The sequence below is a fragment of the Barbus barbus genome (genome assembly GCF_936440315.1).
Source record: "Barbus barbus genome assembly, chromosome: 4".
Classification (NCBI taxonomy): Eukaryota; Metazoa; Chordata; class Actinopteri; order Cypriniformes; family Cyprinidae; genus Barbus; species Barbus barbus.
The window spans coordinates 21,665,349-21,809,527 of record NC_136732.1 but is presented as its reverse complement, the minus strand read 5'-3'; the positions used below and the strand labels follow the sequence as shown (position 1 = coordinate 21,809,527).

General features: G+C 39.3%; 1 protein-coding gene across 1 annotated transcript; it reads left to right on the top strand.

The window, feature by feature from the left end:
* Positions 1 to 75,975: 75,975 nt before the first annotated feature.
* On the top strand, positions 75,976 to 112,650 carry LOC306862770 (protein shisa-9B; the record flags this gene model as incomplete). The annotated part of the gene is made up of 4 exons (XM_079405751.1): positions 75,976 to 76,601; positions 79,939 to 80,060; positions 108,912 to 109,064; positions 112,253 to 112,650. 4 exons carry the CDS (start codon positions 75,976 to 75,978, stop codon positions 112,648 to 112,650), a joined length of 1,299 nt encoding a protein of 432 aa, XP_079261877.1.
* Between the last annotated feature and the right edge of the window lie 31,529 nt (positions 112,651 to 144,179).

The window sequence follows — 144,179 nt, the reverse complement described above, 5'->3', positions numbered from 1 at the left end:
TAGAGGAGGGAGAGGTAACGGAGCATTTAGCCGATTACATTGGTGGGCCAGCTTAAAGGCAGGGTATGTAATTTTTCAAAAACGTTTTAGAAAACTGAGTCGGGGCCGAGTACCAAAACAAACTTGTAGCCAATCAGCAGTAAGGGGTATTACTTTCACTCTCTGTTGTTTAAAGTGATAATATACGTATAACTTAATTCCCACCATATTTCTGGTATTATCTTTTTAAAACCGCGCGTGCAACGCGTTAGCATTCGTTAGCCGTTTAGCTTGTCACAATTCGCGTTTCTGTTCGCGCCTATTATTGTTTTCTTTTTTCTCGCTCCATTTTTCACAAGTTCATCAAACAACAGTGGTAAGCGAATCATTCTTTAATCACGGTAAGTAATGGCTTCTTCTCATGCTATTGTTGTTTGCACTGTTTGCCACATGTACAGTTTATCTTTCTCTGTCGGCAACGAGGGATTCACATGTGATAAATGCAGAGAAATAATTAGGCTGACAGAGAAGATTTCAGAATTAGAGACACGCATCCAAACTTTAGTTGAGGACAGTAAGAATGTGAGGGCTGTAGATACTTTGGATGCGACTAGCTCAGGGAGTCCTGTACATTGTTTGGTTCCGGTAGAGCCCGTGCAGCAGGGCAACTGGGTGACTGTGAGGCGGCCTAGTCGCAGGTCAAAACACCACTCTTCCGTTCCGATCAAAACATCAAACAGGTTCTCCCCACTCAGTGATGCACCCACTGAGAAACCTGATGAAAGTGCTCTAGTTATTGGCAATTGTATTGTACGGAATGTGAAAATACAGACACCAGCCACCATAGTCCAATGTTTACTGGGAGCCAGAGCGCCTGACATCTTGGCAAATTTAAAAGTGCTGGCTAACTGAAACAGCCTTAGTTAAAATCACAAATGATCTCCTCCGTGCAGGTGATTCCGGTCTTCTCTCCATTCTCATTATCCTTGACCTCAGTGCCGCCTTTGATACCATCTCACACCCAATTTTACTCGAGCGTTTGGCTAGCACTGGGGTCACTGGTACTGCTCTAAAATGGTTCAACTCATATCTCACTGACAGGAAACAGTTTGTACAAATGAATAACATCAAGTCATTCTCATCGCCATTACACCACAGAGTTCCCCAAGGCTCAGTGTTAGGTCCCCTTTTGTTTATTATTTACATCCTACCTCTTGGCAATATTTTTAGGCACTTTGGTATCTACTTTCACTGCTACGCTGACGACACTCAATTGTACATTTCCACAAAACCCAGTATTTCATCATGCCCCACTGCACTTATTGATTATTTACAGGCCATCACATCTTGGATGACAAAGAACAAGCTCAAACTAAATGGCAATAAAAGTGAAGTTCTTTTCATTGGTACCAAATCTACACCCTCCAAATCCCCACCTATCAGTATAAGCATTGAAGGCTGTCTGGTCCCTATCTCCTCTCAGGTCAAAAGTTTAGGTGTAATACTGGACTGTACTCTCTCTTTTACTTCACATATTAACAATACAGTTCGCATAGCTTTTATCCACTTACGTAACATTTCTAGACTCCGCCCATCACTCACTCTGCACTCAACCCAAGTTCTTGTTCATGCCCTTGTCACCTCACGTCCCGACTACTGTAATGCCCTTCTTTTCGGTTTACCCCAAAAGCTCCTCCAACGACTTCAAAATGTCCATAACTCTGCTGCAAGAATTATTATCCACACAAAATCAATAGAACACATCACACTGATCCTTATCCAACGTCACTGGCTCCAAAAAAATAATGGAATACTCCAAAAAAATTCAATACAAACTCCTTCTCCTCACTTTTAAGGCACTTTGTAATCTTGCTCCCACATATTTGTCTGATTTGCTCCATCCATACAGTCCCTCTCGTGCCCTCCGTTCCTCTTCTTCTGGTCTCCTGTCTATTCCTTCAGTTAAAATGGCCAAAATGGCTGCTAGGGCCTTCAGTCACGCTGCCCCTGAACTCTGGACCTCATTACCCATTCATATCCGTCAGTTGGACTCTATCAACATTTTTAAATCAAAACTCAAAACTTACCTCTTTAAATCTGCTTATTCACTGTAATCCTTTGTTTTGTTTTTGGTTTTTTTTATGCATTGGTGATTTATTGCTTGTGTTTCTGTTGTAAGGTGTCCTTGGGTGTCCTGAAAGGCGCCATTAAATAAAATGTATTATTATTATTATTATTAATGCTAAACGTAAATTCAGTAAGATTGTTATTCACGTCGGCGCTAATGATGTTCGACTTCGCCAGTCGGAGATCACAAAATATAATGTTGAGTTGTGTGAACTTGCAAGTACGATGTCAGACACTGTAATATGCTCTGGTCCGCTCCCTGCTTACCGGGGCGATGAGATACATAGCAGACTGTCGTCACTCAATGGCTGGATGTCTAAGTGGTGCCCGCAGAATAACATAAGTTTCATAGACAATTGGAACAATTTTTGTAGCAGACCTGACCTGTTGAAAAGAAATGGTCTTCATCCCTCTTTGGGTGGTACCGCTCTTCTCTCTAGAAATATGGCACATAGTCTTAGAGTTCGTACTTGACTAACTAGTCTGGCTAATCCGACCGTCTGCTAGCCGCCTCACGTCACAGATGACAGTTAATTCTCAGCACATAGAGACTCTTTCACCTAGATATCACACTATAGAGACTGTGTCTGTTCCCCAAACTAGAAAATACAGAAAACATCCAAACCAAAGTAAGAGTAACAATTTAATTGATGTTCAACAAATTAAAAACAGATATAATACAGATAAGCCAAGCTTTATCATTTGTTTATTGAATATTAGATCCCTTTCTACAAAAGCACTTTTTGTAAATGATATGATCACTGACCATAAACTAGATGTGCTTTGTTTGACAGAAACCTGGCTAAAACCAGATGACTACATTACTTTAAACGAGTCTACCCCCCAAGATTACAGTTCTCTACAGTTCAAACATGAACCGCGTCCAAAAGGTAAAGGGGGAGGTGTTGCCAAAATTTATAGCAATATTTTCAGTATTTCTCAGAGGTCGGGTTTCAAGTATAATTTGTTTGAAGGAATGGTGCTTCATATAACGTTATCCAAAGAAACAAGTGTTAATGATAAATCCCCTGCAATGTTTGTACTGGCTACTGTATACAGGCCACCAGGGCACCATACAGACTTTATCTGAGATCTGAGATAGTGCTGGCTGCATATAAAGCCCTAATTGCTGGTGATTTTAATATCCATGTTGATAATGAAAGAGATTCGTTGGGATCAGCATTTATAGACATTCTAAACTCCATTGGTGTTAAACAACACGTTTCAGGACCTACTCATTGTCGAAATCATACTCTAGATTTAATACTGTCATATGGAATTGATGTCAGTAGCCCCTTTCACACAGTAATACCTGTAAATTGCCATAAAATTACCGGAACGACTTTACCGGTAAATTCAAAAATGCACTGTTCACACAGGCAACAACATTCCGTCTTTTTTCCGGAAAAGCACCATTCACACATCCATTCCAAAATACTGGTAAATTCCGTGACATCATTAACCTCGAATAGCTGCGCTTGTATTTGTAAACATGGAGGGTATGCAGTCAGTCTTTTTGTTGGTTTCATTTTTGTTTCAAACTTTTGCATTCATGCAGCTGCTTTTGTCCCAGAGACATCGTAATAGATGACTACAAACCAGTGCTTAATTTGAACATTTCGAGGTCCCGGAACAAAGCGGGGTGATTGATACGGCATGTGATTAGAGGAGGGAGAGGTAACGGAGCATTCAGCCGATCACATTGGTGGCCAGTTTAAGTGATTAACCGCGTGCATCAGTTGCTTTTATTAAATTTTGAAAACAGCCATTTCCAGGCCTGGGGGAAACTGAAAAATAATGAAATTTTATTTCTAATTTTAGTTATGATTAATCATGTCCAGAATTTCGTGGGGGATTGTGTGTATATTAGCTACATAGTTGTACTCATCCCCGCAGATGTCAAGTTTATAATGAGGGAAATTCCTGCAAACATTTATTCAAGATAGCAAGTGGGTTATACGAGTAAATAAATCCACACAAACTAGCAGATTAAATCAGTCATTTGAAAACCGTGTGAGTGATTCAGCTGGTCCGGGTCTTCTCTCTTTCTCTCTCTCAAAGCGGCTTCACATCAGTTGCACACCGATCCAAGACTTTCGCTCGCATTTCGGGACAGTTGACAAAATTGTAACTTGCTTAATCGGGTCATTGTTGCATCGTCACAAAAATGTATAATTTGCACGTCTTTTAAAGCCAATAGGTACTCGCGCTCTCCAGAGGCTGTTTCAAGGCTGAGCGCTCACAGTCACATCCAAAGCCGCCTAGCGAGTATCATATTGAGTTATTTTATATAGTTTATCTGTTGTACTTAAGTGGCCAAATACACACAAAATTTCGCAAAAATGGCTGTCCTGGCGAGTATCCAGGTTTTTTCTGAAGTAAATGTGAACAGTTAAAAACCAAACAAACAAAAAAAACACTTATGTTACACAAATGCAGAGGTCTGTGCGACGGACATGGGCGGATACATGGGGAAGTGTGGAGTGAATGCGTCATCTGTGTCAGTGTGTTATGATTGGCCCGGAGTAGAGTCTTACGTCAGCGCGTCCTGAACTTGTACGTGCTCATACCGGTAATTTTCCTTCTGCGTTCACACACAGCAGAATTCCGGCAATTTACTGGTAATGTTACAACTTCTCATACAGGTAAATTGCCAGAACGAGTTTACCGGTATTTTTGAAAAGGTCCTGTTCACACATGATCTCTTTACGGCAATTTACCGGTAATTTTCCGGAAAACTCTGTATGTGTGAAAGGACTAAATGGTGTTGATACACCACTGACATCAGAGCGATGATATCTCAGATCATTGTCTAGTTTTGTGTATATTCCATATAGCTAAAGCTTTAAAGCCAACTCCTTGGTACAAATAGGGTAGAACCATCACTTCTACCACAAAAGACTACTTTATAAATAATCGTCCTAACTTATCTCAATTCCTCAGCATATCCAATAGCTCAGAACAACTTGATGACGTAACAGAAACTATTGACTCTCACTTTTCTAGCACTTCAGATACGTTTGCTCCTTTACGCTTAAGGAAGATTAAGGAAAAGAGTCCAACACCGTGGTGTAATGAGCAGACTCTGGCCCTAAAGAGAGCAGCCCGGAAAATGGAGCGCAGCTGGAGAAAAACAAAATTAGAGGTATTTCGTATTGCTTGGCGGGAAAGTACCCTATCCTACAGAAAAGCATTAAAAACTTCTAGATCTGCTTACTTTACGTCTCTTTTAGAGGAAAACAAGCACAATCCCAAGTATTTATTTAATACAGTGGCTAAATTAACAAAAAATATAACATCAGCAGGTGCAGACATTACCCAATAGCACAGTAGTAATGACTTTATGAACTACTTTACTTCCAAGATCGAAACTATTAGAGATACAATTGTAACCATGCAGCTGTCAGCCACAATATCGCATCAGATAGTGCACTATAGATCCCCTGAGGAACAATTCCACTCATTCACTTCTATCGGAAATGAAGAATTCTATAAACTTGTTAAATCATCTAAACACTAAATCATCTAAACATCTGAACACTGGGGCCCCCCAAGGATGTGTGCTGAGCCCCCTCCTCTTCACTCTGCTGACCCACGACTGCACACCGTCACACAACTCCAACCTTTTCATTAAGTTTGCGGATGACACGACTGCGGTGGGTCTCATTAGCAACAGAGATGAGACAAACTACAGGAGCGAGGTGAGCCGACTGGCTGGGTGGTGCAGTGACAATTTGTACATTTGTTTAAACTGTATTTATCTGTATTTGAACGTCTACTGTCAGTGTTTTAAATGTTAACTGTATGCACCAAGGGTAACGCAATTTCAATTCTCTGTATGTATGTGCCATACATGTGGAAGAATTGACAATAAAGCAGACTTGACTTGACTTGACTTGACTAAACCAACAACCTGTATTTTAGACCCTGTTTCATCTAAGCTCCTAAAAGAGGTGCTTCCAGAAGTAATAGATCCTCTTCTGAATATTATTAACTCATCATCAATGTTGAGAAGGTTAATTTGGAAATGTAATAGGTCACAAATGACAAGTTACCCTATTTAAAATGTAAAAAGTAGTGTAACTTTTCAATTACTTTATTAAAGTAATGTAACTGATTTCATTTGATTAGAAATTTAGAAAAGTAATGTTTTCTAATGTCATTTTTAAATAATTTTTAAAACATGTAAACCAGGCAGGGTTAGCAGTACTCAACACTGTCAGACTTTCAAAATCCTTCATCACTAGCATTAAAATTATAATAATTAAATTTTAAAGCACAGCCACCACAAAATCAGACTGACTTTGAGATCATTCTGAGATTAAATACAGATTTAAAACCATAACTAGAAATAGTTTAATAGCTATGATAAGGTTTATGAAATCAAATCTTTGCATAGTTATGACAGGAAACACTGGCATCTAACAGTAGCTTAGAAAAAAACTAGCTAATCTTAAAAAATTAAGCAAATACATTAATCCAAATAGGAGTTATTGAATAAGCATGTGTCCTATCCTGTGTCCTAAACTCCTGAAACAATGGCGTCTCATATTTTAGAGCAGTCACTGCAATTTATGAAAGAAATCAATTAAATCTGTTTGTGAGTGTGTGTGAATACAATTTAGATATAACCCCCTTTGTAATTCTTAACATTTTCACAAGTAACTGTAATTTAATTTAAAAAAAATTCTCAGTAAGTGTAACTGATTACAATTACATTTAACTTGTAATTAAATTACGCAGTTCCGTTACATGTAACTAGTTACTCCCCAACACTGCTCATCATTGTCATTAAGATATGTCCCAAAAACCTTCAAACTGGCTGTTATTAAGCCTTTCATTAAAAAACAACAACTTCACCCCAAAGAATTCATTAATTACAGACTGATCTCGAATCTCCCTTTTCTGTCAAAGATATTAGAAAAGGTAGTATCATCACAACTATGTTCCTTCCTGCTCTCATTAGAGTTACAAACGACCTGCTTTTATCATCTGATCGTGGTTGTATCTCTCTATTAGTGCTACTGGATCTTGGTGCCGCGCTTGACATGATCGACCACAACATTCTTTTAAATAGACTAGAAAATTATGTTGGCATTAGAGGAAGTGCACTGGCATGGTTCAAATCGTACTTATCTGACCGCCATCAATTTGTGGCAGTAAATGAAGAGGTATCATACCAATCACAAGTGCAGTATGGAGTACCTCAAGGCTCAGTACTTGGCCCCTTACTTTTCACGCTTTACATGTTACCCTTGAGAGATATCATTAGGAAACATGGTGTTAGCTTTCACTGTTATGCTGATGATACCCAGCTCTATATTTCTTTGCGACCTGATGAAACTTACCAATTTGCAAAACTAACGGAATGTATAGTTGATATCAAAAACTGGATGACTAGCAATTTCTTACTGCTAAATTCTGAAAAAAAACAGAGGTGTTAATTATTGGACCAAAATCTTTTGCATGTAATAACCTAGATCACTGTCTAATACTTGATGGCTGCTCTGTAAATTCTTCGTCATCAGTTAGGAACCTAGGCGTACTTTTTGATAGCAATCTTTGCTTCGAAAAACATGTTTCTAGCATTTGTAAAACTGCATTTTCCATCTTAAAAATATATCTAAATTACGACCTATGCTCTCGGTGTCAAATGCAGAAACATTAATTCATGCATTCATGACCTCGAGGCTAGATTATTGTAATGCTTTATTGGGTGGTTTCTCTGCACGTTTAATAAACAAATTCCAGCTGGTTCAAAATGCAGCAGCTAGAGTTCTTACTAAAACCATGACGTACGACCACATTAGCCCGGTTCTTTGAACACTGCACTGGCTCCCTATTAAACATCGTATACATTTTAAGATCTTGCTAATTACCTATAAAGCTCTGAATGGTTTGGCACCTCAGTGTTTGAGTAAGCTCTTATCGCATTATAGTCCTTCACGTCCGCTGCTATCTCAAAACTCTGGCCATTTGATAATACCTAGAATATCAAAATCAACTGCGGGCGGGAGATCGTTTTCCTATTTAGCGCCCAAACTCTGGAACAATCTACCTAACACTGTTCGGGAAGCAGACACACTCTGTCAGTTTAAATCTAGAGTAAAGACCCATCTCTTTAACCTGGCTCACACATAATACACTATTGCATTTCTATCATTCAAATCCTTTAAAGGATTGTTAGGCTGCATTAATTTGGTCAACCGGAACCTGGAACACTTCCCAAAACACCTGATGTACTTATTACATTGTTAGAAGAATGGCATCTACGCTAATATTAGTCTGTTTCTTTCTTATTCCGAGGTCACCGTAACTACCCAGATCCAGACTGTATCCAGATCAGATGGTGGATCAGCACCTAGAGATGACCTCTACAGCCAGGACATCTAGATGAGCCCCAGAGACTGATCCCCAGTGAAGACCCTGTCTCCAAGACGGCCATCGGGACAAGACCACAGGGACCAGATGAGTCCTTTGCACAATCTGATTCTGCTTTAGCCTAAATTTAAACTGTTGATTTTGTCTGGCCAGAGGAGAATGACACTATTTCGACAAACTATTTCCCCATCTAAATACTGTAAAGTTGATATAAAGCCACCCAGCTTTATATCAAGCCGATGTAAAGCTGCTTTGACAGAATTTGCATTGTTAAAAGCGCTATACAAATAATATTGATTTGACTTGCCTTAATATGTTTAAATGAAAACGAAAAGAGGCAATGTTTGATATATTTTGTCTGTAAATACAGTGAGGAAGATTGCCGCAGCCAAGGCGAACTGACTGACGTTATCAAGTACGCTACTCTTTGCAGAATTTCCGGACTTGCGACGTACCGTCCGTGGGAGTTCACACTCCCGAGTCTAACTCGTGAAGTCCGAACTACCGAGGATGCAAGTCCGACATGTGCATACTTGGTATTAAGAAACGTGCGCAGACCAAACGTTACATCACCAGACTTACATCACCAGACATCACAGATTTGCCTAATCTTCTCGGTACTTTAGACCATGATAGAAATGCAGGCAGCAACAGGTCTGGGGAAAAAAAGTTCCTGGGACATATTGTTCCAGGTAATTTCTGTTAAAAAACGGCTTATGTTTACTACTTATGTAAACTAATCGTTGCCTGGGTTGCGTAGGCTACATATATGTGGGGCGGATCTATCAAAATAGGGGCGAGACCCTTTTGGGGCGTGTTTGTTTTGGTGATTTCAAATATCAACATTGCCTTCCAGAAATTGCTTACCCTGCCTTTAAGTGATTAACAGTGTGCATCAGTTGCTTTTATTATGGTCCCTTGTCAAAAAATCCTATAGGATTCCAACAGGAAAATTGTATAGGATTCTAATTGGAATTTCTATCGTATTTTGGAACCATTCCTATAGGATTCCGATAGGAATAGTACTATAGGACAAGACATAAATATCCTGTAGGAACCGTTCCTATAGGATTCCGATAGGAATAGACTTATAGGACAAGATATAAATATCCTGTAGGATCAATCCTATTGGATTTGAATGGGATCCAATTGGGTGCCTGTTTATGTCTATATGGGAATTTATTATTATTATTATTATTATTATTATTATTATTACTAATAAATAGTACTTCCAGTTCGCTTAAACTCACCTTGATGTAGAAATTGTTCATTGTATGTTGTGCAACCTGCAGTAACATTTTATAATGCATAATACAACATGGGAGGGGATTTGTGCAGCACACAGCATTAGTGCAAAAAATTTCTAAGGCACTGAAAATGGATTGATTAAATAAAAGACAAATCCATAGTGTTCTGTTGTTTTATTTTTGTTTGTATTTTTTATTTATTTCTACCTTCATAACTTGAATTACTTTATTATTGATATTTCAATATTAGTTTATTTTTATTTATTTTCACTTAATATTCAGTATTATATTTATTACAGGATTTAACAAAAAGACAAAACAATAATATACATAGATATATATGTACTCCACAGCCAACAGAGCAATTTTGTTTTTATTGTTCCAATACTTATGGAGGGCACTGTATATATATATATATATATATATATATATATATACAGTGCCCTCCATATATATATATATATATATATATATATATATATATACAGTGCCCTCCATAAGTATTGGCACAATAAAGACAAAATTGCTCTGCTGGCTGTGGAGTCAAGACATTTGCAAATATGATTAAAAGATGAATATGAGACAACACTACAGAATGTCATATTTTATTATTAGCCGTTTCAACACATACATGTTTTACCAAATAAAAAGAACAGCCCTTTTAGAGTTCATCCCACTCATTGATGTGAGCATAAGTATTTGGACAGTTGAACATAAGGCAGATATAAAAGTTTAAAAGCTATTATTTAGTTGCAGATCCCTTGCGCACAATCACAGCAGTGAGTCTGTGACCCATAGACATCACCAGACTCCTGGTCTCGTTCTTTGAAATGCTTTTCCCAGCCTTTAATGCAGCCAATTCCAATTGTTGCTTGTTTAGGGGAGTTTCTGCCTTTACTCTCCTCTTCAGCTGGTGAAATTCATGTTCATTTGGATTTAAATCTGGAGATTGACTTGGGCAATCTAAGACTTTCCATTTTTTTGCCCTTATAAATTCCTAGACTGAACTGGCAGGGTGTTTTGGGTCATTGTCCTGATGCAATATGAAGCACTTCCCAATGAATCTGGTGGCATTTTCTTGACCATTGGTTTTGTACCCTTCCAAATTCATTCTGCTACTGTCATCATACATTAAGTCATCAGTAAAGTTGATAGGGCCTGTTCCAGAGGCAGCCATGCATGCCTATGCCATGACACCACCTCCACCATGCTTTACAGATGAGGCTGTATGCTTGGGATCATTTGCAGTTCCCTTTTTTCTCCACATTTTTGCTTTCCCATCACTTAGATAAAGGTTCACCTTTGTTTCATCGGTCCATAAACACAGTTCCAAAACTCTTCTGGCTCACATTTGTGCTTTTTTGCAAACTCTAATCTTGCCTTTCTATTTTTGGTGCTGGTCAGAGGTTTTCATCTTGCTGTGTAGCATCTGTAATTCTGTGTCAAAGTCTCCTGAGGACAGTAGATTGTCAGAGCATCACCCCAGCTTTCTGGAAGTTGTTGGTGATTTTACTTTTAGGGTTCATTTTCACAGCTTTAATGATTTGTCTGTCATCAACTACTGTTGTTTTCTCAGCCGATCAGGTAGTTGTTGGTTGCTGGTGTCGCTGGTGGTTTCCAAACTCTTGATTTCTCCATGCTCTTTGTTTTTGCTAGAGCTCTAACTGACTTCCTCTTTTCTTTTAGCATCCAAATTGCTTGCTTTTCTCTCAAAGTCAACTCCCTCGTCTTCATCCTGGTTTGTGTGTGTCATCATCGAATGCAAGATTCAGAATACAGAAGTAATGGATATAACTGATACAACATATTCCCTGCTTTTAATATCTGAAGAATTAATGCAACAGGACACAGCTGATCACTTAGAAAGACCTGTGAGGCAACTTTTCCAAAACATCTATGTGTTGAATCACCCAATAATAAAATGTGACATTCTGTAGTTTTGTCTCATATTCATCTTTTAATCATATTTGTAAATGTCTTGACTCCACAGCCAACAGAGCAATTTTGTCTTTACTGTTCCAATACTTTTGGAGGGCACTATATATATATATATATATATATATATATATATATATATATATTAGTGCTGTCCAACGATTAATCGTTCGTACATGAAAAACCTGAAAAAGCCATGAAATTTTGAAACAGCAATTTCCAGGCCTGGGGGAAAAACATAAAAAACACAAAAAATAATAGAATTTTATTTCACAAATCTCTGTAATATAGAGTTATAATTAATCCTGTCCAGAATTATGTGGGAGATTGTGTGTATATCACATAGTTTTACTCATCCCCACAGCTTTCAAGTTTATAATGAGGGAAATTCCTGCAAACATTCATTCAATATAGCAAGTAGGTTATATGAGTAAAAAAATCCACACAAACTAGAATATTAAATCAGTCATTTGAAAACAGCGTGAGTGATTCAGCGTGAGTGATTCACAGTCTCATCCAAAGCCGCCTAGCGAGTATCACATTGAGTTATTTTTCGTAGTTTGTTGTTGAGCTTAAGTGGCCAAATACACACAAAATTAAGCAAAAATGGCCGTCCTGGCGAGTATACAGGTTTTTTCTTAAGTAAATGTGAACAATTGAGAAAGAAAACGCATGTGTAAAGCCTGTAGGCTTTTGGATCCTTGCATTATGTCTTGTGAGAGCAGAGCAGTCAAATGTTGCGTCTTTTGCGTGCTCAGTTTCTTTATTTAAAATGTAGATTTGCCGGTCATTATAGAGGATTTTTCATATATGCACACTATAGGTCAGCACAAACGTCTTTCATTGGCGCTTGAGAAGGGGGATCCGAAAAAATGAGGTGCCGGATTGGATTTCGGCTTGTTCCGGCACAAATTAAGCCCTGAAGTAGGGTATGTGTCCTCTTTCTTTTGTGAAATAATGTTTCATACCGCTTTATTTTTGTGTGACAAATTTTCAATCCCTATAAATTAATTCATTATGATCAATGTATCGCTTATTATTGTAAAACATCGATGCTTTTGGATTGAAATCTTTAACAAAACATGCAAACAAATGGCCGCTTTTATCGTTCGCGTTTTGTGATCACGCTAGTTCTAGTGACTTATTTCTTATTAGTTTTCTGATAACTTCTCTTTGGTGAAATGATAGGGTTGCATGACGTTGTTCCTGAGAGGCGTGTAAAGGGAGAGGGTTAGTGAAGCGCTGCGGAGCTTCTGGCCCGACTGTGGAAACGCATCGTGATTATGCGCTCGGTGCTACAGGTCCGAGGCTATTAGCCCCGCCCGGCCTGTTTAAAGCACTGGCTCGCACTGGCCCGACAGTGGAAAAGCGGCTACTGAGTCATTCAGGAAACAAAACAGTGATTGTCTTTATGAGTGAGGTTAGTCAATTTCTGTGTATGAACATTACGCCAAATAGAAACAGAAAATCGTGCTATAGCCTACGCACTTTCATGTGATCGTGTTAGACATCAATTAGCTATATTACAAATGGGAATAGGCTACAATGAATTCATAACAATGTTTTACATTCAAGCTACATTCAAGCTTAAAAACTCTTAAAATGTATAGTGAAAAGTTTTTTACAAGCATCTGGAATGCAATAAAGTAATTTTAAAGCTGTTTTTAAAGCATTTGCTGCATGGATTAAAAAGATAGGCCAATAAATAATTCACATAGGCCTATCAGTCAGACAAAATTGCGTTGCAGCAAATCTTTTAAATTTCAAGGACAAATATTACATACTTTTTTTTATTATTATTGAATACAATTATAAAATAAAACGCAAATTATAATCGGGCCTGTTTTAGGCTTTCCCTTATTATTATATTTTAGTCAGTGACGGGGAAAAAATTACTCTCCATCTCTACGCCATGCGCAGAGAGAAATATATGCATCTTAACGGATTACATAGGCTAATGAAGAGTTTTGTTTTGCTTTTCATTATTTCCTTTTAAAGTAGTAATTTAAAGCCATCTATAGATATATCATATCTGTGAGCCAGTTTCGAGTTGCCGAGTTTCGGTTCATCATTGAAGCGCTCTTGTTCAAGACCGGCAGAAAGGGCATTCTCTGTTTTCCTATTTTATAAAAGCATAATGTTGATATTGTGAATGCACACAAATAAAAGTAGACACTTTTAGTCACCCTCAGGACCCCCTGTTCCCGCACCCCTGCGTATTTATGAGTGAGTCACTGAATCACTTACTCCACTGATTTGTTTAAATACTGATTCATTCAGGAATGTAACACTCTGAATGTTTTTTGTAGATGCACATCACTTCTGCTTTGACTTCATTTGGAACTATTTTCAATGCCAGTGCAAAATGTTAGACAAAACTGACAGCAAAACTGTTAGTAAAATATAAGTAACTCAATATTAACTTCTTCCTTGAGCTGTTGTATAAAAACAATATTACGCCCGCCATTGTTCTGTTGGCCTCAACATTCAAAACATTTGACATTGCCTATGTATTCGTTATTTGGCAAAAAGTAGCTGTAGTTAATTGTATGTTTCATTAGGATAAGCTGTCTCATGAAAGTGGCTTTTAAGGATATCGTCATAATCGTCATATCGTCAGTGTGTCATTATGTCAGGTCAAAGGGGGCATCTCACAATGGACTACCTAATAGGCACCTCTTACTAATGGTCATCTAAGCTGTTTTTCAGCTGTTGTCATGACAACCACTTTTCTCTGCTCCTGCATTCTGAGTGTGCCAAATAGTCATACAAAAGAAAAAAAGTGGCTCGTCAGCCCATCTGCAGACACCCCACATCCAATTCCTCTCATCGCAAGCAACTCCAATTTGGCAATTTTAAGGAAAAAGCATTAGAAAAACAAGAACAGCATGCAGCCCTTTTATTTGGAGGTCTAAGATTTGAATTTCAGTAGATTTTTGGGGTACATTGAAAGAGCAGCGGTGCTCTATACAGTCAACTATAATTGGTCAAATATTACATGTAAAATACAGAAAACATCTAAGTCTGACTTGAAACAACCACGAATTGATGGATAGCACCTACCTTTGACAAATACTGAGCCCAACACCAAGCAATAGCTTGAAGTATTGTAGCCTGCAACTACACCTATGACATTAACAAATAACAATCTGAGCCTTTGAAAACAATGTGAACATGATGTTGTTCTCAAAGAGTTTGGCACTCAGAATAACAAAAGCCTGTTTCAGAGGCTCTCCACTCATTTTGCCATGTGGGCTGAACACCCACTTCAGTCCAAAATGTGTCATGCGTGCTGAACTCGCATCCCTCACCAGCAAACACAACATACTGATAACAACCATAACAGAAGGTGAAATAGCAAGTGACAAGAAGATAATTGTCCCTAAAAAACTAAAATATAGAAGGAAAATCACAAAATGGTGACATATGATGCTTAAATAATACAGCAAATATGAATTTAACAACATGAAATGTAACATAAAACACCCGAATGCACATAACGTACAACAAAGATTATACACATCAGTATTTGCATAAAATATAATCACACGTCATAATTCTGGGAACATCCTTTTTTTGTTTTCACAGTAAATCATAACATGGCTTGCACTTTTTACATAGTACACTTAATGTACTTGGTTTTACTTGTCACAGTAATTTACAGAAAAAAACTGTATGCATTCTGTTACAGTGAAAAATGTATAATATTTAACAGAATACATGTATTTTTTGTATTGTAAAATTACAGTTAACCAACTACAGCATTTTTACACACACACACACACACACACGTTGGTTTTTGTATTTTATGGGGACTCTCCATAGGCGTAATGGTTTTTATACTGAACAAACTGTGTGTGCTATTTCCCTACACCAACCCTACACCTAAACTTAGCTCTCACAGGAGACTTTGTGCATTTTTAGATTAAAAAAAAAACACCATTTAGTATGTTTTTTAAGCCTTTTGAATTACGGGGACATAGGCAGTGTCCTCATAAACCACCTTCATATTGTAATACCTCTGTCATACCCATGTCATTATACAAATTTGTGTCCTCATAAACCACACACACACACACACACACACACACACACACACACACACACACACACACACACACACACACACACACACACGTGTTTGTTTCTGTGAATTGTGGGGACTTTCCATAGACTTCTATTACTTTTATACTGACCAAATTATATTTTCTATCCCCTAACCCTAAACCTACCCTTGTGAAAAAGAAGTGCACTTAAGTATACTTTTATAAAGTGTACTTATTGCAGAAATAATATACTTTAAAATAATACACATAAGTGCAAATTAAATATGTTATTTTCGACGCTTAAATACATTGTTATTGTAATTAACTTCAAATATATCACATTTTAAAGTGATATTAAATGCAATAAGTTGAACTTTTGAGTGATTTTTTAAAACCACTTAAGTGGTACTTTTTAGTACATCTTTATATGTACTTTCATAATTGTTACTAGTGTCTTTAAAATATGGTTAAAGTGTACTACTAATGTACTAACAAGCAATTAATGTTAACTAAAATATACTTTAATGTCAGTTAATAATACACTTAAGCATGAATTAAATGTAATATTTTCGACCACCTAAATGCATGTTATTTGTAATTGATTGCAAATATATTACAGTTTAAAATTACATTAAATGCAATTAGTTGAACTTTTGAGTGATATTTTTGAACCACTTAAGTGGGACTTTAGTATATTTTATACTTCTTAATAAGCAATTAATGTGAACTAAAATATACTTCAATGTCATTTCAGTGTACTTCAATGTTATATATCTCTGGCAATGAAGTTGAAATTTAGTATAGGCTATTTAAAATTTTAGTTAAAAAAAAAATCTATTAATTACCTAGTTACAATCAACACAAACACAAAATGAAAACCCACTACATTTATTGACAAAACAATCTCTAAAACAAATACACAAAAATGCTTTTTGCTTATGCAAAAGAAAAACCCAACACTATACACAGCTGTAACACTTTAACTCACTTATTAGAAAGAGTCTGGAGAACAATTAAACATCACTTACATACAAAAGTACCTAATCTCGCCATCATAGAAAACATCATTGTCCTAATTGAACTATGGCCTAATCTTGGCTTGGTCTAAACCATGTCTGTGAAACCAGGCCATAAATTCTCAAACCTTTACTAGCACTAACATTAAACAGGACCGAAATGTTTCTTCTAAAATCTTACTCCAGCATTAGTGAATGCAATTTTGACTAAATAAATAAAGTTCTAAATGAACTTGCTGGGAAGTGGTGTTTGTCAATGTCCCAGAAGCTCTTCATTGGCAGTAAACTTCAAATGTCATGAAGTTGCACACCATCTCTCCACAGTCTCTGTGAACGGAAATGTTCCAAAAGAGGAAGGAAAGTCAGAAAAAAATTCCTTGAGGAAAGAAACAAGAACAATTGCTATAAAACATATCCAGTCATTATAAATGATACAGATGAGTGAAAGCAATAGACACAGTTGCAGTCCAAAGTTTGTATACACCTTGCAGTATCTGCAAAATGTTAATTTAAGCAGTAAGAGGGTAGAGGGGTAGAATCATTAAAAAATTGCAATTTCTGCTCTGATGAAGCAGTTTAATCTGCAAGGTGTATGTAAACAGATCACATCTGCATCACCTAAGAGGTGAATTATCTCAATCATCAGGGAAACATCGCAGTAGAATGCTGGGAGATGTTCCTTCAGATTTCCGGACAACACCATCTTCACTGACACTGGGTTAAAAATAAATAACATTTTTACAAACATTTTTTATTCCTACTTAACAGGGAATAAAACATAACTTTATAATTTACCCAAATATAGAGAAATATCCCAAAATCTATGAAAATTAAGAAAGGTACCTTAATCCCCCCCCCCCCCCCCCCTCATTTTGCCTTGCAAGCTTCTATAGCACATATTCATGAAGAATATTCCTGTATTTACCACGACTGACACAGCAAAGATGCTGTCCTCTTCCTTTGGTTTGTTACCTGTGAAATATAAGATGATTAGAGGGGGATCTGTAAACGCACAGGTGGGAATATATTACTTGCAAATGGAATAGATTCAAAGCATTTAAAATAGGGATAGTGACTTAATATAACACTTTTAGCTTGTCATGCGTGATCAGGGTGAGCTGACTTACTTCTAACATCACGTGTTTTCACACTGTATCTCCAGTAACAAATCTGTACTGATCCTGCAAAATGAAGAACTCCAGATAAGTACAAAAAAGGGGAGCAATGCCAGCTCGACCAACAAGGAGAGCTCGTGAGGGAGCAGCATGCTCATAGGTGACCCTCTAAGTTGAGAGGAGCAATGCCAGCTCGACCAACAAGGAGAGCTCGGGAGGGAGCAGCATGCTCATAGGTGACCCTCTATAGTGAGGGGAGCAATGCTAGCTCAACCAAAAAACAGCCTACCAGGGAGGCAGAAGGTGGCCCAACAACATGGCATGACTGCTAACCGGAGCTCTAGAGAGCAGAGGCCTAACTCTCAAAATAGGAGAGGGACTCAGAGACTCAGTTTTGGGAGCGGCGTGCTCATAGGTTGGGACCTGAAGGCCAAAGAGGCTACCACAGAAGCCTAGCGACTTGGCTGCATGATCCAGCAAGCATGAGGCCGAAGATGTAGGCCATCATTCAGGCTGGATCTAGTACTGACAGGTGAGACCATACTACAGGATCGAGAGGGCTCCCAGAGTGCAGTATAATGTGGTTAGAACATGTTATAAATCATCTGTCCATACCCACATCATAATTCCTTACTGATAGGCAAATTACTGATAGGGAAGATTTCCCGTCAGGTCCTTTCCCTGTTCTGCCCATGAACCGCGAATCGCGGGCAATGGGCAGATAATTCTCACCGCACTTGCATCGCGCAGCATGTATTCAGCTCCCACGGGAGCTAAACATGCTCCATCCACGCTCTAGATTACCTATGAATCAAGCGAGAATGGAGCCGCCGCCGCGAATGCACCGCTATTCCAGCGAGAGGCGAATGCACTCATGCAGACACGGGTATTACAAATTGGATAAAAAGTGAAGCACTACCCTTCCCTTTTTCTCAGTAGTCCCGTGAAATGTCACGATGAGCACACGAGCACATTCAACTCCCTCGAGAGCTGAACGTGCTTGCTGTTCACCACACACACACACAGACACACACACCAGCGAGCCGAGTGAAACTGCGGGTATCAGAACAAAGCCTCCGTGCAAGAGAACATGCACTCCTAATCGTGCTTAGCTTCTGCTAACATAAACAAACGGTCAGTGAAGACGAAGAAGTTAATGACGTATTTTCCCGGCGCCCCTTTATACTGCGGGGCGCAGGAAGTAACATCGTAGGCTGTGTCCAAATTCAGGGTCTGCATCCTCCTTAGGATCCTTCCTACCCGGTTGAAGGAGGAGGGATCCTCCGACGTCCGCAAAACCCGGAAGTCGGTGTTTGTGAATTTGGACAGCCTACCCTTCTTTCAGTTCCCTCCCTTACCCGTTGCTCATATCCTGTCGCCTAGCAACCGTGACAGCGCCAAGCAAGAAGCGGGAAAATGGACAAACAAAGAGTTATTCTCCTCATTTTAATTCTTTTGGAAGAAATAAAGCAATTAAATAAATTAAATACTTTCTTTGCTCGTTGTCGGAGAGTTTTTTATATCAGACTACAAGACAGTCACATCCAGGTAAGCCATTATAGCCTATTTTTATTTGTTTTTAAGTATTCTACTAATTTCTCCTACAAATTCATTGAGCCGAAGCATAAACTTTAGCTTGTTTTGTCAGAGAAACTCCTCTCCCACTCCGCTACCGCTCGCTTCGTCCGCCATTACGCTCTGCCGAAAAGAATTATGGGATAGGTAGGACGGGAAAGGATCCACCACACCCATCCTTCCAATTCGGGGAAAAGGAGGACGTATTTGTGGGCCGCATTTGAAGGATCCTACGAATTTGGACAGCCTTCGTCGCGGCGCTGTGACGTAACATCCTTCAAATGAGTACTCCGAAGGATGCAGACCCTGAATTTGGACACAGCCATAGGCTCTCGCCGGCCAATGTTATTGTCGTGATTAGATATATCAAGACACCAGTCACGCCAAGGCGTTCCCCATAGCGAACCCCTAGAGGACTCAGTTCGAAGTTGCCTCGAAAGGGAACTCAGAGTAATTACAGATTGAACTATTTTGATTGAAAAGTTGAGACACAAAAATAATACAATTTTTTAAACAATTTTCAAAAAAAATTTGTGTTTATACAGTAGATTCTTGTTATTCCAGATTAGATACGAGTGAGGTGTAAAACTGTGTTTAAAAATGAGGGACCAAGCTAAGAACATTTGCCTATGAAAAAGCGATAATTTGACAGGGATTTTCATGATGTTATAGTTACAGATTAATAAGAAACTTAAACCACCTAGTTTGGAAAAAACAACATTAGGGATCAGATTCCATATAGATGAGGGCTTATTGATACAGTTTTTTATCCAATTTATTTTAAAGGTGTTGTTTAAAGTGGTGAAATCAAGAAAGTTTAAACCCCCTTTCTCAATGGTGTTCATAAGAACAGATTTTCTAATAAAATTAGTTTTATTCTTCCAAACAAAGTTGAGAAGCATTGTATCATTTTTTTAAGAATGGCAGTGTCAACATTCAAAGAGAGAGCAGCATATGTTAACTTTGACAAACCTTCAGCTTTGGCTAGTAAGATTCTTCCCTTCAATGAGAGATCACGTTGGAGGCACATATTCAGTTTTTTCTGAGTACTCTCAATTAATGGATTAAAATTTAAGGAGCATCTTTCTAATTCATTTTTTGTTATAATAACACCTAAATAAGATACTTGATCTTTGATTTGAATATTACAAATTTCTGACAAATTACATTCTTTGATGGACATCAGTTCACACTTTGAGAGGTTCAAGAACAGGCCTGATGCTTTGGAGAATTGCTGGATATACTTTAATGCTAAAGGACCTTGATTAGCATTTTGCAAAAAAAGACTGTTATCATCAGTCAGCTGACTGAGGAGTATCTGTTTGTCAGCAATAGAGATACCATGAAGACCACTATTAGAAATATAAGAAGCGAATATCTGGGAAACTAGTAAAAATAAATAAGGGGATAATGGACACCGTTGCCTAATACCACGTGGCAAGCAAAATCTAGGAGAGGCACCATATTTTAATTTAATTTCTACTACAGTTGTAATATAGAGTTCTTACTGCCTTACAAAAATATTCACCAAAACCAAATTTTCCCACTGATTTAAATATAAATTTATATTCAACTGAATCAAAAGCTTTATAAAATTCCAGGAAAAGAATAAAACTATTATGTTCCAGCAAATCACTATAATCCAATAAATCTAAAACTAATCTAATATTATTCATTATATGTCGGCCCCTCATAAATCCAGACTGAGTCTCATCTATAACAGTATCCAAACAATCTTTAAGTCTTTTAGCAAATATTATGGCGAAAATTTTATAGTCATTCAAGTCAAGTCAAGTCAAGTCTGCTTTATTGTCAATTCTTCCACATCTACAAAACTTTTTGAATTTGAAGATCAAGGTAAATTGTACTTCATTTGTCTTCCAGGAAACATGCAAGTATCTTCTGTCGCGTCAGAAGGGCAGTACTAAATGGAAAAATATGATATTTCATCTTCATCTTCATCCTGTTCAAAAGTTTTCACCCCCCGGCTCTTAATGCATCATGTTTCCTTCAGGAGCATCAGTGAATGTTTGAACCTTTTTTAATTGTTGTGTTTGAGTCCCTCAATCATCCTCAGTGTGAAAAGGTGGATCTCAAAATCATACAGTTACTGCTGGAAAGGGTTAAAATATGCAAAAGATGCTGGAAAACTGAAGATTCTGCAGGACCTGGAGGATTTTTCTGAACAGTGCTCAGTTTAACTGTTCAGAACAAATAAGGGACTCATGAACAACCATCACAAAACAAAAAAACCGTCGTAGATCATCCAGGTAACCACACACAGTATTAAGAACCAAGGGTTCCCAAACTTTTGAATGTGGTTATTTTAATAATTTCAGCTATCTTTTTATCTTGTGGACTATATGTAAACATCTTTTATGGAAAATATCTTACTCAGGACAGTACTAAATAAAAAATAAGATGCATTTTGTATGATCTGTCTCATTTTGGTAAAATTATCCACATTTTCACAGATTCTGCAAGGGGTTCCCAAACTTTCGCATGCCACTGTACATACAACTATACAGATATACAATGAGGACATTGTAGAAAAATAAAAAGAGATAGATAAAGTGGCATAAGGCACATGGCAGATAGAGTGCAAACCAGTTAAATAAAACAAAACTGTGCAGATATATGTGTATATGTATAGAGTGTACATATAAATATATATTGCGAAAGAGGAGCTTATCAGTCTGAGGACATTGTAGAAAAATAAAAAGTGTGATGGGTCGCCAGTTGTCTAAATTGGAAAGATCTTTCTAAGGTTTAGGAATTAAAGTTATGATACCTTGCATAAATGTAGGAGGTAAATCCTCTTTTTCAATACTTTCTCTAAAAACCTGAGTTAAAAAGGGAGTAAGTTCATCAGCAAATAATTTGTACAGCTCAGCTGTAAGTCCATCACACCCTGGAGACTTATTATTTTTCAAACTCTTAATTGCTCTTTGTACTTCCTCAGGAGTAACAATGATATTATCACAGAAAAATCTATCACTTTCAGATATAACCTTAACATAATTAACCGAGTCTAGAAATTAGGACGTTGTCTGCTCTCAATACCTTTAACTATAAAGATTCTTATAAAAATTGGCACTGTAGTTTGCTATTTCCTTTGAATCTGTATCAATTTTGCCATCAACACAAAGTTGTTCAATTGTTGAGAGGGTAAAATGATGCTTGTCTAGCTTAAATTTTTTTTGCATTTTTCAAACTCTGCTGAAGTAGCGTGCCATCATAACGTAGTATTTTTGGTGCATGCGCATAAAACAAAAGAGATACTTTGTGCGTGATTACATGTTATTTCAGGCTTTTCATTTCTGTTCAAGCTTGCAATTAATGCAATTAAATGTGTGTTTAAGTGAGAACAACATAATGATATTTAAAGTATTCTGTACACAGATGTAAAGCACAGTACTATTAGCCTACATACAAATACAGTACTCTCATGAATGACACTGTATCAAATGTTATGTCGAAAATTAAACTTCATAGAGTTAATAGCGCAAGAGCTGGTGATGAAAATCTCAACACTACATTTTATTGGAGTATACTGTATAAGAAAGTGTATTTAAGTTTAGAAGAAAAATTAATTTCAAGTGCATTAATGCACATAGTATGTAGACTAAATACATTTAAAATACATAAACAAATGTAATTTTGAAGAACACACTAAAGTTTAAATTTAAATAAATTATTTTACATGTGCTTTAATATATTGATAAATATATCAAAATAAGTGTACATATTTAAAACACAATAAAATCATAATTATTTAAAATGCGTGTTTAAGTAATACTTAATTAGACATTATTATAAAGTGCATTTTTAAAAAGTGCACTTAAGACCTATTGCCATTACAGTGTACTCTCTTTAAGTACACTTAAGTGGCCTTTAATTTAAATTATATTATATTATCTGCAAGTGCACTTTATAAAAAGTATACTTTGAATAATTGAAGTACACACTAAGTACATTTTTAAGCACACTTCTTTTTCACAAGCGTACCCCTTACACAAAACCTGTTTTCACTGTTACACTTTCAGATAAACAAAATTTACAATTTTTTATGATTTATTTTTTTCCCCTCATGGGGACCGCAGGCCAGTCTCCACAATGTCAAACATTTCATTAAAAATAAACTTTTCATTAAAACATAAAAAAAAAAAAAAGTGTCACTATTTGGCTGCCAAGACCATAAACAAAAAGTACTTAAAAAATAATAATAAAAATAATACATTTTTGCAGTTTATTGCTCTATTAACCCATTTCAGTAATTTATTTTAAGTACATTTCTGTGTACCTGTGTACGATAAAAGATTCTGGTGGTCTTTTGGGTTCCCACTTGATATCCAGTATTCAGAGTCCTGAAGCAAAGTCATATGGTCTAGGCAGAAGATAAATTTCACATTCTGTGACGAGGGGGAATTTCTTAGAACCCGAGGATAAAAAAAAGACTTTAATTAATTGAAAGGGCAGCAGTCCAGGCTTTTATATTAAGACAGTGGCACATCTAACAAAGCTTTAACAGCTGGCATTATGAGAGAGATGCTGAAGGGTGCTTTAAAATGTGTGCGTGTTAGGAGAACAATGGAGACTTGATACCCTCGATCAAACAAAGGCTCTAGAAAGGTTGAATTAGCATGAAATCTAAAGGAATGCTAGAAATTCATCCCCCCAGTGCATTAACAGATCTTATATGATCTTAATATGGAGGAAGTTGCTCCATAATGCTGTGCATTCACATATGACTCACCGAGCTATAGAATAAACCAATGAAATTAAAGTGCAACTCATATTCTATATATTTCACAGTGGGTGCACTAGGCTCAGAGAACGGCGTACATGGAAGTGGTTTTAAAAACCTGTTAATTTGCTATGCATTCCAGATTGCCTCATTGCTTAATAGACTGTAATTACAGGGCCATTGCAGAACTTAGATATACTCCCGCACATCAATCTAGTTGACTCTGTTTCTACACAAGAAAGGAAATATAAGGTAAAATTCCACATTTTCCTCAACCAGAATAATTTTAGAGTGCTAAAGTGTGTCGGGAAGAGCTGTGCCAATCTGTAATGCAGTACAGTAACATATGACCATGTTGCGTTATTAATGCTAATGATGTAATGTAAATGACACATAATCAGGCTATCACTGTCACAGATGCTGGAACTATGTCAAGCCGTATCACTGATCTGAACGTGCCGCTCCAAATAACCAGTCAAATATTCTTTTGATATTCTTTCTGTATAATTATCATTAGGTTCTGAACTAATTGGTTTTGCTTGTTATGGTTTAGTCTATTTCTAGCTGGGGTTTTAAAAATTTTTTTTTTTGTGATTTTAAATATTATTTTGAGCTCAAAATAACCACTCGGTCTGCATGAATGTCATTGGCTGTCATTTTTGTCAAGAGCCCTTTGGCTATCAATCTAACCACTACCAGGTCTCTGAGAACAAAAACGTTTCTGCCCACTAACCTTGAAATTCTAAAAAGTGCTTCTAAATAAATCTCTAGAAAGAATAAAGAGAAAAAATATTTTAGGTCCTCAGGCATAATGTCTGGAAATACTCTGTCACACAAATGTCCTTTTGTTTCCCACAGGAAAGTATGATGAAGAAATGCATACAGTAAATGCTGACAGAATAGCAGAACAGCAGTATAACCGACTATTTACAAAAATTGATTACAAATATATCAGAAGTCACTCTATATATGCCAATAATATATCTTAGTAACATTATACTTAAAGGCTTAGTTTTATGATCAAAGCTCTAGTTTTTATTGTGGGGGCAAAACATGTAATGAATTACAATGCAATGATATATCATACTGATTACTTTTGATGCCCTGAATGGTTTAGCTCAACAGTAATTGAGTAAGAATTATAGTCCTTCACATCCACTGCGATCTCAAAACTCTGGCCATTTAACTATTTCAAAATTGACTGCAGGTGGCAGATCCTTTTCCTATAGCGCCCAAACTCTGGAACAATCTTCATATCATTGTTTGGGAGGCAGACACACTCTGCTAGTTTAAATCTAGATTAAAAACCCATCTCTTTTACCTGGTTTACACATAACACTCTAAAACATTTATATTATTCAAATTCATTAAAGGATTATTAGGCTACGTTAATTAGGTCAACTGGAACCAGGAACACTTCACATAACATACAATGTACTTGTTACATCTTGAGAGGAATGGCATCTATGCTAATATTAGTCTGTTTTACAAACCCGATTTCAAAAAAGTTGGGACACTGTACAAATTGTGAATAAAAACAGAATGCAATGTGGAATTTTCAAATTTCAATATTTTATTCAAAATACAACATAGATGACATATCAAATGTTTAAACTGAGAAAATGTATCATTTTAAGGGAAAAATAAGTTTTTAAAATTTCATGGCATCAACACATCTCAAAAAAGTTGGGACAAGGCCATGTTTACCACTGTGTGGCATCCACTCTTCTTTTTATAACAGTCTGCAAACGTCTGGGGACTGAGGAGACAAGTTGCTCAAGTTTAGGAATAGGAATGTTGTCCCATTCTTGTCTAATACAGGCTTCTAGTTGCTCAACTGTCTTAGGTCTTCTTTGTCGCATCTTCCTCTTTATGATGCACCAAATGTTTTCTATGGGTGAAAGATCTGGACTGCAGGCTGGCCATTTGAGTACCCGGATCCTCCTTCTACGCAGCCATGATGTTGTAATTGATACAGTATGTGGTCTGGCATTGTCATGTTGGAAAATGCAAGGTCTTCCCTGAAAGAGACAACGTCTGGATGGGAGCATATGTTGTTCTAGAACTTGGATATACCTTTCAGCATTGATGGTGCCTTTCCAGATGTGTAAGCTGGCCATGCCACACGCACTCATGCAACCCCATACCATCAGAGATGCAGGCTTCTGAACTGAGCGCTGATAACAACTTAGGTTGTCCTTGTCCTCTTTAGTCCGGATGACATGGCGTCCCAATTTTCCAAAAAGAACTTCAAATTTTGATTCGTCTGACCACAGAACAGTTTTCCACTTTGCCACAGTCCATTTCCATCCAGTATGGTTTTCCGGCCGTGACCCTTACGCACAGAGATTGTTCCAGATTCTCTGAATCTTTGGATGATATTATGCACTGTAGATGATGATAACGTCAAACTCTTTGCAATTTTTCTCTGAGAAACTCCTTTCTGATATTGCGCCACTATTTTTCGCCGCAGCATTGGGGGAATTGGTGATCCTCTTGCCATCTTGACTTCTGAGAGACACTGCCACTCTGAGAGGCTCTTTTTATACCCAATCATGTTGCCAATTGACCTAATAAGTTGCAAATTGGTCCTCCAGCTGTTCCTTATATGTACATTTAACTTTTCCGGCCTCTTATGGCTACCTGTCCCAACTTTTTTGGAATGTGTAGCTCTCATGAAATCCAAAATGAGCCAATATTTGGCATGACATTTCAAAATGTCTCGCTTTCAACATTTTTATATGTTATCTATATTCTATTGTGAATCAAATATAAGTTTATGAGGTTTGTAAATTATTGCATTCCTTTTTTATTCGTAATTTGTACAGTGTCCCAACTTTTTTGGAATCTGGTTTGTATTCTTATTTCAAGGTCACTGCAGTCACCCAGATCCAGTCCAGTCCAGATGGTGGATCAGCACCAAGAGATGACCAAAACAGCCCTAAATGCACAGCAGAGAGCATGACAAGCACCACGTAGTTCTAGGAACTAGCCAGCAGGTTTCGTTCCTGGAGAACCAATTTCTCCATCTGGCCGTTTTCCTGGTTACATTCGCACCGGGAGCAAGGAATATGATGCGGCCAACAGCGACGTCTTTATTCACAACATGTACAAACATAAACAACTGGTGAATGGAGGATGCCATGATCAGAGCTGTTTTTATTGTGTGTTGTGGGTTTTGTGATGACGGCGATGGAATGTAAAATGCACAATTTACACGAGTGAAAGAGCGAGAAAATCTGACAAAATCTCCAATGACAACTTGCATTGTTACATATCATCGAGGCTAAGAAAAGAACATAACGCTGCAGACAACAGGTAAATGCCTTTATTGACGTTTTTCATGTTCATAGAGTAAATATTTTTACATGGCTTTTTAAAAATGCTGGGTAGCCGGTGTTTGGCTAATCAGCGTAAACTTACATCACTGACAGTTCCTATAGAACTGTTTTAGAACTGTTTTCTACTCTGAAGTAGGAGCTAATTTAGTTCCCCCAAACAGAGTTCCTAGAACTAAATAGGTTCCTAGTTCCTGCGGAGTGAACACACAAAAAAGACTTCTGCCAATAGAAACTATGAAAATGTTCCTCTGGTGTGAAAGCTCCTATAGAGACAGATCCGCTGAGAAGACCTCATCACCTAGATGGCCATCGGCAAGGATCCTCTGCAAAGGCCAAGAGAACCAGACGAATACTTTGCACAGACCCGTTGGCCAGCTTCGACTCCTTCACCATGTGATGTATTCAATCTTCAAGTGGAAGGAACTGGATGTTCTGAGTGACACCAGTCCACCGTCTGACTTGTGTTGCAGCCTGGAATTAAACCACAACATGTTGATTTGTCTGGCCAGAGGAAAACTGACTGAGCCTGGTTTCTTCCAAGTTTTTTTCTGGCAATATTGTGGACTTGATTGCACAGACACTATTGGATGAGAACTGAACTGAGCTGTATGACGACATCACTGAATCAAAAATGAACTGACTAAGTTTAACTGAACTGAGTGTTTACTATTGTCCTCTTTTTAGAGCTGCTTTACTGCAGAATTGAATTTTGTTTGCATTATTGTATTATTACTTGCATTTCCTGTTTAACACTGAAAATCTGCTTTGATACAATCTGTATTGTTTAAAGCACTATATAAGTACATTTACATTTAGTCATTTAGCAGACACTTTTATCCAAATTGACTTACAAATGAGAACATTAGAAGCAATAAAAACAAACAAAAGAGCAACAACGTGCCAGTGTTAATTTTGGCAGGCATTTTTGATTTAGTCTTAGTCTTTATCTTGAGACGAAAATGCTTAATAGTCTTTTGAGTCTATCATAGTTTTAGTCTAGTTTTAGTCAACGAAAAGTCATTGCATTTTTGTCAACTTTTAGTCATTACTTTTAGTCAAACTGCAGTTACCAACATTTATTTTGGTAGCTATTTTATATGTAGTATTCAAACAAAAACAGTCATCAATTCTTCTCTCTTTAGACCAAATCAATTAAGCTTAGTTATGAGAAATTTGAATCAAGGATTGAATTTGGAAAAACTGGAATAAATTTAAATTTTTTGGTAGAAATATAAATTAAACTAATTTTTCAGATACAGTAGGTTTACTTAAGTACACATTTATTTAACATCTTTTGTTGGTTAACATTTATGACAGATAATTAGGAATGCTGTCCATTTAAGACGGAAGGTATGTATGTAATAGCCTACTGACATACATTCAGTTTTCACCCACCTGTTTAAGCTCACTTAAACCATAACGGACTGTATTTCCGTGAGATACTCTACATGAGAGACATTTGGACTGCTGTGTGTGTATTTGAGCACTGAGAACTGATCGCGCACTGTATGAGACCTGAAGAAGTGGAGCGTGCGCAAGAGAGAGCACTTCTATCAGCGCGTTTCTGCCTATCGCACCTTCACTGACTTTAAGTTAATCGACAATGAATTGTGACTCCTGGGAAAAACGGGACGTCTGGTCACCCACTCCCTAACCCTTCGGGTGCTGAGGCCATTGTTTCAGATCGCTAGTTCGCATTTTGGTAGGCTATCCGTCCACTGCGGCTGCCATACTGAGACTAGATATGCAAACGCCCCTTTTCCAATGACAGTAGAGTTGCGACGTTCGCGAACGAACCGATTCTTTTGAACGGCTCATAAACATGAACGATGGTGAGCCGAGTCGCGGCTGGGGGGGAGCCGTTCTTTCTGTCGTTCTTTTTTTCCTATGCGTGTTTCACACAGATGCACACAAATTAGCTCCTCCGCGAGACAGAACAGTTATAGGGGGAGGGGCGCACCCAGCGCAGGGGTGCTACTGCCTAACAGCATGATGATAATTGTGCACGCATCCTTCACATGAGTACTCCAGTGGAAAAAAACCCTGCGTGCCTCTGTCATTGGGTAGGAGCGGAGACATAACTTGTGCACGCTGCCGTCACATGAGGTAATAATCAATATTTCAGAATAATTCAAACTCAGATATTGGTGTGTGATATCTGAGTTTTAATTATTTGACTACAAATCTCACCTCATCATTCCTCCCAGTGATTATTTCCAGGATAAACTGAGATGCCCCCAAGCTGGCTTCTTAAAACTGACTAAATATTTAAAAAGAGCCAAAAGAGCCGTTCTTTTGAACGCCTCTTTGAAAGGAACGGATCGCCAAGATCCAGATCCCCTCAAAGAGCCATAAATCCCATCGAAGCACATTTTGAAAGACAAGACAGTTAACTTAGCCTATAGGATGTATTTTGAATGTCCGGTAGTCCTCAAATAACATTTTAGTCCCGTCTCGTCTTGTTAACGCGCATAAATTTCATCATAGTTTTTATCATTAGATATTAGTTTTAGCTCGTCAACGTCTCGTCTTAGTCACAGAAAAAAGGTTAGTTGACAAATATTTTTCGTCGTCGTCTTCGTCAACGAAATTAACACTGCAACGTGCAAGTGCTATGCCAAGTCTTGGTTAGCTAACGCAGTACACATAGAAAGTTTTTTTTGTTTGTTTGTTTTTTAAAGAAAACGAGTAGATTGAATAGAAAAAAGAAAAGCTAGTGTTAATTTTACAAGAAAAGCTAGCAGTTAGAAAATAAATCAATTGATAGAGGGTCAAATGTGTGTGTGTGTTTTAAATAAAAAGAAGACAGATAGATAAAATAAAATTAGAATAGAGAGTGCTAGAGTTAGAGGGTCAAATAAAGATGGAAGAGATATGTTTTTAGTAGGGCCGGGACTTTAACGCGTTAATTTAGATTAATTAATTACACAAAAATAACGCGTTAATTTTTTTTAACGCATTTTAATCGCACTTATTTTTGCACCGCGGAACGTTTCTCACTGGATGAGTTTCGACGGACCGATTATACTGGAGCACCAACTAGCGTCAGAACGGACTTGCGTTCGTGGAGACCGGTCTTGGCTAGGGCTGGGTATCGAGTTCGATACTTTTTAGGCACCGACCGAATTGCCTCGATACCACCGAGTATCGAAAAACGTCTTGTCGTTCGGTACCAAATTTCGATACCTAAGGGGTTAATCTCATCACATCAGTGAGCCAATAATCCTGCAGCACTAGGTGTGTTTGACTAGAAACGGCGACGTGCAGATTGATCAGTGTTTGACCTCCGCGAGAGCGTTTCGAAAGCGCACGGAGCAGTCCGCTCTTTAAATCGCGCGGTTTGTTTATTATACGTCTGCCGCCTCTCTAAATGAGGACATGAACAACATCTCCAGACCTGCTCTGAAAGTCACTTCATGAGCATTTTACCGTTTGATTCGAGTAAAACTAACTCATCTCATATACACACAGAACTGTAAAGGTATTCCAGGCAACCCGTCAAAATAAAAGTTCGGTTTTAATATTAACGGTATTAATATTGTTCAGCAGACAGTACATACTGCTACTACTAGGCTACTATTAAAATTATTAAAACTTTTTTTTTTTTAGTAATGATCACACAACAGTTATTCCATGTTTTAATTTTAATAGTAACCTCCCTTTGTTTGCCAAAATAAATAAACTTTGATTTTCAATAATTTAAAGAGAAATTAAATTAATGTTTTATGTCTTCATTTGAAAACCAGATACAGAACACAGAATTTCTGAGGAAAAATAAAACATTTCATAAGGCTATTTTAAGAATAAATTTAAATAAACTAAGTTGTTTTTATGCATTCAAATAATTAGACATACTACACCAGAATTTAATAACAATAAAACATGTGGTGAAAGAAAATAAAACACCCACTTATGAAAGTGGATGAAGATTTTAAATTTCTTGAAGTCTTTAACAACCTAGAAATGATGATTCTGTCTGAGCTATGTGTTTTAAAATGAACATGCACTAATGTAAACGTAGCCTAACAGATGTGTAAACTGAAAACAATTTGAACTTTATTAAAATTATTTATTTATTTGTGTTGGATATATTTTGTTCCTTTGTGCAGTGGCTCAGGAGATGAGACTTTGAGTCTGTATAAATATCAACAAGCTAAAACAAAATATTTTTTTCAGATAATGTAATCTTATTAAAACTGATTTTATAAAATTGGTATCGAAAAAAGTACCGTTCAGGAACCGGTATCGAACTCAAGGTATCGGTATCGATATCGAAATTTTTTGAACGATACCCAGCCCTAGTCTTGGCAAGCTTCCTTGGAAGAACAAACTCGGAAGGACGCGAGAACACAGAACGCACACTTATGAGAACTGAGATGTAACTTACTGCATTCCTGCTTAACTGACCGCATAGTCTCAGCATAAGAAACGGCCAATGAACAATAAATATTACAAAATGTCATATCATAACTTATTAAAACATTTCATACTATTATAGATATTACTTTCATATAATTGTATTGTTTTATTTTACAGCATTATATGTTTTACTGTTAAGATTCATTTTAATATGCCAATAAAAATGCAGACTTTCTCCGGGTCTTATAACTTTATTAAAATTAACCAAAACAAAAGGATAAATGTTTACTTTCAACTTGAAGAGCCGTTAAGTATTTGTGAGAGCGACTTTAAAGCTTACAGGCTTCCGTACACCGGCCACCCACAGCGTTTTCTGGGATTTCTAACGGCTCGATTCTCTCAAGTCTGCACTCGATTCATCCTCATTTTCAAGAACATATCCGGGCACTTTCATGCATCCTCTGTACTTGCGTTCTTGAGAATTGGAACTGAACTTCGACGGTTAACGAGAACACAAGGACGCAAGATCGCTGAAGAACGCATATTGAGAAACAGCCAAAAACAAACCACAGTGAACATGGACAAAGAAGCTGATGAGACCGCTTTGGTTGGCCCTGTGGATGGGAAATTTAAAAATCCATATAAAAAAAACTTACTTCTCACTGTTCTCAGGTCAAATATTTATATGCGATTAAAATGCGATTAGTTTCAATTAATTAATTACAAAGCCTCTAATTAATTAGATTAATTTTTTTAATCGAGTCCCGGCCCTAGTTTTTAGCCATTTCTTGAAGATGGGTAAGGATTCAGCTGCTCGGATTGAGTTGGGCAGGTCATTCCACTAGATGGGAACAGTTAATGAAAAAGTCAGTGAAAGTGATTTTGTGCCTCTTTGGGATGGCACAATAATGCGTTGTTCATTTGCAGAACGCAAGCTTCTAGAGGGCACATAAGTCTGAAGTAATGAATTTAGGTAAAGGGGTGCAGAGCCAGTGGTGGTTCTGTAGGCAAACATTAATGCCTTGAATTTAATGCGAGCAGCTATTGGTATCCAGTGCAAATTAATGGACAGAGGTGTGACGCATGTTCTTTTCGGCTCATTAAAGATTAATCTTGCAGCGGCATTTTGGATTAATTGTAGAGGTTTGATGGAATTGGCTGGAAGACCTGCCAAGAGAGCATTGCAATAATCAAGTCTGGATAGAACAAGAGCCTGAACAAGGAGTTGTGTTGCATGTTCCGAGAGAAAGGGCCTGATCTTCTTAATATTGTAAAATGTAAATCTGCAGGACTGGACAGTTTTAGCAATGTGGTCTGAGAAATTCAGTTTATCATCAATCACAACTCCAAGGTTTCTGGCTGTTTTTGAAGGAGTTATGGTTGATGAGCCTAACTGGAAGGTGAAATTGTGATGAAGTGATGGGTCTGCTGAAACTACAAGCAGTTCTGTCTTAGCTAGGTTGAGTTGAAGGTGATGGTCCTTCATCCAGCAAGAAATGCCTGTTAGACATGCTGAGATGCGAGCAGCTATCGTCGGATCATCAGGATGGAATGAGAGGTAGAGTTGAGTGTCATCAGCATAGCAGTGATATGAAAAGCCATGTTTCTGAATGACAGAACCTAGTGATGCCATGTAGACAGAAAAGAGAAGTGGTCCAAGAACTGAGCCCTGAGGCACCCCAGTAGTTAGATGTTGCAACTTGGATACCTCACCTCTCCAAGATACCTTGAAGGACCTATCTGAGAGGTAAAACTCAAACCACTGGAGTGCGGTTCCTGAGATGCCCTTTCTCAATAGGGTTGACAGGAGGATCTGGTGGTTGACCGTATCAAAAGCAGAAGACAGATCCAGCAAGATATGTAATGAAGACTTGGAAGCCGCTCTTGCAAGTCTTAGGGCTTCAACAACTGAGAGAAAGGCAGTTGCTGTCGAATGTCCACTTCTGAAGCCAGATTGGTTACTGTCCAGGAGGTTGTTCTGTGTGAGAAAGGCAGAGACTTGGTTGAACAACTCGTTCAAGTTTTTTTGCAATGAAAGGTAGAAGGGAAACTGGTCTATAGTTCCCTAAAAGAGTTGGGTTAATTTGGGTAAAATTTTTTATTAAGTAAAAGTTTACTTTTTTTAAAGTAAAGATGACTTGACATTATTTATAGACAGACAAACGTTTGTCAAAAGCCTGATGTATCATATGTGCTCCTCATTTTAACATGGTTTTTCAAATAAACTGATGATAATTATGTCACGGTACAGAAACTCAAGATCCAATTACGAGTGAAAAGATAGTCTTTATTAGACAACTCCAAAACACAGCCACAGTGGAAGTGTAGAATAATCCGGCAGTGAAGAATCTCCAGCACAGGGAGAGAAAAACTCGAACCAGTTCTTACCCTCCAGGGAATCGAGAAACAGCAAACAGGCAAAACTAACTCGGGGGGGCTGGAAGATCAGACAGCGAGCACGACAGGACATGAACAACAACAATCCGACAACAAACACCCAGAACGCTAGCCAGATAAAGGCAGAGCAGACGAGCTACACCTGTGACCGCTCTGATTACCTCGTCAGGTGCGCAGTAATTAGACAACACTGACAAGCTAACGAGCGGACACAACAAACACACACACACACAGAAATGAGCACATGGATCCATGAACCGTGACAAATTAAGTATGGTTAAAAAGTAAAGTAACTTGAAATCTTGAAATGTTACAACAACTATATATAAAAGTTATTCTTTGTAAAAATTAGAAAAAAAGTTCACAGCAGAAAGATGTGTGAACCACAATCTGAAGGGGGACATTTTCACAATTAAAGATCTTTTGCTTGCTAAAAAAGTATAAACTATCAATCAGATGACACAATGCATGTAGAAGGTTGTGTACAGCACTTTGGTATTGTGGTTTTGAGGTAAAACAAACCATTAAGGTTGTAAATGGGATGAATAAGACAGCAGATAAATGTTTTTCATTTTGCTAGGAGTCTTCAAACTAGCTGTTTGTTATTACTCCTGTTTATCATTACTCCAACATCAGGATGGATATGAATGCATAAATTACTCTTGTGTGTTTCCCTGTTTAGCTTGAGACAATCTCATTTACAGCATCAGAATCCTCTACAGAAGCAATCCTTTAAAAGGCATCCTGAGTAAAATAAATGTCTGATATATTGTTTTGCAGGGTGGTTTCGGATTTAATGTTTTGTGTTTATTAAGTACACATGGGTACTGGGTGCAGAGAAACAGTTTTGGTCCAGTTTTGCTTGGAGTTAGCGATAAATACAAAATCCAGCAAGAAAATTTCAGGCAAAGTTTGGATAAAATGATAGGGTGAGGGAGACGGCTTTGAATGCTCTGTCGAAAATGGGCCATTAACGTTATGAAAAGGCAGAGTATCGCTCCAAAAACAATCACAAATGTAATAAAAAAACTTCTGAATGGTGAAATGAGAGCCAAATGTGCCTCATTTGAAACTAAGCCAGAGATAAGAGGATCCAATGAAGCCGATAAAAAAGCAAAAAAGGATTTTGTGAGAGAGAAATGGAAAGTGAATAGGTGACTATGGGTGAGAGCAATTCCAATACCCCATATGATAAGAGATTCCAGCAAATGACCGAAATGGCCGCCTTCAGGGCACAAAGCAGGCAGAGGATGCACCTCCTACATCAGGCTAATAAAAATATCGCTTCTGTCAGAGGATCGGCTCTCACGCTGCAAAATTAAATTGAGGCTTTCATTACAGTGAGAAAATTAGCTCAGTGGGGCTAATTTGAATTTCACATCCCAATATCCCCACTCGACATCAGCAATCTGGTATTGCTAGAGCAGCAATATCTTAAGAAATGTCCAAAAGGAACAGGTTTCTGATTGATGTGTGTGGTTTGGGTGTGAAAAGGCAGAAACTGTTCCTTGCCAGAAAGCAAATCCATCAATGTCTCCTGCCGTTAATACAATCTGTCACAAAGCAAAAGTCCCGTGATGGGTTTGGGAAGCTCTGTGCTGAATAGGAGGTGTCAGCAGACAGTCCCTTTTCTTTGAGTCTTGCACACTGGAAGACAAGACGAGTCCATTGTCACAGTCTGAGAAGCCTGGAAAGGTCAGCTAATGCGAGAGAAGGAGTAATAGAGGCTGCGTGCGACGGAAAAAGGAAGTCATTTCTCGGAGCACAGAAACCATTCGCCATATGAAGAGACGAATTAAGACGACTTTTGGGTGAACTTCACTGAGAACGAGGGGAGGTGACAGCATGTGGCACTGCTAAAGTAACACAACAGCTTTGTTATAAAACCTGGTGAGCTGGTGAGCAGCATAGTAAAAAAAGAGCAACTTTGATTTATTATAAAATCTGGTGATTCTGGCTCTCTAAATGAGTTTCTCTGGTACCAAATAGATACTGCATGTTCCAAAAAGCGTAAATAAGTAAAGTATTTGACTTAGTTTCTTATAACAACAACAACAATAATAATAATTTCCCACTTGTTTTAATTTACTTTATAATTTATAAGTAAAAATGTATGTTTTTGTGTTTATATAAAAAACATTTGTGAAAAGTTTATAATAATAATTTATTTTTTTAATGTTTTTTGCTTACCAATTTGGCTGCATTTATTTGATCAAAAATACAATAAAACGTCTCAGGTTACATATGTAACCATGGTTCCCTGAGAGGGAACGAGACACTGCGTCCTCTAGAGGTCGCTATGGGGAACTCCATCTACATGACCCGTGTCTGAAGCATATATACAAAAACACCAAATTTTGGCCGGCGACAGCCTATGACATCACTCCCGGTGCGACCACAGTTTAAAAGGGCGCCGGGAGAAAGCATCATCCACTTCTTCGTCTGAAGCTGCATCCGAAGCATGGCCTGAAGTCTAGAGGACGCAGTGTCTCGCTCCCTCTCAGGGAACCATGGTTACATACGTAACCTGAGACGTTCCCTTTCAAGGGAACTTCGAACTGCGTCCTCTAGAGGTCGCTATGGGGAACGATATACCCACGCCGCCATGCTGAGGGGAGTGCATGTCATTCCACAAAGGCGAGCACTAAGCATCAACTCTACCAAAAGGATAAGGGAGTTGTCCCTGGGATGAATTGACGGCTGTCAGTGACATTATCCCCTTCGGCCAAAGGCCTGAGTTGCATACCCCGGAACTCACATGATAGAGGCCGGACCTCCTGGACCCAGGGTAGAGCTCAAGGCTTGGAATCAGAAAAGGGATTCCTTTAAGGGGATACGACCAAGCGCTTAGGATAGTAACTAAGCCTGGCCTGTCATCCAGGGGCTACTGCTTGCTCCTACAAGAGCTCGCTGAAGGAACTGTATCAACAGATCCTTGGTAGTAGCCCCTGTTCAAGTAGTATCACTGGGGATACATAGGTAGAGTGGGGCCCAAGGTGAAAATGGGCCTAACCGACTCAAAGAATGGGTACGAAGCCGCAGCGCGTAACCCATACCATACAGGATTTTAGAAAAGACCGCAAAACACTCGGTGTGCGATCTTACCACAGCGTGGCTTTCAGAAAGTGCACAAAGACTAGCGTGCGCACTTACCATAACATGGATTTGTAAACATCGTTCTTTTCAAATGCTCTGGAGAGAGCAGCATGCTCAAAAGGTGACCCTCTATAGTGAGGGGAGCAATGCTAGCTCTACCAAGGCAGAGCTCTGGAGAGCGGAGAACTCAACTCTCAGCATGAGAGGAAACTCAGACGCTCAAAAGGGAGCGGCATGCTCATAGGTGACCCTCTATAACGAGGGGAGCAATGCTAGCTCTACCAAGACAGAGCTCTGGAGAGCAGAGAACTTAACTCTCAGCATGAGAGGAAACTCAGACGCTCAAAAGGGAGCGGCATGCTCATAGGTGACCCTCTATAGAGAGGGGAGCAATGCCAGCTCGACCAACAAGGAGAGCTCGTGAGGGAGCAGCATGCTCATAGGTGACCCTCTATAGTGAGGGGAGCAATGCTAGCTCTACCAAGGCAGAGCTCTGGAGAGCGGAGCACTCAACTCTCAGCATGAGAGCATACTCAGCACATACATAAGTAGAGTGGGGCCCAAGGTGAGAACCGGGGCCTGACCGACTCAAAGAATGGGTACGAAGCCTCAACGCGTAACCCATACCATACAGGATTTTAGAAAAGACCGCAAAACACTTGGTGTGAGATCTTACCACAGCGTGGCTTTCAGAAAGTGCACAGAGACTAGCGTGCGCACTTACCATAACATGGATTTGCAAACTCCGTTTCTCCAAATCCTCTGGAGGGAGCAGCATGCTCATAGGTGACCCTCTATAGCGAGGGGAGCAATGCCAGCTCGAACAACCGGGAGAGCTCGTGAGGGAGCCGTATGCTCATAGGTGACCCTCTAAATGAGGGGAGCAATGCTAGCTCTACCAAGACAGAGCTCTGGAGAGCAGAGAATTTAACTCTCAGCATGAGAGGGAACTTAGACGCTCAGAAGGGAGCGGCATGCTCATAGGTGACCCTCTATAAAGAGGGGAGCAGTGCCAGTTCGACCAACAAGGAGAGCTCGTGAGGGAGCAGCATGCTCAAAGGTGACCCTCTATAGTGAGGGGAGCAATGCTAGCTCTACCAAGACAGAGCTCTGGAGAGCGGAGAACTCAACTCTCAGCATGAGAGGATACTCAGCACATACATAAGTAGAGTGGGACCCAAGGTGAGAACCGACTCAAAGAATGGGTACGAAGCCTCAGTGCGTAACCCATACCATACAGGATTTTAGAAAAGACCGCAAAATACTTGGTGTGTGATCTTACCACAGCGTGGCTTTCAGAAAGTGCACAGAGACTAGCGTGCGCACTTACCATAACATGGATTTGCAAATTTTATTCTCCAAATGCTCTGGAGGGAGCAGCATGCTCATAGGTGACCCTCAATATTGAGGGGAGCGATGCTAGCTCTACCAAGGCAGGGCTCTGAAGAGCGGAGAACTCAACTCTCAACATGAGAGGGGACTCAGACGCTCATAAGGGAGCGGCATGCTCATATGTGACCCTCTACAGAGAGGAGAGAAATGCCAGCTCGACCCACAAGGAGAGCAGCATGCTCATAGGTGACCCTCTATAATGAGGGGGAGCAATGCTAGTTCCACCAAGGCAGAGCTCTGGAGAGCGGAGAACTCAACTCTCAGCATGAGAGGATACTCAGCACATACATAAGTAGAGTGGGGCCTAAGGTGAAAACCGAGGCCTGACCAACTCAAAGAATGGTACGAAGCCTCAGCGCGTAACCCATACCGTACAGGATTTTAGAAAAGACCGCAAAACACTTGGTGTGCGATCTTACCACAGCGTGGCTTTCAGAAAGTGCACAGAGACTAGCGTGTGCACTTACCATAACATGGATTTTAATAACGTTTCTCTCTATCAGATGCTCTCTGGGGGGAGCAGCATGCTCATAGGTGACCCTCTCTCGAGAGAGGAGCAATGCCAGCTCGACCAACAAGGAGAGCTCGTGAGGGAGCAGCATGCTCATAAGAGACCCTCCATAGTGAGGGGAGCAATGCTAGCTCTACCAAGAAAGAGCTCTGGAGAGCGGAGAACTTAACTCTCAACATGAGAGGGAACTCAGACGCTCATAAGGGAGCGGCATGCTCAAAAGTGACCCTCTAAAAGAGGGGAGCAATGCTATCTCGACCAGCAAAGAGAGCTCCTGAGGGAGCTGCATGCTCACAGGCGACCCTCTAAAATGAGGGGAGCAATGCTATCTCGACCAGCAAAGAGAGCTCCTGAGGGAGCAGCATGCTTACAGGCGACCCTCTAAAATGAGGGGAGCAATGCTAGCTCTACCAAGACAGAGAGGATACTCAGCACATATATATAAGTAGAGTGGGGCCCAAGGTGAAAAACGGGCCTAACCGACTCAAAAAATGGGCACGAAGCCTCAGCGCTTAACCCATACCAACAGGATTTTAGAAAAGACCGCAAAACACTCGGTGTGTGCTCTTACCACAGCGTGGTTTTTAGAAAAGTGCACAGAGACTAGCGTGCGCACTTACCAAATATGGATTTTAGAAACCGTATTGTCAGATGCTCTCTGGAGGGAGCAGCATGTTCATAGATGACCCTCTAAAATGAGGGGAGCAATGCTAACTCTACCAAGAAAAAGCTCTGGAGAGCGGAGAACTTAACTCTCAACATGAGAGGGAACTCAGACGCTCAGAACATATCTTTCTGCTGTTGTAGGAGCGACATGCCCATAAGTGACCCTCTAAATAAGGGGAGCGATGCCAGCTCAGCCAACAAAGAGAGCTCAAAAAGGGAGCAACATGCTCATAAATAACCCTTTAAAGTGAGGAGAGCAATGCTAGCTCGACCAACTATGAGAGCAACCTGACAAGGAGGCCTAAAGAAAGGCCTGACGTGCTGAGGTTTCTGAATAACAGAGCTCTGGGAGCGGAGACTCGACTCTCATATGAGAGGAAACTTGGACGTTCAGCAGGGAGCGGCATGCTCATAGGCAACCCTTTATAGTGAGGGGAGCAATGCCAGCTCAACTAACAGGGTAGAGCTCGGAGGGGTACAGCAGCAACGAGGAGCAGGTTGTTAAGTAACAAAGCTCTGGGAGCGGAACTCTACTTACAGCAAATGAGGGAACTCACACGCTCATACGAGAGCAGTATACTCAAGGTGACCCTCAACAGTGAGGGGAGCAAAAACTAGCTCTACCATGATAAAGCTCTAGAGAGCGGAGAATCTACTCTCAGCATGAGAGCTCAGACACTCAGGAGGGAGCGGCGTGCTCATAAATAACGTCTCGGGTTACGTATGTAACCCTGGTTCCCTGAAGGGAACGAGACGCTGCGTCGAACGCTACGGGGAACGCCCTCAGCGTGACCGCGCTCTGAACCAGAGTGTAAAATGTCCAATCAAAGGGCGAGACGTCATAGGCGGTGACGTCACTGACCGGAAAGCATATAAGCACGTGCGGTGGAGCCGGCGTTTGCTTCCAGGAATGAAGCAACCGCTCGCAGGGATACAGGAAGTATGGCCTAGAGACGCAGCGTCTCGTTCCCTTCAGGGAACCAGGGTTACATACGTAACCCGAGACGTTCCCTTCCAGGAACTCGAGCTGCGTCGAACGCTACGGGGAACGAGATGCCAACGCCACCAGACTTCCAAATACCTGCCCTGTGTGTATCACTGGGAGCACAGCGAGGGCGAGAAAGAAGAGCCGGGAGTGGCCGTAAGATCAAGGTGATAGAACCGAACAAAGGTGAGGGGCGTGGACCAACCCGCAGCATTGCAGATATCCTGCATCGAAACCCCTGCCAGAAAGGCCTTGGAGGCCGCCATACTCCTAGTTGAATGGGCCTTAAGCCCCAGAGGCGAAGGGATGCCTGAAGATTCATAGGCCAAGGAAATAGTATCCACAATCCACCTGCTAAGGGTCTGCCTAGAAGCAGGCAGACCCCGCTTAGGAGGACCGAAGCAAACTAGCAATTGGTCCGTCCTTCTCCACAGGGCAGCTCTGTGGACGTATGCGTCCAGTGCTCACACTGGACACACACAGTTATGCTTTCGCTGGTCAGGCTCCCGAAAGGGAGGAGGACTGGGGGCCTGCAGCACGACAGGCCGTGGTATAGAAGAGGGGATCTAGGAAATAAACCGCTCGAGGGTAGAAAAACGCTTTGGCCAGACCAGGGGCAAAGACGAGATAAGAAGGGGCCATGAAGGGCCTACAAATCCCCACTCTCTTAAGAGACCACAGCCAGGTCCCCGTAGGGACACGTCGTACAGGAGGCCTCAGCCTCAGCGCACCGTGGAGGAAACATGTAACCAGGGGGTGTCGACCCACTGTAAGGCCACCGAGAAGGGCATGGTAGGCCGATAAAGCCGCCACGTAACCTTCAGGGTGGAGTGAGTTACCCCTGCGGAGAAACAGGCCTGCGGGACCTGCAGCACTGTACCAAACGGGCAGTTAACTGGGTCAAGGTGGCGGTCTCCGCACCAAGAAGTGAAATATTTTCACCTCAGGGCATAGTTTCCTCGTAGAGGGAGCTCTGGATTGGAAGATGGTCTCAGCAACCTCGGTTGAGAGACCGGAAGCTATGAGCTGCGCCCCCTCAGAGGCCAGAACTTCCACACGTAATGCGTGCGTCGCCTCGGCAACGTGCGCTGCAACAGCGAGCACTCACTCAGAGGGGGAAGAACCGCACACGCGGGCTTCCACGAGCGAGAGCGCTAGATCTGGGGAATGCAGGAGGAGATAGGGCGAACCCGTCTCCAACCTGTTCACCAGATCCCTGTTGCCATCCAGAACTCCCGGGAGCAGAGCAATCGGGGAAAAACCGTACAGACGAAGCCTCGGCCAGGTCTGTACCAAGCGTCCAGTCCAAAGGAGCTGGAGGAACTAGAGGGGCATAGCGCTGACTCTCGAGTCGCACAGCCAAAAACCTCCATATCTGCTTCACCACCTCGGGGTGAAGCATCCGTTCCCCGGGCCTCGGCCCCTGCCTCGACAGGATGTCTGCTCCCACATTGAGATACCCAGGGATATCGATGGCTCTGAGCGAGCGAAGTTTGCCCTGGGACCACACAAGGATCTGGTGCGCCAGCTTGTACAAGGGGCGCGAACGCAGACCTCCCTGGTGGTTGATGTAAGAGACCACCGCTGTGCTGTCGGTGCGCACCAACACATGGTGATCTCTTAGGTCCGGGAGAAAGTGCTTGAGTGCACGAAACACGGCCAACATTTCCAAACAATTGATATGCCACGTTAGATGGCGACCGCTCCACAGACCGCGGGCAGGGTGGCCACTCATGACCGCTCCCCAACCGGTGAGGGATGCGTCCGTCGCTAGCATTACGCGGCGACAAGAGGCTCCCAGCACCGGGCCCTGAGACAGGAACCAAGCTTGGCTCCACATGTCTAAGGCACGTAGGCATCGCCGCGTGACCTTGATCATGCGAAGCGGGTTTCCCCTCGGGGAGAACCCCTTGGTCTTGAGCCACCACTGTAGGGGTCTCATGTACAGGAGGCCAAAAGTAATCACGTTGGACGCAGCTGCCATGAGCCCCAGCAGTTTCTGAAACTGCCTGACAGTGAGTGACTGGCCCTCTTTCACTCTCTTGACTGAGGTGAGAATCGACTCGCTCCGAGCGGGAGACATACGTGCCTGCATCGTGGTCGAATCCCACACCACGCCTAGATAAGTGGTTCTCTATACTGGAGAAATCACACTTTCTTGGCGTTCAGTCTCAACCCCTTCATGTGCGCGAGAACGACATCTCGATGCCGAGTCGCCACCTGCTCTGATCGAGCCAGAATCAACCAATCGTTGATGTAAAATGCGGGGTACGAGTGCAGGGCCAACGAGAAGAACCCAATATCGGTAAGCTTTGCCCCTAAAAGCAAACCTGAGGGACTTCCCGTGAGAGGGAAGGATGGAGACGTGAAATATGCGTCCTTAGATCCATCGTGACAAACCAGTCCTCGGACTTGGTCTGAGACACGACTGATGAGTGTAAGCACCCTGAACTTCAGTCACATGACTGAGCGGTTCAACTGACGCAGATCTACCATCCTTCCTTGGAACAATGAAGTACCGGCTGTAGAACCCGGACTCTCTTCCGTGAGGAGGGACCACCTCGATGGCCTCCTTCCCCAAGAGAGTGTCTACTTCCTGTTCCATGATCAGAGCCTGCTGGGGGCCCACGCACGTGGGAATCACCCCATTGAAAGGCGGTGGCGGAGCGCCGAACTGAATACAAAAGGCCTTTCTCTACAGTACGCAGGACCCAATGAGATCCAATTGGCAGTAGTTTCCACGCTGCCTAAATGGTCTACTAAGGGAACCAGTCTCTCGAGACTGGCCTCTGATGTACCCAGAGCTGCTGGCACGGTGCCCTGAAGCGGAGGACCGGCAGGGGACGGCCGAACCAGGAGCTCTAGGGACCCCCGCAGGGGTGGCGAGCTTCTCAGCTCCGCTACACTTCGGGGCGGAAGAAACTGAGAACACCGCTCGCTGGAGCCAGCTGCGCCCTGGAACTCTGGCAGGGTTGGCAGACTGCTCTCCCGAGGGCACTGGGGGAGACGGACACCCGATCTGCCCCAGAGGGGTCTGCCCTCGTAAGTCCTAGGCACAGCACCAGGACTGCCTCAGCCTCAGCCCCCTAATGAATGACGGTCCTCAGACCCGCGTCATTCCTAGGAAGACCAAGCTGAAGAACCAGACCCTGCAAGGCAGGACCCAAAGAGACACATCGGCAGTAGTTCCCACGCTGCCTGATGGTCTCCTAAGGGAACCAGTCTCTCGAGACTGGCCTCTGGCGTGCCTAGAGCTGCTGGCTCGGTGCCCTGAAGCGGAGGACCGGCAGGAGACGGCCGAACCAGGAGCTCTAGGGACCCCCGCAGGGGTGGCGAGCTTCCCAGCTCCGCTACACTTCGGGGCGGAAGAACTGAGAACATTGCTCGCTGGAGCCAGCTGCGCCCTGGAACTCTGGCAGGGTTGGCAGACTGATCTCCCACGCCCGTAGGCTTCTTGGCCGAGAACCCCCTTAGACTTAAGAACGGTCCGCAGATCCGGCTTAGCCTTAGAGGTCCCCGACCCAGAGCGTTAGCTGCCACGGCCCCACCTCGGTGGGGTGTGAGTAGCCACGCTCTGTTTTGCGCCTCTCTAAAGAGGGGCTGGCACGCGGCGAGGGCTGCTCCCGCCTAGCAGCCCCCTGAGCTGGAGAAAGGCGAGGGAGAAACCGCTGAAACGCCGCCGCTTGTCTACGAGCCTCCTGGTACCTGTCGACGACGTAATTGACGTAGTCGCCGAACAGGCCAGAAGGCGCAAGCGGGGCGTCCATAAGGAAAACCCTATCTTCTCCTTCATGTCAGATAGGGTGGACCACAGACAGCGTTTCTAGGGAGCTCAGAGACCAACTTATAATTCAATCAAGTTGAGCCCAATCCCTCATCCAGCTCTCTAAGCAGGTACGTCAGCTTGGTGCGCCTGCAACACTCTCTCTTTTTTTTTTTTTTCCAGTGTGCAGACACGCACCAGCCTGACCTGCAGCCGCGAGCCTTCAGAGACAACGCCACGCAAGGGGACAGATAGCTCGCGAGCGTCTGTTCCACCCGGGGCATCGCTCTGATATGAATGAGAATAACGCACGCGTCGCCTCGGCAACGCGCGCTGCGATCCCCGCACTCACACTCGCCGCCGTGCCTCAGCAGCGGCGGGAATGTGAGATGTACAGCGGAGAGAAACACAACCAGCCCCCTTTTTTTTTTTTTTTTTAGAGCTGACTGCGCGCCGTTCTCATTCATAATATGCTTGTGCAAGCACTGTTTCATTGACGCGTCCACCTCCTCGGAGGAAGACAGGTCTAGGAAAGGAAGAAGACACGGGCTCGCCCGTCTTCATTCAAGGCTAGTGAAACTCACTCCTCTCTTTTTCTTTTTCAAAGAGAGCCTTCAGAGAGCAGGCTTAAGAAATGAAAAAGCTCACAAACGGGCAGTCAGCTCCCTCGAGAGCTGAATCTGCGCGCTCTGCTCTCAAGCAGACCACACACAGACTGCGTGTATCCCAAGCAGTGATATAATGTTGTGTAGGGAGGAACACACAGCCCAGAATGCGATCTGCTATCGCCCCAGTGCTTGCACATATTGCTGGAGCCTACTTAAGTGATTGTGCAGGACAAACAACACTAAATAAGACTCACAACATGCAAAGACAATACACACAGACAGAGAAGCGGTTGCTGAATGACAAAAAGCAAACGCCGGCTCCACCGCACGTGCTTATATGCTTTCCGGTCAGTGACGTCACCGCCTATGACGTCTCGCCCTTTCATTGGACATTTTACACTCTGGTTCAGAGCGCGGTCACGCTGAGGGCGTTCCCCGTAGCGTTCGACGCAGCTCGAGTTCCTGGAAGGGAACCCTCCACATTCTAGGCGAGGGGAGCAAAGCCAGCTCGACCTACAAACAGAGGGATACCTAACAACCCGAACAAGCTGCTGGAAATAGTATCAGGGTAATAGGTAGCTGAACAGAAGGCAACAAGGGCTCAGGGAAACTGCTACTTAAAACCCTAATAAGGGTGGGCAGTTCTAAGCTAAACCTCATGCACCTATTATGGCCTCGTTTGAAGAACAAAAGGGCCAGACTTAGAAAATGCTGCTCCTCAGAGCCAAAGCATTGTACTCACCCATCCATGGATCCCGCGCAGAAGAACAGTCCAGTGTAGGGGCTGAAATAAGGGTGCAGGAGTTGCTCACCTAACCTCGGTCAGGTGGTAGAAAACTGAGGTTGAAGGGGAATTAGAGAGGGGAAGATGAGGGCTTTAGATGTACAGACCCCCTGAGGGAAGGAGAGATGTTCAACTCTTACCTGGCCTGGGCGAGAGCGTTGCAGCGCCCCGTCCGGACCACCTCCCTCAGGTCTTGCTACCTCTCTTTGACCCGCGCCACCCTTGAAGCCCTACCCGCAGGCGGGGAAGGGCGCGATTCACGACACTAGCCTTCTGTGCCCATCTCTGATCCTCAGATCGGGATGGGCCAGGACCCCTGCGCTGTTTGGGCTCAAACCTGGACCTTCTCGTTTAAATGAAGGTTTTAAAAGCCGCTGAACACGCCTTTGCCTCCCTAAACTTTTGAACCACTGACTCGACGGAGGTACCAAAAGTACAGAAGGCGAAACCGGAGCATTGAGAAGAAAGCCCTTCTCTCTCTTCCCAATATCTGCCAGGTTCACCCACAGATGTCTCTCCGTTACCACCCTGGCCGCCATAGAACTGCCCATAGCAGAGGCGGCCTGCTTAGTGGCTCAAAGAGCCAAATCGGCGGTCCGGCACAGCTCAGCAACCTCGTCAGGTATATATTTTTACAAACCTTTTATCCAGGTCTTTCAACAGATCAGCCTGGTATGCCTGAAACACTGCCATAGTGTGTAATAAGGCGGCAGCCTGACCTGCTGCTGCATATGCATTGCCATTCCAGCGTTTTTTTTTTTTTTTCTCAGATGACGTCAGCGAAATCGCGTCATTGTCATCCAACAGCTCGCCCTCGCTCGCGACTGACGAGCGCGAGAAGGAAAACCCCTTCTATAACTCATTGGCGAGAACCACCTGCAAACCCCATGAGCTCATTTTCCTCCGTGCTTCAGCAGCGGAGGGTCCTGAACCACGGGAAGCAGACGGCTGCCCCTCTTTCCTCGAAAAGAGAGACAGACGAGAGCAGAGCTTTTAGAAAAACGCTCGCAGTACGCGCAGCGCGCAAACAAAAGACGCAAAGATCATGTGAGTCATCAAGCATCAGATAACGTGGATACGGATGCACACATCTCTTAACGCCTTGCTAGTGCTCGCATTACAAAAGTAAACCATACTTATCTCGTAAGATGCATGCTTCAAACAAACAGTCATTGAAGACAAAGAAGAGGATGATGCTTTCTCCCGGCGCCCTTTTATACATAGGCTGTCATAGGCTGTGGCCGGCCAAAATTTGGTGTTTTTGTATATATGCTTCAGACACAGGTCACGTAGATGGAGTTCCCCATTGCGACCTCTAGAGGACGCAGTTCGAAGTTTCCTTGAAAGGGAAACAGTAATACTGTGGAATATTTTTACAATATGCATTAAATGTTTTCTATTGGAATTATTTAAAAACAATCATTTATTTCTGTGATGGCAATTTATTCATGTTTTCCATAAAAATAAGAAGCAGTAAAAATGAGTTTCAATGCTAATAAAACTCATTATTAATAACTGAGTAACAATAAAAACTTATATTAATTAATAAATAAGAACTAGCATATTAGAATAATTCCTGAAGGACCTTAATGGGTTACTCCACCCAAATCACTTACCCCCATGTCGTTCCAAACCTGTAAAAGCTTTGTTCATCTGCGGAACACAATTTAAGATATTTTGGATGAAAACCGGAAGGCTTGTGACTGTCCCATTGACTGCCAAGTAAATAACACTGTCAAGGCCCAGAAAAGTATAAAAGACATCATCAAAATCTGCCATCAGTGGTTCAACCGTAACGTTATGAAGCTACGAGAATACTTTTTGTACGCAAAGAAAACAAAAATAACGACTTTATTCAACAATTTGTCTCATCTGTGTCACCGCAGCGCCATTTTGGAGAGTATCCGCTGGACGCAAACTGCGTACGCTGTTCTGTGTTAGCCGCACTATAAGGATACGCTGTTTTTGTTCAAATCAAAGCGTAAACAAACGTAAAAAGTGTATCCGTGTGGTGTGGCTGACACAGAACAGCGTATGCAGTTTGCGTCCAGCGGATACTCTCGAAAATGGCGCTAGACGCAGAGGAGACGGCGCTAGACCATAGGAGGATACAAATTGTTGAATAAAGTCGCTTCATAAGGTTATGGTTGAACCACTGATGGCAGATGGACTATTTTGATGATGTCTTTCATACTTTTCTGGGCCTTGACAGTGTTATTTACTTGGCAGTCAATGGGACAGTCACGAGCCTCCCGGTTTTCATCTAAAATATTTTAAATTGTGTTCTGAAGACGAACAAAGCTTTTACGGGTTTGGAACTTCATGGGGGTAAGTGATCAATGACAAAATGTTTATTTTGGGGTGGAGTAACCCTTTAATGGCTGCTGGAAAATTGGCTTTGCCAAAACAGGAATAAATTATTAACATTATTAAATAAATATATTCAAGCAGAAAATATATTTTAAATTGTAATACAAATTCACAATATTACTGTTTACAGCATTTTAGATCAAATAAATGCAGCTTTCATTATCATAAAACACTTAAAAAAAAAAGTCTTAAAATGTTTACTGGTTGCACTGTATATATATATATATATATATATATATATATATACTAAATATGTATATATATAATATATATATTATTAAAGAGATTTATAGATATGGTAACTAGAAAACATACCTCAAGAAGTTTTTTTTTTGGCAAAGTTTATAACATTGCATGAGTCCTTCTAGATAATGATAATGTCAAAATGCACATGACAAGCTCAGTAATAAAATCCACGCAGCAGGATACAACTGCAATAGGGATGGAAGAGGGATGCGATGTGATAGTGACAGTGTTAGCGTCCATCTATAATGTTCAGGGATGTACGAATCCAACATATGGGAAGCAGCATGCACATGCACAGGAGATGGAAAAAGGGCGAGAGGCCAAATCCATGATTGATGTGCCTATCCATCCTGGGACTGGGATGTGTTTTGCTCGGGATAAAGTAGGATTAGCATTCAAGCCTTTCAGCGGGAATGCATGAAGTTCTGGAATTGAAAACTCAGAAACTAAAGGTGTTGACTGACTTCATCGCGGGCGTCATCCAATTCCCTGTGGGCTTGCTGATCCTGCTCAATGCAGCCACCAAAACTCAATATGCAAAGTTAAGGTGGAGAAACACAGGAATTGTGGGTATTACAGATTATTGGCTGCATGTCAACAGTGAGGGATTTACAATGTGGAAGTCAAGCAATATAAAAATGAAAGCTTTGGTATCAGTGAGTTTACTGCATTGGGAATAAAGTAAAACAACTACTTTTAAATTATTTTCAGAAAAGTGAAATAATGCAAAACTCTATTTACTTATTCCACCCTTTTACATTACTAAATCACAATAGTGTCTGCTGAAGTAAACAGGAGGACAAATAACGTAATGCATTGCAAAACATAATTATAATGCGCCAAGGTCGACATCTTAATCAAAAGGAGATGGAAATAATCACTTGACAGGGCTCCAGTGCCTCTTAAAGAGCACAAAAAATGTTTGTGAAACACAGCAAAGCTGCTCCAGTCCAGCAATAAAAAAAGAGCAGAATTCCTGGAACAGCTGTTGATGTTTTGAAAATAGGAAAATTTACAGTGACTAATAGGTTGGCGTCATTTCAGCCCAAGATTAGCGATGAAACAAAAATGATTCTAGACATTTAAGCCAATCTGATTTGAGACAAGAAGGACGTGCTGCCGATTGACAGTGTTTGTGAAAAAATAACAGGCTATGCTGATTAGTAATTGTGTGCTGGATTTTGAAGAGGAGGTCAAACTTGAATGGTGGGATGGGCTTATAGTGTGTGACATTGGTTGATTTAAGTCTGTTGTCTCAGATTGTGACACACACACATACACTGCTTTCCATGGTTTATAAGGAGGACATTCCATACATGTATAGTTTTTATATTGTACAAACTGTATTTTCTATCCCCTTACCCTGTCCTTACCCATAAACCTCTCTCTCTCTCTCTCTCTCTCTCTCTCTCACTCACACACACACACACACACACACACACATAATATATATATATAAATATATATATATATATATATATATATATGTCACAGAATAGCCCGTCTCCACCTTCACTGATCACTTCCACCTGCACCTCATCTAATCATGCGCACCTGATCATCGTCACCATCATCATCCTGCACACTAGAAAAGCACGCACCTCCAGTCACTCTGGGTCCAATCTTGAAGTAACATGCTGCAAGCTGTTGTGACTACAAGGACCGACATCGTACGAAGCTACTGGCTGAGTATACTACCTGAAATTCCCTACCTGTTATACTTACCTTCTGCCCTGTTCCTCGTCATCCTCTTCGCTCGCAGAATCCAGCTCCTGGGTGAACACCGTCTTTCCCCAAGTTCTCTGGGACTCCAGTTATCCACGGATCTGCAAAGAAAAGAGAGACTGTTGGAAACCTGACTATCTATTCCCAAATTCACGAAGAATCACTACTCACCTATTTCCACGTCGTCCACCTTTGCTGTGTGTTCCTCAACTCTGTGAATAAACCCTTTCACTTGAAGCAAAAGTGTGTATCTTGTAATTCATGTGACTTTTATTTATTTATTTATTTATTTTCTCTCCAAGCATTACAGAGCAAATATCTTTTCAGATCATTAATTCTATTCACTTTTTGTAATTCCTGCTCATTCATCCCATTTATCAGTATTTGGATTGAGGGGTCTTTCAAGCAACAGGTTTCTCAAGTCTTCTTTTTTTCAGGCATGTGGAATACAAAGATGGCAGAAAGTGAGTGTGTGTGTGTGTGTGCGTTTATGTGGTTTATGAGGACACAAATTTGTATAATGACATGGGTATGACAGAGGTATTACAATATGAAGGTGGTTTATGAGGACACTGCCTATGTCCCCGTAATTCAAAAGGCTTAAAAAACATACTCGATGGTGTTTTTTTTTGAAAATCTAAAAATGCACAAAGTCTCCTGTAAGAGCTAAATTTAGGTGTAGGGTTGGTGTAGGGCAATAGCACACACAGTTTGTTCAGTATAAAAACCATTACGCCTATGGAGAGTCCCCATAAACCACAAAAACCAACACGTGTGTGTGTATGTGTGTGAAATTTGCTAGCAATTTCTGGATGAAAATTGTTCTACACCATTTTTTTTTCAGTGTACTGAAACTAGGAAAATAGGAGGTGAGGTAATACTTTACTATGGGTTCCAATTATCACTATTAACTAATTGCTTATTAGCATGCCTATTGGCTGTTCTTATAAAGCGCATATTCAGCATGATCATATTCTAGATCCCTAATCCTACCCAATATCTAAATTTAACAGCTACCTTACTAACTATTAATAAGCAGCAAATTAGGAGTTTATTGAGGAAAAGTTGTAGTTAATGGTTTATAGCGAGATTTGGACCTGATTTGGACCGAGATTTGGCGGATGACGTAACTCAGGGGAGAAGAATGGTTGAGTAAATTGTTATTTTTGCGCAAAAAAAATATATTCTCGTAGCGTCGCAAAACTGAAGTTGAGCCACTGATATCACATGGACTGTTTTACCGATGCATTTATGTTCTTGACCTGGGAACATTTCAGTTGCATTGCTATCTATGGAGGGACAGATAGCTCTCCGATTTCATAAAAAATAACTTAATTTGTGTTCTGAAGATGAACGAAGGTCTTACAGGTTTGGAACGACATGAGGGTGAGTAATTAATGACAGAATTTTCATTTTGGGGTGAACTAACCCTTTAAAATAAAGTGTGACTAGAGATGATATCCTTTATAGCACTAAAATCATTCTTAAGATGCGGTTACAATAACAAAACTCTGGTAAAAAATTTGCAAAGGAAAAAATATTGAATATAAAATTAAAAAATATTGGTCCATTGAATATTGTTAATTGGTTTAGTGACATAAAGCACAGCTCACATGGATGTCACTTTCAGCAGCTTTCTGTTTGTCAATGCAATGAATCTGTGAAACTTGTAGCAAAATCTGTGTGGGGGAATGTTTCACTTTTACACAAAATTCACAATCCAGTGGAATCATACTGAAATACCTGGATTTTGTCTGTGAAAATTCACTGAACAAAAGCAAATGTGAGCATAGCTTCAATCAATATATTTATCTTGCTCTCCAGGAAAAATAATTCTGGAGTTGAGTGGGACAGGCAGCCGATTTTTTCTGTGCAGTGCCAGCACCTATCTAGACAGACAACATGAGATGTGGCCACAGACCAGTGGTCCGTTCTGAATGTTTCCATCTGTCAGTGTCTTGCCAGGTAATAGCATCATTCAGAGTCAAGTGACTGATCTTCATTCACCAGAAAATTATTTATTTTCATTCCTAAAGAGAGTTTTGCAATTTAGAACACAATTCCAAGATGAAAGCCCATGAGAATCCAAATCATCATAAGTTTGGAAATCCTCACTGTCATTTAAAACACACTCCTTCTGTAGAATGCCATGGGAAACATCTTTCAAAAGCGGCGGATACATTATCAATCATTCATTTACAGCTTATTTTTTCAATTATTTTTTTTTGTGTGAAATGAATATATAAAGTTATTAAGCATGAACACAATTACTTCTCATTTGATTGCTATTTTTCTTTAAATCTTGGTGTTTTAAGTGAAAAGCTATTTCTGAGTTGTACGTTATTTTGAGGGTGAACTTCTTTTTAAATTAAATCCACTTGCTGCTTCATGTTAACTTCAAACTTTGGTGACCTGAATCAAAAAAACAAGTGCACATTCTGTAAAGTACTTTAATTGCACTTTAATTTCTGTACTCACTCTGGGACTGGTTCACACAGTTTACATGTTCAAAGAGCTTGTCATCAAAAGGGCGAACATGTCATACACCGAGTATCTGAGATTGAGTTAGATTTGGACTTGGCCCAGATCCTTGAAGCATATGACAGTTCATGTTGAAATAGAAGAAAGACTAAGAGGTTGGATCAATCTGTAGTGTCTGCTTACAGAAGGCATCTGTTCCCAAGATCACCTCTACAATCAAGCATAATTTGCATCTCCGTAGTGTCATCGATCAAAATTTAATGAACAAAAGTGCTGTCAAGAAATACACGATGCTTCACAGGCCAGTTCTTGACATCCTTATTTTATTTTGCTACAAAATAAACCTACCATTAAAATTATAGAATGGTCATTTCTTTGTCAGTTGGCAAACTACAAAATCAGCAAGGGATCAAATATTTTTTTTCCCCCACTGTATATGTTTAAATGTACATGTGAAAACGGTGCTCATAGTGTGTAGTGTAGAAGTATTGAACAGTGTTATTTTCACTGATTTATAGGCCTTGAACGGTTAAATACACACACTTGTATGTGTCAAAATGCCTGTCTTTGCAAGTATCCTCATAGACGAAGTAATTTAGGTCATAAGTGAAAGCAACCAGTTGAGAAAGAAAACGTGTAGAAGTTTTCTGAAGTGACAGCAGTCTAATATTCCTGCTGTCTGTCATTCATGTTAATCAAACAACAAAAGATAGAAAATCTCTCACTGCTCTTGACTAAATCACTTTTGTAACTTTAATAATAAGAAATATTACTGTAGTTTTTTTTTGTCCTATTGCTTGCAATTAGTTTCTTATTCTTATTTAATCGCTGACAGTTTACTAGATTTTTTGTGATATTGAGACTAGTGACAAGAATTATGAAATTTGTATGGTATCAAACATTTTGATATCATAAAGACCTTATTTAAAGCAAAACTAACTATATTGTGATATATCACTACTGTAGTAAATTAGCTCAAAAGGGGAATATTAATAATTAATCATAACTCGTTATAATTAATTATAATATTTGGATAAGTTTATAGAATTAGCTTGACAAAGCAGAATTTACAGAACAATCAATTGACCAGGCCAAAATTAATTAAATTAAGACTCACCTCTTAATTTCCAGGGTAAGAGAAAGACCCTTTTTTTAAGGTACAGTACTACTCGGAGCATGTAACAAGATCTAAATCGTTAAATTGACTTTGTTGCAAGCAGGGAATCAGAAACAAATACTCATGTATTGTGCACAAAGTTTTATTAACTAAATCACAAACACATAACTTGACTAAAAAAACACATACATACACACACACACACACACACACACACACATCACACATACATGGTACATGGGGAGGGTAAATGAGACTGGATGAGTGAAACCGGACAGAAACAGGGGAAATGAGGCTGAGTTGACCATATGAATGAACCATCAGTCTCTAATTCAAAGCACAGTATACGATAGCTTACAACAAACCTCTGTGTGGTGAAAGGAACGATACTTGCATTTGGATACTTGCAACGATAACGAGAGTCCCGTGAAGCTCCTGAAGAAGGTCTGGATGGTTCCATTTGATGGCCGAAGTTGCAATCTCTTGAAATTCCGAGATTGTTCTTGACTCTGTTGGGGTTGAGAGAGTCCTTTCTCCTAAGTAAGCACATGGCTGGGTGTAAAATGGGGCCTGTTGGCCCGGTGGGCCGCAGTGGAACTGCGGGCCGCAATCCATAGATGAAGATGTGGAGACTGCCGGGAGCGGGGAGAAAGACATGTCTGAGCGAAGGCCTTTCCATAATGATGAATTCCAGGGTTGAGTGAAGATGAACTCCAGTGGTATTAAACTCCAGTGGTCAGGAGCCATCTCCCCAGGCTGGGGAGACCGCACACGACTCTGTGTTAGGGCCTGCCGGGCACGCCTGCACCAGCTTAGGCGCTCCGTGAGTCCAACCACACAGGCAGCAATCTGAATATTTTGCAGAAGAGAGAGGCGGACCTGTGCGTGAGCCCTTTAAAGTCAGGGAAGAGTCACACCTGTCAGGATGGGCTTGACCAATGAGAAAGTCTGAATTTCCAAGCGGTAGGCTGGGGGGGTTTATGACCCTTTGTCTGAGAGCATGGTTCGAAAGGCTCTGGCAGTCTATACTTTGATTAAATTACACACACACCTGGCATTCTATGAGAAGGTGGTGTACACCAAAGTGTGCGTCATCAAATGAGCATTAATTTGGTAGGAGACACAATATAGGTGGGGGTTACATTAACTAGTACTTCATTCATAAAGTATGCATAAAACAAAATACAATGCAAGAGACACTATACAAGATAGTTAAAGACCCTCACAGATTGTTTGTTGAATGAGAGGCTTTGCTGGATTTTTCATTAAATATAATGAATAAATGTGTGTCTGATTGGTCCAAATGCTACACTACCATGAAATAAAATTGTACATTTAACAGTATTTTGCAGTAAACTATCAGTTTTCCTTACAAAGGAACTTACTGTTAATGTTAACCAATTAACAGGTTTTTACTGTAGCATTTTAGTCTTTTACATATAAAATGAATCCTTTTTTACAGTGTAGAACACAAAACCAATTTTCAAAATCGTCTTGGCAAAAATGGTCAATCAGCGCTGTCATGATGTCAGTGTGAAATATGGTCTGTGAAGCATGTGTGTGGGTGTTCTGCCTGAGGCTGAGACCACATACTAGTGGTTTAGATGGGTTTTGCTGTAGGTCTATTATTTATGAGTCGGGTTTTAGCTCAGGGTAGCTACTATAGGAGTGTAAAAGCTGGCCAGTAACCTGGTACAGTAGGCATTACACTGCTCCATTAAACTGTGGAGCCAAGCAATGACATGTTTTTTTTTTTTTTTTTTAAATCTGTCCATATGATGAAAAGGAAGCATTGTGGCAGGCTAGTGATAAAGCACTGCAAAGTGAGACGGCGAGCGTTTAGAGATATGTAGACATTGCCAGGATCCCTTAGACTGTGTACACACACAGGTCTGACATTTACTCAGGCTGACATGTCCTTGTCTGGTGATGACCACCAAAACTTCCTAACAAGGATGGGTGTTCTTTTAATAGCAAGAGGAATCGGGTTCAAGGATGTATTGTGTCCAATAAATTCAGAGATGAAATAAGAATGTATAGATTGCAGGTGGAGATACTGCGTGGGTTCATCCAGTGACATATGGATGTCTTCAATTATCTCTCATTAGACTAGGGTTAGGAGGATGAGGGCTAACTGCACTCAGATAATATAGAGAGACTCTCACCTTTGATATTCACAGAGTCTGCTTAATAAGTTAGTGAAGACAAATCTGCTTTAATGGCTGAGAACTCTTTGTTGTAAATGCCATAGTCTCATTTAGTATAGGCAGTTTTTGAAGAAGAAACCACAAGGAAATTATTTGTCTGGACTATGTTGTCTTTGTGTTCCTAAATATGTTTCAATGTCACTCTGTCGCATACCAAACTAGATCATCCAGTTACATCTTCTTGAATGTCCTGAAATCAAGCACTGCTGGCTGCTCGGCCGAATATACTGCAGAAATTGCTGAAATATATAATTATTTTTTTTAAATAAATAAAAATAAAATAAAATATACTGTACTAACCTTTTTAAATGCTTTAGACAAAATTAACATGAAAACTGTAATTAAAAACCTTTAGCTATATTGTCTCTTGTTGTCAGTCCTCTGTCACGTGTGTCATGTGTTCCCGCCTCTTGTGTCCTTATTTGGTTTGTTTCCTGTCCTTGTTGAGTGTGATTATTAGTTAATTCTTGTCCAGCTGTGTTTGTCTAATTATCTATGATTATCCTGTGTATTTAAGTCCTGTCTGTTCAGTTAGATTTTGTCTGGTCTACTCGTTACTCCCCGGTGTTCCTGTGTGTCAGCCCTGCCTTGTCTTGCCCTGATGTCTACATTAAAGACTGTTAATTTGAATTTATCCTCGTCTCCGTGTTCCTCGTTCTTTCCCGTTGTGTGCACCGTGACACTTCTTTCGATTTAACCTTCTGATAAAACCTCTTGTTTTTGGTTTTTTTAATACTGCATTATATTTATTAATTACATATACACAACCATTCAAAGTTTGGTGTGTGTTGTTTTGTTTTATTATCATTGAGATATTTTCTATTAAAATTTTTAATCAGTTTTTTAAACATGTTTTCAATTTTCATTTTTGTTAAAGCTTTAAGAGTTTGGTCATTTTATGTGTTTTTGTCATGTTTAGTAGCTTTTTATATACTATGTCTATTCACCTTTTATTTCTATTTATTTCCATTTTAGTTTTTAGTTTATTTTCCTTAAAGTTTTTATTTTTATTTTACTTTATTTCAGTTAATGTTTATTTAACAATTTTTAAGGTTTTAATGTAATTTTCGGTTTAATTTAATTTTTAATTTGTTTTAATTTTAATTAACTTTAATAATTCTGCACTGAATTGATCAAAAGTAATAGCAAAGACATTTAGGATAACATTACACAATATTTCTATTTTAAATTAATGATGTTCTCTTGTACTTTCTATTCATTAAATATATTTCTTGATGAATACAAAATGTTTCTTGAGCAGCAAAATCAGCATATTAGAATGATTCCTAAAGGGTCATGTGACACTAAAGACTGAATTAATGGCTTATGTTAACATAGATGTACTCGACAAATAAACCATGACCTGGGCCTATTGTCCTAACCAAGCGTAACGCGATAAAGTGATATGCAATAAAAAAAAGTTAACTATTCGTTTTTAGTCATAACCGGCAGGACATAGTTTGGATTTAATATGATTATATAACCATCCAACATGTTATCATTGGCTTTTACTGTATTGTGTAGCATCACACAGCATTTTTGCTTAGTGGACCAGCAAATCGATTGTCACTGGAAACTCACCGCGTCACGCCTGGTTAAGGGTTGGGTTAAGACATGGTGTGATCTGGCTGTTGTTTATCCGACAGCAAAAATCCCCCAATGCATTTCCATCATTCTACCCCTTGTCTCGTTTTCCTTGAAAATAGTGAAACTCACATCTGCACGATCCCTCAGGTGAGGCAGTGGACTCATGCAGAGCAGGTATCACATTTAATTTCCTTTTCAGTTACCAGCGGAGTGGCAGTGGGCTGTGCCCTGGCGAGCGAGGGGAGGAAGATGGTGAGGTTTGTCTGCTCAATCACAGTCCGGTGGAGCAGAGGAGCAAAGGCAGCACGCCAGATGAAACATAATAATGACTTCTCAAATGCTACGACTTCACTGAGGAAATGGAGAAAGAAAATCGGATAACTTGTTCTGTGTTTTTTTTAAACCCATTTCCGCTGAGAAAGAGAGCTGCAAGGGAGAAGGGTGTAATAGGAAGTGAAGGACAGATGAGGAAAGGAGAAAGAGAGACGGTATGGAAATCTCGGATGGAACAAATTGAAGCATTGACACTGACAGTGTATCTCTGACAGTTTACTCATTATAGCCGAGATGTGCCCTGCGAGTATTATAGCACTGTCAGTCAGAACTACGGTAATCATAAGAATAAAACATGTCGTTAATAAAACATTACATTATGTTTTATGTCTGTGTCTCTTTTTCAAAATATAATCAAAACCTATAATTTTGCTAGAGAATGTGTTAAAGACCATCTGATTTGAACCCATTTTACTCCATAATGTGACAAAACAGGAGATTTAGGTCCAGTTTTACTAAGCCTGCTCCAGCACAAACCGTCTTTTGGCGTTAAAATAGTAGGCCTACTGCCAGGATTTACTAGAGACACAAGAATTAGCGCTGACACAGTCATTTTTGCGCCTGACCTTATTGAATTTCTAGGAGTTTCCCTTTCAGATGCATAATTTGTGGGAGGATAGTATTCAAATAAATCATGCAACGCTGTTCAATGTATTCAAATGAATCATGCAACGTTTGCGCTCGTCAAATTACTGGTATTTGCACCATTATTTAACGCCCCCAAAAAGCATGTCTTAAACTAATTTGCGCTTGAAATGGCTGCAATTTGTTGCTGGTAGGCACCGCGCAGAGTTGAGAGAGTGTGTGGTAGAAGGGAGAGCATTTTTCCCACACGTAATTTATTTGGAATGCAAGAAGAACACAAAATATTGTTTGCCAAGCCATGATATTTTTAATTTGCTTCAGGAAATAAAAGACGACTCGGTACTCTCAACTAGGAGTATACGCAATACCAGGTCTATCAAAACTTCTCGCAACTTCTAGCATTTTTTGGCCTCCAGTTCTTTTCAACGTACAATTTTTTTATTTCTTTATTTGCGACTGCACTAATTTGTAGGCCTATTGTATTTAAATGTAGCCCCTGGGAGTTGGAACCCTACGCAAACTGCATACTCCGAGGGAGCGGCGGTACTCAATGTATATCATAAGCTGGCTATCTTGACTGAGATCGTGCAGTCAAGAGTAATGCCATTCAGATATTCAACAGTGTATTATGTTTGCTCTTAGGAACATCTCATAGGAGTAAAATAACATATCAAATAAATACCACTGAGTAGAATAATATGCAGTCAAAACTTTACATACACCTTGCAGAATCTGCAAAATGTTAATTATTTTGCCAAAATAAGAGGGATCATACAAAATGCAACAATTAGAGAATATAGTATAGAAAATAAATAAATAAATAAAAAACCTGTTAATACATGTCAAGTTTGCATAATGTAAAGAAGTGTTGCACAAAGCTTATATTTAACCAAAAGTAGCCCATCAGAGTGGAGTTCACTGTCACCTACTGACTGTCACATATTCTCTATTTTGTTATACTATTAAGTGTGTGTGTGTGTGTGTTTTACAGTTCTTTGTATTTTGCATAAGTGGTTGCAAATTGTTTTCTGCATTCTGTTCTTGGAAAAGATCTGTTAAAATTGTTAAATAAAAAAATATTTATTTGTTACAGCCCGCAGATGTTACACTTACACAGTAACTACACGTAACAAGAGGGTAACAAGGCTTCACTTTAGATTACAGCCCGCGGATGTTACACTTATACAGTTACTACACGTAACAAGAGGGTAACAAGGCTTCACTTTAGATTACAGCCCGCGGATGTTACACTTACACAGTAACTACACGTAACAAGAGGGTAACAAGGCTTCACTTTAGATTACAGCCCGCGGATGCTACACTTAAACAGTTACTACACGTAACAAGAGGGTAACAAGGCTTCACTTTAGATTACAGCCCACAGATGTTACACTTATACAGTTACTACACATAACAAGAGGGTAACAAGGCTTCACTTTAGATTACAGCCCGCGGATGTTACACTTATACAGTTACTATACGTAACAAGTGGGTAACAAGGCTTCACTTTAGATTACAGCCCGCGGATGTTACACTTATACAGTTACTACACGTAACAAGAGGGTAACAAGGCTTCACTTTAGATTACAGCCCGCAGATGTTACACTTATACAGTAACTACACGTAACAAGAGGGTAACAAGGCATCACTTTAGATTACAGCCCGCGGATGTTACACTTACTCAGTAACTACACGTAACAAGAGGGTAACAAGGCTTCACTTTAGATTACAGCCCGCGGATGTTACACTTACTCAGTAACTACACGCAACAAGGGTGTATGTTTGCATAGTAGTTAAGAAAAATGTTGTAGTACATTTTATTCTACTTGCCTCAAACCACATATGGAAGCTCAAGTGCACCAACAGCACTACAGCTATCAAAAAACATCAATTCGGTAAATGTACATGTGTATTATGATTATATATTTATATGCTATATCCTGGGAGCAGCTGGAAACAGGTAACCTAGTTTTCCACTACTGCACCTCAACGGACATGATTCACTGCTGAGATGACCATATGCAATTTATCAGGTAAATTTTCATATCAATTTTTAAACCAAATCATAGCAGAAACTCATTACAAACTTTTCCCATACTTTAGTAATCTCGACTATGGTGGTTTTTAACTTTGCTATAATTACTAAATTATATTATAGTATAGGCCTACTATTTGTATCAATGTCATGTAAGATATATGTTGTAATTGTAACAATTTATAAGCTCAAAAGGGAATTGTATATAAATAATTACGATTAATTATGATTAATTACAATTATTTATGTCAGCTGACAGTAATAACTGTCTCAGAATTAAATTGCCATCAACTAATCTGTCCGTCCAGCGAACATTCAGTGTAAATTCGTATCAACTCTAAGAAAGGGTATTTCCTTGGCCACAGAAAATACTTTCCTATTAATGCATTAGAGCATGTAGCAAGGGTCTAAATCGTAAAGGGACATTTAATATGCAAGGCAGAGTCAAAAACTCATGTAATTTGTGCACACAACTTTTATTAACTAAACACTAACGCAAACTAGTCTAACAAACAAACATACGTACAATCACTCATACATGGGGAAAGGCTAAATGATAGTTGATGGATGAAGCCATCAGGAATGCATACCACATAATCTTAGAATAGTTACGCATTAAGCCCGGCTCACACTGTGCGATTTTGGCCACGATTTGGTCGTCTGAGACAAATTTTGAAAATCCTAAAATCCTAAAAGATTCCTATAATCCTAGGCTAAAATCGGTTGTCTAGATCGCTGGTTTGACATGTTCACCGACAGCCGATTAATGGCCGTTGCGATCAATTTTTTCCTCCGATTAAATTCTGGCAGTGTCAGAAGATTTCAGACACTTTCCTGCAGTGTGACATCTCCTACGACGACCGTCAAACCAAGAACCAATAGGAGCACTGAACTTGATGACGCAATTAGCGCGACAACTTCAAACCATTCATTATTTGTAAAAAACAATATATGTACAAAGTAAAGTTTACTTAAAGTTTATTTATTAAGGGGCAGGATGTTTAAACTCGAATAACAAAATTACCTCAAGTTCGCTCTGTAGAACTGGAAGTCCATAAAGTCCTCTTTTGCCCAGCCATGACTTGCTCCACACACGTCGTCTTTTTCGTTTTTTTTTTAACATCAAGGCATGTAATTAATAAAACTAACGCTACACGTTGCTGTTGTTTGCTAGCTACCATTATAGCGAGAGAACGCGGGTCACGTATTGATGACGTAAAACTCCCGAGAAGTCTTCTTGAGTACGTCTGTTTTTGAAAAAAAAAAAAAGTACGTCCATTTTTGTCGCGTCTTGACTTTCGTACAGTCTGACATTAAGACAACTGAGATCCTACAGTCTGACATGGGGATCATGTTCGTACAGTGTGACAAGCAACAATCGCAAAAGACGATTAAAAATCGCACAGTGTGAGCCCGGATTTACTTATGAAATACTAACAGTATAAATATTTTAAAGTCATTACCCCCTTATTCCCCAAACTTTGCACATTGTTTACTGTTACCTACACGTACATACAGCTGTAAGTTATGCTCACGCGGAAAAGTTATTTTGCCCTTTAGTTATAAAATACTTATATAAATGCTTTATAATTCCGCAGGTTATTACCCCCTTATTCCCCAAACATTGCATATTGTTACACCTATGAGTAGGTACTGTGGAGGTACTCTATAGTTACAAATACGTACGCTTTAAATTCTGTTTAATTACGCGGTACATTGCGGGCTGTAATCTAAAGCGTTACAAAATATACACATCTCCATTCTGTTCATTCATGGCTCTTAATGCATGGTTTTTCCTTCTAGAGCATCAGTGAGCATTTGAATCTTCTGTAATAGTTGCAAATGAGTCCCTCAGTTGTCCTCAGTGTAAAAAGTTGGATCTCAAAACCATACAGTCAATGTAGGGAAGGGTTCAAATACACAAAAATGCAAATGCACAAAAAAATTTGTGGCACCTGAAGGATTTTTCTGAAGAACAGCAGGCAGTTTAAGGCAGGACAAACAAGGGACTCATGAACAACTATCACTAAACAAAAAATCACAGCTCATTCAGGTAACACAGTATCAAGAATCCAGTGTATGTAAACTTTTGAACAGGGTCATTTTATAACTTCAACTATTATTTTCTCTTGTGGACTATATGTAAACATATTTTATATGAAATATCTTATTCAGGTTAGTACTAAATAAACAATAACATGCATTTTGTATGATCCCTCTTATTTTGGTAAAATAATTAACATTTTGCAGATTTTGCAAGGTGTATGTAAAGTTTTGACTTCAACTGTATGTAGGCCTACTGCAGACTGAAGGAAGGTTCAGTGGATCAAGTGCAATATTTCAGATGAGAGATTTTATCTAAATGAATTCCAAACAATACACGCAAAAGCTACAATTGTTACAGGGTTGACGAGACGTGAGACGTGCGGATCCATTCGCAAGGCTTTATTAGTAAACATGGTCAAAACAGGCAGGGTCAAATAACAGCAGACTGGTATGGCAGAGGCAAGACACAGAACAATCCGAAGGGCAGCGTGGGTCAACGATCAGCGTACAGTATCCAGACAGGGCAAGGCAGAGAGAATAATCCAGGAACACGGGCAGGAATCAAACACAGGAAAACTGACTATGAAAACAGGGAAACGCTTTGTAAGGTAGACTGGCTAACAATACTCGGCGGTGAGCAAGAGCAAGTCCCAGGCTTAAATAGAGTGATGGTGATTGTGAAATGGTGATCAGGTGTGGGCGAAATAGTGAACAGCTGTGCAAGTCGTCAGTGCAATGGATTGTGGGAAATTGAGTCCAGTGTGCTGTGTAGTGTGAAAAGTCCATGTGGTGAACGGGTGACCTCTGGTGGTGAATGAGTGGAAGTGCAAGCCAGGATTCGTGACATAGCCCCCCCCCAAGGAGCGGCTTCCAGATGCTCCTAAACAATCCAGGAGGGCGGTGGCGCGGAGGCGGAGCAGGGGGAGGGACGGAGGGCCAGGTCCTTGAGGACGTGGGAAGACCGGGGATAGAGGCAGAACCGGCAGAGCAGAAAACCAGGGCGGAGCCAGAGAACAGGTCAGGACCGACAGAGCAGAGGCCCACCAGGGCGGAGCAGACGGCACGGGAGCCCACCAGGGCGGAGCAGGCGAGACCAGAGCCCACCAGGGCGGAGCAGATGACCACCAGACCCGAGCATAAGACCACCACGGCGGGGCAGACAACCACCAGACCAGAGCAGAAGACCACCATGGCAGGGCAGAGGACCACCACAGGGAGGCAGACAGGGCAGGAACCCGTGACGGAGACTGGGATCTGGGCAGAATAAGGACAGACAACACAGAGAGAGCAGGGACAGACAACACTGAGAGAGTCCTTGTTGCAGGGCAGGACGGGAGTTCACAGACGGCCTCTTTGGCCGTGACAGGACAGGGCGTGAGTTCACAGGCGGCCTCTTTGGCCGTGACAGGACAGGGCGTGAGTTCACAGGCGGCCTCTTTGGGGCGCTCTGGAGGAGCGGGCACTTGAGGGCGCTCTGGAGGAGCGGGCACTTGAGGGCGCTCTGGAGGAGCGGGCACTTGAGGGCGCTCTGGAGGAGCGGGCACTTGAGGCTCGGGAACGGCACTCCTGGCCGTGACAGGGCAGACAGTGAGTTCAGGGACGGCCTCCGTGGCCGTGACAAGGCAGACAGTGAGTACAGAAACGGCCTCCGTGGCCGTGACAGGGCAGACAGGGAGTTCAGGAACGACCTCCATGGCCGTGACAGGGCAGACCATGAGGTCAGGAGTAGGTGCCACCACTTCAAGAGGTTCTGCAGCGGAAGCCGCCACCTCTGGAGGCACTGGAGCAAACTCGTGGACAGAAGAGGCCTCAGCAGCACACTCGTGGACAGGAGAGGCCTCAGGAGCACAGTGTGCAGCCCACACACTCAAAATGGCAACCGCCATAACGGGAAGCACTGAGATCAGGGGAACAGTCTCTGTAACAGCCAAGGTTGAGGCCCTGGGAATGCCAGCTACTCGCACCGACATCAGTGGTGGGTCCATCACACTGGATATCATAACTCGAAGGACTGACCTTGAATCTGTGGTAACAGCCTCTGGCAGTTCGGCGGAGGCGTGACGTGACTCTGGCTGGAGCACTGAGACACGTGAGCAGACTCTGGCTTGGCAGGCATGACGTGAGCAGACTCTGGCTTGGCAGGCATGACGTGAGCAGACTCTGGCTTGGCAGGCATGACGTGAGCAGACTCTGGCTTGGCAGGCATGACGTGAGCAGACTCTGGCTTGGCAGGCATGACGTGAGCAGACTCTGGCTTGGCAGGCATGACGTGAGCAGACTCAGTTAATCCGCGAGGGTCCCCGTTCATCTCTCAGTAAATTTATGGACTATGCTTTGCTGTGTGTGGGCTCTCCGTTCACTGTGGGTGTCGCGGAGGAATGCAACACCGCACTCACTCACAAAATGGCGGCAACAACAACACCCCTTCACGTCGTCGCTGCCATTTTGTGAGTGAGTGCGGTGTTGCATTCCTCCGCGACACCCACAGTGAACGGAGAGCCCACACACAGCAAAGCATAGTCCATAAATTTACTGAGAGATGAACGGGGACCCTCGCGGATTAACTGAGTCTTGAGCGGCTGATTAATGCCCTCACAGAAAAAGTCTATGAGTGCGTAGTCCGGCAGATCAGAAAAATAGGCAAGGTCCAAATACTCCTGAATATAATCCTCGAGCAGTCGCGAGCCCTGCTCGAGGGTTAATAACAGCCGTGCAATGTCCATACCTGGCCAATGTTCTCTGGAAAAGCCGCTGGATCCTTGTGTGGCCGAGTATTCTGTTACAGGGTTGACGAGACGTGAGACGTGCGGATCCATTCGCAAGGCTTTATTAGTAAACATGGTCAAAACAGGCAGGGTCAAATAACAGCAGACTGGTATGGCAGAGGCAAGACACAGAACAATCCGAAGGGCAGCGTGGGTCAACGATCAGCGTACAGTATCCAGACAGGGCAAGGCAGAGAGAATAATCCAGGAACACGGGCAGGAATCAAACACAGGAAAACTGACTATGAAAACAGGGAAACGCTTTGTAAGGTAGACTGGCTAACAATACTCGGCGGTGAGCAAGAGCAAGTCCCAGGCTTAAATAGAGTGATGGTGATTGTGAAATGGTGATCAGGTGTGGGCGAAATAGTGAACAGCTGTGCAAGTCGTCAGTGCAATGGATTGTGGGAAATTGAGTCCAGTGTGCTGTGTAGTGTGAAAAGTCCATGTGGTGAACGGGTGACCTCTGGTGGTGAATGAGTGGAAGTGCAAGCCAGGATTCGTGACAACAATGACAATCCTAAGAATGAAATGAGATTCCATGTATTTCTCTAATCCATATACAGACAAACTGAATTATTGTAAAGTCATCCCTTGCAGTTTTCACGTTTTTTTGTCTTTGCTATATTAAGAATGTGATGAAATTCATACTCTAGCAGAACTAATTCTGTTTTTCATTTAAATTATTAGGCCAATATTGTAATTTTAAAGACATTTTAGAAAATAAATTTAAAGACTGCATTAAAAAGAAAAATGGAAATATTTTCTGTGGTCTGAAACTTTTGGCCCCTGCTGTGTGCTGTATATATGTGTTGGACAATTCCTTGCTCTGAGCTCTACTCGGGTATCAATGTATTTATAGTATTGAAGTAACTCTTTCATGAGAGCTAAGCATTTTGGCACGTCAAAAATCTTTGGTTTGTTTACTAGAGGGGCATTACAAGCTTTTTGAAATGTACAAATACTGTTTGTTTTATCTTGAGAAGCCAGCTGCTAAAGCAAGGCTGGATATGGGAATTGAAAACAAATGCAATTTGCAGATTTATTTTCTCCTCTGTCACACAATCCCCTTCAATGTCACTGTCATTTTGTGTGCTGCATGCTGCTCACTACAGCTACGCTGTTTTTATAAACAACCAAAAAAAATCCATTCTTCTCATGAGCTCATGCTATTGAAACCGGGTTATATGCTTTGTCAAGTGCAAACCCTCAGAGAATTGTAATCAGTATAGATTTATAAGTTGAAAAAACTAAATCCAAACTGGTCTTAACTATTATTCTTAAAGGTGAAGTGTAGAATTTGAATGTGCAGAGGCAACAATTCAAGGATCAACTGAATATTGTAAGCACTGTGGTGCTTTCAAAGGCTGTTTGTTTGAGCCAAGGTCAAGGTTTAGCTGGTAAGCATGACTCTGGTAGCTCCAAAATATAGCAGAAGGGTTTAAAACATTTATTATGGACCCTTCGCAAATTTGTAATGCGTTACCCCCAACACTGGTTATAATAGTAGTGAAACACCAATTTGCAACTGTTAAAATACTCGATTCAATAGTAAAGCCACAAGACTTACTAACCTTTTGTGTAAAGCTATATCCCATTTATATGCATTGCCATGACAATTTAGTGGCTAAAAGCCTGAAATGATGAGAATAACTTTACACCTTCAGAAAACACATAACATTAACCTTATTTTATCACAAGCTTCATAAAAGAAGTGCATTGATTATACTGAATGTGTACTTGTAGTGTACTTCAAATCTTAAAAGCATGGTAATACTTTACAATAGGGAACACTTATTCAATATTAACTACGACTTTTCCCTCAATAAATTCCTAATTTGCTGCTTATAAATAGTTAATAAAGTAGTTGTAAAGTTTAGGTATTGGGTAGGATTAGGGATGTAGAATAAGGCATTAATATGTGCTTAATTTGTACTAATAAATGGCTAATATTCTAGTAATACGCATGCTAATAAGCAACTAGTTAAGAGACCCTAAAATAAAGTGTTATCTTTATGAACATACTTAATTGTTCTTTTAAAAGGTGCACTTTATAATAATGTCAAACCAAACATTTCAAAGTCGTTTTAATAATATTTAGTCATGTTTTAAGGAAGTTCACTTATTTTGATAACATACTCATATGCACATACATTATTTGATTATAATTTTAACTATTGTGCTGAACTGGTGTGTTAATATATTTTAAATGTACTAAACTGCATCTTCATCATTTCAAATGTGTAATTACAAATTTATTTAAATATATAACATGCAAGTTTCACAATAAAGTATATTTTAGTTCACCATAAGTGATTTCAGTATATTCAGCAGTACATTTTAACCATATTATTTCAAAGACAATAGAAGTAATTATGAAAATACATGTAAAAAGTCACTAAAGTCCTACTTATGGTCAAAAAGGCACTGATTGCATTTAATCTAATTTAAACTACATTTTCAATTAATTGCAATTGACATGCAATAGTATGTTCTTTTATTATTTCTGTAATGAGTACTCCTTTTAAAACGCTGAAGTTTTCTCCTGTACACTGCTGGCAATTTAGCTTTTCTTGTATTTAACACAGACTATTCCTTTAAGGCCCATAATTGTAGTTTAGGCAGCCATATGACATGTGAAGACTAAAATGCAAGCACTAGACAGATTTCTCCACCACACACTACAACATGTATAGCACTAGTGATAATGATGTCACTGATGATGTAAAGGGACAGTCTCTACAATCTCTTTACACATCTTTTCACTTTAAATACTCCTCTGTGGGATGCTGTTACATATCTTGAAATCATATTATTAAACTGAGTCACTGTCTGGTTCCTCTTCACAAGAGAGAGTAACGCAAAACGTGGTGTCCTTTTCTAGCGAGCAGCAAGTGATCAAGGGCTCACGTCACACTCCACATGGCCAAAGACAGAGATCAGCCAGCCCTGACAGAAGGTTGGGGGAGTGACGGCTACATCGCTCCAGACTATGAGCTCATGGAGCGTCTCCGGGAAAAGTGGCCCACAAACTAAAAAAAAGTGTGGGATGTGTTTTTATGTATAGATGAGTTTCTTTTTGAGGGTATATATTTTATTATGATTATTAAAGAAAAAAACAAAAAAACAGCAACAGTTTAGTATAGGGACCAATTCTCACTAATAACTAGTTGCTTACTAGCATATTAATAACATGTTTATTAGTGCTTATAAAGCATATGCTATATTCTGCACGACCATATTCTACATCCCTAATCCTACCCAATACCTAAATTTAACAACCACCTTACTAACTATTAATAATCAGAAAATTAGGAGTTTATTGAGGCAACAATCATAGTTTATGGTTTGTTAATAGCGAATATTGGACATTAAAATAAAGTGTGACCAAAAAAACTAAACAAAAACAAACAAACAAAACAACGTACAATAATACATATATAAAAAACTTCTAATAATACATTTAAAATAAATATTAGAAAAAATGTGGTTGTGTTTTTTTTCTATGGTTATTTTAAAATAAATATTTGGGAAAAATGAAATGCACACACATACAAAATTATTTCTAATCGTCACGAATCCGGTTCATGGTCTTCTGCACACTCACCATCCGAGGTCGCCCTTCCATCATATTGATTATTGCACCACACTACTGTTGCTCTTCACCCACGGACTACAATTCCCATCATCCATTGCACTGACGACACACAGCTGTCACCAATCTCACATCGCTCTGATCACACAGCTGATTGCACTGATTACACACGCTTTATAAGCCTTGAACTTCCTCTTTGTCTTTGCTGAGTATTGTTCTTCTGCGTATAACACTCTCCTAGTGTTAGCTGCCTTACCGAACCTGCGGTGTGTATGTCTAGCTCTGAGTCTGGTTCTGTGTATAACACTCTCCTAGTGTTAGCTGCCTTACCGAGCCTTCTGTGTGTATGTCTAGCTCTGAGTCTGGTTCTGTGTATAACACTCTCCTAGTGTTAGCTGCCTTACCGAGCCTGCGGTGTGTATGTCTAGCTCTGAGTCTGGTTCTGTGTATAACACTCTCCTAGTGTTAGCTGCCTTACCGAGCCTGCGGTGTGTATGTCTAGCTCTGAGTCTGGTTCTGTGTATAACACTCTCCTAGTGTTAGCTGCCTTACTGAGTCTTCTGTGTGTATGTCTAGCTCTGAGTCTGGTTCTGAGTATAACACTCTCCTAGTGTTAGCTGCCTTACTGAGTCTTCTGTGTGTATGTCTAGCTCTGAGTCTGGTTCTGCGTATAACACTCTCCTAGTGTTAGCTGGCTTACCGAGCCTTCTGTGTGTATGTCTAGCTCTGAGTCTGGTTCTGTGTATAACACTCTCCTAGTGTTAGCTGCCTTACCGAGCCTTCTGTGTGTATGTCTAGCTCTGAGTCTGGTTCTGTGTATAACACTCTCCTAGTGTTAGCTGCCTTACTGAGTCTTCTGTGTGTATGTCTAGCTCTGAGTCTGGTTCTGAGTATAACACTCTCCTAGTGTTAGCTGCCTTACCGAGCCTGCGGTGTGTATGTCTAGCTCTGAGTCTGGTTCTGAGTATAACACTCTCCTAGTGTTAGCTGCCTTACCGAGCCTGCGGTGTGTATGTCTAGCTCTGAGTCTGGTTCTGTGTATAACACTCTCCTAGTGTTAGCTGCCTTACCGAGCCTGCGGTGTGTATGTCTAGCTCTGAGTCTGGTTCTGAGTATAACACTCTCCTAGTGTTAGCTGCCTTACTGAGTCTTCTGTGTGTATGTCTAGCTCTGAGTCTGGTTCTGTGTATAACACTCTCCTAGTGTTAGCTGCCTTACCGAGCCTTCTGTGTGTATGTCTAGCTCTGAGTCTGGTTCTGAGTATAACACTCTCCTAGTATTAGCTGCCTTACCGAGCCATTCTGTGCTTTCTAAGTCTAAGTTTAGTTTGTTTTATTTATAGTCTCGATTCCTGTTTCCCGCCCTTGTATTGTGGATTTACCCTTGTCTCTCCGTTTCAGACTCTGTGTATACCTCGTTTGGATTATTGCTCAGGTTATCGGACTACCCCTCTTCTCAAGTTCTCTGGATATTGTTCACCGATCGAAGACCCACGCACCCTAGGATTACTCTTGTGTCTTGTCTGTGTCATACTCGTTTGCTGGTGTTTTGACCCTGTCTGTTATTTGACTGTTTATTAATAAAAGCTTGCAAATGGATCCGCATGTCTCTCGTCTCGTCGGCTCCGTTACACTAATAATTATGAAATTTAAGCTAATTAGGGTTACACTTTATTTCGATAGTCCACTTTAGACATTCTACTAACTTTTTAGTAACTTTTTAACTACATGTCAACTAATTCTCATTAAGTTGCAACTACATGTCTACTAACTCTCAGAGTAGACTGTTAGGTTAGGTTTAGGGTTAGTAGAATAAGTTGACATACTTGCAAACTTTCTCATAGTCAGTATGTTGTATGTTGTGGACCCATCAAAATAAAGTGTTAGAAGATATTAAGCAGACAGTCTACTAATACTCTAATGACTGCTAGTTGACATGTAGTTGCAAATTTACTTACTGTTAGTAGAATGTCTAAAGTGTACTATCGAAATAAAGTGTTACCCTAATTAGCATTTTCTGTAATATTTTAATTTGCATACAGTCCACAGTCATTACAGAAAAATGTGAACATGTGAAAATGTTTTGTGACAGTTCATCCAACTATGAGATGTGAAAACATAGAATATTGGTTTATTTACATTAAATATTGCAATATTTACATAAAAAAAATCTAATATACCCTTTTTTCAATTATTCTTTATATTTATATATTATTTAATTTAGGCACTACATGGCTATGTATTTTCCTTAAAATGTAAGTTTCTTACAAACTGTTGTACATCTACAGCTTTTTAGCAATCAATAAGCTTAATTCCTTTTTTCCTTACACTTGCAACTTTTATAATGAATTTAACTAGGCAGAAAAAATACAAGAGGTTTGGAAGGTTAAATGTTGTATGGAATGATTAAAGGCTGTTCCAATTTTACGAACACACAAGAGAATAGTAATTCAAAACTTGTTTAAGATTTGGTTTTATCTGTCAGGTGACCTTTTCTCTAAACTGCACAGCTCTATTCTACTGCAGCCAGAATCCATAAATCCTACGGTGACTATTCATTAATGACATAGAGCCGCCTCTAAAACAGTCTGGCCAAGAAACAAAGTATTGACATCCTATGTCAAAGCGAGAGCTTTTTCAGTGCAATGGTCTGATCAGGAGCTGCCAGCTGTGCTTTCTGAGATGCTCATGCAGAGTTTTGTCACTCTAAACAAACTTAAGTAAAATCCCAGAGGAACGGCTGAACTATTTACAGCAGTCTTTAACAATACAAACAGAAAAGAGCCATGATTCCCTTGACAGCCAATTGTGAATAAAGAAGCTTTCTGTGGCTTGGACTAACATCAAACACAAATGAGCTAGATTTCTCAGGTGGCAGATGGTGCTTTCAAAACAATGTTAAAATTCCAGATTAACACCAGCTCCATAAATAAATGATCTATGACAAACTTTGTGTAAGCTTATGCATGATCAAGGCCCTTCATTGTGATGGTGATAACAGAGGAGTTAAAAAATAAACAATAGCTGAGGATACAAAATGACTAAGATGTTTGGAGTTGTGGAGAAGGACACACAGTGGGGTCCAAAAGTCAGAGACATATTTTTACTTTTTTTCCATTAATACAACATTTGTCATTAGAAATTGTATTGTCAATATGACCCATACAGCATCTTGCGCTTCCATGGAAGAAGAACTATCTTTACAAAAGTCACTAATATGTTATAGCTAAAAGCAATAGTTCACCCAAAACTGAAAATTTGCTGAACATTTACTCAACCTCAGGCCATCAAAGATAAAAAAAAAATAGTTTTTTAAATTGAAACAGATTCTGAGAAATTTTGTATTACATCATGTGCTCAACAATGGATCCTCTGTGCCGTCAAAATAAGAGTCCAAACAGCTGATGAATACATCACAAATCCATCATTAATATGTTTTGGGGAAGTCGTGGCCTAATGGTTAGAGAGTCGGACTCATAATCCAAAGGTTGCGGGTTCGAGTCTCGGGCCGGCAGGGATTGTAGGTGGGGGGAGTGAATGTCCAGCGCTCTCTCCACCCTCAATACCACGACTGAGGTGCCCTTGAGCAAGGCACCGAACCCCCAACTGCTCCCCGGACGCCGCAGCATAAATGGCTGCCCACTGCTCCGGGTGTGTGTTCACGGTGTGTGTGTGTTCACTGCTGTGTGTGTGCACGTTGGATGGGTTAAATGCAGAGCACGAATTCCGAGTATGGGTCACCATACTTGGTAGTATGTCACTTCACTAAATTTTTCACTAAATTTAGCTTCAAACCATTGCTTCCAGCCACAATATTGCTTTCTCCAGTGAAAAAGTCATCTCATCTAAATCAGGAGAGAAATATGCACAAATCAAGCACCGTTTAAAAGAGAAAACAGTTCTAAACAAATATGTCAGTATATGTGAGAGGACAGCATGGTATGGAGTTTTCCACTGAAGGAAATGTTATGAACTAGTATTTTGTCCAATAGCTTGGACAAAGCTTTTCGCTTCACGGGACATTAATTGAGTACTGTGGATTACTTGTGGATTATTGTTATATTTTTAGGTGTTTAACCTCTCATTCTGACAGCACCCATTCAATGCAGAGAATCCACTGCCATTTTCAGCAAATTTTAATTTTTGAGTGAACTGTGCCTTTTAAATACTTACTTGATGTCCGACCAAGAAATAGTGCAGAACATTAAATAATTCTAATTCATTTGCTGTACATTTACATCATAATTGTTGTCTTAAATCTAATATGTTGGTTTTCCCCAGGTTTAAATTTAGATTTTGAATTCCAGATATTCAAAGCATTCTAAGACTTTCAAGATATCAAGATAAAAAAGGCCATTATTTAGTCATGAAAATAAAATAGAGCTGACAGAAACTAAAATCTGTTTTAGTTTCTGAAAGACATATATGCTCTCCACAAAGAAAGAACCTCCTGAGATGCACAACAGAATAAATGGGATAATTCACTATGTATTGACCTTTAAACAATGAGGTGCATCTCTTGCACAAACCGTCATTCAGCTTCAGCTGTCCTTTATGCTTTTAACTTTAGGCATCAGGCTGTTGAACAAAAAAATAAAAAAAGGTTAGAAAAAATAGAAAGACAGCACTTTTTCATGGCTTTCTGTATGTTTTGAAAATCATTCTACTAAGTCAATAGGACCTGGAAAATAAAATTAGGCCATTATGCACCTGGTTACCATGGCAATAACAAGACCAAGTTATCTCTTAGTGTCTCTCAAGTACTTTACAAATGGCCTCATTGACTCCTGCATTCTGATAACCCTTATTCCTGTAACAGTTCTGCTGTTTTCATGACGTTTTATAAATTTGCTCAGAACATGAATATTCCAAAATTCTGTTTTGTATTTGGTTGCATTACTGCTTCTTTTTCCTTTCATAGGTTACAATTCCTGCACCTTAGGCAGGTCTATTTGTCCTCTCAAAGACAAACAATGCAGATTGCTCGTTCATCTGCATCAGTATATAATTAGCTTATTCTGAGCAGAGGCCTTGTTTGCTGTGCCAAATGCCCACAAGGACTGGTATAATTTTGTAAATACAGACCATACAAAACAAGGGATTAATCCAGAATGTAACACAATAAATTTGATTTATATTATATCCCTCAAGATATGTAAGCCTATCTGGGGTTTGAGTTTTACTTGTGTAATCAACTGTGTAACTGGCAACTAAATTGACTTTTGACTATACATTTGATTTAATGATGTAGCAGAGCTTCGGTAAAGCTACCAAACTACATTATACATTTGCTCACAATTCCCAGAATTACTCACTAAATGCCTACAGACAACATTGTATGACAAATGGACAAACACACAAACCATTTTTAAGGGAAAATAGAACTGGCTCTCTATATGCTGCATTACAGTAGGGAAAGAATACACTTAATAAATTTATTTAATCTAATCCACCATTTTAATCCAGTTTAATATATTTTGTAAATATTTTGATCCAGTTTGATTAATCACAATTTCATTGTCCAGTATGTAAAATGTTTAATTTTTACATTCATGTTATTAAAATGCAACCAGCATCAAAACTTCAAACTCAGAACTAGCATGTACAGATGATTAGTTGAAAATAAATTCACCAGACACATGCTTTCACTTTATGAATAAGGCACTCTCCACTGATTTAATAAGCCAACTTCCAAAATCTTGGAAGATTTTAAAATATCAACACCAATATATCAATAAAGTGTGCAGGCCTACTGATGTGCCCGAGTTTACATTTCCTTAACTGCAGTTCTTGCAGGTTTGTTGTGCTGTTGCTTTCTGGTTGGCATTACTCCTACTCTTGAGTCCAACTTTGCACTCCCATTGGAAGTCGATGCATCATGTATCTGCTCATTTGCATAAAGTTCTGCTCAACTTTCATCTCTATGGTGTCTGTCACTCATGTCGCTGGAATTCACCAACTATCCTTGAAAATAAATAATATTATGTGGCTTTGTCCATGCCAAACACAGTGTGAACGCTCATTGAAGGTCATTCCGAATTTAAAATGTTGCTGAGTGAAATCGAATCATTGAACCCTCTCAAGAAACCTGAATCAAAAAGAGGGGGCGGGGTATTATTAAAAGAAAGCTACATATATTTTTATAGTCTATGCCTATGTAAAAGTTTGTTACTAATACTTATGTTTTTATTTTTATTTATTTATCTTTTTTTTGTAACAAGATGTAACCCTAACAACAGTTTTCCATTTCAGTTCACTTGCAAGCGGTCCAACGATTTGCTTATTTTATTTTCTTATTTTATTTTATTACATTTTAATAGTCGATTCCGTTAAAGACATTGTAAAATTCGCATGCTGCTACATTAGCCGCGGTATATGATTTGCGCACGTGCAACATGCTCTTTATGTGAGTATTACAAGACTTGATATTGATGGACACATATTCCGCTCTCTCTCTCTCTCTCTCTCTCTCTCTCTCTCTCTCTCTCTCTCTCCCTTCTCCCAACCCTTTTATTACTTCCATGTGCCCATACTTGGGTCTCTCCCCTCCTCTCTCATCATTACGCATTCAGTCTCACTCAACGCTCTGTTCAAGCGCAGTTCATTGCGCACCAGACGCTCCACGCAGCCGAGTGCGCAAGACCACCGGTGTTTAGGATAGGCTAAAATGGTAGACAAAACACAGCAGTGTTAATTGCAATGCCACACTTGGAACGATAGAAATCTACAAATATATTCAAACATTTGCATACTTCAAAGCCTGCATAAACCAACGGTGGCGCGCAAGTATCTTCAAACATGAGCATCGTCTCGGATGGCGGTGATGTTCTTGATGGAGATATGCGTGCTGACACTTCATGACAAAAGATACCCAACTCTATTTTTCAGCGTCCGATCAGCCGTGGCAAAGAATTGGAGAGAAGAGCGCAGGATGAAAAGCACGGGCTTACTACTGGGTTACTTTTTAATGCAAGTTCTTGTGTGCGACGCGGAAGGAGAACCTGGGAAAAACCTGGATGGTTTGGTGACGGCGTCGGGGTCCAACGACTCCAGAGACGGGGAGAACGGTCTCTCTGAGACCCCTCACACGGAGGACAGGTGTCGGGGCTATTATGATGTGATGGGTCAGTGGGATCCCCCGTTCGTGTGCCGGACTGGTAGCTACCTGTACTGTTGCGGGACCTGTGGCTTCAGGTTCTGCTGCGAGTTTAAGAACTCCAGATTAGATCAGACCACCTGCAAAAACTACGACACCCCGCCGTGGTCCATGACGGGCAGACCACCGCCGAAGATGATGGACCAACACGATCCGACTAAGGATAAAACCAATTTGATTGTGTATATCATATGCGGAGTAGTTGCTATCATGGCGCTGGTTGGGATATTCACCAAACTTGGCTTGGAGAAGGCGCATCGACCTCACAGAGAGAACATGTCGAGGTAAGTGGCTTGTGTTTACAAGTTCAAGTTCAAACGATGTTGTACATTTTCTGCGTTATTGTTGTGGAGCTGATTTTATCCAATGGGAATGAAAGAAACCAAACCAAATTTTATTTATGTATTTTTTTTTACATCTCTATGTGTACATGTTTACATGTCTATTATTTGTCCTTTCAAGAAGTTGTTGTAAATTGTTATATGAGATGAGTTTATTCCAGGGGGAATAAAAAGATACAAAATGAGCTCTCCTTAATATCTCAATTTCTGTTTCTTGTAGAAATAAATGAGATTAAACAAAGAGTAAATGGAGATGTTTACTTAATGTAAGTCGCTTGCTTGTTTTTACTCCAGAGTTTCAGAAAATATCTTACAATGTCACAAACAGTTCTGCAGTTTGCAAGATATCAAAAGTCTGCAATCAAATGTTTCATTATGGACTCAAATATTTGTCATGACAGCCTTCCTGAAATATCAGAGATATTGCTATTTGCTGATTTTATAGCTCAACAATCTCAATATAGGTCAACAATGACCTCATTTGTATGTATTTTATTATGTGTTGAGAAGATTTGTTTATTTTCATTGATATCAATTAGAAATAGAACTGAGAACTAAGCTTATGTCTTCTGAGCTATCAATGAGCAACATCTAAACTTGACAGTTTCCTCTGGGATGCCATTCAGTGTAGTTCAAGGCTTTCAAGGATTACACTGATACAACTCTATCTATCACCATGACCTTGTGCTAGTTTTTCCTAACTTCTATTGGCTTAATTTTCCTGTCTATTTATCACTCAGGCAGTCGACAACACTGACATGTACAGAAAATGCTCCTTTAGTTTCACAGACAGGTATTTATTTGAGGTTCAAGGTTTAATAGGCCTACTTAAGTGGTGCAATGTACAAAGTAACTTACTTTCAAATCAAGAAAAAGGGGTTTATTTCAAAGACTAAAGACTAAGCATTCTCCTGAAGACTCAAGATAAAGTGTGGATAATCAGAGAGAGCTGAAAGCAGATGTACTACAAAATATACTGACTAGCATTCAGGTCTAATTCATCTGTTGATAATCAGTGTTTTAAACATTAATTAACATCTCTGTAAGTCTCTAATTATCTCCATGGTGAGGCACAGATGTAGTCTGTAAAAGCTTCTACTACAAACAAGCGAACACTCATGTACACTCACTCATCTAAACATCAGTAGAGAGGTGTCCATGACATTAGTAGGATAATGGACACTGATCTGTGTCTAATGACACTAATATTTCAAGGACATTCTGTTTGTGCACTGACCTTTCACTCTATTTAGAATAACCCGTACACATAATCAAAACTCATATGGGCCATAGTGTCCTACCCACCACCCACTACCAGCCATTTACACCCTTTTATTCGAGTGCCTTTTGAATATTGCACCATACTGACTTGCACCATTTTCATGATTGTTTAATGTATCTCTACAAAAAGGTCTTACTTACCATTTCAAAGCTTTGGTGTGAATGAATCTCTCAGTTTTATGTACACACGGTTGGGTTGTGAAACCCAAATAGAAGTTTTGTAGCTTTTAGACTGTCTCTTAGGTCAAACATATGCAACCTGGTCTCATAAAAATACGTACCTCTGTGCACTTTCTGTGCGACACCGTTTTACATACCTTACTGCACGTTTTGCCGCAGTTTCAAAGAGAAATGTCCACTGAGTGGCGCTAAAACACAGGTTAAATACGTGAACCCTGGCACGTTTTTATTATATTGATATAGGTACGCATTGCTGTTTTTATTATGTTGCTACAGGTACGTACTGCGGTGGTTCAGAATTCAAATATCTGGGGTTTGTCCCTAAAAGTTAATGCTCTATCGTGTTGGAAATATGCCCTACACCAATCCCAACCCTAAACCTACCCGATAGCGTTAACAAATGCAAAACTGGTATGAAAACGTATTTGTTGATACAACCGTGCCATTTCAACTTCCCTTTATGCAGATTTGAACTGTTTTGTCAAACCGTAGTTACTCAGGATTCGAACCGGAACTCCTCGCCTTCTGGCTCCGTACTCCGTGAGTTACCGAATAAACTTTCTGTCCATGAAAACCCATAGATACGAGGCGGAATATATGCAATGCTAACATTCAAAAGCATCAGTTTTTAAATCTCCCAGCATATTAATATTGTTTTGAAGTCGTAACATGATATTCTTAAAGTAATTGTGTGAAAAATATGCTTTATTCATCAAAACTCTGTAAATTTGTGTGAAAAGGAGTAAAAGGTGTCTGAGTTTTACTGCCTCTAGTGTTTGTTTCTTTAGGAAACTGAAACTGCAGTAATATGTAATTATTGACACATATTTCGTGTCTCGCTAAAAAGTGCACCCAGGTACGTAAATGCCATGAGACTAGGTTGCACATATAACAGTACACTCTTAAATGCTTACTAATACCGTTTTTAGCAGATATACACAATTTAACCCTCATGTTGTGTTTCAGTCTTTTTGAGTTTTTTTTTTTCCTGAAAATGCTAGTTGAACGAGTAGGCTACAAAATTTGCTTATACATAAAAAAGCTATATTATCACCAAATCTTGGTTTCAATCTTTTTTTTATCAGCTTGTTTTCTTTCAATTAGCACAGTTTTTGTATTTATTTTTTAATATTAGTGATGATATACCTCATAGATCTGAGCTTACGCTTCTTAGATTTTGAGTGAACATTTCCAAAATGATCCACAAATAATGCACAAATGAAGCATAGTTTGTGGTTAAATTTGGAAATTTTCACTCATAAGCTCAGATCAATGTGGCCTATCAGTTCTAATAAAAAAGACTGAATCCAATATTTGGTAATGTATAGAATAGTGATTAAATTACAAGCAATTTTAAAAAATCCAGCTTTGTTTGACCAGGAACACCAAATTATGCACAGCACATTTTCAAAATTTACAGATTTTATTTTACAAGAAAACAGACAAAAATATGCATGACTCATCTTCCTCTTGCACTAATGGGTGTGTCTAAATTTTTATCTCAAGAATGAGAATGTCCCTCAATAATAATAATAATAATCATGATGATGATAATATTTTCCTGTTTCAATACAAAACAAAGTGTCAACTAAGGAAAGAAGACTACTCATCAAGATGTTTTATCAGACTTTCATTTTTATCTGATATAACGCATCATTTTAATGTCTCTTTGTCAACATTTATCTATAATCTACTAAACAAACTTTATGGCCATTTTGATGAGGAAATGTCAGTCATGAACAGTATGAATATGTATTGAATTGCTCTACATGAATTAACAGTTTTTTGTAAGATGAGTAAATAAAGCCTTTCTCTGTAGAGCACTAGCCCAGGTGATGCGCCAGACAGCTCCAGGAGAACACATGGAGAGAGAGGAGAGCTTGGCTGTGCATGGACAACACTATGAGAACATGCAGGCCAGAGCAACAGGAAACAACCTGCGTAAGTAAATCTGTTCCTTACCATCAGAGCTCACGCACAACATGTCGAATCAATATCTATCAAAGCTCAGTTTAGCTCGTTCTGGAAAACAGTGACAATCCAATAGTAGCAGATGCATCTTCTTCACCCCAGAGAAGCAGCTGTGAGGTCCTATGGCAATTCATCAGTAAATATATTCGCCTGCTTGGTTCGACTCCTACTGAGAACACGGGAAGTAGTTACAGAAGCCCATCTTTGGCGTGTCCGGTGGGCTGCAGTTGCACTTGCGTCTATAGTGATCATTTAACATGCTGAGATAGTAATTACCACAGGCTAAGTGGCTGACTAACACACACAGCAAGCACACACTCTCTCTCTCTCTCTCACACACACACACACACACACACACAACTCTATCTCTCCTGCTCTCTCTCTTTTTACCTCACTCATGCTGTTATTTCATGCAAATAATACAAATGTGCAGGAAAATATGAGAACTTGCGAATTATCACTTTAAAAATACCCTGTTTACTTTGGCAAGTGTTCTCATTTATTTTATAAAATGGATAGTTCTGATATTGGGTGCTGATTGGTAAGTTCAATAGATTATAAAACAAAGCTGTTGTAAAATAATCACTCTAATCAATATAATTACAACCTGAATTCCGGAAATGTTGGGACGTTTTTTTTTATTATTTGAATAAAATGAAAACTAAAAGACTTTGAAATCACATGAGCCAATATTTTATTCACAATAAAACATAGAGGACATAACAGTTGTTTAAACTGATAAATTTGACACTTTTAGCCACTAAATGATCTCATTTCAAATTTAATGCCTGCTACAGATCTCAAAAAAATTGGCACGGGCAACAAAGGGCTGAAAAAGCAAGAAATTATGAAAAGATTCAGCTGGGAGAACATCTAGCAACAAATTAAGTTAATTGACATCAGGTCTGTAACATGATAAGCTATAAAAGGGATGTCTTAGAGAGGCAGAGTCACTCAGAAGTAAAGATGGGCAGAGGCTCTTCAATCTGTGAAAGAGTGCGCAAAAAGATTGTGGAATTCTTTAAAAACAACATTTCTCAATGTCAAATTGCAAAGGCTTTGCAAATCTCATCATCTACAGTGCATAACATCATCAAAAGATGCAGAGAAACTGGAGAATTCTCTGTGCGTAAGGCACAAGGCCGAAGACTTTTGTTGGATGCCCGTGGTCTTCTGCCCTCAGACGACACTGCATCACTCATCGGCATGATTCTGTCATTGACATTACTAAATGGGCCCAGGAATATTTCCAGAAACCACTGTCAGTAAACACAATCCGCCGTGCCATCTGCAGATGCCAACTAAAGCTCTATCATGCACCAAGGAAGCCATATGTGAACATGGTCCAGAAGCGCCGCCGTGTCCTGTGGGCCAAAGCTCATTTAAAATGGACTGTTTCAAAGTGGAAAAGTGTTCTGTGGTCAGACGAGTTCAAATTTGACATTCTTGTTGGAAATCACAGACACCATGTCCTCTGGGCTAAATTATCAGCGTTCAGTTCAAAAGCCAACATCTCTGATGGTATGGGGTGCAAAATTGCATACGTTATGGGCAGCTTGCATGTTTTGGAAGGCACTATGAATGCTGAAAGATATATATTTTAGAGCAACATATGGAGAACATTTAGCACATCATTAAATGAAAAATACGTCAAAGACGACCACAAACTCTTCAGCAGCTGGAAACCTATATCAGGCAAGAATGGGACCAAATTCCAACACCAAAACTCCAGAAAATCATAACCTCGATGCCAAGACGTCTTCAAACTGTTTTGAAAAGAAGAGGAGATGCTACATCATGGTAAACATGCCCCCGTCCCAACTTTTTTGAGACCTGTTGCAGGCAATAATTTGAAATGAGCTCATTTTGCACATACAATTTAACAATTTCTCAGTTTAAACATTTGTTATGTTATCTATGTTCTATTGTGACATTTCCGGAATTCGGGTTGTATATAGATAGTTCTGGTCCTGGATGTTGTTTGGTTAATATGATATATCATAAAAAATATCGTTTCGGTGCTAAATGCAGTCTTGACAGAGTATTATTAGTAGCTGATTGGTCAATACAGTGCACCATAAAATGGATAGTTCTTGTCTTGGATGCTGATTGGTCAATATGAATATTATAAAACAGATGATTCTTGTCCTGGATGCTGTCAAATCCAATATATTATAAAATGCATTGTTCTAGACCTGGATGCTTATTGATCAATACAAAATATTTTAAAACATACAGTTCTGAGCTTGGATGCTGATTGGTTAATATGGAATATAAAAAAAAAAAAAGATAGTTCTGAACCTGGATGCTGATTGGTCAATATGGAATATTATAAAATGGGTAGTTCTGGTTTTGGATGCTGGTTGGTCAGTTCAATATATTTTAAAACATATTGTTGTTCAGAAATGATCACTGAGGAATATAATACAATGGATAGTTCAGGTCCTGGATGCTGATTGGTTAATAGAATATATCATAAAACAGATAGTTGTGGTCCTGGATCCTAATTGGTCAATACAAATAAACAATCATGAAATCTACTATAAGGATAGACCTGAATGAATTTGCAGAATAAAATTATATTTTTAATATGTAGAAACCATTTTTATTAAAGTCACAATGCACTTGAGGCCATACAGTATCTTATTGCTTAAATATAACTACCTTTAATTTAGCCAAGGTGAAAATGATTAAACATTGCTTCGCAACGTTTATGCCAATGGAATATGCCATTTGCCAAAAGATATCTGGCACGAAAAACAATCACAGCTTCCTCCATAAATAATGATTAAAATGAAATATTACAAGCTAGGAAGTCTAATTCAATGAAGTTCAGCCCACAGACAGCACTGATTTACTAACATTGTCTTGTGGCATGTCACAGTGTTGCCATGGTGCTGACGGTTTCCCGATCTGTTTCCCAGTTGTTTAGATCAATACGCCTTGCGTCGAGTCAAATAGTTACACTTTATTTGATGGCCTCCTGGAAGTCAGAAAAGCAGTTGTAGCAGATGTCGTATGCTCTTTTTATACCCTGTGTGTCTCATTCACACTCTGACGTGCCTGGTAAGGCATGTTTACATAACTAAATTGCTGCACAAAGTCTGCTGGCTTTTATTGTACCACATTGTAATTCAGTGGTCTGACAGCTACTTTAAAAGAATAGTGCAACCAAAAATGAAAATTGGCTGCAAATCTGTTTTTCGAAGAAACAAACGTATCTACATCTTGGATGGCCTGAGGGTGAGTTTTAATTTTTGGGTGAACTATTCCTTTAAATGTGGACAGGGAGAGTAATTTCTGAATTTAGGTGGAAGTGAAAAGCTCTTTGTTGATGTTAGGCTGTTATCAGGGTCGTAACATCACAATACAAGATGAATGCTTGACTTTTTCCATAGGTCTCTGCTCATTCTCTGAGATGGAAGAAAGGGATTTCATGGAAAGAAAACAAATCGAGCACTTAAAGATAGCTGTCTGCTCTGAGCCAGAGAGTGAAATATGTAGTGTACACCCGTGTTTTTTCTACAACAACACTTGAGAGGCAATGGGGAATGTATGTTAACAGGCTGGCTGAGTGATTGCGCTTGCTGCTGAAAGTGCAATGGAGCAGAGTGGAACGACATGCAGGTGTTGCTCTAAAGAGCTGTCTGTACCAACAGGGGAGAAATAACATTATGAGAGAAGGGCTGTCTGCAGGGAACTCAGACATCTCGCTGTACAAAACAGTGAAAGAAATCTAAACCACTGGCCTGCTCACATTAAAGGCTCTGCGGCCACAAACCCATTAAAGTGTTTATTCAAGAAGTGCTGACTGTTGCCACACTTGGGCCATGGGGCTGGCTTGGCCTTGTTGTGTAAAACAAGGTTATACATATGAAGCCAAGGAGAGAAAAGTCGAGAGCCATGTCATTTATAAAAGGTGAGAAGAGTGAAGTAGAAATTAGTGACAGCTGTTGCACTGTGGTGCTCATGTGGGTGACAAGTTTAGATCTGGCCCTTAGAAAATCACCTATAAACAAATATACAAAAGTTTGGGGTCAAAATTATTTTGTTTGTTTGTTTTTATGCTCACCAAAGCTGCATATATCTGATTAAGAATACAGTAAAAATCATTCATTCAATCAATCAATCAACCAATCCTTAAATAAATATTGTTACAATTAAAACAAATATTTTCTATTTTAATATATTTTAAAATGTAATATATTTCTGTGATGCAAAACTGAATTTTCAGCATCATTACTCCAGTCTTCAGTGTCACATGATCCTTCAGAAATAAATTTTAATATGCAGATTTGCTGCTCAGAAACATTTCCTATTATTGTCAATGCTGAAACATATTATCAAAAACAGTTGTTTAACATTTTTTTTTGTGTGGAAACAGTGACATTTTGATGAAAAAAAGTTAAAAATAACAGCATTTATTTGAAATAGAAATGTTTCATGATATTATACACTCACCTAAAGGATTATTAGGAACACCATACTAATACGGTGTTTGACCCCCTTTCGCCTTCAGAACTGCCTTAATTCGACGTGGCATTGATTCAACAAGGTGCTGAAAGCATTCTTTAGAAATGTTGGCCCATATTGATAGGATAGCATCTTGCAGTTGATGGAGATTTGTGGGATGCACATCCAGGGCACGAAGCTCCCGTTCCACCACATCCCAAAGATGCTCTATTGGGTTGAGATCTGGTGACTGTGGGGGCCATTTTAGTACAGTGAACTCATTGTCATGTTCAAGAAAGCAATTTGAAATGATTCGAGCTTTGTGACATGGTGCATTATCCTGCTGGAAGTAGCCATCAGAGGATGGGTACATGGTGGTCATAAAGGGATGGACATGGTCAGAAACAATGCTCAGGTAGGCCGTGGCATTTAAACGATGCCCAATTGGCACTAAGGGGCCTAAAGTGTGCCAAGAAAACATCCCCCACACCATTACCCCACCACCACCAGCCTGCACAGTGGTAACAAGGCACGATGGATCCATGTTCTCATTCTGTTTACGCCAAATTCTGACTCTACCATCTGAATGTCTCAACAGAAATCGAGACTCATCAGACCAGGCAACATTTTTCCAGTCTTCAACCGTCCAATTTTGGTGAGCTCGTGCAAATTGTAGCCTCTTTTTCCTATTTGTAGTGGAGATGAATGGTACCCGGTGGGGTCTTCTGCTGTTGTAGCCCATCCGGCTCAAGGTTGTGCGTGTTGTGGCTTCACAAATGCTTTGCTGCATACCTCGGTTGTAACGAGTGGTTATTTCAGTCAAAGTTGCTCTTCTATCAGCTTGAATCAGTCGGCCCATTCTCCTCTGACCTCTAGCATCAACAAGGCATTTTCGCCCACAGGACTGCCGCATACTGGATGTTTTTCCCTTTTCACACCATTCTTTGTAAACCCTAGAAATGGTTGTGCGTGAAAATCCCAGTAACTGAGCAGATTGTGAAATACTCAGACCGGCCCGTCTGGCACCAACAACCATGCCACGCTCAAAATTGCTTAAATCACCTTTCTTTCCCATTCTGACATTCAGTTTGGAGTTCAGGAGATTGTCTTGACCAGGACCACACCCCTAAATGCATTGAAGCAACTGCCATGTGATTGGTTGATTAGATAATTGCATTAATGAGAAATTGAACAGGTGTTCCTAATAATTCTTTAGGTGAGTGTATCTTTACTGTTACTTTTAGTAAATTCATTTAATCCTTGCTGAATATATAGCCTACTGATACTGACCCCAAACTTTTGAACGGTTGTTTTTTTTTTCTCTTATTCTCCCCAAAATCATCTTTTTTAGCTAGGGTATAGATATTTTTAAAAAGGGTAGCTGTTTTTGTTTTTAGTAATTCTCGAACCATCTTTAGCACAACTCTGGCATAATCAATCTGAAGAATACAGTTTATTAGCCCATGTCCATAAAATGCATTACGGTGTATTGTTCTTAATCCTGAAAATATCTTCATTAATGTATTTTATGTCACATTTTGCACATCACCAGAGCTAAAAATTGTGAAATAAAATATTTCCCTGTCTTTTTGTTTTCAGTTAACCTTCAGTTATCAAGCTAACAGTTTAGCCTACTAGCTTAGCAGAGTGTTGAATGGTTAAGACAAACTCTGTTGATTAGGATATCACAATAGTGCTACGTTTTTGCCATGAAAAAAGAAAGGTGCTTATTGTACACAAAACGGTATAGTTAAACCTTCAAACAGCTGAATCTAGCCAAATCTTGATGCCCTGTACGATGCCGTTAGTAATGAGACGACTGGTTAATTTAATTGAAAGGCAGGACCTATCTTTCTATGAATGGTCTATCTCCTCCTCCTCAGACTGTCTCACAGGCACAGCCAAAAAAATCCTGTCACTCTCAACTGTATCTAATAACGAGGCAAAAGCCCAAAAATACCTCGCTTCTGCAACACATAGACTTGAAATTACATCAGTATTCTCAAAACTGAGTCATCTAGTGGCTGGACAAACAGAGAATTAGCATGAGTAAATCAGTCGCTGGAATGAAATTCATAGTCCCGGTCCAGCAATCCAGCTTAACCAAGCACACGAAACTTGGTTTGGCTTGACTGCTTTATGTATTTATCATGCCCAACCACTACAATTTCCAGTACCATACAGATCTAACTTGCACAATAAGTCTGGGAGGCCCACAGTTTTGCTGTAAAGCTCTGGTCCAAACATTTACCAGCACGAGCTGAGAGGCTGTTTTTATTTAAACAGGTGACAACAATGATATATAATTAATTCGCCCCCAGAGCCAGTGTTTATACAGCACAGTTTTACTCATGAGAATCTGCTTAAACTCAGAATCCACTGGGCAAAGAAACTAATGGTGACTCATTACTATGCCAGTTAACCTAATCAACTCTCAGTCTACTGTTTACACATCAGAACAGCTTAGAGGAGTGTTTAGCAAGCTTAAAGGACTAAATAACGGTTAGAGGTGAAAGCGGCATGAAGATGAATCGAAATGCAGTACTGTGTGAAGTTCGTAAGACTGCAGCTGAGTTAAGTCATTGCTGATGAATCCAGATTATAATAATGCTATACGTTCTCTGTGCATACAGTAGAGAAACACAACAAAATAAATTTTACCAGGAGTGAATATTCCTGTCAAAAGTCCTTGAGTTCAGCTTTGGTTTAGTTACACAGACAGCTTTACCTGGTTTGCTGCACTGCTTGTTTCCATGGAGATGGTGTAAGATTTTGCTGACCATTGTTTTTCTTCTTCATGAAAAAATACAGCTGAACTGAAAATATAAAGGCAAAATAAACTATCATAATGGGATCAGATGAGTGATGTGCCAGATGCATAAATGTTGCTAGTGATTGCCCATTTAGCATGATGGGGAATAATGACCTGCTCGTAAATTCATCCACACATCAGTCTCAAAATGACAGGTACTTGTCACGTAGTTTCAGCATATCACAAACGTTTCCTAAATATTTGCCAAAAAATGTGTCACTAGGAGGGCTGTGATGAAACGGTGGGTTTTGGGGTTTTGACAATTTTATTTTTTTTTTTAGTTAAATTTTTCACAGAAGCTGTTATGCTGATAAGATAGTTTGTAACGAAGAAACAAAAATCCTAAAGTACCATGATCAAAGTAAATATAAAAATTTTTATACTGTTCATTACAATGTTAAAATAGCTAAAGCTTTTAAAATGTCTTGTTATCATTTAGAGCATGAAAAGAACTGATGAATAAATCAGCTTACTGATACTGGCCAGAATTTTATTATTAGTGCTTCCCTTTCTGAGATTTGTCACATTGAAAATCTGGGATTGGAAATTTAATTTATACCTGGGAATAAACAGCAGGTTTTGTGAATTTCATTCGTTCATTCATTCATTAATTCATTCATTCAGTTAGTTCATTTTTTCAAAGAAAAAATCACTACATGCAAAAGGGAAGCATTTCTGCAAGTTGTTTCAGACTTTTGGACTCCACTGTATATCTAAATACCATCGTACCACCACCTGACACCTTCACTATAATAATATTATGTAATGTTGTGAATTGAACATGGCTGAGAAATGAGTGACCACTCTTCTACTTAGTAGTTTATTCATCGTAGTCTCTTGTAATGGTGCTAAACTCTATGCTAAGGGAAGGTTTGAGAGCTCAGCTGAAATTACTGTTATTGATTTTAATGAATTTAGGCAGGGACAGGTAGAGCCCGGGCAGTCAGATCAATTATCGCATCTTAAACAGAGTTCCCTCTTCCCTTTAATGCCTGCCTCCCCCCTCGAATAATTAACAGTTAATTTCCTGCCAGTCGACGTGCTGACAGGTAGGTGGCTATGTAAATCAACAGCATGACTGGCAAGCAATGGTGTGGACTTCTCAGATCGCACAGGCTCCAAGTTAACACATTATAATTAGAAAAAAATTGCACACCATCAAAAACAAGCAAAACATATAAATAATTCCTGTGACATGAATCGCATCGTCAGAGGGTGCATGGAGCTCACACTGCTAAAGCAACTGTTGAGAAGATGAGAGATGAGAAAGGTTGCTTTTTTATCAGGCCCAAATTGGCTCTTTGAGAGCTGTGTCACAATAGGGGGTGGATTGCTTCAGACCTTCATACATCCCACCATCAAGTGAAGTCAAGTCAAGTCACCTTTACTTATATAGCGCTTTTTACAATGCAAATTTTGTCAAAGCACTGCACAATATCAAAAAAAAAAAGGAAAATAAAGTGTCAATAAGTTTGAATAGTGTCTTTGCAATAAGGTCGGCGATATCGCTGGAAATGAAGCGTCCCCAACTAAGCAAGCCAGAGGCGACAGCGGCAAGGAACCAAAACTCCATCGGTGACAGAATGGAGAAAAAACCTTGGGAGAAACCAGGCTCAGTCGGGGGGCCAATTCTCCTCTGGCCAAACAAACCAGCAGTTCAGTTCCAAACTGCAGCAAGTCAGATTGAATGGGCTCAGCTGGTTCCAGTGGTCTTTTCCGATGGCTGTCTAAGTGGCGGGGTCCTCAATGGGGATCTGTCTCTGGCGTTCATCCAGGTGTTTGGCCTCTGCCTACGATCAGGGACACATACGTCATCTCCCGGCGCTGATCCTCCATCTCAGGTGTTCGGTCATCTCAGATCATGTAATGGTTAGATCCAGACTGAAGTTCTGTAATTCCTGGCTACCACGGGATGTTAATCCAGTGGCAGGAACGTGGAGACAAGCAGAGACATGATTAGCGTAGCTGCTGTTCCATCTAAGTAAAAATAAATTGTTCAACCCAAGCTAAAGAATAATAATAATGTACATTTGATCAGATATAACTGCAGTACAAGATTATAGAATGCATTATGTGTATGCTTGGCTAAAGAGATGTGTCTTTAATCTAGATTTAAACAGAGAGAGTGTGTCTGAATCCCGAATGTTATCAGGAAGGCTATTCCAGAGTTTGGGAGCCAAATGTGAAAAAGTTCTACCTCCTTTAGTGGACTTTGCTATCCTAGGTACTACCAAAAGTCCAGAGTTTTGCGACCTTAGAGAGCGGGTTGGATTATAGCGTGGTAGAAGACAAGTTAGATACGCAGGTGCTAAACCATTTAGGGCCTTATAGGCAAGTAATAATAATTTGTAATATGATAATATTGTAATATGATCATATTTTCTTGATCTGGTAAGAACTCTAGCCGCTGCATTTTGGACTATCTGTAGCTTGTTTATTGAAGATGCAGGACAACCAGCTAGCAGTGCATTACAATAGTCCAGTCTAGAGGTCATGAATGCATGAACTAGCTTTTCTGCATCAGAAACAAGTAGCATGCTTCGAAGCTTGGCAATGTTTCTAAGATGGAAGAATGCTGTTTTTATAACATGGGAAATATGATTTTCAAAGGACAAGTTGCTGTCTAAAATAACACCCAGATTTTTGACTTTAGAGGACGTAACAGTACATCCGTCTAGTTGCAAATTATAATCAACGAGATTCTGTGTACTGTTTTTTGGTCCAATAAGTAATATCTCTGTCTTATCTGAATTTAGTAGGAGGAAATTATTGGTCATCCAATCTTTTACACTTTTTACACAATCTATTAGCTTAGATAGTTGAGAAGTTTCATCTGGTCTTGTTGAGATATATAATTGAGTATCATCAGCATAGCAATGAAAACTTATCCCGTGTTTTCTAATAATATTTCCAAGGGGCAACATGTAAATTGAAAATAGCAGAGGACCTAGGACAGATCCTTGTGGTACTCCATACTTTACTGGTGATAATTGAGATGACTCCCCATTTAAATGAACACAGTGGTAGCGATCGGACAGGTAGGATCTAAACCATCTTAAAGCCTGTCCTTGAATACCAATATATTTTTGTAATCGATCTATGAGTATATTATGGTCTATAGTGTCAAATGCAGCACTAAGATCAAGTAATACTAGCAATGAGGTGCAGCCTTGATCTGAAGCAAGTAGTAAGTCATTCGTAATTTTAACAAGTGCAGTTTCTGTACTATGATTGGGCCTGAAACCTGATTGAAATTCTTCATAGAGATCATTTTTTTGCAAAAAGGAGCATAATTGAGTAGACACAACTTTTTCTAAAATTTTTGACATAAACGGAAGATTTGAAATGGGTCTGTAATTTGCCAGTTCATTAGAATCTAGTTGTGGTTTCTTAATAAGAGGCTTAATAACCGCCACCTTGAATGGTTTTGGGACGTGACCTAAACATAACGATGAGTTAATAATATTGAGAAGCGGTTTTTCTGCTACGGGTAACTCTTTCAGTAATTTAGTAGGTACAGGATCTAATAAACACGTTGTTGGTTTAGATGCACTGATAAGTTTATTTAGCTCTTCCTGTCTTATAGTTGTAAAGCACTGCAGTTTTTCTTTGAGTGCGATGAATGAAGCTGAAATACTAGACGCAGTAGAATCTACATTTGTTATTGTATTTCTGATGTTATCTATTTTATCAGTAAAGAAATTCATAAAGTCATTACGATTAAACTGTGAGGGAATATTTAGATCGGGTGGCGTCTGTTTATTTGTTAATCTAGCCACTGTGCTAAATAAGAACCTTGGATTGTTTTGGTTATTATCTATGAGTTTGCGGATATGCTCTGCCCTGGCAGCTTTTAGAGCCTGTCTATAGCTGGACATACTGTTTTTCCACGCAATTCTAAAAACTTCTAATTTAGTTTTTCTCCATTTGCGCTCAAGAATACGAGTTTCCTTCTTGAGAGAATGGGTATAACTGTTGTACCATGGCGCAGTACGTTTTTCTCTAACCTTTTTCAATTTGAGGGGGGCAACAGCTTCTAATGTATTAGAGAAGATAGTGCCCATGTTGCTAGTCATTTCGTATAGTTCATGCGTATTTATGGGTACACAGAGCAGTTGAGATAAATCAGGCAGGTTATTTGTGAATCTGTCTTTGGTGGCTGGAACAATAGTTCTGCCCAGACGATAACGCGGAGCCATATAACTAATATCAGTAATAGGCAGCATGCACGATACAAGGAAATGATCAGTAACATCGTCACTTTGAGGTACGATATCTATATCAGTAAGATCAAGTCCATGCGATATAATTAAATCTAGCGTATGATTAAAACGATGAGTGGGCCCGGTGACGTTTTGCTTGACTCCAAAAGAGTTTATTAGGTCAGTAAATGCAAGTCCTAACGCATCATTTGTATTATCAACGTGAATGTTAAAATCTCCGACAATTAGCAGTTTATCAACATTAACTAGTAGATCTGAGAGGAAATCTGCAAATTCTTTTAGGAAATCTGTATATGGCCCTGGCGGTCTATACACAGTAGCCAGAGCAAGAGATAGGAGAGATTTATTTTGCATATCTAACAGTGTAACATTAAGCAGAAGTATTTCGAATGAGTTAAACATCCTGTATCCTGTTTTCTGAGTAACATTGAGAATATCACTATATATTGTTGCAACACCGCCGCCACGACCAGTCTGACGGGGCTCATGTTTATAACAGTAGCTTGGTGGAGTAGACTCATTTAGACCAAAATATTCATTTGGTTTCAGCCAGGTTTCAGTCAGGCAGAGTACATCAAAATGATTATCTGTGATCATTTCATTTACAATAACTGCTTTGGGTGCGAGTGATCTAATGTTTAAGAGCCCAAGTTTTAAAAATAGTTTTTGTTCATTTATTTTGCGTTTTTCTGGTTTAATCACGGTCAGATTTTTTCTAGATCCTGCATTGAATTTATATTTTGATCTCGCTATTCGGGGAACAGACACAGTCTGTATAGATTGGACAACGCAATTACTTCTATTTTTTAAGTGGGTAGAACAAAAGTCGTCATAGCAGTTATTTGAGAATTGGCTTACTAGTCAGATGGAGCGTAGCGTCCTGGAGATGTTGTCCGACAGGAGTTCCGCTCCGACTCTGCTGGGGTGCAGGCCATCAGCACGGAAAAGCCTAGGACGCTCCCAGAAAAGATTCCAATTATTAACAAAGAGCAGTTTCTGTTCTTTACACCATGACGATAACCATTCGTTTAAAGCAAAAAGTCTACTGAACCTTTCGTTTCCTTGTCGATACGTGGGAAGCGGTCCTGACACGATGACCGTCGCCGCGGGCGATGTGCTGCGTACCGTCTCGATCAGGCTCCTGTAGTCCCTCTTCAGTGTCTCCGTCTGCCGCAGCTTGATGTCGTTGGCCCCTGCGTGCAGCACGACAGCACCGATGTTCTCGTTGCCCTTCAGGATCGCAGGTATCTGCGCAGAAACATCGAGAACACGTGCACCGGGGAAACAGTGAGTGTGCACTTTACCTTCAGCTGACGTAGCACGGACGTGCCGGACGATGGAGCTTCCCACGACCACAGCATCGCGTTCCGTCTCGCGGAGGGGGGCGAAGCGGTTCCGGGTGGAGATGAAGGACATCTGGGAAGATCGCGTTCTAGGTGCACAGGGTCTGTGCAAAGAAACACACGGAGTAGAGGTGGTGGGGATGTTAGAAGCGTGTACTTTACCTTCAGCTAGCGTAGCACGGACGTGCCGGACAATGGAGTCTCCAACTATCACAACGTCGCGTTCTGTCTCGCGGAGGGGGGCGAATTTGTTCCTTGTGGAGATCTCGAAGACAGGGGGGGGAGAAGTCGTCACCCGAGGCCTGGCTCGCGTCCTCCAGTTTTTGACCATCAGTCAAAAACTCTGACTGATGGTTTTTTGGCCATCAGTCAAAAACTCTGACTGATGGTTTTTTGACCATCAGTCAAAAACTCCCACAGATTGAGCTGGAAACGGTCATAGATGATTGTAGAGGAGCAGTTGCCCACTTCATGTTAAAGGAGTCACATTATGAGGAGTTAAATTTGATCTTTTACATGTGCTGTATGTAATTTTTTGTCTGTGTTGAAGAAATCACGTTTGCAGATATTTCAGAAACATGCTAAGTTCACATACTTTATTCGCCAGTTTTTCTACTTTGAAATGTGCGTTCCATGTCGGAATGTCAGTTTTTGTGATTTCGCCCACTGCCAATTTATCCAATAATATTTCAAAACCCTGGGTTGCCAATTGGCAAAAAACACAGCATATTTCTGCAATGGAAGCCAGCAAACGAACTGGGACAGAGATTGCAGATTCTACCCAACCTACAAAGCATCAGCGTCCATCTAAAAAGCATGACCAGAGGCATATTAAAATGTGGATAAATCAACTCATCAACTTACAGGATGGTCGCCTTCTATTGTCATTTGCGTTTGTTCCTGTTGCATGTCCTGGCAGGAGAAACAACTCTCTCCAGTATTTTGAATTTGGACTGCAGTAATCATTTCAACCACTAGCTGTCAATATTACAGACTGCACCAATAAGATGCAGAAAAATTACTTGTTTTAAAATCCAGAAATATTAACATAAGGCAGCCCATATTTACAGGTGAACATTACCTGTGAAGTAAGCAGAATGGGTAGTGTGTAGCCCCTACTGCTCTGCATAGACATCTAATGAAGCCAAAGAGAGCGGCTGGTTAAAAAAAGAGGATCTTGTTAGTTTATTTAAGATCACTGGTCATTTCAGTCTTATACTATCAGTTTGTTTGGTACAGAGGCCTGCACATGACGTGGAAAAAAAAAAATATATATACCATTGTTCCCACGACTTATTAATTTATGGACGCATTTGATTAATTCATCATAGTTTTAGTTAAATTGTGGACCCTTTTAAAGTTGTGTTCTCATTTGCCCCAAATGCAAAGGAAACAATAGCATTTCAAAAATACTGAGAGATGATTACAAAAGAAAGAGTCAAATTTGCTGTCACTCCCTCAGACTTTGTATTAGATACACTCACACACTCTCAGTTCTATTTAATTTAGGAAAAATCAAGAAAAAAAAAAGATCACAGTTTGTGAAAAGGGTCCATAATATTATCAATGCAGATTATTTTGTGACCCTGTCACATGTAATGCTACGGAGACCCTAAGAGCTCATGGTGGTGGAAAGATTTCGGGGTGGGTGAAAAAAATTTGGGGTGGGAGGAAAAAATATTTTTCAAATCTTTTGCGTTCTCTCGCAAAACTTTTGCGTTCCCCCGCAAAACTTTGCGTTCTCTCGCAAAGATGTTTGTGTTCCCTCGCAAAAGATTTTAAAAATATTTTTTCCTCCCACCCTAAATTTTTTTCACCCACCCCGAAATCTTTCCACCACCATGAGCTCTTAGGGTCTCCGTATAATGCAGACTTTGGGAAGAAGCTGGTATTTAGATATAAGAAAAGTTAAAAAACTACTGTATTTTTGACCCATAAGCAAAGCTGCATCCCAGGCAGAAGAGCAGTGAACTGTAACTATGATTCCACATGCAAAGAGGCTTTTCTTAAAGGCTTTGCAGCAAAAACAGTCTGTTTTTATTTATAAAGATAAAAGGGAGGGTGATCATGAAAAGCTAAATTCTACAGAACATAATTAGTGTACATTGTAAGGGAAAGAAGTTATAATATAAAAATGTAAAGTCATATTAATCTAACAAAAGCTTTACAATTATGAAAGATTTTCTGAGAATAGTTTGTATGCTGAGAATAATTTATAATTCCAAAAACAAAAATTATATAGATGAGAGAGAGAGAGAGAGAGAGAGAGAGAGAGGGGGATAATTCATAGTCATATATTGAACAGCTCAGTAGTTGTAAGCATACTTTTTTGCAGTGTTTTTCAAATGTGGATTGTTGGTTTGTACATGTTCTATAACTTCAGTACTTGTTCAAATGTCTTCTGGTAGCACAATGGCACCCTACGAGAGCTGTTATTGTTATGTAAGTGCAGAGCCGTCATAAACAGCATGAAAATCATTCTTCACTTTGTGTTTGAACAGCACAGTTAGAATGACAGAAGGACATTCAAAGTGTAAATCAATGCAGACTTTGTCTGTAAACAAGACAGCATCATCAGAAAAAATAGCATCTTAAGAAATGCCATTTCAAAGAATGTCATTTCAAAGAGCCAGTTTCACAACGATTACACTGACTCCAAACAATTAAAGTAACGTGATGTTAAATAAAGCAATACAAATAAGAGCTCTTTGTCCATTACGGTATGGCTGTGCTTTTATTCAAGCATTTCACCAGGTGCAAAGGTGTCAACATGCTGTCCCTCTGGCGTGCCGGACAACTGACAGGTGACTGTGTGGCACTTGAGTGCTACTTCCTGTTCCAATCATTTCTCCATGGCACAAGCCTCCCACCGCAACAGGAGCACTTACGGTTGTGTGGCCTCTTTTTACCGCAGGTGGTCAACCTGGGGAGAAGTATTTCCTCTCAACTTAAAAACCATGTCATAGAGTGGCTGTCAGACCGCTTCCTCTCAGTCAAAATGTAAGCCCAGTGGTGATGTACACTCCTGAAGTGGGTCAGTCCAATCTGGATTTTATGGCACCGCTGTAAGAAATGGGTCCACTTTTTTTTTTCCATTTTTTTTATTGGTCTACATTCTTCAGTGGCAAAATTTAGTCTGGAGGGTATTTCATCTTCCAGAGTTTCTGGACTGAATGTTTGAAGCATTTACTGAGAGAGAGAGAGAAAAAAATCAGGTTATTACTATGTTTAGCATTTAGGGAGTGAGGCAGTTCAGATCAGATAAACTGAGGAGTTTATTAATGTATGCTGATTTTTAACTTTTTTCAATCTATCTTTTTCAGGTTGATTGTGGCTAGTGTTTGTTATAGCACTGAGCCATTTTACTCCCTTATGAAATAAACAGAAAAACACAACCATTAGGAATTGTGTTGATATTGTTTTTCTGCATTTTTTTATATCATTGCTTCACTAAATGTTTACCTAGCAGTCTACCTAGCAGACTTGAGCCAAATCTGTATGAGGAAATGCTTCGCACCATGTCAATATGCAGAACAACAGTGAATGTGATATAGTTCACCCAACCCCCTCCCCAAAAAAAGGCTTCAATTTTTTTCTGATACCATCCAAGATGTAGAAGAATTAGTCTCTTCACCAGAACAGATTTGGAGAAATTTTGCATTACATCACTTGCTCACCAATGCATCCTCTGCAGTGAATGGGTGCCGTCAGATTGATAGAACAAACATCTGATAAAAACATAATTATAATCCACAAGTAATCAAGATGACTCCAGTCCATCAGTTAACATCTTATAAAATGATAATCTGTGTGTTTGTAAAAAAAAAAAAAGTTTTTAACTTCAGACAATGACTTTTTCACCAGTGGAAGACTCATTATAGATTATGGATTACTTGATTCAAACATGCAGCTTTTTGCTTCACAAGATGTTAATTGATGGACTGGAGTTGTCTGGATTACTTTTGTATTTTTATGAACTGTTTAGTCTCTCATTCTGACGGTACCCATTCACTGCAGAGGATCCATTGGGAGCAATGATGAAATGCTGAATTTATCCAAATCTGTTTCGATAAAAAAAAAAAAAACTCATCTGCATCTTGGATGGCCTGGGGTGAGTACATTTTCCGCAAATGTTCATTTTTGGGTCAACAATTTTTTATAAGCCAGATGGAGATTTATAAACCAGTCTTTAAAGCATAGGGGTTTGCACTGAAATAGCATACGCAAAAATGCCTTTTATTGGCCTTCCCTCCAAAGAAAACACTAGATTTACACATGTATTATGCATTATATCCTCATTATTATTAATAATAAAAACATTACTAAACTGTGAGTTCAAACAATGTTTTTAGTGAAACATGTCAATGATGTGGCCCAAAAAGCATTTGAACTCTCAATCCACACCTGAATATTCGATGCAATTTGATGCAAAATATCAAAACAAGTAGCATCTGTAAACAAATCAAATGTAAACTCTTGTCTAAATCTACAAGGCAGTTGTTTTAGTATTATCAGTGTATTTTGATTGCTCCATTAGGTTCATATAGCATACATTGTGTATTCCCATGATATGCCCTCTGGTCACTGTGGCATGGCTCATTGAAAATCAAATAACGTTTCTGCTGTTACCCATTTTTCCAATCCTGGTCTGTCTGTCTCTCAAGGCTGCATCGGCACAATGTGAAACCATTTGCTGTGGAGGAGCAAACAGTAGTACTTATAACTTATAACTCTGGGAATATTTGAAGATGGTAATGGGTAATGCTGTGCCAATCTCTGTCCATTAATATTTATTGAATTTAAGGACGGGTATTGAATATTTATGGATAATAACCACACGAGGCGGTACCATACTAATGATTCAGTACAGGCAGAATACAACAGAAATTTGATTTTAAAATCACAAAATTATTTAGAAAATACTGCTTGCTTACAGTAATTGTGACTTTAACATGTCAATGCCTCTTCCAAGCCACAGCGGAAAGCTAAGTTTATTTCCATAAGGCCTCTGCAATAAACACACTGTTCTGCTGGAATTCATCAAATGAAAAGGGCCATTAAAAAAGGCAAGAGACAGGCTGAAGGTTAAAGGAGTGCCAGAAGATGAAACATGTATGTCTACTAGGCCGCCACAAGGCAAGATTAACAAAAAGTTGTAGAAGATATGCTCGCAGTCTTATTGATATTCACCAAATCCTCTATTATTTACCCTGTTTACTGGCATGCCTTTCTCTGAACAGAGCACAGTACTGGCGATGAAAACCAGAGAAATAAAAACAACTCGAGGCTTGTAAGGCTAGGGTTTGAGGTCTCGTCAGCCTGTCAAGCACAAACCAGGGAAGTTTTCTTCACTTAGTCAGTGAGAGAGTACACTAAAGCTTTAGGAAGTAGTGTCATCTAAAACTTTCATGATATCTGAAAAACAATATAAGACATGTGGTCTTTGTTTATTATATGAAATATCTGATGATGTCCACTATTAAAGATAAAAGGGTTGCAACAATGCCATAGAAGGACCATTTTTGGTTCCCCAAAGAAGCTTTCAGTGAACAGTTCTTAAAATAACCATTTTTACTTAGTGTAAAGAACACTTAAAAATAAAAATAAAAATTCTCTATAAAGAATCATTTGTATAATAGAAGGGTTCCATGCATGTTAAAAGATCTTCATGGAACCTTCGATGCCAATAAAGAACCTTTATTTTTGAGAGTGTGGTGGAATGTGCAATCCACACATTCATGCATTAAGTATTTGAGGCATAGGGTCCATGTCCATATGTGGCATACTCATCCTAAACCAATGGGCCACTTGACAGCACAACATCCAAATTTCCTGGAGAGAGATGAATATGCAAATGTGGGTTTCCAAATTTAAGATGGCTTCCCACGTGTGGAGTTGTGTGGAGTGTGTAATGAGTCATGTAATGGCAGATCAGGAAGAAATCCAAATAAGTCAGAGCTCGTCCTGTTTTCTACTGCCATTTTGCTGTTGAATCACATGCTAAGCCTTTAAAAAATACCAAACAAGGAATGGTAAGGGTATTCATGCATGACAGAAATGACAACAGGGCATTTAAGAAAGCCCCAACAACACAGTGTAGGTGCACAAAGCCTTCATTATGATGTAGTGGTTGTGAAGATTGAACCACATTTTCACTGTTCAGCACCCAGAAAATTACAAACCTGTATGGCTTTCCTTCTAAAGTGAAACATAAAGATATTTTGGGAAATGTCTCAGTGTTTTATTTGCCCATACAGTGGAAGTAAATGGTCACCAAAAACGGTCTGGTTACCAACATTCTTCAAAATATCTTCTTCTGTGTTTCACAGAATAAAGTAAGTCTAACAGGTTTGGAATGACATGGGTGAGTAAATGAATTTTCTTTTTTGGCAGAATTATCCATTTAAGCAGCACTTTGTCTTGTTTTCATGTGAAAATATAGAAATTTGTTTTATTTACATTTAACACATTTTTTGAGTAACAATCATGTTTCATGAAGATATTTTGTACATTTCCTACCATAAATGTATCAAAACTTAATTTTTGATTAGTAATATACAATGCTAAGGACTTCATTTGGACAGCTTTAAAGGCGATTTTCTCAATATTTAGATTTTTTTGCACCCTCAGATTCCAGATTTAGTTGTATCTCGGCCAAATATTGTCCTATCCTAACAAACCATACATCAATGGAAGGCTCATTTATTCGGCTTGTGATGTATAAATCTCAATAATAATAAAAAAAAAAAACGACCTTTATAACTTGTGGTCCATGGTCACATATTAACATCTTAGACATTTTTGCTTTAGTAAAATTAATAACTTTTTTACATATTTGTACTGAAAAAAGTAAAAAATGCTGATTAAGCTGATGCTGCCAGTAACACTTGTTATAGGGTTTCTGTGCAAGAAACAACAAAAAAAGTGGATTTATTTTAAGCCAGACATTTGACAGTTAGCCCGTCATTTGTAACAGGAGAGGCTGAAGGTCATAACACACCTGAAATTAGAGGAACCACAGACAGACACCAGCCAGGCTTTTACATTTCCATTACATATACAGGATATCCACATGCTTTCCTATATGAAAGGCCCATGGAATGCTGTGGAATGTTCTGCAGATGATAAATCCATTACTTCTGTTCCACTTTTCAGGCTGGTTCAAAAGTTATCTTTGTGTGACAATGTCTGTGCCCTTCCCATGCCACTATTGTGTTTAGATCCCAAAATACTCTACTGCATTTTTAATGAAGTCTTGCAGACTATCTGTGTCTGATTTGGAAACACTTTGACTCATTTGAGCAGGTCTCTTTTTTTTCCAGAATACTTTTGTGTCCTTCCATTTTAAAGGGATAGTTCAATGAAAAATGAAAATTCAGTCATCATTTACTCACCCTCATGTAGTAACAAACCACAAAGGAGAATATTGCTTTTACATTATGAATAGGCATTTGAAAAAAAAAAAAAAAAAACTTTTTTCATTAAACTAGCCCATTGATATCACTGATAACATTTTGTAAATGTCTCCATTAAAAAGGTTTGAGCTAAGAATCTCAATGATTTGTGTCTTACAGCTACAGTGAGGATGTGTCTGATATGTCAAACATGTTCTCTTCAAACTGTTTTTTATCAGACACAACATGTCATTTCATGCCCCTCTCTAAAGTAATTAGCTTGGCACTGATATCTGTTTTTGACCAGTGGGAAATAAGGCTGTAATTAGCCCAATTTCTGTATTCATTATCTCTTTTTATCATTGAGATACAGCATTAAGTGGGCTCCTTCAACCTAAAACTTAATACCACAAATACTGGAGTTGGATGTTTTAAAAAAAGTTCTTTTGATGTTGTTGAACTTTTTCTTTTGGTCTCTCTCTGTACACGAACCCTCCTGTGTGTACTACTTCAAGTACATTCCAGATGCAAAATTAAAGAAGTAATTAAAATATGCCATAAATTCACAAAGTATGCTGATTATAAACACAAACAAACTTATGACTTTATTTAATAATCTGAATTTATTTGCACAGATGATGATGAATAATTTATTATGTACAGAAACCTGTGATCTAAAGAGTTTTTGGTAGTTTTAGATGTATTATTTATTGGAACAAGTATGGATTGTTTTCTTCATGAAAAATTTAGCACTGGTCTGACTAACACATCTCCTAAGGGCAATATATCTATTATTTCTATATGCACTGAAGCATGTTTTTCTATTAGGTATTGACAAAAATGTCTCATGCATTTTTTTTCCTCCCAAAGCTGACCCCAGTCATTTATTAGCTGCGTAAGATAAGGCTTCTGAATCACAGTCCAGGAGGGAATCGAACTGTGCATGTAACGTAACTAAAACTGGCCCATTCATTAAGTTGGTCTCTTCAAAAATGGGCTAAATTCCAATCAGACATTCTGGCAGAGCGAAATGATGAGAACCCAAAGCTGGGTGACATCTCCCGCATAGCTGACATCTCCTCCCAGATAAATGGCCACTTGCTTTCTCTCTCTCTCTCTCTGAACCTCTCACAAATTACAGCAATTTCTGTCACTCCACCATGTATAGTTTTGTCACTTGAAATTATTTTTTTTATCTAAATACAAGCAGCTTTGTCTGCTATTTAGCCCCTGACCAGCCAAGGAGGTCTACCTGGAGAGAGCATTATCATTCATCTTCATGGCAAATTATATTTTTTGGTCATGAGTGTTTCGAAATGTATTTTTGAGCCAATCACCTGAACCATAACATAAGTAACTTTCTTTCTTCTGTGGAACATAAAACAAGATATTTTGAAAAATGAAAGTTTTTTTATGTGAAGTCAATGCTCAACAAAACTGCTTGGTAACTAAAGTTTCATCTCTATAGATATGGAATCAGAGGCTAGTTATTCCCAAACCGAAGTTGCCTCTGTTGCGTCTTCTCATGGGGTGTGATTGTTCTGTATGGACAGTGAGCCAATCCAATTATCTGAAAAATGGGATGGATTGTGGGCAAATAATAGAAATCTTCTCCTTTCCACATTCGTTGCTTTTTGTTAAATATGTTTTAGACACGAGGGAATTATTAATTTACCACAGTGAATATGTGATGTTAAAAACTGTCTCTAGGCTTCTAACACTGCATATTGGATAAACACACTGCTAATTAATGCTTGGAAATACTTGAATACTAGTGTGAAGAAACACAGACTTGTCTGTCCTGTAAAAGGCATGTGGTCTAATTATGGATGAGTGACAAATTAATATTGATATTTATTGGGGAAAAAATACACACGGTATTGATAATAGACTTTTGTGTTATTTTCGATATTTCACCTACATTTTGATCTAGAATCAGGTACATTGTGTTTCTAAAACGTCTGCATGTTCTTCATGTCTCTACATGAATGAGTGACGCAGTTTCATCTGCACATACTGAAGGCCGTGTGATGCTTGTCAAGTTTTCATTTTTCACTGTATGGGAGCATGCATGCATAAACTTCATCTCCAGATCTTCTTCACCAGCATTTCACCATTTCATTTAATAACATCATCAGATACAAACAGAATTTCAAGGCCAAAAATAAGTTTGGTTTATCTAAGAAATTATGACAGAAATGTATTTAAATGCAAACTGCCAAAAAATGATTTGATCAAAAAAAAAAAAAAGAAAAGAAAAGAAAGTAATATGTTTCTGATATGTTGTACTATACAATTGTATATTTAAATATCAAAATATTACTACTACTACTAATTTCATTACATTTTTAAAAGTTTGATTCAATTGTTTAAAGTTTTTTATTATTATTATGAATTAATTGCATTAGACACGTGATAATCTTTTATTAAATTGTCGTATTGTGTGTTCTGTGTCTTGTTGTGGACCTTCATGTTGAAATTTTGTTTCCTACTTGCTTTCCTAGTTGTAGTTTCTCTGTGGATTAATTCATTGATTGTATTCTATTCCTTGTTTCTTTATTTTCCTCTGCATAAATAGCCCCTGTTTTTCTTTGTACTTTAACTCTTGGTTGTTGTCTCTAGTATTTAGATGGCGGTCTCAGTTCGGATCTTTGTTTGCATTCTGTATTTGTTCAGTTTTCTTGTGTGGTTTTGGATTTTTCTTTATTAAAAGTTTTTTTTAATTTTTTTCTGAATTTGGATCCAATTCCCCCTTCGTTATGAGTTCCCATTTGTCACAGAAAACGCAGAATTCTCTAAAACTATAACACATAGTTCACGGGACCCTAAATTAAAAGGCATTTATGCATTTAGCGAACACATTAAAGTGACTTGTTGTATTCAAGCTATACTTTATTGTCAGTTCTTCAGTTTTGTTTACATTCATTTTTAAGGCATAACAAACATGCAGAATGCTTTTCCTTTCCCATTTAAAAATGATATAAATATAAATATTATAAATATTATAAAAATGTTGATATCGAATGATACAGAGAAAATAATAGTATTTCTGTCCATATCGCCCAGCCCTAGTCCAAATATGATGCATGCATCTCAGGGTTAATGGTAATAACATGAATCAATTGTAAATCAGTGTTGTGTTTTGTATAATGCCACAAGTGTCTCTTTGCATCAATACTAATATCCAGGAGGTAGTATCATACTCCGTTTGACTAATGACCATGTCAAAAAGATAATTTGTCACTGTCAGTGGATATGAAAAATCATTACCTACAGCTGCACTATCAGACCCAATGGATGCCACAATTGAGTTAGAAACTCAGGACAGAGTCCACAGAAACAGAAGTTTTTCAGAAGTTAGGTGTGAAGATAAGGTTGCGTTAGGTTGAGCTCCGCATTTGAAAGATTGATTCTGGAGACACATCAATCTCCATAATCATTCTGGAACCTCAGGACAGGCATTTCATTTTCAGCGACATTTTACTCTGCCTTTGTTACAGTTCCACTGAATGATGACTTCTTTTCATCCCCTCTTTTGATTATAGAACTGGAATTAATCTTACTGCCTAAGAGATTATGGATCACAGCATAATTAATTTCCTCACATTTAATTAGATATTCTGCACACCTGGTTTATAAGCATATTAACTGATGCATTTATGGGATCTTCATGTTTTGGGAGCCTGGAGTCTGAACTGTCAAATTGTCTAGTCTAATTGCCTGAAATAATTTCCTTTATGCTTACAGTCATTTCCTTTATGAGCAAAATTTCCAAATGATGTAGATGATTTATTATATGAATTAAAAAAAAAAAATGATTTGATATACACAGTTTCTAATTATCACTATAGTGTGGAAGCTTGTTTCTGCCATGGGATAAATAATTGCGACATTTTATCTCACAATTTTTATCTCACGAGTTTTGACTTTTTCCCCACACAATTCTGAGAACAAAATCAGAACTGTGAGATAAAAATTCACAATTACCTTTTTTTTTATTATTATTCCATGGCAGAAAAAAAAAACAGAATTAAGAGATATTAACTCAGAATTCCACAAAATTCTAAGAAGTCTGAATTGTTAGATAAAAAGTTTTTGTGTTTTTTTTTATTCTGTGGCAGACAAGCAATTCCCGCACACTATCGCAACTTGCAAAAATATAATATTTATTAACACAACGTATCGGTCACACGACCTTCATCACGTTGTGTTAATAAATATTATCTTTTTGCAAGTTGCGATAGTGTGCGGGAATTGCTTGTCTGTTGAGGCGATCCACCTGGTTGGTCCTTTGTCCTACGCACCTATTACTTGCAGGTGTGCGATGGAGTTTGATCATTAATTCTGTGGCAGAAACAGGTTTTCATGTCCTCTAAGGTCTCTGAAATAAGAACTAGTATCATTGATATTCCTTATATAACATCACAAACACAAACACCAGTATTGTGAGGAAGCTATTCGTTTCTGCTTAGTTTTACTTTTGAGAAAGGTAAAGTGTTTATATTAGACTCTCAAACTTGTTGCTTGCTGCGTATAAAAGCTGTCGCACTCATCTGACACAAAGTCACATCCCATTCCAGTAGCTCAAACAGGGGAGCATTACAGCAATGCCAAGGTAATGGGTTTGATTCCCAGGGAATCCATGAACTTATCAAATGATTAACTTGAATGTAAGTTGTGTTGGATGAAAATCCCTGCCAAATACACTACACTCTCATAAAATAAAAAAATAAAAAAAAACCTTTAGGGGTACAACAGCTTGTCACTGTCAGTACTACTTTCAAAAGGACACCTTCGTACTTCTTTACCCGTTAAGGCTTCATAATAGTACCATTACCTTAAAAGGTATTAAGATGCACCCTTTAGGTGAAAAGAAGGTACAGAGTTGTCCTTTTGAGGGTACTGCCCCAGTGACAAGCTGGTGTACCCACTAAAGGTACAATTTTGACTTTTTTACACCATTCAAAAGTTTGGGGTCAGTAAGATTATTAAATAAATTAAGGCTTTTATTCATTAAGGACACAACAAATTGAACTGATTGCTGTTTTTACTGTATTTTTGATCCAATAAATCCAGTCTTGATGAGCAAGAGAGACTTCTTTAAAAAACATTTTACCAAACTTAAACTTTTGAATGGTAGTCTTTGTAAATGTGAATGTAAAAGACTGTTCCTCTGTTGACTTTCCTATAAAACCAAAAAATAAAATAAAACAATGGATGCTAACAGTCAACTGTACCGTAGTCTGAGAGAAAACTGAAATAGAACAAAAACAAATGTTTCTGTTTGGTGTATTTGACTTTAGCCCACTAGTGTCTGAAATGTGTGTTAAGCGAAGAGCCCTTCAATCCTGTGATACAGACGGTAGAATCTTGTAGCAAACAGTTATCCAGCTAGAAGAAATAGAAGAGGTTTCCAAGACAACAACAGGTCAAGGAGAGTTCAGCAACTAAAACACATCTAAAGAACAGAAAAAGATCAGGCAGCACTGTAGCACAGTGCCACAAAACACGCTTTCCAGCGTAAAAGTATACAGCACTCATTTTGTACGTAATTCACAGCGGAAGAAGTAGTCGAATGGTGTCTGTCACAGCGAGTATGCTGGTTTATTGTTTCCCAGTTGCTCTCCGGTATCTGGCCGTACTTTCTGTCTCATGCGACTCATCAGAATGGTTAGAAATAATACCCACAACATCTGGTTGGTCCCTCATGCCAGCCGGCAGAAGGCCAGTCAATTTGCCATGCTCCTTTGCCCCCCTTCAGCTGGCCAGATGTCGACTAATGCAATCTGTAGAATAGAATTTACGATTTACACCATCTGCGACCCTCAATATTAAAGTCTTTGCTGTAATCAAGTGTGAAAACTTGTGAAAAAAAACAACAATTAATTTTCCATTGTGACCATCGCTTGCCAGTGCTTTTGGCATTAACATGTTTTGACATTAGCAGTTCAAACGGATTCGATTAGTAGCACAGGAGAGCCTGCCTGGAGCTCCATAAATCCATGACTAATGATCTGCTTCCTGGGGGGATAGAGTGAATCACCAAAGAGAAAACTCACAAGTTGTGTTGAAGGGTCGATGAAACAGGCCTCAAGCAGTTTAAGATATTGTTAAATGTTAATTTAGCTGACTCTGATGGGAGGTATCCCAACTGCTATGTGCTTAAACAAAAGAGAGTGCACTGAGAAAGACTTCTGAGGGTGTTAATGTAGAACAACAGATTCTGATACAATGTTCAGCCTTCCTGAATAATGCTCGCCCACAAAAGATAAGTAGTACCCAGAAGCGTAATAGTCATTCAGATGCATGTGCCCCCTCAAGTGGATTTTTAATGCAACTTCTAAAATGGCATCTTTGATAACGAAGTTGTATGGTTATTGTAGGTAAAATAAAAGAAATCACCCACTCGGATCGTCGGTCTAGGTTTGTCTGTACAATTGAGTTTCTCCAAACTTGCAATTTTGTTTCATTTATAAAATGTATTTAATACACATACAACATAGAGTGGTGTGAAAAAGTGTTGGCCCCCTTCCTGATTTTTTATTTTTTTGCATGTTTGTCACACTTTAAAGTTTCAAATCATCAAACAAATTGAAATATTAATCAAAGATAACACAAGTAAACTCAACATGCAACCCCCCCCCCCCCCCCCCCCCCGTTAAAACATAACTGTGGTTTATCACACCTGAGTTCAGTTTCTCTAGCCACACCCAGGCCTGATTACTGCCACACCTGTTCGCAAACAAGAAATCCCTTAAATAGGACCTGCCTGACAAAGTGAAGTAGACCAAAAGATCATCAAAAGCTACACATCATGTTGAGATCCAAAGAAATTCAGGAACAAATGAGAAAGTAATTGAGATCTATCAGTCTGGAAAAGGTTATGAAGCCATTTCTAAAGCTTTGGGACTCCAGCGAACCACAGTGAGAGCCATTATCCACAAATGGCGAAAACATGGAACAGTGGTGAACCTTCCCAGGAGTGGCCGGCCGACCAAAATTACCCCAAGAGCGCAGCCACGACTCATCCAAGAGGTCACAAAAGACCCCACAACAACATCTAAAGAACTGCAGGCCTCACTTGCCTGAGTTAAGGTCAGTGTTCATGACTCCACCATAAGAAAGAGACTGGGCAAAAATGGCCTGCATGGCAGAGTTCCAAGGCGAAAACCACTGCTGAGCAAAAAGAACATAAAGGCTCGTCTCAGTTTTGCCAGAAAACATCTTGATGATCCCCAAGACTTTTGGGAATATACTCTGTGGACTGACGAGACAAAAGTTTAACTTTTTGGAAGGTGTGTGTCTCATTACATCTGGCGTAAAAGTAACACAGCATTTCAGAAAAAGACCATCATACCAACAGTAAAATATGGTGGTGGTAGTGTGATGGTCTGGGGCTGTTTTGCTGCTTCAGGACCTGGAAGACTTGCTGTGATAAATGGAACCATGAATTCAGCTGTCTATCAAAAAATCCTGAAGGACAATGTCCGGCCATCTGTTCGTGACCTCAAGCTGAAGCGAACTTGGGTTCTGCAGCAGGACAATGATCCAAAACACACCAGCAAATCCACCTCTGAATGGCTCAAGAAAAACAAAATGAAGACTTTCTAGTCATCAGCGGCCTAGTCAAAGTCCTGACCTGAATCCTATTGAGATGCTTTGGCATGACCTTAAAAAGGCGGTTCATGCATGAAAACCCTCCAATGTGGCTGAATTACAACAATTCTGCCAAAATGAGTGGGCCAAAATTCCTCCACAGCGCTGTAACAGACTCATTGCAAGTTATCGTAAACGCTTGATTGCAGTTGTTGCTGCTAAGGGTGGCCCAACCAGTTATTAGGTTTAGGGGGCAAGCATTTTTTCACACAGGGCCATGTGGGTTTGGATTTTGTTTTCCCTTCATAATAAAAAACTTAATTCAAAAACTACATGTTGTGTTTACTTGTGTTATCTTTGATTAATATTTAAATTTGTTTGATGATCTGAAACATTAATGTGTGACAAACATTCAAAGAAATAAAAAATCAGGAAGGGGGCCAACACTTTTTCACACCGCTGTATATGTGTAATTAAATTAGGTCTGGATTTGCCCTTCAAATATATGAATAAATAAATAAGTCAGTGACTGCATGTTGTCACTGGAAGCATCACTTTTATTTTGGAATGAAAACATTTATAGAAAAAAAAAACTGTGAGATCCATTGTGATTTACCTCTCATTTCTGTTGTTCATTTCTCTTTCTGTACTACCGGACTAACACGTCTTGCTCTAATTAATATATATATATATATATATATATATATATATATATATATATATATATATATATATATAAACTGCAATGTTGTGAATGTTGTTTTTTCTCCATTCCTCTTGTCATTTTGGGCACCAGATGAGCCAGGACTGACATTAATTTGATTTAAAATAAATAAATGAAGAAATAAAATTAAATAAGTAAACAAATGAACAAATAAATAAGGTATGTAGGTACATGACACCTCTGGAAGCATTCCTTTTATTTTAGAATGAAAACATTTATGGAAAAAAACTACATCTTGTATATGTTGTTTGTTTCTATTTCCGTCTCTTTGCTTTAGAGGGTGCCCAAATAAACAGTGTGGGACCTGGCTCATCTATGATGCAGGCAATGACACAATATCCTGCCCTTGGACAAGTACCTGTAGCCCACCCCTATGAACCATCTCAACCTGGAAAGGAGCTCAACAAGTACGCTTCGCTCAAGGCTGTGGGTAAGACGGCCATGCTTAAATGTGCTTGTATGTGGATTTTATTTATGTATGTTAATCAAGCTGATTATTAAGAAAATAATATTTGAAACTCTTCAGTGTGATTACTTTCTGCTAGAGTTCCCAATCATGTGGACTTGACCTGAGATGTTTTTGTAGTACTTGTAGGCCATGTTCTGGATCTTAGATGGTCTCATATTGGTCTGGTCTTGATTTAAATGTTTTAGGGGCATTTGCATAGTTACAGCATGCTCTCCCAATGCAATAACAGTCCTTAATTTTTTTTTCAAACACTGAGTTTAATTAATTTATAAGAAATAATATATTCAGATTTTGATGTCAGGAGAGCTGCAAACCAGTATAAAAACAGGCACAGAATCAGACATTATGTATTACAGTATATGTAGGGTTATGAATTGTAATGTTGGTAAACCAAAAATGTTTCCCAGTCACTGAAGTATCAGAAGTGCTTCACAATGCACTTCATAATCTCCACCAGTAACAATGTTATCCTTGTCTATCAATAGGGCTGAGTAGTAATTGATTACATGTAATCTGGACTACATAATCAGATTTAAAAAAATAATTAATTAATTAATCAAATAAAAATAGAATGTAATTATATTACATTTTAAAATTCTTATAATCAGATGGCAGTTATTTTTTATGGATTAGATGATTACATGCTAGTCACACATCATTTTGATCTAAAATGTGTACTTGAAGTTTTTTATTCAGTATGAATATTTCAATAAATTCTCTGATGTTGGTTAATGGATACGAGCAAAGAAGGTATTTCTATTTTGTGTTCAAGTATTGCTTTTATAAATAATTTTTTATTATTATTATTTAATTAATTAGATTATAATGAATTAGCTTTTATGATTTAATTAACTCACAGCCCCCTGCAGTTCCTTAACAAATCCCAGTTTGGAAAAATCCTGATGTTTAATGCACCTAATATTGTTGATAATAAAGGATAAAATATATTTTCTCATTTTTTTTATATCAACATGGCACAAATATTCCTATCCAAAACTATATGATTTAGTTTTGGATAGTTAGATCAAAAGAAATCTATAAGTAAATAAAAAAGATAAATAAAAAAATACTTTGCCTGCAATGTGTAATCTATTAGATTAAATTATAGTTTGTAATCAGTATTGGACAATTATTATTATTTTTTTTAATAAATAAATAAATGTGTCAGAAGGATTCTAGAAGGATTATTTTATTTTAATTCATTAATAATTTAATTATTTAAGTTGTGTTTTACAGTGGTGACACTGGGCAGTAACATAGTCACTTGTTACTTTTCACATCAATTAGTCTGGCATCAGAGTGAAGCCTATCAAAAGACTTCAGTGAGATGACAGCTAGCAAACAGCAGACAAACAACCAGCCGAAACAGCAACGTGTGATGACAGTCATTCTCTGAGGCTTTCAGCCACAGAAGAAACTGCTCAGTTGTTAATCCACTTGATTGCTGTATGTGCAGACTGATCACTGGGTAAACAAAAAAAAGACAGTTTGTAAGAGAGAGGCCCAGAAGACAAGCCACATGGGTTGTGGTGCTGAAGCATTTGAGTTCAGTGTGCTACCTTCCTCTGATGTGCGGTCCGGCTGCCTTATTTTGCGGTTGGCCTCCTGGTATGAGGTTTTAGATCTGCAGTTTACTGCGACTCATTGGGGTGTCAAGGCTGTTAAAAAGGTCAACTGAAGGATATTTAATTAAAAGTCTAAAATGTCATGCTGAAATGAGGAGGACTTCAAGCAGAGTGTAGTCAGTCCCAATTAAGGCCTGGCTAAGTTGGAAGGTGATACTCCGTTAGCAGTATTGCATGGATGTTATGAAAAATGCTGTACCACAAAAAAGAAATGATTAGTGATGCCATCTGGAAACACATTAGAATCGTTTATACTCGGTTGTCTGATCTGGTCCTAGCAAGTCGTGTTTCACGCTGTCAGTGATCGACTAGCACTGGTTGAAAATGTTTGCAGCAAAAAATATTTACAACTCCTTTGCAAAGAAGCTGTTAGGTGCTGTTTGAACGACAGTGTTGATGTGGCTGAATTTGTTGCCTGTAAACACATATTGTCAAAAATAACATTTACAGTAATAACAGTGCAAAGTGACTGTGAGATGTTTTTTAAGTGCACAATAACTACAAACTCAAAATAGTGGTTTCAGCAGACAGATGAAATCCCAAACCATCTTTTGGTAGAGCAAAAAGCTGCATTTTTTCCATTTGATGATGGAAGCAATAATTTGCATTAAAAAACACATTTTCTTGAAACAAATAGAAACCTTAGGCAAAAAGAAGCATTAGCATGTTGACAGATTCAAACAGCCTAACTACTTTGGTCGCCATTCACAATGGCAACTTGAAAGCTCATCTTATAAATATGTGAAGCACTCTTAAGCATTGACATTCAATTCACTTCAAGTCATTTTTTATAAAGAAACCATGAGATTTATTTGATCAAAATACGGTAAAAACTACAATGTTGTGAAACACTATTACAAAAAAGCTGAATTTTCAGCATCATTGTTCCAGTCTTCAGTGTCACATTTCCTTCAGAAATCATTCTAATATACTGTACTGATGCCCTAGAAACATTTATTATTATTACCAATGTTGAAAACAGTTGTGCTGATTAATATTTCTGTGGAGACTGTGATATGTTATTTTCAGGAATATTTGATGAATAGAAAGTTCAGAAGAACAGCATTATAGAAGTATTTTGCAACATTATAAATATCTTGATTTTCAATGTCACTTTTGATCATTAACCATTGCTTAAAATAATTGATTTATTAAAACGGTAATTGGAAACGTCATTGTATGTGTGAAGATCTTTCAAAAATGAGAAAAATAACTAGTTTAGAATGACATGGTGGTCAATAAATAATGGCATAATGTGAACTGTTTCTCTACAGAAACATCCAGTGTTTTAGTTGTCTGTAGGAGGAAATGGTTGTGTCAAGTATTTTCAGAGAAAAAACAGCTCATTTGGGAAAACAAGTGATAACCCTTGATCTATTAAATGTGTAATTATCTGGTACTTATGAGGGGGGAAAAAAGAAAAAAAAGAAATACGCAAATCAGCAATCAGGTTGTTTTTTGCATCTGATTAATGAAGTGTTATTGAATTATCCTCGCTTTTGCTCTTCTATCTCTCTTTTCCAGCTGAAAAAGCAAACGAAAACTTCTACACTAACAGACGGCACCTAGCCGACCTGGCATCGAAAGGCACTCTTCCCATGCACTCAGTGAGTCTGGAGCAGGAGCCCACCAACCCTTACAGCCCCGAGCTGCCCTGCCAAAAGCAGAACGGACACAAGTCCAAAAGCACCAAGGTCCACAGCTCCTACCCACTAGCTTTTGGCTCAAACACCATCGCCAACCCCGGCATGCTGAAGGGCTGGGAGACCACAGAAACTCTCGGTCGCCGGCACACATATGCCCCCAAGAAGCACAGCGCCACCGTGGAGCAAGTGAACGAGCTGACATCTGCCCATAGCCAGCACTACCTGCCGCCACATCCGTACTTTGTCACCAACAGCAAGACTGAGGTGACTGTGTGAACGGGGCTTTAACGCCGGGTTTATCGAGTCCAGGCCTGAGTGGATGTGTGGATCGGAGAATGAGGATAATAAAGGAATCCTGATGGAGGAAGACGTGTGGATTAGGAACCCTTCCTGCTGGAAGGATTGACCGAGCGGTCTGGCTTGAGATCTGCATGGCTGTATGTGTGCTGTTTGTCTTTGAGCGGCTGTGCGTGGAACAGGCATGCATTGGCGACATTTGAACAGGAAAACTTGGAACTCTTTCTGTGTCCTTTCCGTCACAAACGAATAATCTGACCTGTAGTGATGAGTTTGTCACAAGGCCATCCGTGATGAGGACACATTCAAACCCTAAACAATCAATGCAATCAAATGTACTATTGTAGATGAGGTTTCTCAATAACCTGAAAGCTTGTGAGAAGGTCACTTAAGAAACACTATCCTGTTTTTCTCAGAATCTTGTACATAACAGAATGGACGAAAAATGTCAAAGGCTTCCCCGGATAATCAAAGAACATCTATCTGGAAGATAAATTATGATGTGAGGACAATCGTGTCTCAAGTTCTTCTCATCTCAAAACTCGAGATTTCCAGAGCGTGTGCACCAAAAACCTCCTGTAGCAACGTAACACGCTATATCCTGACAAACTCTGGGCTTGTGCCTTTCCAACAGAAGAACTCATTATCTAAGAGCTCTTGTGCTTTTCAGTGAGCACATGGTGTTTCTTCAATAACAAAGATGCATAAAATATAAACAAATCTATTGTTTACGGCTGTCATACTCCAGTAGAAAATGTTGATTGTCAGTGTTCTTAAATACACATTTCCCTTCTGTTTCGCCATTTTTCTTTAATGTGTTCACATATTGTATGGCCCTATCTTTTAGTGCAACTGTTGACTGTAGACAAAGGAAGTACTGTAGGGTTAATGATAGACATTCATTATTTTTCAATGTTAGGTATGATAAAAATGAATGGTTAATTCTGATACCGAACAAGATTGTTACAACACTGCCATTGTTGCATTCTGAGTATTTTTGGCATTGAAAACTGATTCAGTAGTTTCTTTTGTCTTTAGCATCATAATGTGAACCATTTCAATTTGCATAAGGGCAAAAGGCTGCATTCAATTTCGAAACCTGAACGTTTTGTCATCCACATCCAAATTATCCCAAGTATCTGGCTGTGAATAATGTGGGTCACATAAACTTTAATTGCTGTGAAACAAGTGGCTTTATCTCAGTACACTTAAAATGTTTTTGACCTAAATCATTTACTCACCTAAATCGAGATGGCAAATTAGCAGGCTAACTCATAGTGAAATTAAAAAGACATTTACATATTTAGTAGTACAGCTTTCTGCAGGGTCACACATTTTTATTTCGCAAGTAGGAAACTCATTCTCAGTATTTACAATATATATACAGAAGATGTAAGGGGTGATCACACTAGATTTTGTGTTTGTATTCTGCTGTTTTTAAGTTTGATGAACTCTGGCTTGCAAATCTGTATAGTGATGTTAGACCATTAGAGGATCTAAATGTCACAGACTGACCTGCTGTTAGTGGCACAGAAATTGCACACTTCGCCTTTAAGGTAAAGGAATAGTTCAACCAAAAATAAAAATCTGTTGAAAATTTACTCACCCTCAGAGCATCCAAAATGTACAGTAAATGAGTTTGTTCTTTGGAGAAATTTAGCATTATATTACTTTCTCATCAGTGGATTCTCTGCAGTGAATGGGTGCCGTCAGAGTCCAAACAGCTGATAAAAACATCACAATAATCCACAAGTAATCAACACAACTCCAGGCACCCATTCACTGCAGAGGATGCATTAGTGATCAGGTAATGTAATGCTAAATTTCTCCAAATCTGTTCTGATAAAGAAACAAACTCATCTACTCAACTCAAACTCATCTTACATTTATGGACATTAGTTTCTACCCTAATACACAACACAATGCAATGTGTAATTCGAAATATGGGTGAAACGCCTATAAAAACAAACGAATACAGACCACGTTGGGCTGTATATTAACATATTTTTCTTAAAGTGAAAGGCTGCCACAGAGATTACGGCAGCTTCTCAGGACACATATTAAAGTAATATCTGTCAGCTAGTGACATTTTAGGTGTGTTATGTATTTTATGGCTCGTTTCCACTGAGCGGTACAGTTCGGTACAGTACAGTACGGTACGCAATTATGTCCGTTTCCATTGTCAGAAGTTGTGAATGGTACCGAAATAGCGAATCATACCGTACCACTTTTTTGGTACCCTTTCGTTGGGGTACCTAGTGGCGCTTTTCCACTGCATGGTATGACACGGTACAGTTCAGTATAGCTCATTTTGTGGGGTTTTCCACTGGGTACAGTACCTGGTACCTGGTACTTTTTTAGTACCACCTCGGCCGAGGTTCCAAGCGAGCCGTACTGTTACTAAAACGTGACGTGTAAACCCTGCTGATCACTGATTGGCCGGAGAAAATCATCACTCCATTTTTTATGTTAAAAATCTCAATTTAAATCTGAATCTAAAACAATCTCCACAGAAAAAAACGGCTCCTCAGCTCGCTGCTATATTGAAACCGCTTTAAATCATATGCATATTGCCTTTTTGTGAGGCCACTTGTTGTGACGCACCGAGGAAGTTTTAATCTTGACAGAGATTTCAGTATTGTGTCAATTTTTGGCCTCTGCTGTTATAAGAATTCACTCTAAAAAAAAAAAAAAAAAAAAAAAAAAAAAACACTCGTTCAAAACAATACATGCCCAGCCTCCAGTTTAACTGCTTGTCTTTTTCATACCATTGAATACTGTCTTTGTGCGTCACTGCCAAACAGCCTGCGACAAACCAATACTTAAGACTGACATAATGGTCTGTCAGTCACGGAGTCCACTCAACATCTATTAAACCTGAGTGTCTCACTGCAGGTCACCTCATGACTCAGAGCGCACTACAAGATCACTCACCGGGGGGCACGTTTCTTGGAATTAAATCGCATAGTGAATACCTTTTCCTCTGAAATCTCTGAACACTGAAGAAATGGATTAGCACAGATAATGTCAAGATTCACCATGTAGCTAAAAAGACCTGCACAGCTGGATTCCAGGGCTTTAGTCTGCATAATCTAACATATGAAATCGCCATTGTGATATAGATATCAGGTATGTGGGAAATTATCTAGGTTAACAATTGGGAGAGAATTCACTAAGAATTAATTGCACACACTGATTAGTTCATTAGCATTATTTTATCAACCAAAGGTAAACAGAATAAAGCAGACTCATTTGATGAATTACTGCTCAGTGATTGACATAAAATGTACACAGTGTTAACTTTGGTTGGCAAAATTGCTAATGATATGATAAGCCTGAAGATGCAGTCACACTATACAGTACTTCATTCATACATACTTGCATTCACTTCCATTCCTACGCACGTAAAGCAAACAAATGAGAATAAGTGTTGTCTTGCGTATCAGATTTTGATTTAGAGAAAATTTATTTGACCTCTAAATTTGCTTTACTTAAAAATTTTTATCAATAGAAGATTAAATGTTACAGATTGATCTCCTCACTTATAGTTTGCAGGGAAATGTCAGGTAGTATATTTTAACACTTTGAATGCATTATTATTTAAAAATATATATATATATTATTATTTATTAAAAACAATTCAGAGTGACATCATGTCCTGTTGCTGATATGAATTGCAGTGTCTGTAGCTTTCACATGATCAAACCTAGAGTGAATGCATCTTGAAGTACAGGTTTAAAAAAATATATATACTGTATATAAAAAAGAAAATATAAATTTAAATTTAAATTTGCACACTAAGTGCAAATAGTCAATTGTATTGTCAAAGGCTAATTTCACTAAAAGTGTGGTCACATTTACTGTTGTTTGGTGAATTACTGAGGTTGAAATCAAGTAATTTAAATAGGAATTTATGAAATTTAGAATTTCACGTAAAGTTGAAAGATTTCCTCAGTGCAGATTTTGAATTGAGTTCAGGCTAAATTAAACAAAAAGCTGCTTTTAGCTGGTTTAAAAGTGGCTTTCATGTAAGCAGTGCTTCATTCATCACTACACTATTGACAACAGACAATGGACCTTTTTGGCTGCGAAAGTTTGCAGAAATTTCACTAATATGACCATACCTTACCTCTTTGCTAAAACATTTACACATAGCAATACTTAGTGTAAAATAAAATATTATTTTTGTTGCTATTTACACTTGGTGCAAACAGTATGTATTACTAACAGAACCTAATACACAAACAGCACTATTCCAATGTAAATAGTACCTGGTTAAACTGGATTAAGGGTGGTTAGTGAATAAAGCTTCTTATGCTAAAATACCTCACAATAAATGTGGTGCAACTGCTTAGTGAATTCATCTCTCAGCGTGTTGAAATATATGAAAACCCCATGTCACGTTGAGCCTACATAGGGGGTAGTCTTATAACTGATTGCTATTTCCACCTCTCATTGTGCCTTGCTGTTCATTAACAGACATTGGGTCTCATTTTGATGTTTTTATTCATACATTTGTTTGCATTTTTCAGTTTTATAGATCATTGGGGTTGGCCATGTATGAGAGAGGATTTTATCTTTTGACATCAGCACAAGGTCTTATTCATTAGAGACATGATGAACTAGTACATAACAGATGCCGTCTTGAACAGTCAGCTGTACATTATATCACAAAAGGGCTGAATATTAGCAGAAAAACTTTAATGCTGTGATCATGAAGGTTAGATGTTGAGCGAATGCATTCTGACTCTCAGTGAAAACACATTGAAATGTATAGGCAGATGTTATAAAAGCTGTGCTAAAATGATATTGCCCTTTATTTAGTGTCTTGAAAAACTCCATAACCCCACTGCAATTGATATTGATGTTAGTTTGCGTCTGTAACTGGTTCATTTCAAACACTCAAATGCCATTTCATAGAATTTCATTTTTAAAAAGTAATACCTCAAAAACCCAAATTTTGAATTAATTGAATTGTTTATTCTGGATATAGCTATGCCGATGGTATACTATAGTATCAAACTCTTTTATGATATGATATTGTCATATTCTTCACATAAAGCCAGAATAGTTACACAATAACTTGATATTTGTAAGTAGTAGCATAGTAGTTGCTGATGAGACCAAGTTGTCCGGTGCAGTGGTCTATATTGTAAATCACATAGACGAAGCATTGAGGATTAAAATGATACCCGCCACACTTATACCTGCACAAGCTCAAATTATACCGTGAAACCTGAGTGTCTTTTAATGAAGGGTTATTTTGTGATCCAGGTTTATTTGAAAATGTGTCAATATAGTATTCAGTTAGTCATAATACTGTGTGTACTTCAGTGTGCTCTGTAATGGCGATGCAAAACGAGGCATCTGGGAAACAGAGCACATCTTACTGCTCGTGGATCACATTTAATAAACTAAGGTACATTTTTTAAACAATGTATTCTGTGTAACATTTCTATGTGGAAGTTGAAAGTTTAAGCACCGTTGTACCGTTCACATCACAAAACTTATTTACAATAAATGTCTCTTCTCTATAAATGCTGTGAATTTCTGAATGTTTGTGTGGTTTTTTTTTTTTTACCACAAGTGTTTAACAAGTAAGATGTCAAATGATTTTAGGCAGATGTTCTTGTCTGGGAAGATGTGCTTTATACTACTGTGAAGATGAGCCATAACGTTCTAATATTATTAGGCACAAAATGTGTTGTTTCACAGACTATATTTAAATATGGGAATATTGTATCTTATTCTGGCCAAGGGGTAAATATTTAGCAAGGCTTTATTAGCTCTGTTATTGAAAAGAAAAGCTGTGTGTTCTGATAAAATATATATTATTTTTATTTTTGGAAGGCTCATAAAAGTGTGAAATGGACCTTGTCTGCCGCTTTGGATGTCACAGAGAGCAGGACAGTCACTTTGGCACTGGCCTGATCGAGATGAATGAGAGTGCTAACAAATTGCTTTTTCCAGGTATGATAGACCTAGCTGATTCTGGCCAACATCACCCACTTAGACCCACAAATGAAGATTCTGTAATCATTTTCTCACTCTTGTGCCGTTTCAACCTGTTTGCCTTTCTTTCTTCTGTGGTACTCAAAAGAAGATATTCTGAAGAGTAGAACTGGTTGCTCCTTTCCGTGCTTATACAGTATAAGAAATAAAACAATAAAGACAATAAATATTCAGCAATAATATCAATTTAACTGCACTGACAGTATTGGATGAGAACAAAATTTGAACAATAAAAAACGTCATTGAATTGAACTTAATCTGCACTGAACTGATTTGAAATTAATAATGACACTATTGCCGTCTGAAGAGCTACTTCATAGTTAAATTAAATTGCTCATTAATTTACATTTACAGCTGAAATTTAATTTTCTGTAATTGATGAATTTTTCAAACATTAAAGGGATAGTTCACCCAAAAACTAAAATTCTGTCATTAATTGCTAAATTGCTAAACCCATAAGACCTTTGTTAATCTTCAGAACACAAATTAAGATATTTTTGATGAAATCTGAGAGCTTTCTGACCCTCCATAGACAGCAATACATCTGACACGTTCAAGGCCCAGAAAGGTAGTAAAAACATTGTTAAAATAGTCCATGTGACATCAGTGGTTCAAGCTCAATTTTATGAAGCTACAAGAAAAATGTTATGCGCAAACAAAACAAAAATAATGACTTTATTCAACAATTTCTTCTCATCCATGTCAATCTTTGATGCTCGTTCACATTAGTACCATGACACATGCACGTGCATAAAGTCATTATTTTTGTTTTCTTTGCCCACAAAAAAGTATTCTCATAGCTTTATAAAATTATAAAATGTCACATGGACTATTTTAATGATGTACTTACTACTGGGCTTTGAAAATGTCAGTTGTGTTACTGTTTATGAGGGTTCAGAAAGCTCTTGGATTTCATAAAAAATATCTTAATTTGTGTTCTGAAGATGAACAAAGGTCACATGTTTGGAACGACATGAGGGTGAGTAATTCATGACAGAATTTTCAGTTTTGGGTGAACTATACCTTTAACATGGTTATTTCCCCATTAAGATGCTCTAAAACAAATCTGTATAAGGCACAGCTATATATATATTAATGTGACATATACACACACACAAATGTGACTTAATTGATGTTTTCAAGCTTCTATACAATAAGGAAAGTCATATGAGTTGGTGAGTAAACAATGGCAGAAATTAAATTCTAAATGTGAACTGTTCCTTTAGGTAAGGACATTTAAAACATTCCTTGACAAATATATCTGGTAAGGATGAGGACATCTGAATTTTGGAGGTGTTTGGAAAGCACTGCCAGAATTGTTTTGTAGCAAAAGTGATAATTACTTTAGATTTGCAACATTGATGTGCAGAACAGAGAATCAGCACTAATCTGGATTTTGCTGAAGGCTTTGCAGTAGTCAGCTGTGATCGACGTAAGTTTACAAAAGCACAGTTTCAATCAGGCATTCTCCCAAATGAGAGTTAATCAGCTCTTCTTCAATAATAAACATCAACACAACCGTCAGCTACTTCACTGTAGGAGTAAGTCCCCTTTTTCCAAAGAGGCAAAGGCCTTTCATTATGTGCTCCTGGCCATTTTATGAAGAAAACCCTCACTGACCTTTAATAGGAAATGATTTGTCTCCTTTAATATCTTCCATTACCATTAAGTCAGTCAACAGGTAAAAAAGTCATGGCTTCGGTCTTTGGTCGTATTTTACAAGTTGGCAATTTCATATTAATCAGTACTTTGTGATTTGTATTAAAACATAAGATATTTGAAAAAAAAAAAATAAGCATGAAGGTCCACCCATAAACCTAACTGTGACTGTTGGTGCAAGCAGAAAACGTACAAATGAGAATGCACAAATTCATACAAATTAGCTGCCAATTAGCAAAATGTAATTTGCTAACTGCTTTAATTGCCATGAGATTGTGTTGCCTACTGCAGTTAAATGCCTTAATATACTGCAAACCTCCTTAATTTCAGTTAGCACTTGCTTAGAATACAACTGGGATTAATGTTTAGTATAAAAGGTTTCTTAAATCTGAACAAAATCTAGCAGATTTCAGTGGAAGTATTTCATCGTGTGCTTAACTGAGTTAAATGCACATTTGTAGTGTACTTTAATTATTAAATTATTTTAATTACATATCATTTAAAATATGAATGATATAAACTGCCAGGTAAGGGGAGTTAAATAGAACACACTTATATGACTATATTTCTTAACATGCATTGTGTAATAATGTCAAATTAATTCTGTTACTTTAAAGTTACTTTAAAACGTTTTAGTGATCTTTTGTCATGTTTAAAGGAAGAACACCTATTTTTAAGTGTTTAATGACAGATTGAAGCACATAAAGTACTTGATTATAATTTTAACTGTAGTGTGTTGTTCATTATTACATTTTGAGTTAATATGTTTCAATATATTTCAATAATATGTTCCTCACCATCAGCACTGGAGCTCCACAGGGCTGCATTCTCTCCCCACTGCTCTTCTTCCTCTACACCAATGACTGCACATCTAAAGACCCCTCTGTCAAGCTCCTGAAATTTGCAGACGCCACCAGACTGATTGGCCTCATTCAGGACGGTGACGAGTCTGCTTACAGACAGGAGGTTAAAGAGCTGGCTGTCTGGTGCAGTCTTAACAACCTGGAGCTCAACACGCTCAAAACTGTGGAGATGATTGTGGACTTCAGGAGAAACCCCCCTGCTCTCCCCCCACTCACCATCATGAACAGCACTGTGACTGCAGTGGAGTCATTCAGATTCCTGGGCACCACTATTTCTCAGGACCTGAAGTGGGACATTCACATTGACTCTATTGTGAAAAAGGCCCAGCAGAGGTTGTACTTCCTTCGCCAGCTGAGGAAGTTCAATCTGCCACAGGAGCTGCTGAAACAGTTCTATTCTGCCATCATTGAATCCATCCTCTGCACTTCAACTGTCTGTTCAGCTCAGCTACCAAATCTGACCTCAGAAGACTACAGAGGGTAGTCCGGACTGCTGAGCGAATCATTGGTACAACCCTCCCCAGTCTCCAAGAACTGTACTTATCCAGAGTGAGCAAAAGGGCTGGTAAAATCACTCTGGACCCCTCACATCCAGCACACTCCCTCTTTGAACTGTTACTGTCTGGTCGATACTACAGAGCTCTGAGCACCAGAACGACCAGACACAGGAACAGTTTCTTCCCTCAGGCAATCCATCTCATGAACATTTGAACTCTTAACAATAAACATGAAACACACAACACTATCATACTTTTTATTTTATTTTACACACATACTTATTACATTTCAAATTTGCACCTAACATACCTGGCAATAAAGTTAATTCTGATTCTGATTCTGATAGCTCATTCTGAAATGTACTTCATTCATCATTACAAATGTATAATTACAAATATATTTGCATGACACACAAGTGTCAATAGAAATTTAATTGATGTATATTTTAATTTATAAATGCTTATAGCACATTGAGCAGTACACTTTATAATTGTTATACATTTATTATACATTTATTATAAACTATTATAAAATGAAATATAAAGGTTTTCTTAAAGTCCTATGTCAGTGGGTACAGTAAAAAAAAAGGTTAAGATAATTGCATTCAATATCAATTCACACTACAATACATTTTCATTAAATTGCAGTTGTGCAATTAAATGCTTGAAAATATTAAAATCAGTTCATACTAAGTATTCTTTTAAACAATATTATTTCCATAATACTCCTTTAAAAAGTGTGCTGAAGCACACTTTTTAGTCTAGATGCATAAGAAATAGATATGAATCTGAATTGTTTAATTCATTAATTATTAGGCCATATTTCCTGGAGTCTGAGCCCAGCAATCATTTCTTACTGGATGGAGAGAGCAATGTCTTTTTTTAACTTTGTAACAAAAGCAAGAAAGACAGAGAGAGAAGCAATGCAGGGATTAAAGTATTGACATGCCGAGTGTGGCCTCAGTGCAGACAGACTCCCACCGCTTACACAAACCTTACAGAAACCGTCCCTTTCTGAGGAGGTAGTCAATAAAGGCTTATCTCCCATCCAAAACTTTGAGGCAAAAAAACCTTTCAGGAAGGAATTAGCAGCCGCCACTTAATTCGCTGCCAACAAATGACATGAGAAATAGAGCATCTGCACATATAGTATTCTAATTTTTAATGCATAAAAAAGGTTTTGTCCTAAAGCAAAGCTATTTTTGCTTCAGACGCTGGAGTATTAACCCAGAAACCAAGGTAAAATTGTGTATCAACAGTGCGACTGCTGTTGTAATTTTTAAAGTTCTTTTCGACAGTGACAAGGACATAACAGCGTCCTGTTTCTCCCATGACACACGCTGTTTCAGGTGTAAAAGTGTCTCTCACCTGCCTAAAGCGTGGCCTCATTATTATGGCTGATTAAACCCTTCAGTAATTAAGGCCAGGGTAGCGCTGTTTAGAAATTATGCTAATTTTCCAGCCCTAGCAGACAGGGTCTCCCTGTGCAGCAGCGATTCCAGTATGGCTGTAGAATTAGGGAGCTTAATAGGGCACATCTGAATGCCTCTGCTTGAACGTCTGACTTTTGGAAGACAAAAATATCCCCGTGCTTTAATAGTCCGTCAAAATGGGCCACTGGAAACTTCATTCACAGTTGATTCCTCCGGAAAAACGAAGCAGAACAAATCGGGTTTTTCAGAATCCACAGTTCAAAGGTGGACGGGAAGGAGGGGGTCTTACATTTTCCAGCTCTGCCAGCAGAAGGTTAATTGATCTCGTGGTCCACAGGTACACGATGCCACAGCTGCATTTTCATGTCAGGGAAGAAAGCGCCTTCTGCTGTTTGGCATCTGTCTCAGCTGTCTAGTGCATTTATGGGAGAAGAAAGAGACATGGGCTACTGAACCTGGATGAAAGACAAATGGAAACGCAACTGGGATAAAAATCAAAATGACAAATGTGTCCGTTTAAAAACTGTTTTGAGAAGTACTGCAGGAAATAATGCCTTATTTATCGGCTTTAATATATCAGCCAAATTTTCTTATCGGTTCGATAACGATAACAAAAAAAAATACATTTATCGGCCGATACCTCTATGGTGGCCGATATATCGTGCATCCCTAGTTGTAACTGAGGGTTTACTCGCACTCTACTTCACATTGTGTCCACAGCCCCTTTAGCTGTGACTATATTAATAATGCATCATGGCCTTTTATATTTTTCTGCTTAAATGTGTAAATGTCTGCATTTAATTCACACTTATTTCTTCATGTTACAGATGGTCAAAATAGTCCTGAAGTCTAAACCTGGTGGAGACAAAATAATGTTTGAATACGATAAAACCAAAACTTTGTCAGACAGCACTCGGAGACAGTTGGTTAACATACTCGTTGCCGACATGATAGAAGCTCATGGGTGAGAATTTTAATATAAATGATGGATTATAAATATGGTCTGAGTTAATTTTTTTTTTTTAATTTCAAGTACCCTTTTAGACTGATTTATGTTGAAAAGTTGTCTTGTCCCCAATTCCCTTTGTTTACCAATGTCCATGCTTTATGACTCAAAACAGAAGAACTCCTCCACAAACTGTGCGGACGAAGTATGCACAAGGCATTGTCACTTTGTTTCCTAACCTGGAGGACCCATACTCTAAAAAAGGATATGTAAGTACTTTTTTCAGATTATACATTTTACATTTATGCATTTAGCGGGCGCTTTTATCCAAAGCGACTTACATAGCATTCAAGTTGCAGGTTTTTAAAAAAAAATTTATTAGCTCCTGCTTTCCCTGGGAATCAAACCCATGATTTTGGCGTTGCTAGCGCCGTGCTTCTTTGAGCTACAGGAAAGCTTTATACAGTTCTAAAAAGGAATTCGCTTTAAAAAAAATTATGATTTGCCTTCATTTTTTTTAAATTTGTTTACTGGGCCCTTTTTTCTTTTTAGGAGCACTTCTACGATGCGTCTAGCGGCACTGGGTACCTGGCCTGGCGCTGTTTCGAGAAGTACTGCAGTTGGTGAAAAAAACAGACCCGAGTCAACTGAAACCAACAGTGGTCCACTCTCAGAGAGAGTACCATTTTCAAACACTGAACAGCTGACCGGAGATGAGTGCAGAGAGGCGATATCAACTATGAAACACACTTCAGATGAGACTGTTGTTAGGGAAAAAATGAAGAGAACATTTCAATACAGACAGGCTATGGTCCATAGTCCAGAGAAGTCTCAAGATGTATTGGACACGTTCACTAGATTCCTGGACACACCTGGCCTTGTAAGTATAAATCTTAGTCTGTTTAATATTGTCTTCTACCTCAAGTAGTAAGTGTTTTTACTTTTTTTTGTCTTTTTTTTTTTTACAGATTGAACAAGATTTTTTGCTACTGTTTGGAGAAGAAATCTCAGGAAAGTTTCTGGCAAAGTGGCCAACCTACTTCAAACAGAGAGTGATCAATGACAGCAAAGGATTGTCCTCCAGTCACCACATTGAGGAACTCATCAAAGATGCTCAGCGTGAACCTGGTGATGGTAAGATTTAACAAATATCATATAAAGTAATCATGGGCACAAGGACCAAAGACAAGAATAGCTTTGATATCTGTTATGTTTTAGTGTTTTGATGCTTCATAACACTTATTTTGAGTACTTGTCCAGTCCAGTTACTTATCTTTCTTTGTCTCTATTTTAGACTCTACAGGGTGGGATAGTGACATCTCAGCCTTACTGTTGCTGCTGTATCTCCTGCCCCCAACTCCAAAAGGCCACAAGAAGGCAGCAAAGATCATCCCCCTTCAGGCAGCTGACCATGTGGTGCGATTTCTTAGGGTGAGTTTTAATGTGTTTTTAATGAATTCTGAAATCCACGGTGGCCGAGACGTGCAAAACAAATCACAATTATAAAAACAATTTAAAAAATCCAAAACGGCAAACTATAAATGCAGCGGCAACTGTAAAAACAAAATAGCAAGTCAGAAAAAAACAATACAATAGTACAGCAGACTGCGGCAGAAGTTTAAAAAAATATATATGCAAATTGTTTTCTGACTTGCTATTTTGTTTTTGAATTTGTTTTCATAATTGTGATTTGTTTTGTGCTTAGCCACCATAAATCACAGATGTCAGTTGTACCTTCTTTTCTTCAGTAACTTACTGGACCATGTTTGGTATTGGATCTATATAACAGAATTAGCATTCATTGTAATTGGCCTGGTTTTCTTATGTTATCTAGATGGGAACCAGCATTACAATGTTTTTGGAGAAAGTCGGATCTGCACAGCCTTTCCTGCTCTGCATTGGAGAAAATACCAAGAGCATTCAGAGGTTCTTCGTTATTGTCGACATGAAACCAATTCCATGCAAGGCTCAGACGACGGTAGCAGCATTTGATGAGCTCTTTAAGGCACACTTTGTGTTCAGCACATCATACCACGAAAGTCTGGCAAACTTCTACATGTTCATCCAAACGGCAGTGTACAACATAGATGCTGGAATCTCCAAAGAAAGACCAAGAGTCAGAGAACTAAGGGCACGATTTCTCAGTGGAAAGGAGTGATTGAAGGTAGGGTCAAAGCATGTTTACATGTTTTATTTGTAAAACTTCTCATCGGACTTCCTCTCTGATTTGTCGGCATTTGAAACTTCTACACGGACTTTACCCTGGAAAGCTCTTACGTTTACGATGTGCAGAGTTCGGATGTTCTTCAGTGTTTGGCACATATTCTGGATTTAAGAAACATTTAATCACAGTTCATGGTGATGGGACAGTCCATAATGTGAGTGGGAATGAGGGTGAATCCAGTGGTAATTGTGAAAGAACTTTTGAGCCGAATGTTAGTGAAGCTGACTCGACACCTTCGACTTCACAACATGATTCAACAGTGCTTAAATCTAAAAAACTGTTGCAGGACATGTGTGGATCTGTTGTTGCTCAGTTACAGGCATCAAGAATTGCTAACAGTACAGTTCAGAATGTAGTTGTTTCAATGGAGGAGTTGATAAATGATATTCAAAGCCATTCAAGAGAGACTATTTTGAGAAATTTTTCATCAGTTCAGGGTAGTGAAGAAATTAGTCAGAAAATTGAAGCTGCATACGATGACATGGATAATCCCTTCACCATTTTCAACACTGAGGCTAAACGACAGAAATACTACAGAGAAAAATGGGAAATAGTTGAACCCATTGAGTGTGTTCTTGGTGTGCGATATGATGTACGTCGAGACAAAACAACAGGAATCTACACCCAAGTCCCAGTTACGGACAAGTTTATTTATGTTCCAGTTCTAAAAACGCTTCAATCCATGTTTAAAAATAAGGAAGTAGTTAAAGTTTTTCAACAAGCAAGTCAACTCCACGAGGATATTTATGAAGACATTTGTGATGGAGAATACATCAAAACTCATAGTCTTTTTTCACATGACAAACATGCACTGCAGATTCAGGTGTACTATGATGACTTTGAGACCGCTAATCCATTAGGATCTAAAAAGGGCATTCACAAACTCGGTTGCATTTATTTTATTTTAAGGAATCTTCCCCCAAAATTTAACTCCGTTTTGATGAACATCCATGTTGTTTCCTTGTTTCATTCTGAAGACTTGAAAAAATATGGATTTGATGCTGTACTTCAACCTCTCATTGATGACCTCATAATTTTAGAAACTCAAGGAATACACACAGCTCTTTCTGATGCCCCTGTAAGAGGCACAATTGTTCAGGTAACAAGGGGACAACTTGGCTCTTCATGGACTATTTGGATTTGTAGAGTCTTTCAGTGCATCATACTGTTGTAGATTTTGTCTAACTGCGAAAAGTGACTTTCAGACTGTTTTCACTGAAGATGACCCAAATTTGATTCTTCGTTCAAATGATTTACATGCAGTTCATTGTAATGCATTACTTGAAAATCCAGAGACCTCAGTTTTTGGGGTGACAAAAAATTGTTTGCTTAATACATTGCAGTTCTTCAAAACCTCTGAGAACTATGCAGTTGACGTAATGCATGATTTGCTAGAAGGTTTGGTGCAGTATGAACTGAAACTTGTTTATCAGCATTTGGTAAAAAAATTTGTTGTCTGTTAAAGAATTGAGTGAACGAGTTCAAAGTTTTAATTACGGTTACCTTGAAAGAAAAAACAGGCCAAGTGGGCTTAAAATGGATGACAGTAAAGATCTTGGTTTGAATGCAGTTCAGGCATGGGCCTTGTTACGCAGTACTCCGCTTATTTTTGGAGATGTTGTGACAAAAAATTGTCCTGTATGGAGTTTGCTTTTACTTCTTATTCAGATTGTAAACATAGTTTTCTCACCCCGATTAACTGATGGTATGACATTCTACCTTAAACATTTGATTCATGATCACCACACTTTATTTAAAACCCTGTTTCCAGATAAAAATTTATTGCCAAAACACCATTTTATGATCCATTACCCCAAGTGTATTCGTAAAATTGGTCCGCTTATTCACGTCTGGTGTATGAGATTCGAGGCTAAACATAATTTTTTTTTAAACAATCAATTAAAAATTTTAAAAACCTTACAAAAACATTGGTTAAAATGCATCAATCGCACATGGCTTTGCACTGGGAGACTTTTAACTTTGAGAGGCTTCAATATGGACCAATGAAACCTGAGCTGGTTAATGATTTACAAGGTGGTGATGTTTTAAGCAGAGAACTCAACATATCAATTTATTCTGATGTTGACACAACCCCTTGGGTAAAACGTTATGGTACAGAGTATCATATTGGTATGTATGTTTGCAGTAGTGTTGAATATGAAACTCCAGTGTTCAAAAAAATTGTTAATATTATTGTGAAAGATGAGAAGGTTTTTCTTTTGACAAGCAGTGTTCAAACTGTGCAAATGGACGGACACCTTCATGCATTTATAATAGAAGATGAAATTGTTAATTGTTCAGTGTTTGAACTGCAGGACCTATTTTATTATCGACCATTTGATAAGCTGTATTCTTACAATTCTGATGACCGAAATGGATATATTGTGCCTTCTTGTCACTTATTCTAAAAGTGAACTGTCATGTTGTCAAGTGTTGACATGTTAATAAACAACTGCTTTGAGAGCTGCAGTGTAATTGTGATTTTTTTTTTTTTTTAATTTTTCAAATCTGCTTACCTGTGACATAAAATGTGCTTTTAAAAAAATTAAAAACGTTTAACTTTTTTTTTTTTTTTATATGTAATTTTTTTTTTTTTTTCTTCTGGCAGCTTTTTTTACTTTCAACACAGAGGAGAGTTTTGTAATGTTAACTCAATACACTGGAGTTAGAATATCAAGAGTTAAAATCTATCTTAAAGGTGTTAAATTGTAACTCTTTACACTGGTGTTAAGGAAAAATCAACACTCTGTGGCGTGGACCAGAGTTGTTTTTTAACTCTATACCGTGTAAATGTGACTCATTCATAGAGTTAAACAAGTAGCTCTATGAAGAGTGTTAATGTAACTCTGAAAAGATTGGGACAATATGTACACTTTTTTGGAGTTGATTTTAACTCTGTTAGAGTTGAATTAACACTCATAATTTTGCTGTGTATCATGTCAATATGGACCAACATCTCTGAGCAATGTTTCCAACACCTTGTTGAATCTATGCCACGAAGAATTAAGGCAGTTCTGAAGGCAAAAGGGGCTCCAACCCGGTACTAGCAAGGTGTACCTAATAAAGTGGCCAGTGATATATATATATATATGACCCTGGACAACAAAACCAGTCTGAAGTCGCTGGGGTATATTTGTATGGTATACAATAATACATTGTATGGGTCAAAATTATTGATTTTTCTTTTATGCCAAAAATCATTAGGATATTAAGTAAAGATAATGTTCCATGAAGATATTCTGTAAATTTCCTACTGTAAATATATCAAAACGTAATTTTTGATTAGTAATATGCATTGCTAAAAACTTCATTTGGACAACTTTAAAGGTGATTTTCTCAGTATTTAGATTTTTTTTCACCCTCAGATTCCAGATTTTCAAATAGTTGTATCTCGAGCAAATATTGTCCGATCCTAACAAACCATACATCAATGGAAATCTTATTTATTCAACTTTCAGATGATGTATAAATCTCAATTTTGAAAAATTGACACTTATGACTGGTTTTGTGGTCCAGGGTCACACACATATATATATATATATATATATATATATATAAAGAATTTATTTGCAAAAACAGATATCATGTTTTTTTATTGGTATCATATTTTTATCGTGTTACATTGTGTTAGTTAGCTGTATTTGTTAGTTATTTTTACTTAATCAAAATAACCCAACTGCAGTTTGATTGAGATTAATTGGAATGCTCAATAAAAAAACATGATTTTTGAAAATTGTTATCTGTTTTTGTAAATGAACTCTTCATATATATATATATATATATATATATATATATATATATACACACTCACCTAAAGGATTATTAGGAACACCTGTTAAATTTCTCATTAATGCAATTATCTAATCAACCAATCACATGGCAGTTGCTTCAATGCATTTAGGGGTGTGGTCCTGGTCAAGACAATCTCCTGAACTCCAAACTGAATGTCAGAATGGGAAAGAAAGGTGATTTAAGCAATTTTGAGCATGGCATGGTTGTTGGTGCCAGACGGGCCGGTCTGAGTATTTCACAATCTGCTCAGTTACTGGGATTTTCACGCACAACCATTTCTAGGGTTTACAAAGAATGGTGTGAAAAGGGAAAAACATCCAGTATGCGGTAGGGGTGTGCTCAAAATATCGATTCTTAGATACATACCGATAAAATAAAAAAAGATACAGTATCGACATTCTAGCCCTTAGTATCGATACTCCGCCCAGCCATTAGGGGGCGCAGCGGCGCCCGCAAGTTTAAAAAAACTCATGGAAAATGTTAAAGCAAGATGTAGCATTTAAGTGATTTCATGGGCTGTATCCGAAATCGCCCCCTATACCCTCAAATAGTGCACTATTTGAGGGGACGGCCATTTTAAGTGGTGTTCGAAACCTTAGTGGATGTTCTCGAGTGCACTCATTCAATCCCACAATGCACCGCAAAAACAAGTGTACAACCGATGTACACTCAACGGCTAGAGAATCCCCAGAATGCACTGTGAGAGTCGCGCACCGAGTCAATTCCTACGTCTCACCAGAAGATGGCGCCCGCAGCTGAATCATCCATCCATTCATTTTAGAAGCGCTCGTCCACGGCGTAATACAGTGGAATACAACAAAGGTACAAAATTAATTGTAAATTGACTATTAGGGTTTATACATCATTTCCGTGACAGAGTTCAAGATAAATCCTTCAATCTTACTACTGGAGCTGCCCGTTTCAAATGATTATTTAACAGGAAGCAAACTATGCAAAAGCAGCAGTTCTTCCGGTGCATTCAGTGTCCGAATTCACTCACTCGTTTTCATTCACTCCTTCAAGTGAACTATATGAGTGGACTAATGTAGGGAATAGTGAATGAGGGTATAGGGGGCGATTTCGGATACAGCCATAGTGAAATATGTTATGGCAGTACATGGTGTCACAAAAAATAATTATAAGAAGATTTAATAAGAAGTTAAGAATAATAAGAAAAAGATTGTGTGCTTGTGTGAGCTCAGACTGTACCCTTGGAAAGTTAAATGTTGACTTGTAATTTCCAGATTAATACAATTTGTGTACAATTAATCAGAGCACTTAAAGTTGCAAATATTTAAGCAAAATGCACTTTGTTATAATGCACTTTTGTCTTCAATAAATTGAAGAAAAATGCAGAGTTCTGTTTGTTGAGTAAATGTGTTCAGCATTAACTAATTGGCTCTGGCCCATGTATTTTTATTGAATCGTATCGAATCGTGTCACATTGTATCAAATCGTATCGAGACAACTCTGTATCGAGGTACGTATCGAATCGTGACCTGTGTATCGAGGTATGTATCGTATCGCCAGGTTCTCCAAGGTATACAGCCCTAGTATGCGGAAGTCCTGTGGGCGAAAATGCCTTGTTGATGCTAGAGGTCAGAGGAGAATGGGCCGACTGATTCAAGCTGATAGAAGAGCAACTTTGACTGAAATAACCACTCGTTACAACCGAGGTATGCAGCAAAGCATTTGTGAAGCCACAACACGCACAACCTTGAGGCGGATGGGCTACAACAGCAGAAGACCCCACCGGGTACCACTCATCTCCACTACAAATAGGAAAAAGAGGCTACAATTTGCACGAGCTCACCAAAATTGGACGGTTGAAGACTGGAAAAATGTTGCCTGGTCTGATGAGTCTCGATTTCTGTTGAGACATTCAGATGGTAGAGTCAGAATTTGGCGTAAACAGAATGAGAACATGGATCCATCATGCCTTGTTACCACTGTGCAGGTTTTCTTGGCACACCCCACACGGAAATAACCTATATAAACATATATGTTTTAATATAGGTTTTGATATATGTTTTTAATATATGTGACATATATAAAATTGGCCGTTTTCCTATAATATATGTATATATATGTGTGCATATATGCACCTATATGTTTACCTATATATTAGTAAAATTATTAAATGCTGTTCTTTTGAAATCGATATTAATTACAATCTTGGAAAAAATATATATATCATGGTTGCCACAAAACAGTAAGCAGCACAACTGTTTTCAACATTTATAATATTATAACATTCTTAAATTGTATTGGTCTGCTTTCGCTCTGCAGGGGTGCGCTCTCGACATTTGGCAGTAAAATAACGCCATAAAAATTAAGGAAAGTGTGTTCAAGCGCCAGCAGAAAACTGTGTAAAGAAATGATCTTTGAGAGAAGCAGTCTTTATCAGCAAAAGTTAAAAGCAGCTTGTAAGTGTCTATACTTGTCTTTCACAATACTACTGTTTCAATTCACAATTTATCTTTGAACAAATAAATGCAGCCTTACTGAACAAAGCATATTTCTTTCACTAAAAAATCATGCTTTTATTTAATTAATTTTACATGTTTTCTTTAATGTCTTCTGTCTTCTTAAAATCTATCTTTAAAGAACAGAAATTGTTTGAGTCAAATTATTAATTGCTATAGTGGGCTGATTGAGGAGTCATAGCTTATCCCAGGGTCTCTGCATACCAGACAAGTGGCTCCATCTTAAAAGATGACTCCTATCCTTTGCACAGTGAATTCCAAGTTTTATAGTCCTACAGTGCAGAACAAAGTGGTATAAAACAGCTTTGATCCGACAGCTGAAAAAGCCATAGCAATCTTGCAAGAGATGATGGGAATTTGGAGAACTTTTATCATTTTTATTATGCTGCCCACTGTCTGTGTTGTTTGTAAAAAGCATGTAAAGATGTATGAATTTGTTTACTGCAAAACAAATCTATGGGTACAAATAAAGTAATCTGAACCTGAACCAAGTATTCCAGGAATAACAGACTAGAAATATCGATTACTGTTGTAGATGTGAACCAGTGGGTGGCAGATTATGGTAGTTTGAGTCGGGTTTGTGTTATGCCTGATCCCTTTCCCACTGAAATGTTCAATCCCAGCAATAAAATGATAAACAAGATAGCAAATCTGATCCAGATATTTCCGCCACTTTGACGTACAGAAAAAGAAAAAGGCCTAAATGACAATGGAAATATACAGACAGAAATGTACTCTTCTTTTGTGTCAGGAGAAATGGGTCATAAACTATTTTAGATAGAGTAAGGCTTCTGAATAAATACAAGTTTAGGGGGCGTTTAAATGGGCCAGTGCCACTGATTTGAACAATTTCCTTTTCAAACAAGTGGGAAAAGGGCATTTATCGCGCTGTCTCCTACAGTTAACCTATGTACCAACCTACCTGTTTGCAATCGACGTGCAAGAGATTTTCCCCTAATGCAGAGTCCTGCTGTGTTCTCTCACAGTGAGGGGGAAATGCACATTCAATTAGCTGCTTTTGATCCCAAACTTTGTGCTAGAGTGAACAATACTGAAACATACAAGTTCATTTTAATAACAGGCTTTGTAACCGCTTGTTATTGTCTGTTTGTGAATTACAGCCTTGACAAGCAGGATTTATTCAAAAATATCAAACCCTAAAATTAGAAACAACCCATGGTGTTTGATTCATGGTACTATGTATGTTTCTGATCATGGGAGGTGTTACAGAAACAGTTCGACTGACTTATTTAGGCCATTTGAGTTCTCTTTGTGTTTTTCATCTACTTTGGATAACCAATAGGGGTAGTAGTTCAATCTAATACAATGAAACAGACACCAAACGTCTGGACTAATAATGCATGTTGTGATTTAAGACAGGCCAGATTTGCTCTCGGTCTTTCTGTGCAGTTCTCATCATTCTTTCACAGCAGGTTATTCCCTAAGACATGAGAACATCTCCTGCTCCCTGGGCCTCAGATGATGAAAGTGGACGTTCTGGTGTCAGACTCTCAACATGAGGGTGCAATAATGATTTTATGATTTTTATCTCTCCTGATACTCTGTTTTCACATAAAAGGGGAAGGGCATGTTTTTAAAATATAAGATTCTGGAATCTGTGTTAAAAATCCATTGATTAGAATATGTGCTTCAAAACCATACCAGCTATGGGAGGAAGTTTTCACTGCTCAGAGGTTGTTTATTCATCGCTGAGGAAACTCAGTTGTATTTTGTTTATATTAACTTACAGAAGAAGTTCAACCAATGGTATTTTTATTGACGTTAAAACTGGCATGGTAATATACTAATGCTTCCATTCAAATGATTGTTTCAATGGTTTTGATAGATATCTTTTATGCTCATCATTTGTTTAAAGGTCCCATGGCATGAAAATTTCACTTTACGAGGTTTTTAAACATTAATATGAGTTCCCCTAGCCTGACTATGGTCCACCAGTGGCTAGAAATGGCGATAGATGTAAACCGAGCCCTGGGTATCCTGCTTCGCCTTTGAGAAAATGAAAGCTCAGATGGCCCGATCTGGAATCTTTCCCTTATGTCGACATACGGGGAAAGCTTACCTCCCCTTTCTCTGCTTTGCCCGCCCATGAGAATATGAGCTACGACCATGCGAGGCGAGCGCAATTTTTTTTTTTTCGAGAGAGACATCATGGCTTGCAAACGAGCGAAGCATTGTTTTGCGTCTGAGTTATAAACTGCGCATATTAACAGACAAATTATGTTCATATTTAAAAGTCCAAACAGTCAGTAAGCGACAAGTGCTTGTAAACGCTGTTTTGTAAATGATTTATTGATGAGTCTGTTGCTTTAAAGCAAACTGAAAGCGCTGCTTCTCTGCCGCTCGCTGCTCAGAACAGATGCTGAGAGAAGCGACACTGCGCCGAGAGAGAGACCTCGCGCTCGCGGGGCAGTACTGGAGACATCTTCCAACTGAATGATAAGTTTTTTTTTTTTTTTTAAGTCGCTAGGTTTGTTAGTATGTACCCGTCATGGGAAAAAAGCCGTCTAAAGGGTCTGAAAGTTACGCTTGTGTGTGTGAGACACGGGAGCTAATGGCAGCGGGCGGTGGATATTGTTGCGGTCTGCCCAGGTATGTGTATATTTTAAACTAACCATTCGGAGACGTCCTGCTGTAGCCGCTGAGTTGCAAAATATTATAAATTTAATATTTAATATTTACTTGATATAAATTTAAAGATATAATAAAATATTTACAAAAATGTGAGGGGTGTACTTCTGTGAGATACTGTATATACAGTATCTCACAGAAGTACACCCCTCACATTTTTGTAAATATTTTATTATATCTTTTCACGTGACAACACTGAAGAAATGACACTTTGCTACAATGTAAAGTAGTGAGTGTACAGCTTGTATAACAGTGTAAATTTGCTGTCCCCTCAAAATAACTCAACACAGCCATTGATGTCTAAACCGCTGGCCACAAAAGTTAGTACACCCCTAAGTGAAAATGTCCAAAGTGGGCCCAAAGTGTCAATATTTGGTGTGGCCACCATTATTTTCCAGCACTGCCTTAACCCTCTTGGGCATGGAGTTCACCAGAGCTTCACAGGTTGCCACTGGAGTCCTCTTCCACTCCTTCATGATGACATCACGGAGCTGGTGGATGTTAGAGACCTTGTGCTCCTCCACCTTCCGTTTGAGGATGCCCCACAGATGCTCAATAGGGTTTAGGTCTGCATGCTTGGCCAGTCCATCACCTTTACCCTCAGCTTCTTTAGCAAGGCAGTGGTCATCTTGGAGGTGTGTTTGGGGTCGTTATCTGGTTGGAATACTGCCCTGCGGCCCAATCTCTGCTTCAGTATGTCACAGTACATGTTGGCATTCATGGTTCCCTCAATGAACTGTAGCTCCCCAGTGCCGGCAGCACTCATGCAGCCTCAGACCATGACACCATGCTTGACTGTAGGCAAGACACACTTGTCTTTGTACTCCTCACCTGGTTGCCGCCACACATGCTTGACACCATCTGAACCAAATCAATTTATCTTGGTCTCATCAGACCACAGTACATGGTTCCAGTAATCCATGTCCTTAGTCTGCTTGTCTTCAGCAAACTTTTTGCGGGCTTTCTTGTGCATCATCTTTAGAAGAGGCTTTCTTTTGGGACGATAGCCATGCAGACCAATTTGATGCAGTGTGCTGCGTATGGCCTAAGCACTGACAGGCTGACCCCCCACGAGGGCTCTGAACTGGTTCGAGGAACGAAAACGAAAACCGTAAACTAACATAATTTTGACTGGAACAGAACCGGAAACAGAAACGAAATCAAATTTTATAGTTCCGAACAGAATCGAAAATTTGAAATGGCCATTAACCGGTTAATAACGTTATTTTATCATTCCATTTAATATTTGAAATTTGCTATCAACCAATCAGGAATTCAAGTAGTACAGACTATGCAAATGTAGTGCTGACGCATCCAGCAAGTGAAATGCCCGCCCGCACTCAGCTGTGAACTCTAGTCGCAATGGCAATGAATTCTGCTACCATCTATTTTAATCTCTGGACCCATTAGCTGATTTCTATGAGAGATACCAGCGCCCTGGGGAATCGGTATGCTCATACGCCATTGCTTTGGAGGCCACATTACGTTCGGTGGAAGAAGCCCAGTATGGAGGCCAGACTTTTCCAGACCGGGATGGTAAACTGACTCGTCAGTTCATGAGAGGACTGAGCGACGAAGAGGTTTATCAAAGGATAGTGCCAATGAAGCCAAGGCTTTGATGTTTTTGTGAACTTCAAGCTGAACTTTGCAACCTTGCTCGAGAGAAAAGGAGGTTTAAGACACAGGCAAGGGACAAAAAGACGTACGCCCAGGTTCAGTTTACAACTGCTAATGGTGCCCAGAGTGGAGAAAACATGAGAACTGAGAAAGGAAATAGACAGAACACGGATCTGACTGAACTCACAGCCCTAGTGAAGAAACCGGTGAACAGCCAAGAAGATCAAGGCAATAGGTTGACACAATTGGAAGTTAAAGTTGGAGCATTGCCGCAGACTGGGCATCCTCAGGCCCAGAGACCTCAAGGGAGTAGTGAAACTGCTGCAAGAAGCGTAGTGTGCTATCGTTGTGGAAAGCCAGGACACATTGCATGCCTGTGTCTGACAATAATGACTGATGAGGTGGCCCAACCTGAAAGTGGAGCAGAGACCAGGCAGGATTTAAATGCATAGGGCCTGTGGTTACCGGGGAAACCACAGGCATGCAACAAAGTCCCAGCAACAAAAGACGGGCAAGTCCAAACCAGCTGATACTCCGCTCGTAGGTCCCTGTAATGAAGGGGTGGTTGAAGTGGACGGAGAGATGTGTAAGGCTCTCATTTACTCTGGCTCTCAAGTAACCACAATTACTGATGAGTTCTGGTGTCGACACCCTGTCCTATGTACTCAGGAACTGCAGCCATCAGACATCCCCACTGAAGGCGTCGCTGGTCAACCCGTGTCTTATGTTGGTGTGCTTTGTATGAATCTCAAGTTCTTGGGAATGGTCTACTCAAATGTTCCTGCTTTTGTTGTCCCTGTAACGGAGTACCGATCCAGTGTTCCATTACTCATTGGGACTAATGTCATACGAGTTTCTAGAAATGACCTCCAAGCATCATATGGCAGAAAATATCTGGCCAGGGTGAGGCTGTGAAATCCTGAGTGGCACTCTGCACTGGTGGCTGTAAATAAGATTGAACCTGGTGGGGCTAAGGGAAAAGTGGGTCAAGTGCAGTATGCTGGCCATAGAATACACATACCAGCTGGCAAGGAGCAGGATGTTATTGGCAGAGTGTTGGGTGGACCAAAGAAAACACAATACACAGTTCTGGTGGAGGGCCAGTCCTCCAAAAGAGTACCAGAAGGTATTGTGGTTGCCAGGCTGCTTGCTAAAGTTGAAAAAAGGTTGTGTTCCTGTCGACCTCTTGAATCTTTCTGTGAAGGATGTGATTGTCCTTCCAGAAACTCTGCTTGCAGATGCTTTCCTGGTCCAGAATGTCTTTGAAGAGGGATAAAAATACCAGATGCCAGATGCCAGTTTGTGTGTCAGAGGCAGTATTGGAAGAACTCAGTGGCTGCATCTTGTTGTTGCTGTGCATGTGGAGCTGATCTTAGTGTTGCAGCAGTAGAAAGTAAGGAGCAGTTTGCACTACTTAAGGACTTACTGAGGAGAAATGATGATGTCTTCTCCAAGCACTCCATGGACTATGGACATACCACTACTGTGCAACATGAGATACGTCTGGTAGACCCAAAACCTTTACGTCTCCCTTATCGGAAAATGCCCCCCTCTCAGTACCAGGAGGTACGGAAGGCAATATCACTGATGGAAGAAGCTGGAATCATTCGTCCGAGCAAAAGCCCATATGCAACCCCCATCGTTGTTGTTTCTAAAAAAGATGGTTCTATGAGGATCTGCGTAAATTACAGGAAACTGAATTCCTGTAGTACCATAGACGCTTTTCTGCTTCCGAGAATAGAGGATGCATTGGAGGCATTGGGACAGACAAGATTCTTCTCGAATCTCGATCTGACATCTGGTTACCGGCAAGTTGAGGTGGCTGAACATGACTAGCAAAAACGGCTTTCAGCACCCCCATGGGGCTATATGAAGCTAATAGGATGCCATTTGGTCTGCTGAATGCCCCCTCGACCTTCCAAAGATTGATGACCTGCTGCTTTGGTGACTTGAATTGTGAGAGCCTCCTGATCAACCTTGATGACATAATTATCTTCTCTAAAACTTTTGAAGAGCACCTTGAGCGGTTGGAAGTAGTGTTCAGCCAGCTCCGCAAACATGGGTTGAAGCTCAACCATGAAAAAAAAAAACATCTCAAATGTGCAGTCTACTGAGAAAAGAAGTTCAGTACCTAGGCCACGGGGTGTCAGGGGAGGGTATAAGTACTGATCCAGGGAAGATAAGTAAAGTCAAGGACTGGAAGTGGCCATCAAACGTAAAAGAAGTGTTGAGGTTTCTTGGCTTTTTGGGGTACTACAGGTGTTTCATCAAGGATTATGCCACATTAGCAGCACCCCTGTATGCGCTGACATCTGGAGACCCTAAGCAGAAAAAAAGGGGAGCGAAAGGAACACCTGGACCTGTAAAACCAATTGAGTGGTCAAATGAATGTGAGGCAGCATTTTAAGCATTAAAATAGAAGTTGACAACAGCCCCAGTTTTGGGCTACCCCGACTACAATTTACTATTCTTGTTGCAAACAAATGCTTCAAGGGATGGTCTTGGGGCAGTCTTAGCCCAAATTCAAGATGGTGTTGAAAGAGTAATTGAGTATGGGAATCGGGGGTTGAGTCCACCTGAAACCCGCTACCCAACACACAAGTTAGAGTTTTGGCTCTGAAGTGGGCTGTCACCAACACATTTTATGACCATCTATATGAACATAAGTTCTCTGTTCAGACTGATAATAACCCACTAAAATATGTGATGAGTACTGCCAAACTCAAAGCCACAGGCCAACGTTGGGTGTCACAGCTTGCCATATTTGACTTTGATATTAAGTATAGCCAAGGAAAGTGTAACTCTAATGCTGACAAACTGTCGAGAATGTCCAGCCAAGAAGTTACAAAAGCCCTTGAGTCTTGCCCACAGTGGACATTCTCATAACAACAAGAACAGGACAGTGAAGCTGAATCTGGGAGGCAGGGGGTGGATGATCGTAAGCAATAAGACAGGACAGTAACAAGCAAAGGTGAGCTGCTGCAGGAAGGTGACAAACTTGAAGATTGATTTGAGGGAGCTGGGACGGATGCACTTCCTGCAATGACAAAGCTGGAGATCAGGAGATGCCAGAAAGAGGACCCTGTTGTTGGTCCAGTCCTGAACTATAAGACTCTGAACCACAAGCCAAGACGAGGGGAAAGGTTGGAGAAAGGGAAACACACGGCTTCTCTTAAAAGAGTGGAGGAGGTTGCTGGTCAAAGATGGAATTCTGTACAGACAAGTGAGAGATGTTCAGGGCAGATCCATTGCTCAGCTGGTCTTGCCAGAAAAAATGTGACATTTGGCTAAACAAGTCTTCACAAAGACTTCGGTCATTTGGGACTTGAACGCACGGTGAGTCTTTTCCGGGAGCAGTTCTTTTGGCCGAAAATGCATTGCGACATAAAGTCCTGGTGTGAGCAGTGTGAAAGATGTTGAGGAAAACTCCCACAGCTGGAAATAGGGCTCCGCAGGTAAGCATTCACATTAGTGCCCCTATGATGTTTAGTCACCGATCATTTATCACGATTCGCCCAGGCCTACCCCACAAAAGACCAGAAGGCTGTCACTGTGGCCAAGGTGTTGTGGAAGAAATTTTTCTGTCGCTTTGGTTTTCCAGCCAGACTCCATGCAGACCAGGGACACAATTTTGAGAGTGCAGTGGTGAAGGAGCTGTGCAAGCTGACTGGAATAACTAAGACACACACCAACCCCTACCACCCACAAGGAAATGGGACCACTGAGAGATTTAATAGAACTCTGATGAATATGTTGGGCACTCTTGATCCTGATCAAAAATCTCAGTGGCATGAGTATGTTCATGCACTGACACATGCTTACAACTGTACTCATACATGATTCAATTGGTTTCTCCCATTACTTCTTGATGTATGGCAGACATCCCAGACTTCCAGCTCATCTTATCTTTGGGTTGTCAACTGAAAGGGAACCATGTGAGTACAGTGACTATGTGCAGACTCTGCGTGAGTGCTTGACTTATGCTTATGATCAGGCAGACAGGATGTCAAGGCATGCTCGAGATTTTCAGAAGCAGCACTATGATAAAAAAGTAAAGAGTACTTTGTTCCAACCGGGTGACCGAGTGATGGTGAAACGTGTTATGTCGAGGGGAAATAGAATCTGGCTGATAGGTGGGAACCAGATCCATACGTAGTAGAAGAAACAGCCAGGAATTCCATTGTATGTTGTTCGACCTGAAGACTGTGTCCGGGAAAGAGTAGTCCACCGCAATCTTCTGTCCCAGTGTATGTTCAAGATTCAAGATTTTTATTCGTCACATGCACAATTATACAGAGTATTACCAGCAGTGAAATTTAAGTCAGGTCTGCTCCAAGGACAATGCAATTATATAGTATAGACATATTAAGAAAAAGAAAAGTAGAAAAAATAAAATAATAAAATAAAAGATAAAAAAATATAAATATAAATGTGCAGGTCAGTATGTTGTTGACTTAAATAGTAATATAAGAGGAATGTGCAAAAGAATGTGCAAAAAAGTTGTACAGGGTATTTAAATAGCAGCAATATGAGGTAGAGAAAAATTATGAATATATTATTAATATATTAATATAGTGATATTTACATGGAGTCAAGTGATGTTATGACAGAGTTAGAGTTTAGGAGCCTGATGGCCTGAGGAAAGAAGTCTCTCAGTTTTTGCCATCAGGCTACGGAAGCGCTTACCAGATGGAAGCAAAGTGAATAGTCGGTTACCAGGGTGATTTGAGTCCTTGATGATTTTGACAGCTCTATTTTTGCAGCGTTTGAGGTAGATGTCCTGCAAAGAGGGGAGAGCAGACCCTGAGATGTCCTCAGCTAAGCGCACAACTCTCTGTAGTGCTTTGCAGTCCTGATTGGAGCTGTTTCCATACCACACTGAGATGCAGTCAATACACTTTCTATGGTCCCCGAATAGAAAGTTTTCAGGATTGCTGATGAGACCCTGAATTTCCTCAGCTGTCGCAGGTGGTACAGTCTTTGCCTGGCTTTCTTAACCTGTGTTTGGATGTGTGTAGTCCAAGTCAGGTTCTCTGAGATGTTTACACCTAGGTACTTGAAGCTACTCACCCTCTCCACAGGGGTCCCACTGATCATAAGAGGAGTGTGATGTCTCCTCCTAAAGTCCATGATCAGCTCTTTAGTTTTTCTCACATTCAGAGAGAGACAGTTGTCCTGGCACCATGATGTGAGTCTCTCTACCTCATCCAAGTATGCGGTCTCATCGTTGTTGGAGATGAGGCCCAGAACCACAGTATTATCAGCGAATTTGATGATAGATGTGGAGCTGTGAGAGGACACACAGTCATGCGTGTAGAGAGAGTAGAGCAGGGGACTCAGGACACAGCCCTGTGGGGCTCCTATGTTCAGAGTGATGGAGTTTGAGGTGAACTGGCCAACTTTCACCACAGGTCTGCCGGTGAGGATGTCTTGAATCCAGTCACAGAGTGAGGAGTTTAGGCCGAGGTCTGTGAGTTTAGATGCTAGCTTGATGGGGACTATAGTGTTGAAAGCTGAGCTATAGTCAATGAATAGCAGCCTTACATAATTCCCATTGTTGCTGTCCATGTGTGTGAGGGAAGAGTGGAGGACGTGAGGGATGGCATCATCAGTAGATCTATTTGGGCGATAGGCAAACAGAAGAGGGTCCATCGTATCAGGGATGGAGGAGCAAATGTGGCTCTTTACAAGTCTTTCCTTCATGACCTTCATGACTATAGATGTGAGGGCAACTGGGCGATAGTCATTCAGGCAAGAGGGTTTATTGTTCTTTGGCACAGGGATAATGACAGATTTTTTGAATGAGGTGGGAACCAATCGAAGCGGCCGTAGAAGATGTTTAACTCGTCGGCCAGCAACGGATCTGCTCTCAGCTCAGACTCAATTCTCTCTCTGTATCTGTGTTTGGCGGTTCTTACTGCACGTCGGAGCATAGCACAATGCTTTGTACTCGCTCATATTCCCGGTCAGAAGAGTCTCATTGTAAGTGGCAGTGCGTGTGTTAACCGCAGCACGGATTGTTCTGTCCACCCACGGTTTCTGATTGGAGAATGTCCTTATAGTGAACTCGTGAAGTCGACGTCATCAAGAACCGACTGTAGAATAGCCTCTGAGTGGGAGGACCAGCGCATCACTACTCTCTGCACTGCGGGATCCTGAACGAGCCTTTGTTTATATTCCGGTGTGAGGAAAATGGTGGCATGGTCCGATTTGCCAAAAGCCGGTAGTGAGCGGGCTTTGTAGGCATTCTTAAACTGAGTGTAGCAATGATCCAGTGTATTTGGTCCTCTAGTTGGACAGGATACATGTTGATGAAAGTTTGGCATGACCTGCCTGAGGTTGGCTTTGTTAAAGTCTCCCGCGATGATAAAGGCAGCGTCAGGATGTTTATTAATGTAGCCGCTGAGCACATCGTGAAGCTTAGACAAAGCCAAGCCGGTGTCTGCCTGTGGTGGAATGTACACAGCAGTAACAATGATCGAGGAAAACTCCCAGGGCAGATAAAATGGTCGGCAGGTAATGGAAAGATGTTCCAGATGAGGCGAGCAGGAACGTGACAGAATGGAGATATTCCTGGGATCACACCATTTCTTGTTAATCATGAAACACACTCCTCCGCCCCTGAATTTACCGGCCTCTGCTGTTCTGTCCATCCGTAAAACAGAGAAGTTATCACTTGGCATTACAGCAGTGTCCCAGACCGAGGACGAAAGCCATGTTTCGGACAAACAAAGGATGATACAGTCCCTTATGTCCCGTTGGAAACTAATCCTGGCTCTAAGATCCATCTTATTCTCCAAGGATTGGACATTTGCGAGCAGAATGCTCAGAAGAGAAGGACTGTGAGCCGTTTTCCTGAGTCTGTCTCGAATCCCAGCGCGTTTCCTTGTTCCTTGATCTGTCGCCTCGGGGGGTTATTGTTAATCTCTGCGACCCGAAGAATCTCCAGAGGCCACGATGGATTCTTGGATAGAGTGTCCTGGAACAGGTTAGTGTAGCGGTTTCCAATGTCCAAAAGTGTTTTTATGTTAAAATTGATCAGTGCCGACGTGAAATGTGTAAAAAGAGAAAGTAAAAGTAAGTAAAAAAGTAAATTAAAGCAAAATCTGAGCGGAGTGACCTGGACGGCGTCCGAACACAGCGGCGCCATCATTTCATTTCCCAGTATGTTTTTCCCAGTTGAAAAGTCCCACCCAACTGAAGAAGAGTCTGACACTGAGGAAATGTGTGAACTCGAGTCAAGGGCTTCTGATGCAGAAGAGGTGGATTTGGAGACGACAAAGGAGGGAGAAGGTGGTGTTGTAACACAGTCTACATGCATGGATTCTTC